The sequence below is a fragment of the Dendropsophus ebraccatus genome, chromosome 13 (assembly GCF_027789765.1).
Source record: "Dendropsophus ebraccatus isolate aDenEbr1 chromosome 13, aDenEbr1.pat, whole genome shotgun sequence".
Taxonomy (NCBI): Eukaryota; Metazoa; Chordata; class Amphibia; order Anura; family Hylidae; genus Dendropsophus; species Dendropsophus ebraccatus.
In genome coordinates, this window is record NC_091466.1 from 64,953,237 (window position 1) to 65,097,415 (window position 144,179).

A 144,179-nucleotide genomic window follows, 5' to 3' on the forward strand; every position below is an offset into this window, starting at 1 on the left:
TGGTGGTATTGGTCAGGTCTGGTATAGCGGTGTTAACCAGTCCCAGTATGGCAGTATTGGTCAGGTCTGATATGATGGTGTTATCCAGTCACAGTATGGCGGTATTGGTCAGGTCTGGTGTGGCGGTGTTACCCAGTCACAGTTTGCCAGTATTGGTCAGGTCTGGTGTTGCAGTGTTATCCAGTCACAGTATGGCGGTATTGGTCAGGTCTGGTATGACAGTGTTATCCAGCACAGTATGGCGGCATTGGTCAGGTCTGGTATGGCAGTGTTATCCAGTCACAGTATGGCGGTATTGGTCAGGTCTGGTATAACAGTGTTATCCAGCACAGTATAGCAGTATTGGTCAGGTCTGGTATAGCGGTGTTATCCAGTCACAGTATGGCGGTATTGGTCAGGTCTGATATGAGAGTGTTATCCAGTCACAGTATGGCGGTATTGGTCAGGTCTGGTATGACAGTGTTATCCAGTCACAGTATGGCGGTATTGGTCAGGTCTGGTGTGGCGGTGTTACCCAGTCACAGTATGGCGGTATTGGTCAGGTCTGGTATGGAGGTGTTATCCAGTCACAGTATGGCGGTATTGGTCAGGTCTGGCAGTGTTACCCAGTCACAGTTTGGTATACCTGTAGTGCCCTGTATATACATGTACTGTATAGATGGAGTAGTGGGTCCTGTATACATGTACTGTATAGTTGGAGTAGGGGGTCCTGTATACATGTACTGTATAGTTGGAGTAGGGGGTCCTGTATATACATGTACTGTATAGATGAAGTAGGGGGTCCTGTATATACATGTACTGTATAGATGGAGTAGGGGCTCCTATATACATGTACTGTATAGATGGAGTAGGGGGCCCTGTATATACATGTACTGTATAGATGGAGTAGGGGCTCCTGTATACATGTACTGTATAGATGGAGTAGGGGGTCCTGTATATACATATACTGTATAGATGGAGTAGGGGGTCCTGTATATACATGTACTGTATAGATGGAGTAGGGGGCCCTGTATATACATGTACTGTATAGATGGAGTAGGGGGTCCTGTATACATGTACTGTATAGATGGAGTAGGGGGTCCTGTATATACATATACTGTATAGATGGAGTAGGGGGTCCTGTATATACATGTACTGTATAGATGGAGTAGGGGGCCCTGTATATACATGTACTGTATAGATGGAGTAGGGGGTCCTGTATACATGTACTCAGGGCCGGCGTTAGGGGGGGGCAAAGTAGGCACTTGCCCAGGGCCCCCATCCCCCAGAGGCCCCCTAGCTCCTTCCTTCATTAGTGGAGCAGGAAGCAGAGCAGCACAAGCAGCTCCCCTGCTCCACTAATGAACGAAGGAGCTGAGCTGTGAGGACGGAGCGCCCCTCCTGCAGAGCTGCCTGTGCCCTACAGAAGAGGAGGAACGGCAAGCCCAGGTAAAGAAATAGAGGGGGGGGGGGGGGGGTTCGGGTTAGAGGGTCACAGAGACTGGGGGCGGGACTTTCGGCCAGGGGGCGGTGCTTACGGCCGCGGGTGGGCGGAGCCTCGGGTGTCTTTATAAAACAGTAACCCCCTCCCCATATACTAGCCTAGCGAACAGTATACAGGAAGGGGGCAGGGGATCTTGTATGATGCAGTCCCCCCTTCCACCATATACTGTTCAGGGCCCTCCTCCCTCTGTATCTATGGCCACCAGGCCCTGAGCAGTACATGATGGAGGTGGGTGCTGAATCACACAGTATCCTGTATGATAAAGTACCCCCATATCTCTCCTCTGCTCTACTACTACCCCCAATACTACTCCTAATACTACTCTACTATTACCCCCAATACTACTCCTAATACTGCCCTACTATTACCCCCAATAGTGCCCTACTACTACCCCAATACTACTCCTAATACTGCCCTACTACTACCCCCAATACTACTCCTAATATTGCTCTACTACTACCCCCAATAGTGCCCTACTACTACCACCATCAATACTACTCCTAATACTGCCCTACTATTACCCCCAATAGTGCCCTACTACTACCCCAATACTACTCCTAATACTGCCCTACTATTACCCCCAATACTACTCCTAATACTGCCCTACTACTACCCCCAATAGTGCCCTACTATTACCCCCAATACTACTCCTAATACTGCTCTACTACTCCGAATACTACTCCTAATACTGCTCTACTATTACCCCCAATAGTGCCCTACTACTACCCCCAATACTACTCCTAATACTGCCCTACTACTACCCCCAATAGTGCCCTACTACTACCACCATCAATACTACTCCTAATACTGCTCTACTACCCCCAATAGTGCCCTACTACTACCACCATCAATACTACTCCTAATACTGCTCTACTACCCCCAATAGTGCCCTACTACTACCACCATCAATACTACTCCTAATACTGCTCTACTACTACCCCCAATAGTGCCCTACTACTACCACCATCAATACTACTCCTAATACTGCTCTACTACCCCCAATAGTGCCCTACTACTACCACCATAAATACTACTCCTAATACTGCTCTACTACCCCCAATAGTGCCCTACTACTACCACCATCAATACTACTCCTAATACTGCTCTACTACCCCCAATAGTGCCCTACTACTACCACCATCAATACTACTCCTAATACTGCTCTACTACCCCCAATAGTGCCCTACTACTACCACCATCAATACTACTCCTAATACTGCTCTACTACTACCCCCAATAGTGCCTTACTACTACCCCAATACTACTCCTAATACTGCCCTACTACTACCCCCAGTAGTGCCCTACTACTACCCCCAATACTACTCCTAATATTGCTCTACTACTACCCCTAATACTACTCTACTACTACCCCCAGTAGTGCCCTACTATTACCCCCAATACTACTCCTAATACTGCCCTACTACTACCCCCAATAGTGCCCTACTATTACCCCCAATACTACTCCAAATACTGCTCTACTACCCCCAATACTGCCCTACTACTACCCCCAATACTACTCCCAATACTGCTCTACTACTACCACAAATACTGCCCTACTACTACCCCAATACTACTCCTAATACTGCTCTACTTCTACTCCCAATGCTGCCCTACTACTACTACTCCTAATACTGCTCTACTACTACCCCCAATACTGCTCTACTACTACCCCCATACTGCCCTAATACTACCCCCAATACTACTTCTAATACTGCTCTACTACTACCCCCAATACTGCTCTACTACTACCCCCAATACTGCTATACTACTACCCCCATACTGCCCTACTACTACCCCCAATACTACTCCTAATACTGCTCTACTACTACCCCAATACTGCTCTACTACTACCCCAATACTGCTCTACTACTACTACTCCCAATACTACTCTACTACTACCCCTAATACTGCTCTACTACTACCCCCAATACTGCTCTACTACTACCCCCAATACTGCTCTACTACTACCCCCAATACTGCTCTACTACTACCCCCAATACTGCTCTACTACCATTGCTATTATTACCTCCACTCCTGATACTACTACTACTCCCAAAACTGCTACTCCCCTTATCTACTACTACACCCCTCATCTTATATGCTTCTACTATTGCTACACCCCTTATCCACTATGCCTATACTACTACACCCATCAAAAAATAAATAAAAAAAATCGAGAAAAGAAAAAACGAGATTTTATTTTTTGCCCACATCACCCCAGCCCTAGGAGATGCTATGTGCTGAGGGCGGGGGGGCATTTAACTATCAGTGGAGATGCTATCTGCTGAGGGGGCAACTATCAGTGGAGATGCTATGTGCTGGGGGGGGGGGGGGGGGGGGGGGGGAACAGGGGAGATGCTATGTGCTGGGGGGGGGGTAACTATCAGGGGAGCTGCTATCTGCTGAGGGGGCAACTATCAGGGGGCTAGCTAACAGGTGTAAAACCTACAGTGAGATGTCTCCTATATTGGTGGATACTACATACTGGGTGGTGGAGGTAACTACCAGAATAATTACCTACAGAGGGATACCGACTATATGTACTATGGAGGCACAGAGGGACCTATCTACTATATAGGGCACAGAGGGGTCTTATTTAAGGTCACAGAAGATCACCCCACCTCGAGCAGCGCGCCAGTATCGGGACCTTAAATTGCTGCTACAATGTTTTAGCATTTGGGGCCCCACCTTCAACTTTGCCCAGGGCCACATTTTGTCTAAAACCGGCCCTGCATGTACTGTATAGATGGAGTAGGGGGTCCTGTATATACATGTACTGTATAGATGGAGTAGGGGGCCCTGTATATACATGTACTGTATAGATGGAGTAGGAGGTCCTGTATACATATACTGTACAGATGGAGTAGGGGGTCCTGTATATACATGTACTGTATAGATGGAGTAGGGGGTCCTGTATATATATGTACTGTATAGATGGAGTAGGGGGTCCTGTATATACATGTACTGTATAGATGGAGTAGGGGGCCCTGTATATACATGTACTGTATAGATGGAGTAGGGGGTCCTGTATATACATGTACTGTATAGATGGAGTAGGGGGCCCTGTATATACATGTACTGTATAGATGGAGTAGGGGGTCCTGTATATACATGTACTGTATAGATGGAGTAGGGGGTCTACCAGTTATTACTGTGGATGTTGTGAGGCAGCTTCCCTAGCAACCATTGCTCCCTGTGAAAATGAAAGCAGTAATCCTATTGGTTGCTAAGGCTCCAACTGCCGTGTCTGCTGCAGCTAATTATATCACCTGTGTTTGCAGTGAGGAGATTTTCCCATTCATCTCTATGGGGCGCCGCTCTTTCTCCTCCCCCTCCCCTCCTGTACATCTGGCGGGGACGGGACCTTCGCAATAACCTTCCCGGGCACCCAATGTATCTGTGTGCCAAATTTGGGGTCAAACGGTTCAGGCGTTTGTGAAGTCTATAGAGGACAGACAGACAGACAGACAGAAGGACAGACAGACAGACAGAAGGACAGACAGACAGACAGACTTTGATTTTTATGATATAGATAGCTTTTAAAGCGCCCTCTGTCATTAAAATTATAGACAAAGACGTCAAAAGTTTCAGTGGTGAAAATGCAATGGTGAGAGAAGTGCAGACAAAGGAGAACTCCAGGGGGAAAAAATCAAATGAACTGGTGTCAGAAAGCTATACAGATTTATGAATTACTTCCATTTAAAAATCTCCAGTCTTCCAGTACTTATCAGCTGCTGTATGTCCTGCAGGAAGTGGTGTATGCTTTCCAGTCTGACACAGTGCTCTCTGCTGCCATCTCTGTCCATGACAGGAACTGTGAATTTCCTCTGGACAGTGATCTCCTTGAGTGCTGTGATCAACCCTGCTGCTGTCTCCCCCTCCCTCCCCTGTATCAGTGATTGCCAGCTCTGAAGACGGGATGGGGATTAGATAAAGGTCCCTGGGGCCGTCTCTTGTAATTGCCTGTTTGGACATACCAGTTCTGGAATAGATTGTTCACTCTTATATTGCGGCGTTTGTTCTTCGTTCCTAATTTATCTCCGCTGCAAAATCTCAGCAGAAGTGAAGTAGTAAGAATTATCTGGCAGTTTTGATGCCAGGTAAAGTGGCGTCCGGGGTTGGCCGTTTTTTGTTTGGCTCTGTAATGGTCCGTGAAAGGTCTCCAGGGCTCTCGTCTGACAAGTTCAGCCAAGTTTTATTGAAGAACTTTGTCATTTTCAGTACCGAGAAAAACAGATAAAATCAAAGACGGAGCTTTACTGGGTATTTGCGGCAGGACACAGTCACAAATCCTGAAGCTTCATCATTCCAAGGATCCGATTTGTAGAGGAAAAGAGCCTCACAATGTGATGCATAAAACAGCCTAATAGCCCCAGAAGAAGGATCTGTACATTGATCTGATCCTATACAACTCCAGCAAAAAAATCCCTCCCATGTACCTGATTGGTATTAAAGAGGGACTTCGGTGAAGTGTTTTTTTTTTCTCTTTGAAATAAACTGGTTTCAGAAAGTTATATAGATTTGTAATTTACTTCTATTTAAAAATCTCCAGTCTTCCAGTACTTATCAGCTGCTGTATGTCCTGCAGGAAGGGGTGTATTCTTTTCAGTCTGACACAGTGCTCTCTGCTGCCACCTCTGTCCATGTCAGGAACTGTCCAGAGCAGGAGAGGTTTTCTAAGTGGATTTGCTACAGTTCCTGACATGGACAGAGGTGGCAGCAGAGAGCACTGTGCCAGGCTGGAAAGAATACACCACTTCCTGCAGGGCATAAAATAAGTACTGGAAGGCTGGAGATTTTTAAATAGAAGTAAATTACAAATCTGTAAAACTTTCTGATGCCAGTTGATTTGAAAGAAAAAACAAACAAAAACATTTAACTGTAGTACCCCTTTAAGTATCGGCCAAATAGTCCCCTGAATAACACAGTACATACAGTATGGACAATCACCAGACAAGCAGATGCAAGAACAGACACACTAGTTACTAGGTACTCACTTCTTATACCGTATAAACACTAACATACTCATTACACATATATTCCTATAGTCCACAGAAGTGTCCCCTATGTTAGGTGTCTCCATTGGCAGTAATTTCCCACACACTCATCCAAGCAGCTCTCAAGGGCCTCCTCTCCCTGCTCTGTGAGTGCACCAGCGACGTCACTTGGGTGCGGCGCACCGAGAGAGAGTGGGAGTAATTCTTGTAGACAGAGGCACAGTCACAATAATGATTTGCAGGGCAGGGAGCCAATGGCTCCTCGCTCTGTCATCACAATGCCTTATTTAACTCCAAGTGTTCGTCAGGAGTGCATGCAGTCAAGGGTGGGGAGGCCCGCTCGCCTGCAAATTATGATGGTGGGTTGATGGCTCAGGTGGCCCAGTGTATTGTGTCAGATGCCCTGATGTGGCATTTACGCCCCTGCTTGCTTATATAAACAGGGCGGTCCAAAATTAGGTGGACAGTATGTGTAATAGGGTTATGAACGGCGGGGGAAACTTAAAAAACATGGTGTAAAGTGAAACTGGCTCAGTTGCCCCTAGCAACCAATCAGATTCCACCTTTCATTCCTCACAGACTTTAGAAAATGAAAGGTGGAATCTGATTGGTTGCTAGGGGCAACAGAGCCAGTTTTACTTTACACCATGTTTGGTAAATCTCCCCCTATATACTTAGCTGTATACACAAACCTACAACCTATATTTACACTCACTATTTAAATCTACTACTTACATACAATAAATATCATCACTATGTACCTGCCTATATACACACCCTCACTAATTACCTACAAGTAGTACATGCACTAGTATTATACACAGACTTACTAGGTATGTACCGTATACAGTGTGCAATGACAAATCTCCACCAATAAACGTTTTCCCAGCATCACGTTTTTGCTCGTTTTTTCCTAGCTTGTTTTTATGGCATATAATGGGTTTTCTCTTCGAGGGACTTTCATCCACTTCATTTCCATTTTCCTGCCCACCCCGTTACCTCCACAATCTCCATTACAAAGTCATGTCGGCATATTAGATTACCGCCCTCGGATTCCTTCTATATTGCGGCACTTTTTCAGGCCTCTTAATAAAAAGCCATCAACATGAAAATGATCTCATAAATATTATGATCACAAAACGCCCGGCTTTAATCATTTAATACGTTTACTAGAAGAGGCTTTAATATTTTAGTGAGGGCGCCGGCGAGTCAGACGTATTTATCGGCCTGTGTCCTTTTCTTGTTCCGTCGCTGACACAGCGCTCTGCCTGCCCGGTCTTCACATGCCATAAACATCGTATGCGCCGTAAACGCTGCAAAATTGGAGGAAATTATCTATGTACGGAAATATCCTAAGATCCAGCACTTTATGGTCTGCAAATCCTAGTAATCTGCAATGCACGAGAAATTATCTGATACATTGGCAGTTGTGGGCTTTATGGTAAGGGTATCTGCCCCCAATGAGCACAAGAATGGCGCTAAAATGATCCTAAAGAGCCCCTTTAAGGCAAAGATTTCCTAAATGCTCTCAGTTTGAAGGACTATTGGCAGGTATGACTTTACATGACTGCTTAAAGGGTCTTTTTTTACTATGATAGACCCCTTTAAATAAAGCCACCAGTGTGATACCCTAATAATATTACACTACAGAATTTAAGTGCACCCTCCACAGCCCCCAAAAGTGTCAAAAAGAGAGCACTTCCTGCTACCGTGCACAGGACACATCACATGATCTCCTTCCATCCAATCCACAGCTCTAAGAAGGCTCATGTGACATACACTCCGGAAATTCTCAAAAACAGACTGCGTCACATGATCCTAGAACTGCTCACTGGCTAAGAGGGATCATGTGATACGTCATGTGACATAGAACCAGGAAGGATGTTCTTTTCAGCCTCAATTAGGAGCGCTTTCAGGGGCAATTTACTGGGTGTAATTGTGCCCCCAGGTGGCCAGTCAGTCCAGACTTGTAAGGTTATGGCATTAACCGTACATTAACTGGGTGTTTAAAAATATAAAAAAAGGGACTGTCTTGAATTAGATAGACGTGTCTACTTTCCTTAAAGAATTGCACCATATTGCAGCCTTATCCTATTCATTTCAATGGATAACTGGAAAAACTGTAAACAGGCGCAGAGCTAGTTATGAAAAAAAATAAATAACAAAAAAAAAAAAAAATAATAATAATCATCCATGTTTTCTAGTCCTAAATAACAGGTTGTGTACTGAACCTGTTCCATAGTGTTAAAGTGAATCTATACATGTCCCCAGTCCCGCCCAAACCACTGGTACGGTTTGTAAGCAATTATGAAGTCCTTTTCTGTTGCTGGGTTCAAATCGCTCCTGGTGCCGTTTTTTTTTTGCCTAAAAACATAATTTTATTCTGGAGGAGCGGTGTCAAAGAGGCGGGGCATAAAGCATGCCATGCCCTAGGCCAGTGATGCCTCTTAAGCTCTTCCTCCTCGCCCTCCTTCTCTTTAGTGCCGCCCCTGGGCAAGATTCTCCTCTTTAGCGCCAACAGAAATTTGGACATGCATTGTTGTGGCCTGAATTGGCGCAGGTGCACTGGCGGGCCAAGCTTATTGCTCTAGGCTGAAGAGAAGAACTGTCCAGGGGTGTCACTAAAGAGAAGGAGAGCAGGGAGGAAGAACTTAGAGGCGTTGAATGAGCACTCTAGGCCCCGCCTCTTTGACACATCTCCTCCAGAATAAAACAGTGTTCTAACTTCAGTCCTGGCTATTCAACCACCTAGATGGCATGGTCGATAGTGACTGTGGCATCTAGGTGGTTAGACAGATAGGAAGTTGTCCCCTCTTTACCTGATCCTCCATAGTGGGGAGCCAAGGGGTATATTGCTTGTAACTAAGGGCCATCTTAGTTCTCCTACACCCTGCTCTACAGTCTAGAGAGTGTCATTCATATGTTATTCTATAATGTTACCACATCAGTGTCTGATTCTCCTCCGTGAACGTCCAGGATTCCCATCTTATGTAAGGACAGCCGCGGCGAGCCTCATCCAGGTCACGTGGCGTCGTCTCTCTATAAAGCTGGAATACGAGCGTGCTCACGCTGAACGTTTCCAGTCCCTATCGCTTTATGTTGCAGAATAGTCTGTCTGGATGAATCATTACGGCAGTATTTCAAAACCGTAATATCAGATGACACCATTACCGCGCGCCTTTGATTCCCAGGCCTATCATCCCACTGTGAATTTAGTGTTCTTCAATAGCGTCTGCCGCGAATAAGACGAGAGACTTCAGCTGGATGGCTCCGTAATTCACTTCTCTTTTTATTGCATTTCTTCCCATCCAGAAATTGCACCTTTATTTATAGGATGATAAACTATTGCGGGTGGCGGGTGGCTCCCGAGGAGAGGAAGGGAAGGAGGAATATCACGTAATTAAGCTGTTTTCTACACAAACTCCGATATGATGTGTTAGACGGGTCTAAAATATAAACATATTCCTCCTGCTTGTTATAGGGGAGGCTGCGAGCAAGCGCTCTGTACATTGCTGAAATCTTTACTTTAAAATTTATGTTGGGTGACAAACAATATGGCTGCCGTGAGAGCGCGCACATGGGTGGGCATCCGAGATTCATGTTTTTCTGAATGGCAGTGATATGGGTTAGGGGCATTATCAGGAACCTGAGTGACAGGTACTATAGGCTGGCAACGGTGTAGTTTTAGGCATAAAAGTCCATATTACGTCTGTGTATTTTTTTACATTGATTTTTAAGCTGAAGAAAGAAAAAGAAATAAAATAGTGCTGCAAAATAAATAAAATGAGAAACAAATTATATACAAAATAAATATAAAATAAGAAATATTAAAAATAAATAGAAAAATATTATATATTTAAACCAAATAATTAAATAAATAATATAATATGATATATATATATATATATATATATATATATATATATATATATATATATATATATATACACACCGGCCACTTTATTAGGTACACCATGCTAGTAACGGGTTGGACCCCCTTTTGCCTTCAGAACTGCCTCAATTCTTGGTGGCATAGATACAACAAGGTGCTGGAAGCTTCCTCAGAGATTTTGGTCCATATTGACATGATGGCATCACACAGTTGCCGCAGATTTGTCGGCTGCACATCCATGATGGGAATCTCCCATTCCACCACATCCCAAAGATGCTCTATTGGATTGAGATCTGGTGACTGCGGAGGCCATTGGAGTACAGTGAACTCATTGTCATGTTCAAGAAACCAGTCTGAGATGATTCTAGCTTTATGACATGGCGCATTATCCTGCTGAAAGTAGCCATCAGATGTTGGGTCCATTGTGGTCATAAAGGGATGGACATGGTCAGCAACAATACTCAGGTAGGCTGTGGTGTTGCAACGATGCTCAATTGGGCAGGATGGTTCCATGCTTTCATGTTGTTGACGCCAAATTCTGACCCTACCATCCGAATATTGCAGCAGAAATCGAGACTCATCAGACCAGGCAACGTTTTTCCAATCTTCTACTGTCCAATTTCGATGAGCTTGTGCAAATTGTAGCCTCAGTTTCCTGTTCTTAGCTGAAAGGAGTGGCACCCGGTGTGGTCTTCTGCTGCTGTAGCCCATCTGCCTCAAAGTTGGAGGTACTGTGCGTTCAGAGATGCTCTTCTGCCTACCTTGGTTGTAACGGTTGGCTATTTGAGTCACTGTTGCCTTTCTATCAGCTCGAACCAGTCTGCCCATTCTCCTCTGACCTCTGGCATCAACAAGGCATTTCCGCCCACAGAACTGCCGCTCACTGGATGTTTTTTCTTTTTCGGACCATTCTCTGTAAACCCTAAAGATGGTTGTGCGTTAAAATCCCAGTAGATCAGCAGTTTCTGAAATACTCAGACCAGCCCTTCTGGCACCAACAACCATGCCACGTTCAAAGGCACTCAAATCACCTTTCTTCCCCATACTGATGCTCGGTTTGAACTGCAGGAGATTGTTTTGACCATGTCTACATGCCTAAATGCACTGAGTTGCCGCCATGTGATTGGCTGATTAGAAATTAAGTGGTAACGTGCAGTTGGACAGGTGTACCTAAGAAAAAGTGGCCAGTGAGTGTGTGTGTATATATATATATATATATATATATATATATATATATATATATATATATATATATATACACATATATATATATAGTAAAGTAATATTCCAAACAAATATAAAAATATTATAATATTATACAAAATAAACAAAGATTAAAGAAATAAATATAATATACAAAAATATAAAAATAACTAAATATACAAAATAAAAATAAATAAATATTAAAATAATTAACTAAAAATCAATATACAAAATAATAAATAAATACAAATTTCTGTTTCAATCTGAATGTTTTTGAGCCTTATAATAGGCCATGTCAACACAACTATCCACAGGGGACGTCTCAGATGTATGTATTAGACTTCAGGAAATGCAGGAAGCTGGTTAGCCCCGCTAATTGGGGTTGATCTATGTCCAAATTAGCCACAAAATACTTAAAAAGTGATAATATGAGGTATGAGGCTACATTTAGAATTCTTATTTTTTATGGCATGTTTTTTCCAGGAGGGGCAATAAACTATGTGTGTTTACCTTAAGGGGAGGAAAATCTGTTGCCAAAGGGTGCCTCCCAGTGGGGAGATCACCAAACCACCCTGATACGTAGCCCCTTAAGTCCCACTTGATTGTGAGAATTGGAACATAAATAGGGAAATACCAGGGTCGCCCCTTTTGCGTCAAAGTCTAACTCTGCTGTGAGTATTGCAACATGACAAGAGACAACCAAAGCCAGGCATACATCCACAGGCAGCTGTTTCGGGGTATTTGCCCCTCATCAATGTGGAGCAGAATTCTGGCTAACGGGTGCAATGAGAAGTAGACCAACAAAACACAGCAATCACTGAGCTTAGGGAGATCAGCGACAAAAAATCCAATGAAGTGCTCACTCCAGAGTCTCCACTGATACATTGTCCCCTGTGTTTTGTTGGTTTACCTTTTATTGCCTCAGTTAGCCAGAATCCTGCTCCACTCTGATGAGGGGCAAATACCCCTAAACAGCTGTCTGTGGATGGATGCCTGGCTTTGATTGTCCCTTGTTATGCCGCAATACTCGCCACAGAGTTAGACTTTGATGCAAAAGAGGCCACCCTAGTATTTCCCTATTTATCTACCAATACTCACAGCCGAGTGGGACTTAATGGGCTACATATCAGGGTGGTTTGGTGATCTCCAAACTGGCAGGTTTTCCTTCCCTGGGGGTTATCTGGCTATTCCTGTGTTTTGAAACTCGCAGTTTCAGGCTCCACAGACCCCTTTTTTGCATATTTAAATCTATAGGGGGCAGTGAGTGAGCAGTTCATTGGATTTTTTTCACTGATCTCCCTGAGCTCAGTGATTGCTGTGTTTTGTGTATACCTTTAAATGACAAATCTAGCTCTGCTTCATACTATGTACACTAGCTGTACTAAATAGTATTGCAGTATAATAAAAATTTCAGTAGCAATCCAGCTGAGCACAAGTCACTGGTTCTGTAACTCCCATAGAAGTGACTAGAGAACGCAGCACATATACGCTTCACATATCGATCACATTACACTTCCATAGTGGTGCCTAAAAAATACCACCATATACTGCTTAGTAATATACTGTACAGTGCTGCACAGTCTGCCATACTGTGCAGAAATATCTTCAATGACATACTCAGCTCTGCTACATCCATGTGCAAAGACCTATCAGCTGTATGTAGGTGGATTGGCCGGGCGCTCAGCACTTTGTAAGTAATACAGAGTAGATATTCTTAAACTCCATATTTGTAGTGCAGTGCCCGCTGAAATATTTATGGCGCGTTCTCCGCAGTCTTCACAGCTTCTCTTTCCGTGAGACTTTCCTGGTCCCGGTTGACCTTATTCTCTTTATTTCCTGTTAGACATGCATTATACATAGAGACGGGGCTCTTAATGGCTCCGCTGGAGATGGTCGGGGTCATCGGGGAAATATCCACAGATATTCAGCTCTTGAAGAGTCAAAATCTTCCATGTGTAGTGTAACCAAAGAGCCGTTGGCTAGCAGAGCTGTGTAAGTGCCCCGGTTCTGGTCTATGGGAATGCCAATGGGGGCTGATGTGGTCAGCTCAGGGGGCATCAAAATATATAGAAGATAGATAGACAGATTGGGGATATAAGGATAGATGATAGATAGATAGATAGATAGATAGATAGATAGATAGATAGATAGATAGATAGATAGATAGATAGATAGACCTTCCCATGAATTGTAATGATCTATGGGACATAGGGATCTCCGGAGAGGTGTAGACATGCCGGTTCTGTGCGTCCTGTATACTGTGTATGAACAGATGTCTGGCGGTTCCCGGGATGTATTATATTACAGCGGTGGATGATTGGTACAGGTGCGGTGCGGGCACAGAGCGGCCGGGGCTGATTGCATCGCTGGCAGTCAGAGCCGTACCGTGATATTGCTTTGGGAAATGCATTGGAACAGACGATGCATGTTCTGTATAAAGATGGCAGAGCCACAAGGATGTATATAGAGCAGGAAGGAGACTATAGAGGCAGCACGAGCTCTCACCTGTGTATACAGGAACGATTCTAGCCTTCCTGCTGCCTGAGGCAAATTATGAGTAAACGTATGTGTAAAGAAAATCTGCAGTGCAAAACAGCACTAGACTCTCTATATAAGAATCATACAGGCACAAAATAGTCCCACCATACGAGGGACACATATCACCAACAAAACCAGTATAAAGAATGGTCAAATAACGCTACCACACCATCAGCACATTTTACCATACTAGACTTAAAACCCAGTATACCAAGGCTAATAACAACACTATAGCAGGGACAAATAATACCGCCACCACAATCTGACCACAAAATATAAAATAAAAACAAAAAAACTAAAATTCTATATGGCACTTACAGTTTGCTGCAGCAAATTTTTGCTTTTGTCATGATGATCATGACTTATACTCCATTGGATGTGTTGGACAAACATTTTAGGTTCTGTACTTTTCCAACACCACAGTCACTTTTTCCTCAGCAATAGTGTCCTAAATAGTCGTAAAGCCACAGTACATAGATGTCCCCAGTAAGTACTTAAGCGCCCCTTAGTGAATAAAGAGTTGTACCAAGTATAGTACTGCCCCAAGTAGGCAGAGCTATTGATCATTAGGTATATTTGCCGCCTAGTAGCTAGAGCAGTCCACAGTAGGTATAGGTGCCCCCAATATAGTTGCTTTTAACAGATATAGTTTTCCCCCAGTAGGTATAGCCCCCCCCCTCAAGTAAAGCTACCCCCATAAGGTCTAGTTTCCCCCAGTATTGTTGTCCCCAGTTAGTATAGTTGCCCTCTTGTTGCAAGGACTGCCTCAAATAGGTTTATTTCCCCCAGTAACTAAAGCTGACCCCTTATTAAAAAAAAAAAAATACATATATTTAGCACCTCACAGTCCTGGGGTCTGGAGCATGGTCCTGCCCGCCAAAGAATACAGTATGCTTGAGGAGGAGACAAGAAATCATGAGTGGACAGCTACCGACTGAAACGGTGCGTGCCTACAGGAGAGTTGATGCCTCCCCACATACCCTCCTCTCTCCCTGTCATGTCTGTCTCTACCATGCTGTGTAGTCTCCCTATAGTAGATGGTCACCTGTATAGTCCACCCATAGTAAATATCCCCCTTTGTATTTCCCTTATAGTAAATGGCCCCTTGCATAGTCCACCTATAGTAGATGGTCCCGGTGTAGTCTATCTATAGTAGGTGTTCCACTGTGTAGCTCCCATATAGATGTCCCCCCTGTGTAGGCCCCCCTATAGTAGATGGCCCCCTGTGAAAAGTCCCCTTTAGTAGATGGCCCCCTGTGAAGGTCCCCTATAGTAGATGGCCCCCTGTGAAGGTCCCCTATAGTAGATGGCCCCCTGTGAAGGTCCTCTTTAGTAGATGGCCCCCTGGGTAAGTCCTCTTTAGTAGAAGTCCCCATATAGGGGCCTACATATGGGGACTTCTACTAAAGAGGACTTACCCCCTGTATAGCTCGTCCCTCTTCAGTAGATGGCGCCCTGTATAGTTCCTCTATAGTAGATGGCCCCCTGTGTAGAGCCCCCTATAGTAGATGGCCCATTGTGTAGTTCCCCTATAGCAGATTGCCCCGTGTAGAGAACCCTATAGTAGATGACCCCCTGTGTAGAGCCCCTTTAGTAGATGGCTCCCTGTGTAGGTTGTTCCCCTTTTCAGCAGCTTCTCTAAATTAGATGGTCCCCATGATATCAATAAATCAGCTCTTCACCTCACAGGCTCTTCCGTTGCTGCAGCTCTGTCCTCTTCTGTGTTACGGCAGCGTGCGTTACAGATGATGCCTGCACCAGAAGTCCCACCCACCTCTCAGCGCTCCGTCAAGTTTTTTTTTTTCTTTTTCCATTATTTGATGTTGGGGGTTTGGACGGCCGTTCATGGGCCCAGTAGAAATGAGACGGTCTACCTTCATGGTAGCTACGCCACTGCGGTTTGGTACGGTCGGTCAGTACAGCAGCGTAAATATTTAAACAGTTTCAGAACGCCCATCATTACCATTCATTATGATGGTGGGAGCTCCGAAACTGTTTAAATACTAATTCTAATTTTTGTATATATTGTGTACACATTACTTCAAGGGACAAAAAAAATACAAAAATAACAATGTAAAAAAGTAATATGTTACTGTAAGACACACTGGAGGTGATCCAGGCACCCACCGCTCTGCAGATCAGGGGGCACCTGGTTAAATGCTCGAGTCAACCCATTGATTTCTATGGGGTTCTTTACTCGAGCGGCATGGAAAAATGCTTGACACCAGTAACAACCAATCAAGCATTTCAGTGTTCGCTCAACACCAACAAGAACCATGTTTTTTTTTACCACCTGAAACCCAGAGAGGCAGCACACATATAAGATTCAACTTTTCAAATGGATCCATGTACTCCCATCGTCTTGCTAGATGATGCTACATAGGTGGATTTTCCCTCTAATCTTACACTAGTTCTCCGCATCTAGTTTCTTGATCGGCTCTATAATGTCTGATGTAGAATCCTGTCTCCCTTGGAGCCCGGGCCGGGAGTCCTCCGTGCTCCTCTCCATCCTCCCCAGGATTATTATTGATCAGTAGATACATCACATCTGCCTTTTCCTTGTGTGACGTTCCCTTGACTGATAAATGGAAATCATACTTAGGGGGCTGCGTATAATGTGTCCCATTTATCACCGAGACCAAAGGGAATATTCAATAATGTGTCATGCTTCATATGACAAGTCAAATGGGGAGCTCCTAATGAGCAATAATGTCTGCCGCACTTCATTGACTATGTTATATTTATACGTACTTTGCATTTAAAGCAGATATATCAGGACGGTGGAGTATGGGCTCCATAGGGAAGAACGGCGGGAACCAAATTAATTGGATACTCTTTAGGGATTATTACTTTTTAGAAAGTGCAGACTGTAAACTAAAAATGTTACGCCGGCATATGGTCGTCGCTGTATTTAATAGGAAATGCTCAGAGGTGCTAGATCAAAAAGTCTGATCCTTATGAACATTGGGGACACCAGGGACAATGTGGAACTGGATAAGAGAATCAGATGCATTGAGGACATAGGAAAAAGTTTCCGTGGATTAGATTCTATACAATCATGGATCCTGTGCTGTAATAAAGAGTCAAAGAGGAGTGGTGGATTAGCATTTGTGCAAGCCTTACTATTACTTCCACCTCCTTCTTAGCTATGAATATTTTCAGCTTCCTCTCCTTAATATTTCTGTGTGATGCGGACAAGGGCTGTGTGTTGTCTTTACAGCTTGCGCATGCGGCGGTGAAGTTGTGTTTAGGCTCTGTAGACTAGAGGAGCGGCACACGCACATCATGGGACTAAAGTCAATGCCCTTAATTGGAACACTTAACGTATGTGCGCCACTGCTCTGCATGAATGACGACTAAAGAAAGTGCAGGGCTAGACTAGACCGCACTACAGAAACTAACTAAGACTGTGGACTACTTCTGGACTAGGGACCAGGAAAAGCCAGGGCCCAGCTGGACCACAGCAGGGACCAAATTTTTTTTGCGTCTTCTATGCTCAACAACCAGACTAAGACTGACTAAGAGTGGGTGTATACTTCTTCTCCCCCTGTGACAACTTCCTACAGGAGGTCTAATATCCCCTGTGGTGGAGAAGAAAGCGCAGAAAGAAAAGAGCATAGAGATAGGCAGAGAAGAAGATTGATTACAACAAACAATAACCCTTTAGTTACCTGCAGCTATGCAAAATACAAGTACAGTTACATACTTGGGTACTACTTCATTACCACAGTTACTTGAAGTACAGGCTTTTGCAAGGGGTGTAACATACTAGTAACACCCGTGGTGGGAGACCACAGGCTGACATATTTACTGAAAGAGGTCAATTATCTCAGAAAAGTCAAACGTTGCTACAGCTTCATGTGTTACTTGACTACTTATAGAAAATCGTCTGTGTACAGACAATTCATAAGTATTACATGACTGTCTGGTGGGGAAGAGGTTAACCACTAAGAGTTGTGCACCTATATTTATCTTTTGGTAAAGACATTTGAAAAGAGTACCCCTTTAACAGGTTATATATGTGGTGCAGGACATGTCCTCCAGATACGCTCTATATAGCAGCTCTCCCCTCCAATGCAATGAGGACCCCCACTATAGCTCAGAATTCTCTAATAGGATGTAGAAAAATGCTTTATTCGAACTTTTAGAGAACATTTCATGTACAATCAGTCAAGTTCAAAATTTTGTTCTATATAGTAAAACTTTTTTTTACATCATAGGATATCCATCAATAAAAGCTTCCTGGGATCCCAGCGACGACCTTTTCCATGACAGCTCTAGCGCCGGGACGCATTGTGAATGGTAATAATAAATTCCTGGTTTGAGCTATAGATTTCTCTTTTTGATGTGCGCTAACAGGGGGCCTCCAAATGCATAAAATAATGTTATGTTTCACCTGCGACGAGAACACATTGATTTCATTTTGTATTCATTGTTCAGAATGTAATATTCTGCTAAGAGCTGGAGGCCATAAATGTCAATCACCTGCCACCGCCCGGCCACACAATTCAATCCATACAAATTAAGAATCGTCCTAGGAGAGCTATCCTTGAAGAGAAGCTTCTTCAGCAAGTATTTCATCCTCCTGGAGATCGTCCTTCATGGAAGATAACAGCAAGACACTTCCCGAAGTCTTTCAATGGAAAGTGCAAAAGGCTCGGAATGTATGTGGAAGAATAACATTAGTGACAAAGAAAGACTTTTTTTTTCTTTTTTTTTTTTTTTTTACAAACCAATGAATGGTTTAAGGAGGTGAAAAATGTTACTTCTCTTTATATCTCTACAGAAAGAACTAATGGGGAGGTCCTATGGGTATCTGAGCCTCACCAGACTAAGGACTGAGCTGTAATGGTAAGAATATGGTGGATATAGCCTCTGGTTTCTACTTTTCACTGTCCCTCACTAATTAAACATTAGTTACTAGAAATGAGCGAACTTCTAGTACATTCATGGTTCTTCTGAACCAGAACTCTCAGCATTTGGTTACCGGTGGTTGGCCCTATTATCGCCAGGGAATGTTGCTAGGAACGTTCCTTTGGCAGGTAACCGGCCAGTCTAAAAGGGAGAGCGATCAACTGAGAAGCGGGAAATCACTTGATCCTCAGCTGATTGTTTAGTACTGTAACAAAATATATCAATATCGGGGATGTGTGAACAGGGAATGTGCGGCCGATAGCATTACATTTAAATGGCCGCATGAATGATACAGTGATTGTTTGGGTGGTCCGGATACTATTTATGATGCCTTTTAAAGGCATTGCAAACAATCAGTGCTTATTTAAGGGCACAGATAGCTGAAGATTATGGTCTAAAAGGACCTTAAGGCTGCCTTGAAAACAACGATGCAACCATAGGCCATAAGCTGTATCTATGTTTTCCCGGACTCCCTAGGGCTTTATCCAACTTTTTCAGCTACTGGTAAATCAAATGCTGAGAGTTTAGGTTCAAAAGAACCAGAGCGTACTTGAAGTTCGTTCATCTCTATTAGCTACCTATCTGAAAATGGTCAAGAGTCTACATACTGTATGAAAAAAGCAACCCCTACTCTGACTTGTGGGTGCCAAATGCACAGAAAAATGCTTCCATTGGCTGACAGCATTTAGAGATCTTGAAAATTGTAGTCCTATATGTATGTGGTGGACTTTGGCTCTTCTGTCGGTCAAAGATTTTGTGTACCTGGGGGTCAAGTTACACCTATGTCTTTATTGAAACTACTTGTGTTACCAGTATCGGACTGGGGTATCTGGGGCCCAACAAAGGAAATGAAGAACCAGTGAGAAACGATATGTCAGTCAGTGTTAGTGCAGGTTCTAAAGCTGGGGGCCCACCGGAGGATTCTCCAGTCCTTTGGTGGGCCAGTCCGACACTGTGTTGTACCCACGAGGATAAAACGTTTTACTCCAGGCTAGTAGAGTGAGTGTTGTGTCACATGGCAGGGTGATGTGACTAATCTGGTGGTCCTTTGTGAGCCCAACAGGTTCTTAAAACCTCTTAGACTCCACATGATCCCTGTGTTACAAGTAGCAACTTGAAAACGATTTTTGCATTATACAAGTCTTAAGTTTCTTGCTTGTAGAGGGTTTAACTGGGAGGTGAAAACTAACTAGGTCGAAGTCTTGGTGTAGGGTACAGCAAACAGAAGGAGACAGAGGTAGATGTTCTCTCTCCCCAGGACAACCTTAAAAGCCCCCTAGGGAGAGAGGGTTGGACATATACATTTGCAGGGATTGCTTATTATAACCTGTAAAGTTGAACCTGGGAGTTTCCTCCTTCAGACCACACTTCAAAAGGAAGCTGTCTATGGGAAGGTCATGTGACCAAAATCCTTATGTGTGTGTGCAGTACGAGCGGTATTTAGCAGTGCAAAATAGTGATGCAAATAAGCTTATTGTATACAGACACTCTAGGGTACAGGTATCAGGACACTACATACTTACCAGGGGGATACTGACTGTTTTTTCTCCTCTCTATAAATATATATATACAGCGGTCAGTCAACTGCTTCTTGTCCCAGAAACTGAAGGCTAGACAAGCTAAGTAGAGAACGAGCGAGAACCTAAGAAGAGTGGAGGAGACTTTAGAGGACAGAGCTGCTTCTGCCCATTTTTGTATTCCGCAATCAAATCCCTGTTTTAATTAATTTTCACATCGCCAATCACTTAAATATTCATCATTTATCTCATTTCCATCTTTCCGAGCAAAGAGAAAATAAAAACAAGTGATTTATCGGAGCAGCAGCCCAGGCAGGAGCGTATGTACGACGCGGTCACACAGGAGAAAGGGGGAGACAGGATGATGCATTCCCTGCTGGGGAAGGAGGACGCGAACTGCCAGGGAACAACACGAATGATGCACAGGCATTTCTTTTGTTGGTAATGAAGTTTTAACTAATGATTTCTCATTATTCGGATGCATATTTGTACATAAGTGAAGAACATGTAATGGATTATATCTTATTGCACAGCCGGGAAAAAAAATAACAATAAAGCAAATTTATGGCTCATTGTCCTTGCTAACAATAGTATAGTAATTCACATCTCCGTTTCACCCTTTCGTGCCTGACTTTTACTAACAACGACAAATGCAACCTGGTGGCTGAGTGTTAGAACAGAGGGAGTACAGTTGGTTTCTGAAAAAATCAGCCACACACATAAGGTAAGTGTCCACCGAAGTTGCCCAGACTTCTGACTGTCCAACAATGGAGAGAAAGATTAGTCATGTTGGATTTCAACTGTCCCATTCTTTGGTTATAGGAAGGGGTTGTCTGGCAGTAGCTTTCCTAAGCTCCTCCCCATTAAGAGCATATGCATGCTTACTTAAGTTGGTGTCCATGTGTATGGGTGGGCCCCAGTAGGTAGATTAGTTCTCCCAGTAGGAAGGTGCACCCAAGTAGGTAGATAGGTATCCCCAGTAGGTACTGGAGCTGCATCCAAGTAGGTAGATAGGTATCCCCAGTTGGTAGCTAGGTTTTACCTAGTAGGTAGATAAGTTCCCTCAGTAAGTAACTACATGGAAGTAAGTAGATAGGTACCCTCAGTAGGAAGCTAGGTGTTACCCAGTGGATAACTGCACCCAAGTAGGTAGATATGTTCCCCTAGTAGGTAGCTGCACCCAAGTAGGTAGATAGGTATCCCCGGTAGGTACAGTAGCTAGGTGTTACGTAGTAGGTAGATAAGTGCCCCCAAGAAGGTAGATAAGTTCCATCAGTGGGTAACTACAGCCAAGTAGGTAGGTAAGTTCCCCCAGTAGGTAAGCTAGGTGTTAATCAGTAGGTAACTGCACCCAAAAAGGTAGATATGTTCTACCAGTAGGTACAGTAGCTGCACCCAAGTAGGTAGATAGGTATCCCCAGTAGGTAGCTAGTTGTTACCTAGTAGGTAGATAAGTGCCCCCAAGAAGGTAGATACAGTAAGTTCCATCAGTAGGTAACTACAGACAAGTAGGTAGGTTCCCCCAGTAGGTAGCCTACCCAAGTAGGTAGATAAGTATCCTCCAATGGATAGCTAGGTGTGGCCCAGTCGGTAGATAAGTTCTCACAGTATGTAGGGAGGTTCTTCCCGGATCAGATGTCCCCTAGAAGGAACATAGTTTCCTCAGTTTAGATAGGTGCTCTATCCTCCCCGGAGGTAGGTAAGTGCCCCCTCAGTAAACCTGTCTTCAACTACCTTTGCAGACTGGAGGCAAATGCATGACAATTATGTGACCTTCAAGCATTCACCAAGTCAGGGGCAGAACACAGAGGTCCTCTGCTCTCAACACCCTGTAAACCTCAAGCTCATGGCAGCCTACAGAGGAAGATTTCAGCTGCAAAGACCTTACAGTTGAAGGTGCCGTCCCAATAAATGGTTGTACTAAATGCAACTTAAGGACAGGGACAGGACAGGTTTTTTTTTGTAAGAAACCAATATAGTCCCGGCCCTGGTTATACAGCCCACTCCATTCAAGCAGGGAGAAAAGTATATTGCATGGTTGGCAAACTCCCCAGAAATTGAACACTGGGGAGAGAGGGTATGTGATAACTTCTCATCTGCTGGGATGACCCTTCAAAGAGATCATCCAGACTAAGAAAAAAAAAAACACTGCTACTTCCTTGCAAAAACAGCACCACCCCTCTCCTCAGGTTTAATGTAGTAGTACAACTGAAGGGATTAACCGGAGAGCAGCAAAGGTCTTACCTCTTCTGCTCTCCAGCACTTGACCCCGGTCTCTGCTGAGAATGTCTACAGACAAGAGGGGGTGGAAGCATGTTGTGGACACTGTGGGCATTGTCCCACATGCAATGTCCATACTCCCAGCCACCTTTAGTCTGCAGATAGCCCCTTTAAGCTCCATTCACTTCAATGGAACTGAGCTGCTAAACCTTCGTCCAAACTGAGGGCAGGAGTGGTGCTATTTCTAGAAGTGCCATGTTTTTGCGAGCGTGGATAACCCCTTTAAAGGGGCTATCTCAGGAAAGACATTGATGGAATATCACTATATTATTAGCGATGTGTCTTCTGCTCACTGCTAAAAGGAACTGGCAGCAGCAATAGGAAAGACTCATCCTGTCAAATCTGCTTGACTTTATCCATAGTGTCACACGGTTGGCTACTGACTGTAGTCGGCCAACCATGAAGCCTCCAAAGAGGTCATAAGTAGTTGACTGGTGACAAAGTGGCACAATACTTATTTAGTATTGGGTCACTTAATTCTAGCTATTAGCAGGGGTCACAGTGGCCGGACCCCACTGATCGGATATTGATCCTTGTCGTATGGCATCAGTGTCTATCCTGAGCCACCCCCCTAAGCTCTAGCCCTTGAATTGAAGTTTGCTCATCTTTATTTATCACTGCAGACTGTACGCCGGCGAGTCCGACGCGGCAGGAGCCGAGAGACAACCAGATGATCACAATTAACTTGCTGCAGGAGAAGGACGCAGACCTCATTCCTCTTATCTCCCTCTAAAACGCCGCTGAAGTGAAATGAATAAAGCCTTGAAATCCAGATACGCGAGTAATCCCTCTAATGAGTTATGACATGTTCCTCAATCAAAGAACAATTAAAGCCTCCTTCCATGAGTGACACTTTGTCTCCTTCCTTGTAAGACTGAAAAGATCAAGACATTAAGGAAGGATAAAGCGTCCATATAGATGGCGGCTCCTATAATGGCATTAAGCTCACTGCGGGGAAACTCATTATAATAGATATAAAAATGACGTTTTAATTAAGTTCATTAAATAATATTCGTATTAAAAGGACAATCTCCATTTACTATACAATGTCTCCCCCAAGACTCCGTCCCAGACAGCACATAACTAATAATCTTCATTCTATTACTGGTCTTAATTCTTACAATGGATCATCTGACATCAGTCTCGTGAATTGCCTTAGATGTATATATGTAGGCTACGTATATATATATATATATATATATATATATATAGATAGAGAGAGAGAGAGAGAGAGAGAGAGATAGATAGAGAGAGAGAGAGAGAGAGAGAGAGAGATAGATAGAGAGAGAGAGAGAGAGAGAGAGAGAGGCTTGTCGGCCATTAGTGTTGTCTGTAATATTCAAGGTGTCCTGGGACGGCCTCAGGGCACATCAACCAGCCCTGATGAAGGAAGGGATGACTAGATCACTTCATATACGGAGCTGGTGATTCTATTTCAGGGCCATAAGTGAAGTTCTAGAAGCCATTGTGGCAGCAAATCCATGGGGCTCAGTAGCTTCCCTGTTTATACCTTAATGAGTGGGCTGAGTACTAAAATTCTCTGCTTGATCACAGAGAGAACTGTGAAGCCATACAGTTACAGGTGCACAGCCCTCCCTATACCCATACTACACTCATCTCTGTGATCATAGAGAGTAATATGTTCTTATACACTTACAGCTGCACAGTCCCCTCCACCCCTTCCATGTACTCATCTCTACAACCATACAGGGAACTTTGTGGCCATACAGTTACAGCTGCACAGTCCTCTCTATCCCCTCCCTGCACTCGTTTCTATGATCACAGAGAGAAATTTGTTACTTTATAGTTACAGCTGCACAGTTCCCTCTATCCCCTCCCCGCACTCATCCCTATGACAACAGAAATATGTTACTATAGAGTTACAGCTGCACAGTCCTCTCTATCCCCTCCCTGCACTAATTTCTATGACCACAGAGAGAAATACTGTACTATAGAGTTACAGCTGCACAGTTCCCTCTATCCCCTTCCTGCACTCATCTCTATGACAACAGAAATATGTTACTGTAGAGTTACAGCTGCACAGTCCTCTCTATCCCCTCCCTGCACCTATCTCAATGACCCCAGAGAGATATATGTTACTATAGAGTTACAGCTGCACAGTCTACTGTATCTCTGTATCCCTCGGCGCGGCTGCACTTTATACCATTGTTACATAGGCATATTAAAATGTTATTTGGCTACTGTGGGGCATTGTTATTTGGGCCTCATACTGTAAGATGTGGTTATTAGTACACTGCATGGAATATACCCATACGGCTACCACTTAGTAGTGTATGTAGTGGAATAATCATATTCCATTTCTACCTAATGTATTCAGTCGGAGTTCATACAAGGACGGTGAAGGCCAGAACTCCCCTGTATAGCAGTGAGGCGTGCACTTTGCTTCCAGCACTCTTGCCATGTGAAAAGCTCTCTGCTATATTTAGTTAGCTCCGTGACTTCCAGCCATTGACGGTGTGTTCTTTGAAGACTTGCACATTACCAGCCTGGCATCGATTCTGGGCTGATGCTGCCCTTTGAACCACCTTACTCTGCCATCTCTGGGGCTTCACCCCACCGGCTAAAAACCTCATAAACCTCTAATGAAATGACTCGTCCAACTAAACATCTTATTGTCTCTTTTTTTTTGTAAGATGATAATTTGTTTTAGCTGATTTTCGTTTTTCTCTACCTGCTAAATGCCAGCAGGATTAGAGCAGAACGGGATTTACATTTCATTACGGGATTTTCTGGCAGCTTAGAGGACATCAATATCTTACCGATGGAGAATGAGTTCTTAAAGGGCAAGTCCATTTTTGGTTAATAGACTGAGGCAGAGGCTCCTGTACAGAAACACAAAAGTTTCCCCAGCCCTTACAATGAAAACATAGCATTTGTAGTGTTACATGCTCATTTAAAGGGGTACTCTGAAAAAAAAAGATTTTATATGAACTGGTGTCAGAAAGTTATATAAATTTATAAATTACTTCTATTTGAAAATCTCCAGTTTCAGTACTTATCAGCTGCTGTATATCCTGCAGGAAGTGTTGTTTTCTTTCCAGTCTGACACAGTGCTCTCTGCTGCCACCTCTGTCCATGTCAGGAACTGTCCAGAGCAGGAGAGTTTTTCTATGAGGATTTGCTGCTGCCTTGGACAGTTCCTGACATGGACAGAGGTGGCAGCAGAGAGCACTGTGTCAGACTGGAAAGAAAACAACACTTCCTGCAGGACATTTGACAGCTGATAAGTATGGGGACTCTCACTTTTTCCTCACTACAATTATTAAATGGAGAGACACATATGATAAGAATGGCAGGTCCAGTAACAGCAGTGTGTTGGTGCTTTCCCAGTAACAAGAAGAAAAGTTGAGGATCTGACTCTTCAGCCCTTATAGGTGTTTTTCACCATTAGGTATTCAACATTTTACTCATGGTCATAGATAAGAATAAAAGATCCAGCAACAGCAGTTTGTTGGTAATTTTTTAAACAGCAAAAACCCAAAATAAATAAAAAATAAGTGGACTCTACAAAACATGTAAGAGAAATAAGTTACAAAATGACTAGAACTGTCAATGGTCCTAAAGGCGGAGCTTCACTTAAAAGGGACTTGTTAAGTATTGTACAGCAGTCATTCCAGATGTCTATTTGCTATATCCAGGATGTAGACTTTATATATTTTTTTGTTGTGAATGTTGTAGATCTAACAACTTCACTAAATCTGCATAATGACCTCGTGTCTCAGGAAGTATAGAAGAAAAGCTATAAAAAAACAAAAATAAAAAAAAGTCTCTTTGTGAATAAAACAGAAGGTCAACGATAGAAGTGGGACCAAAAATCTATAGCGAGCAGGAGAAGGGCAAACTAATTGGGTGTTGTGGAATATAATCCACTGATGCCAAGCTCATTTGCTGAAATTATTAAGCAAAATGCCTAATAGGCCAAAATAAATTACAAAATTAAAGTAACAGACTGGAAGCCAAACCAGAACATACGTCTGAGTGCAGACAGAAGGTCGTCCATCAAAAACGTCCTTATTTGTAGATGTCCGTGAATAGATTATTATAAGGACTCGCTGCTTTTGGACACATTTGCTGTTTCGGTAACCAGATGTTATCAGCGAGGCGTGAGAGGGGGAGGATAACAAAAGTTTACAGAAACTCAAAAGTTTGGATAAAGTTTAAGGACGGAACAAAGCGTAGGTAACTCGACTTCTACTGAGTCCTAGAGAATTTTTTTTTCAAAGTAAATTTGTTTTTAGTTTGTAGATTTTGGTGCCTGTGCTATATGTAAATGGAGTCACTGGGGAATTACACAGCAGTTTTAAAGGGGTATTCCTCCCAAAACATTATTGCACTTTTTAACATTATTTACCAATACAATTGGCTATAATAAAGTGTTCAGTGTGCAGCGTTCCGATGCTTCGGTAGCTCACTCATCCCATCTAGATGCTAAAATTTTTATCCTGCGGCCCACTGCAGAGATGGAGGACAGCTGATCCATGTCTCAATATGCAATATGCAATATGCTAAGAGATGTAGTTTCCTGGTGGCATCTTCAATATGGTCCCAGTTGGAAAAAAAAAATTCTATTGAACAGAGGCATCGAGGACCGGGGCACTGTAATTAAAACCAGGGAGTTTAAAAAAAAAATAAATAATAATTTTATTCCATGGGTTGAATATCCCTTTGAGTCAGTAAATCAGGAAATCCTCATGCTGCAGTCATCTCCCTCCCTGCTGCAAGCACGCCTTCAATCTGAAAATTGAGGGCTGGCAATCACCAGGAAGGAGGCTTGTTTGCAGCAGAGGGAAATGATGACTGCAGAGAAATGACTGAAAGGGAGAAATGGAGAAGAGGATGCCGTATAACAGCAGCAGCACACTAGGTAAGTATACTCTGCTTGTTATCACTGCTTTTTTTTTTTTTTTTGCATGAAAAGACAGTGGTCGGCATTGGCACTGTCCTTTTTTGAACTGCTGCCCAGTTCCCACGCATGGCGCCATTCTATTCCTGGCTCAGCATGAAGCACTGGGGGTGGGGCCATCAGCCCTTAGGGTGACAATCTCTTCTCCCCTCTGTGATGCAGCTCTATTGATTCTAGCCCCTAGTGCATCATACCAGGCTCAAGAATAGACCAGCGCGGGAACTGGGCGGAGTTTCAAGAAAAGGACTGCGTCACCAGCATCCCTGCGCCGGTCTAGAAAACACAAAGTGATGTACCTAATAGTACATTCGCTTTAAGTCTGGTGGCGGAGTTTCTCTTAAATCTTTGGGGAGTTTACCCTGACAACCTGGACCATATTGAACCCTTCCCGAATAGTGTGTATTCCCGAAACACAACATACTTGGGTTTATTAAAAATTCTATCCTCAGTTTTTACATGCAGGACTGAAAAGTTTGCAGCATAAATCCTATCGCATAAAATGCAACGAGTCATGACAGGCTCACCCCCTGAACATTTGTGCTCAGCCTTTATCTTACGCCTCCAGTTCCACATCACTCCGTGACCTTAATTTCATGCTGTCTGCCTCTGTTCTGCTTTGTACACAGCCAAGATAAGACATCTCCAGCAAATGGATGGATCATGTTTACACAACAGTTGAATTATTTTAGAAGTATTCATTTATCAGAAAATGCAGCTACATCAAACTCTCCTCACACCGTGACTCTCGCGTAGACAAAAAAAATGGAAATAATTTTGGTTGTTGGTTATACACAGGAAAAACAGGGGAAGCTGCATCTTGGAGACTAAATGTATATTAGGGTATTCTTCATTATCTAAAGGGGGGCATTTCATGGGACTCTTGTTTTCCAAATTCAAGGGAATTCCTGCCATCCTATTATCATTGCGGAAACAAAGGAAGGCAAAACAATGAAGCGGGATCCAAATGGACCTTCTTCCAAAAGACCAATATGGCCAATTTATCCAATACTTGGATGAATGACCGCCGACATTAACCTTTCACTGCCATAGACCACTAGGAAAACAGGCACTAAAGTTTACCCACAGTTTAGACATATCTGACCACGTTGGGTTGGGCTGCTGTATCGTTACAATTACAAGAATGAAACCCGCTTGAGAATATATTGTCCATAAACAATAAATAGGGCAGTGGTCGACTCTTCATTCACATGGAAGTTTAGGGAGTCCTGTTGGCAAGGTTATAGGGATTGGACACTTATCCTCTATTCCCATAATAGGGGAAAAGGGTCTATAATGCCAAAACCCCTTTAAGCTTAATGGTCCTTTTACACGGAACGATATCGTTTGAATTTTCCCGATAACGATCGCATTTAAGCGTTAATCAGCTCGTGTAAACACAGCGAACGATCAAGCGATGAGTGAGAAATCGTTCATTTTGGTCTTTCAATATGTTCTCAAATCATCGTTGGTCGTTCGCTGAAAATTTGCAGTTCACTTTGTGTAAACAGTCTTTCACAGATTCACCCTGTGTGTGAGATGGGCTTAAACGATCTTAAAAACGATTGTAATAACCATTTTTCAAACGATTTATCTCTCCGTCTTAACACTGACCGTTATGGAAACAAAATTGTTGCCTCAAAATCATTAGACAATCAATTATCCCTCTGTGTAAAAGGACCATTAGTGTACTATTACATGGGCCGATGACGGCCCGATTGTAACGCCTGGAGTAGTGGATCCACTGGACCGACAGCAGCGATGGCACTAACCTCACCAGGGGGCGGAGTCTAAGGGGCCGCTGGTTTTCACCAGAGCCCGCCGCAAGGCGGGATGGACTTGCTGCGGCAGGCGACCCCCAGGTCGCTACCCCTGGCTTGGTTGCTGGTGTCGGCAGGCGAGGCGTGGCAGGAGATGGCACAGGCAATGGTCTGCAGGTGAGAGCGCACGTGACAGGCTGAACACGGGAACAGATGGAGTGACAGGGGAACAGGAACCAGGAACAGGGACTTGGGACCAGGTAACGGATAGGACTCAGGAACAGGGACTTGGGACCAGGTAACGGATAGGACTCAGGAACAGGGACTTGGGACCAGGTAGCGGAATAGGACACAGGAACAGGGACTTGGGACCAGGTAGCGGAATAGGACACAGGAACAACAGGGGGCTGGGCCAACGCTATGGGAAGCATGTAGAGGCTCCAACACTAAGGACAGGGCATGCTGGGATTTATAGGGGAGTGATTGGTGCCACTAACCAATTAGGAGCGCACTGCCCCTTTAAATCTGAGACAGCCGGCGCGCGCGCGCCCTAGGAGGCGGGGACGCGCGCGCCGGCCGGCACAGACCGCGACATGCACGGAGGAGAGGTGAGGCGCCCCAGGGGCCGAAGCAGCAGCAGCACCGGGTCCCTACACAAGGACCCCGGCGGCTGCACGGGACAGGAGGCGGTCGCGGCGGCCACCCGGGACGCGGGAAGCCGCCGCGGCCGTGACACCGATCAATATTGTACACGAGTGCCGATCTGCTAGATCAGCGCACGTTACTAATTTCTATTACACGTAGTGATGCGCGCCCGACAGCCAATGATTTTAGGTCAGGGCCTAAAGAAACAATCAGCCAATAATTGTTTCATCAGCTGATCATTGTCTCTATTATATGGAACAACAATCGGCCAAAGTGGTCTGTGTAATAGAGCCCAAGGTCTACCTTTACAAGGCCATAGTCATAACTAGAGATGAGCGAGTACTAAAATGCTTGGGTGCTTGATACTCAAGACAAATATTTCTTGATGCCAGGGTGCTCAATACTTCAGATGAATATTTCCCGATGCTCGGGTGCTCATTTCAAGTAACAAACCCCCAAAAAATGTAGTTGTAGCCCTTAAAAGGACTGTTGGGTTCTTTGTGTTGGATTCCTGCCAAACAGACACTATTTTCCCCACCCTAACACTCTCCCTTACAGACAGTAGCTCTCTCCCTCAGCTCATCCAGCCTGTGTCTGACGCGAGCATCGCGGGACCTGATTCTTATATGCCAGGTCATCTGATCTGGCCAGCCAATCACTGATATCGACATGTAGGGTTCCCACGTGATGCTACAAGCTCCCAAAGCCTCTCCTGCATGATGATTGGCTGAGAAAAAGCCGCCAAACATGTAGGAAGAAGAAGAAGCCATTGTCTCAAGTATCACAAGATGCTGGTCCGAGTACCATCGAGTACCCTAATACTCGAACGAGTACCAAGCTCGGACGAGCATGCTCGCTCATCTTTAGTCACTCATAACCCTTTAGGGCAATTGCGCTTACAGTAAAAGTAGTTTTCATGTTAACATAAATTCAACTGGCATTGGTTTCCAGCCAAAATCATTTTTACTACCTGTAGTAGCGAAGTTTGGTGACACAGAAAGTGCATAACTAACTTTTAGCCCAATGTGAATCTACAAAGCAGGATTTGCCCAATTCTAGCATTTTTGCTGCTCAGAAAATTTTAAGAAAGGTTTGCAGGCAGAAATCCTGCAGCATATACCAATACTAGCAATATGTACCTCTGTTATACCAAATAATTATCAAATTCCCAATTCTGACTGCTGTGTATTCCACATCTGTGTCTACTCATCATTAGAGGTCTTGGGTTCAGTGGAGCCAACAGTACAGAACAAGAGAAATAAAGGTTAACAGTATAAGTTACAGCCACTCCATGGATCCTGATGATCCTCAGGGACTCTACAATCTGCCATGTGAGGCAAGATGCTCATCCTGCCTTATAGCAAATATAGCCACCACTTTCTTGTCTCTGGAAGCCAGAGCTGGTCCGTCTTACCAGTCTTTAGCCACTGCTTTCTCAAGGATTTTAAATAGGCAAGGACCATAGTCCCAGCATTTCCTAGGTCCTATACTAGTTCTTGGCTACGGAAGACTTCCATAATTGGTTGAATTTACCTTCCGAATCCATAATATTAAACACAAGTAAATCCATGTAAATGAATGTCAGTAAACTGCCAATGTCTGTCCCATAAATCATGCAGTAATCTGTTCTTCTATCATACCTGAGTATTTTCTACTCTAGAGCAATAAGGTCCATCTGTTCCCCATACAACACAAACATCAATCATCGCATCTCAAAAGACTAAAGTAAACGAAGAGAATAAATCAAAGAAATTGGAATTGTTTTTGTAACATTACTGTAACATGTTCACTAAAGAAAATTGCAGGAATATGGATCTGGACTATATGTAAATGGACAGGATCTTTGGACCCACTGGATCTAGTTTTGACAGTGCACTGGCCAATGGGGAATTTTGGAATGGAAGACCAGTGTTTTTTTAGGAAAGTTTGCAATTGGTTCTTATTAAGGCCATATTCCACCAACAGATCTGACGACAGATTATCTGCCAAAGATTTGAAGCCAAACCCAGGAACAGACTATAATCAGAGAACAGGTCATAAAGGAAAGACTGGATTTCTCCTCTTTTCAAATCCACTCCTGGGTTTGGCTTCAAATCTTTGGCAGATAATCTGTCCTCAGATCTGTTGGTGGAATAGGGCCTTACCTTTTAGCTCTTGCTCCCTGCTAGCCTCTCTGATGTGTCTGACTCACTTCGAGTTGTTGTCTAGGTTCCCGACCACCTCTGTGTTATTAGCAGTAGCCAGGCTGATGACTCACTCCCTGATTGGATCTGGGAGCACCCCACAGTCTCTCTCCAGGCTCTCCTGACATCCGCCTTATCTCTGTAATAATCCATCACACTGACAGCTCTCAGCCCATTGAGCTGTGAGTTGGTGTAGCAGAGCTCAACACAGAACAGAACAACACAGGCCAACAGTGCTGATGCCAGCCCTTGTACTGCTGGTGAGGAGGACCGATCACAGTGAAGGAGTCTGCCCAGCAAGAAAACCAGGAAGTTCAACAATCTTTAAGCAATGTGCAAGATAAAAAGAGGAGGTAAAAATAACCCTTTAATCCCAACTTAAAGGGGTTGTTCACAAAAAAAAAAGTTATTTTTTTCTTCAAATGAACTGGTGCCAGAAAATGCCAGAGATTTGTAATTTACTTCTATAAAAAAAACATCAAGTCTTTCAGTACTTAACAGCTGCTTTATGTCCTGCAGAAAATGATATTCTTTGTAGTCTGGAGAGCAGGAGAGGTTTTCTATGGGGATTTGCTACTGCTCTGGACAGTTCCTGACATGGACAGAGGAGGCAGCAGAGAGCACTGTATCAGACTGGTTTGCAGGTGATGAGTGTGGATCTGCTTTGCTACCGAAATGTTTTTACTTTGGCTCATACTAAGTAAACGAGCGTAAGTGGCCCCTAGGTTGTCTCCATTCATCCCATTCCAGGATGCAGAGGTTGGACCTCTAGATCTATAGGGTACAAGGCCACTTCTCGAAGGTGATGTCACAAGCTTACCCAGCCAATTGGAAGCTGAGGCGCGACCCAACTGTAACCAATGATCGGCTGGATGGGCCCGGGATATCGCTGCCCCTGAACCGGCTTTGAAAATGAAACATGGTTAATCAATTTTTTCCCAATGAGTGGGTACCAGATAATGTCTTGTAGCCTCAGCACACAATGGTAGATCCCAAAAACATCTCCATGTACCATATGGAAATGAGGATATATGGCCATATTAACTCCTACAGTGGGATGTAGCCTCACTGGGTTTGCCCGTACTTTATGCCAATGGGTGTAATGAAAGAGAATAGATTTGGTCCATTCATTGATTTTTCTTGTTATAGGGAAGCCATAATTGGTAATTATTTGTAAAAAAAAATAAATTCTATTTTTAATACAATGTGACCCTTTGTTTCCTTAGCAATAAAATCACGATCGGTTTCATCAATTTCCCACAATTCCCTAGTGCCAAACGAACTGTACTTTATGGATTTTTATGGGATTACATTTTACACCATGTATTATCTATGATTAAACTCATACTTTGTTTTTTTTTGTAAATGACTCTATGCAAAGCTTTCTGCCTCTCGATGACTTTACAGTCTATTTTCTATGGAGCCAGCTGCTAAATAGGAAGAATCTAAATACGGTAAATAGTCCTTTACCGAGTCAATTAGCTTAGAAGAAGAAACACAAGGTTAAAGAATCCCTCCTGGATATATCTAATGTGAACACAATTTTATATTTTATCTTGCTTCATGTATTAAGTAGGATAATGTGCTCTGCATACACAAAGCTGTAGTTTAAGCACTTAAAGGGAACCGATCGCGTCCCTGATGGAGTGTGACCGGGCTCCGGTACCTCATAGCTTCTGCACACAGCTTTACGATGCTGTTTCTTTAGTCTTCGGCAGAGCGGAAATTTCAAAATATCACTCTTTGACCATCGCTTCGGTAATGGTAACTAGGCGTTGGGTGGAGCCACGCTGCCTTCACCTTCCAGCTACTCACACTTGATTCTATAACAGATAGCTAAAGTGGACCCACTATGCTACTCAACCAGTTTGGCTTTGGGCTGCACCAGGGAATGGAGTATTAGCATCCTCTCAATCCTCACCCTTTAAAGAGGATGTACCATCAGGTACAGTACACCAGCGTTTCCCAACCGGGGTGCCGCGGCACACTGGTGTGCCGTGAGAACCCGCCAACTGTGCCGCGGGATCCGCGGGTCGGAAATTAGAAACTGTCCCTTTAATATCCCTAGAAGCTGCGGCCGCGCAGCTTCTAGGGATATGCCGATGGATTGATGTTCCGCCCGCTCACACAGTGAGCGGGCGAAACATTCAATCGCGCACAATGTCAGAGCAGGACCTGTCAGCGTCCTGCTCTGGCATTGACTCCCATAGGCCGCGGCACTTCATGCCAGCAGCCTATGGGAGGCCGGGACGTGACCTCTCCGGCAGGCGTGATGATGTGACGTCATCACGCCTGCCGGAGGTTCAGTCGCCGCGGCTCACAGGACGGAGCCTGAAGAGGAGGGAGAACACACAGCGCCGATTAGGTGAGTATGATGGTTTGTTGTTTTGTTTTTTTTAAAACTATTGGTGCATATTCTCATACTGCAGGGGGCATTATATGGGGGCATACTGCAGGGGGCATTATATGGGGGCATACTGCAGGGGACATTAATATATGGGGGCATACTGCAGGGGGCATTAATATATGGGGGCATACTGCAGGGGGCATTATATGGGGGCATACTGCAGGGGGCATTATATGGGGGCATACTGCAGGGGGCATTAATATATGGGGGCATACTGCAGGGGGCATTATATGGGGGCATACTGCAGGGGGCATTATATGGGGGCATACTGCAGGGGACATTAATATATGGGGGCATACTGCAGGGGGCATTAATATATGGGGGCATACTGCAGGGGGCATTATATGGGGGCATACTGCAGGGGGCATTATATGGGGGCATACTGCAGGGGGACATTAATATATGGGGGCATACTGCAGAGGGCATTATTAATATATGGGGGCATACTGCAGGGGGCATTATATGGGGGGCATACTGCAGAGGGCATTATTAATATATGGGGGCATACTGCAGGGGGCATTATATGGGGGGCATACTGCAAGGGGCATTATATGGGGGCATACTGCAGGGGACATTAATATATGGGGGCATACTGCAGGGGGCATTAATATATGGGGGCATACTGCAGGGGGCATTATATGGGGGCATACTGCAGGGGGCATTATATGGGGGCATACTGCAGGGGGCATTAATATATGGGGGCATACTGCAGGGGGCATTATATGGGGGCATACTGCAGGGGACATTAATATATGGGGGCATACTGCAGGGGGCATTAATATATGGGGGCATACTGCAGGGGGCATTATATGGGGGCATACTGCAGGGGGCATTATATGGGGGCATACTGCAGGGGACATTAATATATGGGGGCATACTGCAGAGGGCATTATTAATATATGGGGGCATACTGCAGGGGGCATTATATGGGGGGCATACTGCAGAGGGCATTATTAATATATGGGGGCATACTGCAGGGGGCATTATATGGGGGGCATACTGCAAGGGGCATTATATGGGGGCATACTGCAGGGGACATTAATATATGGGGGCATACTGCAGGGGGCATTAATATATGGGGGCATACTGCAGGGGGCATTATATGGGGGCATACTGCAGGGGGCATTAATATATGGGGGCATACTGCAGGGGGCATTATATGGGGGCATACTGCAGGGGGCATTATATGGGGGCATACTGCAGGGGGAATTAATATATGGGGGCATACTGCAGGGGGCATTATATGGGGGCATACTGCAGGGGGCATTATATGGGGGCATACTGCAGGGGGCATTAATATATGGGGGCATACTGCAGGGGGCATTAATATATGGGGGCATACTGCAGGGGGCATTATATGGGGGCATACTGCAGGGGGCATTATATGGGGCATACTGCAGGGGGCATTAATATATGGGGGCATACTGCAGAGGGCATTATTATTATATGGGGGCATACTGCAGGGGGCATTATTATTATATGGGGGCATACTGCAGGGGGCATTATTATTATATGGGGCATACTGCAGGGGGCATTATTATTATTATATGGGGGCATACTGCAGGGGGCATTATTATTATATGGGGCATACTGCAGGGGGCATGATTACTGTATGAGGGCAAAGCAGGGGGCACTTGTACTCTGGCCTCATGGCCATAGTACGTCTCATTGTACCCCTTTATACTGCAGTTATATGAGCCACATAATTATCAGCACCATATACTGTGGCTATACAGTGCACATCACCACAGTATATGGTGCTGATAATTATGTGCTCATATACGTGGGACTGTATGTATGAGTTTTCATGGGACTGTTATATATATATATATATATATATATATATATATATATATATATATATATATATATATATATATATATGGGAATACATGGCACTGTATGTATGAGGTTACATGGGATTGTATATATGAGGGGGTTATCCTTTTTTATTTCACTTTTTTAAAATGAATAATTTATTGAAAGGATCTCTGCCCGGCATATGTCACTCTTGAGGGCTTAAAAAGCAGCTCTTGTGGTGATAAGAAGCTGATTTAAAACCCCCAAGAGTGAACTCCGTGAACTATATGTATAATATGTACTGTTTTAGTGTCATTTTGTGCCATTTTGGTTGGTGGTGTGCCCCGGGATTTTTTAAGTATAAAAAGTGTGCCGCGGCTCAAAAAAGGTTGAAAATCACTGCAGTACACTGTCTTTAAAATCACACATGAATCTAACGGTGCCTGCACGGGGAAGCCAGTGCTGCTGTCCTTTTTTTGAACCACGGCCCGATTCCCGCCTACAGCGCCGCTGTATTCATGGTTACCAGGACAGGGTGAAGCACTGGAGGCAGGCCGGCCCGCCCCTAGTGGGAGGAAACCCCCACCCCTCCATTACGCAGCTCTATTAGAATCAATGGAGCCGCGTCATGGAGGGGTGGGGTTTTTTCCCACTGGAGATGGGGTGGCCCGCCTCTAGCGCTTCATTCCAGTAACCATGAATAGAGCAGCGCCTTACGCAGGACCGCGGCAGTGGCTTCCCCGTGCCGGTGCTGTACAATTTATGTGTGATTTTAAAAAGAGTGTACCTGATGGTACATCCTCTTTAAGGCTCCACGATGCAGAAGCTGGACTTCTGCAGCAATAGGAAACCAGGTCGCTCCACAAGTGTGGTCCGAGTGTGAACAACAGCTCAAAGTTGGTGCAAGGCATCTGGGATCAAGCCAAGTAGATGTGGTCAGCAAGCTACACTCACCGGCCACTTTATTAGGTACACCATGCTAGTAACGTGTGGTCTTCTGCTGCTGTAGCCCATCTGCCTCAAAGTTGGAGGTACTGTGCATTCAGAGATGCTCTTCTGCCTACCTTGGTTGTAACGGTTGGCTATTTGAGTCACTGTTGCCTTTCTATCAGCTCGAACCAGTCTGCCCATTCTCCTCTGACCTCTGGCATCAACAAGGCATTTCCGCCCACAGAACTGCCGCTCACTGGATGTTTTTTCTTTTTCGGACCATTCTCTGTAAACCCTAGAGATGGTTGTGCATGAAAATCCCAGTAGATCAGCAGTTTCTGAAATACTCAGACCAGCCCTTCTGGCACCAACAACCATGCCACGTTCAAAGGCACTCAATCACCTTTCTTCCCCATACTGATGCTCGGTTTGAACTGCAGGAGATTGTCTTGACCATGTCTACATGCCTAAATGCACTGAGTTGCCACCATGTGATTGGCTGATTGGAAATTAAGTGGTAACGTGCAGTTGGACAGGTGTACCTACTAAAGTGGCCGGTGAGTGTAGGTTATCAACATAAAAGTCAGCACAGTAACAGAGTAGTGACAGGTAGCATAGTTGTACAGACATCAATAGAAGAGATACATGGTACAGACTGGGGTTAGGTAATAAGCGTAAATCAAAGAACAGGCACAGGTCTGCAGAACAGCTAGAAAAAACCTTTGCTTGGAATTAGGGATGGTCCGAACCCGCCGAGGTCCGGGTTCGGCTGAACCCGAACCCTTGGCATTGGATTCCTGCTCTCTGCCCGCTCCGTGCAGCAGGCGGATACAGCGGGAGGACCGCCTGGAAAACTGGAATACAGCCTATGGCTATGGCTGTATCCCAGTTTTCCAGGTGTTCCTCCCGCTGGATCCGCCCGCTGCACGGAGCGGGCAGACAGCGGTTATCATTGCGGAGGGTTTGGGTTCGTCTGAACCCTGTCCGAACCAGGTTCGGACCATCCCTACTTGGAATCTAAGAGTCCAATAATGCTCAGGCATAAGGCAGGAGGTGGAGGTGGTTTTAATAGGTGCAAGTGGTTCAGGATTGGCAGACGAGTAGCAGGTGGAGACAAGCTGCTTCTATAAATCCAGAGCAGTTGGCTGCCTACGCACTCCAGTGGCCAGAGGTGTTATTGCAGCAGAAATGGGTAGAAGAAGCCAAAAGACACAAGCAGCCCCAGGCCAAGCATGGAGCACAATAGAGGAGCAGACCAGATGACATTGCCGCAGGCAGCATTACAGATTGGCAGCCTAAGTGCTGGCCTTTGCACTAAAGCGACTCTGTACCCACAATCTGACTCCCACCCCCCCCCCCCCCAAACCACTTGTACCTTCGGATAGCTGCTTTTAATCCAAGATCTGTCCTGGGGTCCGTTCAGCAGGTGATGCAGTTATTGTCCAAAAAAAACTTTTAAACTTACAACCCTGTGCCAAACGGGAGTATCTGTGCCCTAACTTTGCACCACCCCACCATCCCTCCTCATCATTAGGAATGCCACTGAAACATTTTCTCCATGCTAAAAATTTTCACAGGTGTCTTAACGATCCAGCCCATCTGCCGTCATCTCACAGCTGACGAATAGTAGGCAATCTGCCTGGAGCATTCCTAATGATGAGGAGGGCGGGAGGAGGGACAGAGAGGTTGTGCCAGCCTAATGCACACACAATCCAGGCCACTCCCATAGGGCACGGGGCTGCAAGTTTAAAAATTGTTTGTTAGCACAATAACTGCATCACCTGCCGAATGGACCGCAGGAGAGATCTTGGATTAAAATCAGCTATCTGAAGGTACAAGCGGTTTGGGGGGTGGGGGTGGGGGGGGGGGGTTCAGATTGTGGGTACACACTTGCTGATCAAGTGTGAGTGTCCGGGAAGAAAAAAGAATTTACTTCTATCATTCCTATCATTTAGTTTGGTTAAATTATATTTTATACAAATACAAGTCAAGTTATACAAAACAGTCTAGCAGGGTGCCAAATTACAGTGAATGTGCCCTTAAGTAATGTCCCCTATTTGGGCCAATCAGCAGGTTAGGATGCTTTGGTTTCCTTTTCAAAATTTTATATATTTTATCTTATACAGTATCTTTGACTTAATAAAATATTTTGATTGTATAAAATTATATAAAAATATTAAAGTATTAAAATAATCATTTATGTTAATATTTCATTTCATTATTTAGATTTTTATTTAATTTCAAATTAATTTCTATTATTTTCTTTCATTTTCATTTTAATTTCATTTATTGTTTTACTTTCATTTTAATTATATACTTATTTCCTTTTAATATACAAATATATATATATATATATATATATATATATATATACACACACACACACACACACACACACACACACAATTATACATATCTATCTGTGCTTGACCTTCATAGGAGCTGTTTACATTGAATTAGTGCCATATAATACATACTTCTGCGAAAGTGGAAATCCTTCTGTTTTCGTGTGCCGAGATATGGAACTAATGGACCTTCAAATATATTCAATGCTAGAGCGGCATTAAAAATCCATTCTTTTTTAACAGCGGAGAAATATTCCCTCTCACTGATCTTGTGGAGTTCTTTGACTGACTTCCTAATGACTTAATTCCTCAATTTGCCATCTGCAAAGATTTTGTGCTAATTACACTTAATGGGCTGTGAGCTATTGAAATATTAACTCATTTACACGTTTTAAAACCAAAACCAATTTACTAATATATGATGGGATGGAGAAGGGGATAATCAATTCTGATACATTTAAAATCCACTTAGAACATAATAGGGACTATAATACATCGGTCCTTACTCCGTACGTAATGGTACTGGAAGATTATTATAGAGAAAGACATATAGATGTGCTCAGTCAATATCAAAAAGAGATATTGTATAGCTGTTAAAATTCTAGAATTTTTTTTTACTTTTTGATAAAAATGGCTAACATTCAATATGGCTTTCTTAAAGGGATTTGGGGTTTACATGCTTAAAGGGAATCTGTCACCACAAAAATGCTATCCAATCTCTGCTAGAGCAGAAGGATATTTATATTTTTGAGAGAAAAGATTCAGTATAACTTTAACTCATTCACTGAAATCCCTGCTCATTGGGGGTTAAGGAGTCCAGGGGGCAGTGACAATCAGTGATAGGACCACCCTCTGGAATCCTAGGCATGCAGATTTCAATCAATAAATGACAAGTTGTATTAAACAACGGAACATAAATCAATCTGCTCCACTCCTGCTGTTCTGTAACAAGAAAGGAAAATACTAAAAGGGCAGACTAGATGGACCCAGTGGTCGTCTTCTGCCGACAATCCTCTATGTTTCTATGTAACATGATGGACTCCATGAGCCTCCGTACAGGATCTTTGAACAAGGACTGTATGAAAATAGGATTGTAGCAATGGTTTAACGTGACACTTCCAGTCCTCATCTGCCATCTAAAATTAGTGTTGAGCGGAGTTGTTAAAAGCGTTCAGGTGGGGCAAAGTTCTCGAACCTTTGGCATTTGACTTCTGGCATCTGGAGAAGTTAAATGCCACCTTAGGGAGTCCTGGAAAACATGGATACAGCCATAGATTGTATCCATGTTTTCCTGGCAGCCCTAAGGCGGCATGCTGCTTCTCCAGCCAACGGGGAGTCAAATGCCGAAAGTTTACGTTTGGAGAACGTTGCGGAATCTTAACACTTCGGCAACTCTACTTAACACCATTTATAATATTTGTGTACTCTGAAGGACTAAATGCATTTGCTACCTCGAAGGTCTTAAAGCTACATCCTGGAATATGTACAAATTAAAGTCCAAAACCAAAAGTCAATGAGTGAAACTTCAGGATTCCTACAATTAATTGGACTTCGTTGTCTAATCCATTATAATGACAACACCCTGGGAAATGTAACACGTAAATCTTACAAAAGTCCGTTCGTGTTTCAATTAGTTCTAATTTGACCCCAATTTAATTCGGCTTTGTTAATCACTTCTTCGTGAAGCCTTTGTGTTCACCGTCATTTCCACTCGTCCGCTTTGTTCATTCATTAAGGCAAACCCATTTGGATAATACGGTTTACAAAATTACTTAAGTTCACACGAGCTAATAGAAAATGAGAATAAACTGTGTGGAAGTAATTATTATGAAGAAGCTTCTCACAGGGAGCTTTTACATTAAGAGGTCTCATCGGCCACTCTGGTAAACACGAGGTAAAATGCTTTGCCCTTTTTTGACATGTATGGTCAGGGCAGTTTTAAATGGCCTCTGAACTCAGTGGGGTTGCGTCACATGAGGCTGAAAGACCCCCAATACCACATCAGGTGACAGCAGAATCATGACTGGTAGGTTAAGGTCCTATTTTACGGGCCTATTGATGGCCAGATAATTGGGTAGTAAGAGCTGCATGGACATCGATAGCGATGTTCATGCAGCCCTTGCCCAAACACCTGATAACTTACCTCTCCCTGATCCTGGTCTTCTCTCCTGAGCTCCGCAGCTTCCCGGACCTGGCAGCAGCAGCAGCGTCTGAGCAGTCTAACAGCCTGACAGACTGCAGCAGCCCGGGCCTGTGATTGGCTAAGCGGCCTGTTAGCTACTAGGCTGCTGCAGCCACTGGGATCAGAAAGCTGCGCAGTACAGGAGAGAAGACTGGGAGCTGGAAGAGGTAAGGTGTCAGGTGTTTGGGCAATTGCCAGCAGTCTGCAGTGGTCGGTGCCCCAAAATTTAAGGTCCAAACCAACGATCAGCCGATGATCGTTGTAATCTGCAGATCATTGTCTCTATTACATGGAGTGATAATCAACCAAATCGGCCCGAATATGCCGATCATCGCTCTGTGTAATAGGGCCCTTACAGTTTTAAAACTACAATTCAAATTTGAATTGGCCTGAGTTCCAAGCTCAGTTCCCGCTCATGTAGTTGACCTTAAAGAGACATTTAACTTGTTCTTTCACCATTTGCTGAGCATTTGACTGCAATCTATAGTATAGTTTTTATCCCTTTCAGGGGTTATCTTGCGGAAATCTTTTTATTTCAAATCAACTTTTCAGAAAGTTCAATAGATGTGTAATTTACTTCTATTTAAAAATCACAAGTCTTCCCTGAAGGACCGTCGTCAATTCCCCACAACTGACCCTGTTGTTGCAGATTCCAGGTTCCCTTGCCACCATCAAGAAGGGGATGTTCAGACACTTTCTAACTGCGGCACATATGGTTATCCCCCGACACTGGAAAACGCCCGTAGTACTTACAATGACAGAGTGGCTTAGTGAACTCAGGGACCTGGGTAGAATGGAAAAACTGGTTGCTGAGGCTCACGATCACTCTACTAAATATGAAAAAGTGTGCAGTTCTTCAAAGGTTGGAAGACCCTGCTGAACTTTTCAAAGTTTGCTCATCTCTAATGGAAAAAGCCAAGTGAACATATGGAGTGGTTGCATGGTGGTATTCTAATTGGAGACTAGGGTTTTGAATCCCTGTGATCAGCTAGTTTTCTCCTATCCTGTACAATAGGTCCTAAAGATGTTAATACCCTTTTAAAGGTACTGTGGTAACCCAGGGTAGCCAGGTGGTCTATCTCTTCAGCTCTTGTCACAGGACCTGAGCGGTATATGCCCTTCCCGAGTACCAGACACATGCCGTTTTAACTCTCACCTAGCTGCTGTCTTGACTCCTGTCTCGGTTTCAGGAGGCTGAAGAGAAGATAGTCCCCTGGTGTAGATTAGGCTTGCTCCCCCCGTCTATGGTAGCCTCACTGCAGGTTTCACTAGCTTGACATGGCTAGGTTGGAGGATACTTGAGAATAGAAACAGTCTTGGAACATAAAGTCCCCACTGGTGGGTCCTGGCCTCCAGGCCAGGTCCTGGAAAGTACTTCCACATGAACAACACACTCTTGGCTCTTTCTCTGACTCAATAGTGGACTAATTTGCCCTAGACCTGTTCTACCTCACACACCTCAGGGAGCCGTCTGATTGGGCAAGAACACATTAGGAGACATACTACGCAAGCTTGCAATAGACTATAAAGGGAGAGGCAGAACCTCTGTGAGGTACCCAGCTCAGGGATTGGCTCATAGACAGTTTCACATAGCAGTGGCATACACAGAAAATACATGAGATCAGTCACATTTGCAGTTGACCCTTGTGTAAACCTTCCTTCAGCCTGTGCAATGTACTACATAGAATACAGTGTGACATCTAGTGGTGGGAGTGTGGAATACTACCTTCATCCCAGAGCATACTTACAGAAATATACCAAACTGCAAATACTAGACACCCACTCCCACTCTGGGACACTTCAGTACTATCCCTTTAAAAAAACAAAACAATAGTAGAAGGAGATTCCCAGTTAAGTTATCTGCTGGACACAGCACTATACACTACGCCTTGTGGTGGTGAAGCCTACTGCAGCTTATATAAATGAGGGACACCGATGTCCCGTTCACATCCTACACTTATCTCCTCATCTGTCTGGTTATTTACATTCTATCATCAGCTTGAAAGAAGGAAATCATCCAATAATTTACATAATTCCAGAATAACAAGCACAGTATTAATTGCTGTCTGTAGACTGTTAGGTAGCAACTCAATTGTGACTAATTAAAGATCTGGCTACTTCTTTAGGGAGTAATCCTCGCACATAGCCTTCCACTGGGTAATTTTAGATTCAGTAACCTCATTAAATATTAGTGCCTACTTCAACAATAATTTGCTTGTAATTCCGGGGAAAGTGCATCTCCCACAATATAAGGCGCGTGTTTGGATCTAGAGGACTGAAGTGTTCACCGCAAAAGTCGTAGAAGCTTGTTTGTAGAAGATACAAATTAATTAAAAGGTTACAAAAGGTAGGAGAGAGGGGAGAAACATTTAAAGGGACAGCCATATTAAAAATGGCTGCAACTGAATCTACTTAAAGTGTAACTGTCATTTAAATGTCACTTTGCAAAAAGCTGTTTTGCAGCCTCCCCCCTCACTTCAGAAAAAGCAGCTTTCCTGTTTCCAGCAGCTACAGCCCTCACAGCTCTCGGAGTCGGGTCACTATGTTATCCAGGAAATGACATCACCATGTTATCCAGGAAGCAAAGCCTTGAAGTGCAGGGAAAAAGTACTTTAAAAGCATTTCCCGTAATAAGTGTATATTGGTGATTTGTATAACTTTTGGGGGGCAATACAATACTTTAATAAAAAAATTTGCCGGACTTCTCCTTTAACCCTTTGAGGACCAGGCCCAAAATGACCCAGTGGACCACGCAAATTTTAATCTTAGTGTTTCCGTTTTTCCCTCCTCCCCTTCTAAGAGCTCTAGCACTTTCAGTTTTTTATCTACAAGGCCATGTAATGGCTTATTTGTTACAGGAATAGTTGTACTTTGTAATGGCGTCATTCATTTTACCATAACATGTATGATGGAATCCCAAATATATTATTTATGAAGATATAAATTGGTGAAATCGCAAAAAAGAATGCAATATGGTAACGTTTGGGGGGTTCCTGTGTCTACGTAATGCACTATATGGTAAAAGCGACATGATACAATTACTCTATAGGTCAGCCCGAACACAACCATATGCAGGTTACACAGATTCTCTAATGTTATATATATTTTTTAAATGAAATCCTTTTTTTTGGCAATTAATTATAAATAAAATGGGACTATTGTGACGTTTATAACGGTTTTATTTTTTCACCTATGGGGCTGTATGTGGTGTCATTTTTTCCGCCATGATCTCTAGTTTTTATTAATACCATATTTGTGAAGATCGGACGTTTTGATCACTTTTTATTTTTTATTTTTATATATAATGTAACATAAAATCGGTAATCCGCGCACTTTTTTCCCTCTTTTAGTGTACGCCGTTTACCGTTCGCAATGACGCTTGTTATATTTTAATAGATCGGACAATTACGCACGCTACGGTATATTATATGTTTATCTATTTATTTATTTTTATATGTTTTATTTATATAATGGGAAAGGGGGGTGATTTCAACTTTTATTGGGGGAGGGGTTTTGGGGTTGTGTGTTAGTGTTTTTAACTTTTTTTTTTTTTACACATTTGAAGTCCCTTTGGGGGACTTTTACATCCAGTACTTGGATTTTTACACTGATCATTGCTATGCCATAGGCATAGCATTGATCAGTGTTATCGGCGATCTGCTCATTGAGCCTGCCTGTGCAGGCTTAGTGCAGCAGATCGCCGATTGGACCGCACGGAGGCAGGTGAGAGACATCCGGCGGTCCGTTTTACCAATCGGGACCCCCGCAGTCACACTGTGGGGGTCCCGATCGGTAAGTGACAGGGGACTCCCCCTGTCACTTACACTTAAACGCCGCGGTCGTTTAAGGAGTTAATGACACGCAGCAGCGCGATCGCTGCAGCGTGTCATTACCGGGGAGGACCCGGCTGCTCACTGCACGCTTCATAGCGGGAGGAACACCCAGGGCGTACAGTTACGCCCTAGGTCGTCTGGGGACAGACTTCCATGGCGTAACTATACACCCTGGGTCGTCTAGGGGTTAAAGTGTCACTGTCGTTACAAAAAGCTTTTGACATGTCATAGAGACATGTCAAAAGTTTTGATTGGCCTGGGTCTGAGTGTTCAGACCTGTACTGAAGGTGAGAACGAGCGGGGAGAGGACTGCCAGTTAGAAAAAAAAGAGTCGGGTTCCATAGAGCTCCATTTTATGGTCGGGTGGATTCTGCCGTCCGTCCAAAGTATGAAAAGGTTGTTAGTAAATAGAGCAGTTGTCTCATATAACAGGAGACTGTGCAAACAGGGTCTCCTTTAAACCCTATGAAAGTTATTAAAGGCCTGCACTATAAAACTTAAAGGGACTCTGTCAACTTCAAAACACCTCTTAAACTTAAAGGGGTTGTTCAACAATTTTTTTTTCTTTCAGACCAACTGGTACCACAAAGTGCCAGAGATTTGTAAATTACATCTATTAAAAAACCTGTCTTCTAATCAGCTTCTGGATGTCCTGCAGGAAGGGGTATTATTTCCAGTCTGGAGAGCAGGAGAGGTTTTCTGTTTCAATATATTTTATTGAATTTTCTCAATAGAGTATTGCATACATAGCAAGTTTTGCAATAAAAAGGAACAATATATTCAACACATTGTATAGATAAAGTATAAAGAAAGGCAAAGAAAAGTAAACAATAATCACAATATAACATATATTCAAGCAATATGTCTTTAGAGTTATTCATAAAAATGTGATAAGTCTGCATGTATTACGTTCATACACGCAATTATTCTATGTTCATAAACAAATAATAAACAAATGGTAAAAACAATTAGGAAAGAATTAAGGTAAAAAGAGTGGACTTGACGTCCATGGTGACCACATCTCTCTGAATTTGACAATAGTATTGTTGCCATAGGCTATAGCCTCCTCATATTTGTACGATCTATTTATCTCCTGAACCAGCTCAATTTTAGATGGTATATCAGGTGTTTTCCAACGTCTAGTAATTAGTAATTTTGCTATTGTTATAAGCAGGCAGAATAGTGACCTGTGTTGAGGTACAATACGTTGTATTCCCAAAAATAACATCGCTAGTTGTGGTGTAATAGGCATTGGATATCTGAAAATTTTGTGGATTATATCTGAAACTTCTGACCAGTACTTAGTCACGAGAGGGCAACTCCATAAAACATGTATTAAAGAACCTTCATTTCCACAATTCCTCCAACACATTTGTGAGGTAGAGGGGAACATTTTATGGTGTTTCAAAGGGGTGTAATACCATTGTAGCCTGGTTTTAATGCTATTCTCAACATGTGAGACGCAGTGGAGGGCTTTATGTGACCAGCGAAAGGCTTGTTTCCAATCATTTTCGGAAGGTGATATATTTAGTTCTGACACCCATTTTTCAAAAGGGCCTATGGGCTCAAACATCATTAGGTTACCTAGTAAATTGTATATATGTTTAATGCCTTTCGGTTGCAAGTTAAATAGTCGTGTAAACTCCGAACTATATTTCATGGAAGTGTGTTTCTTTGTCATTAAGTAGTGTCTTATTTTTAAAAATTTATAAAGGTCTTCTTTCGGTAAATCATAAGTATTTTGTAGTTCTAAATAGGAGTGGAGAATGCCCTCTCGGAACAACTGGTTTACTTCAGATAGGCCTCGTGTGATCCAGTTAGCTAAGTCTATCGTAGGAATAGCAATATGAAGTACATCCACTGGCAAACTGGTAAAATAATATTTTGTCTTTTGACTACCGCAGTATGCGACACAATCCAGGTTTTTAACCCTGCCATTGTGGTGCATGAACAAATTTTTGGGGTGGGTAGGTGCCATAGGTACGCATACATTAGAGATTTTAGTGTATATGGTTTGACCAAGTACTGCGCAATGGTCACCCAGGGAGGAACTGTGCTGTTCTTAAACCATGCATAAGTTTGAGACAAGATAATAGCTCTATGATACAATTTAATATCTGGTAATCCAATTCCGCCTGCTGAACTGTGTTTATAAAGTAATTTGTATGAAATTCTGGGTCTCTTGGAACCCCATAAGTATGTTAATAATATGGTTCTGGTAGAGGAGAAGAATTTCTTTGGCACACCTATGGGAACATTACGAAATATGTACATCAATTTAGGGAGCAAAAACATTTTAAATGCATTGAGTCTACCAAGCCATGAAAGTTCTACCTTGTTAAATTGAGCTATATCGGATCGCAATGTATGTAAAAGCGGCACATAGTTTTCATTGTAAAGGTTTTTGATTGGAGATGTTAGGGAGATACCTAGGTAAGTAATTTTTGAGTCTTGCCAATCAAGGGGATATAAAGATTTTAGTTGGTTAGATTTTTCTATAGGAACATTAATTGGGAGTGCTTGTGTTTTATTGGTGTTTAATTTATAATAAGAGATCCATCCAAATTTTTCTAGGGTGAGCAGGATATTAGGGAGAGAGACCAGAGGGTCAGATACCGTTAATATTATATCGTCTGCATAGAGAGAAAGAGTATGTTTCTCTTCTCCAATAGCTATCCCCCCAATATTTTCAGACGATCTAAGGGCAGTAGCCAGCGGCTCCAACGTTAAAACAAAAAGAAGCGGGGACAACGGACATCCCTGTCGGGTTCCATTAAGTATTTAGAATGGAGATGACAGGGATCCATTAGCAAAAACCTGAGCCGATGGTGCCGAAGAAATAGCGCCAATGGCCCTATCAATAGGTCTGACAAATCCTAACCTCCGGAGCACCGAGAAGACGCAGGACCAGTTGACCCGGTCGAATGCCTTCTTGGCGTCCAACGAGAGAAGCAGTTCCTCCTCCCCAGTTTTTTCCAAATAGTGTATAATATTTATTAGGCGCCTGGTATTTTCTGTACCCTGACGGCCATTAACGAAACCGGTTTGATCATCGCATATTAATTTGGTCATTATTGGAGCCAAACGTAAAGCAAAGAGTTTTGCATATATGTTCGTATCGCTATTTAACAGCGATATCGGGCGGTAGTTTTGGGGGATATCCTGGGTCTTTCCTGGCTTGGGAAGGGTGATTTTTAATGCTTTTTGGTTTTCTGTGGGAAATGTTCCGCCGTCCACTACACTCAAATAGAATTTGAGTAAGCTAGGGGATAAGATATTACTGAATGTTTTATAATATAAGTTTGTAAGTCCGTCAGGGCCAGGAGATTTCCCTAAAGGTAGTTGCTTTATAAGATTCTGTATTTCTGTTATGGTGATTGGTGTGTTCAGATTATCTATTTGTTCCTTAGACAGTTGTGGGAGATTAATTTTCTCCAGGAAGGAGTTAATTTCCTCCTGAGATGGGTGATGTAAGGATGGATCTGATTCAAGATTATACAGTTTAGTGTAATAATCTCTGAACAGGTTAGAGATTTCCTGTGGGTCTATCACCTTGCCCTTGCCCGAACTGTCTATCATATAAGGGATTTTGGTTTTGAGGTGTTTAGCTTTCAGTTGATTAGCCATTAATTTATTTGCCTTGTTACCTTGGGAATAATATTAGATTTTTAGTTTTCTCATGTGTTTTTCAAAGTCGGACAGGAGACATTCAGCTAATTGCCTTCTTAGTGTGTTGACTTTTTCAAGGTGATGTTTTTCCTGTCGTTTTTTGTTTAAGGATTCAAGTTGCTTTATTTCTTTAAGTATTGAGTTAATTTTTTGCGATTTTTCTTTTTTGATTTGGTGTCCTAATTTAATAAATGTTCCTCTGATAAAAGCTTTATGAGCGTTCCAAATATGGGCAGGGTTGATATCGTCAGTAGAGTTCGTTGCAAAATACTCGATTAAGTCTGATTCAACTATTTGTCTATAGTGAGGATGTGATAAAATAAAAGAATTACACCTCCAGAGGTAGGTTGGCACAGTTTTGGTAAGCTTGTGAATAGATAACGTAATTGGAGAGTGGTCAGACCACGAAATGTCCCCTATGGTGGTATCTTTAATTTGGTATAGAGTATTTCTATCAGTTAGAAACAGATCTATATGTGTATAGCTGTTGTGCGAACATTAGAAAAAAGTATAATCTCTTTCACTACTATGTTTCGCTCTCCAGGAGTCAAATAGGTCTTCTTTCCATAGAAATTTGCTAAATTCATGTGAGGAATGGTGGGTATTGGAAGTAGCATCAAGATGGGGGTCAGGTACCAGATTAAAGTCCCCGCAATATACTACTCTCCCTTGTTGGACTTTAGAGACATGTCTATGTATTTTTTGGATAAACTTTAGTTGATGGTTGTTAGGTGCATAGAGATTGATTAAGGTGTGCAGGAGAGGTTTTCTATGGGGATTTTCTACTACTCTGGACAGTTCCTGACATGGACAGAGGTGGCAGCAGAGAGCACTGTTTGACACCGGAGAGAATATACCACTTCCTGCAGGACATATAGCAGCTGATAAGTACTGGAAAAGTGGAGATTTTTTTTTATAGAAGTAAAGTATAAATCTATGTCAATTTTTTAGCATTAGTTGATTTGAAAGAAAAAAAAAGTGTTTACGTTATCAGTTGAAAACTTTAGGGGTTGAGGGAGATGGGTTGAAGGTGAAGGAGTCCGTATAATGCAACTGCACACGATAATCAGCTTTTACTGCCAGCTATTACAGACAGCTACCCAAATCTCAGCTTCCTGGGCCTCTGTGATATTGAGGACTACCTGCAGTCAATGATTATAACAGATCTTTTTTATTCAACTTGTTAAGCACCAATTAGAGTTCTGGAGTGTGCAAATTCACAATCTAATGTGCATGACACTGTATATGATCTGGGGTCAGATGTATATGCATGGTGGGATATAGCTGTATACCTGCAAGAAACTCATCTAAACATAAAACTTACCAACTCAAAGTTACTCTGGTTGAATTAACCGCTATGGCCTCTGTCATACAGCAGGGTAATAGCAACCGCTAAGCCTTGTCTGCATTTATATTGCTGGTAATAGACTTGGTCCTAGGGTTACTGCAACACCAGCTAGTGGTAGAAGTCAGGTGGACAAAAAGTTTTATCTTTAAGGGGTTGTCTACTTAAAGTGACTGTACGACCAAACCCAGGCTTAAGCACTGGAGCAGCCGACCCACCCTTATGGGGAGGAAACTCCAGCCCCTCCATGACGTGACTCCATTAGAATCAATGGAACCCTATCATAAATGGACTAGGGTTTCCTCCCACTAAGGGTCGGTCGGTTGCCTATAGTGCTTCTGCCTGGGCCTGGTGGTACAATCAATCACTCAATTACTATTTTTATAAATAGAAAAGTTAATAAAAAAGAGGGACATATTTTTAGGATCCTCAACTCTTGGCTATTGGAAAGTGGCTACAAAGAAAAAAAAAATACTTCTGGAGAACCCGTCCTGTCCCCAGGACGTACGGTAGAGCAGAATAGATGGGGAAAAAAAGCAATCAGATAAAAAAAATAAATAAAAATAAAAATACCACAACTAGATTGTAATGAGATAGTATTAGAAACTCAAAATTAGATAACTGGAATTGGATGATGCAACCAGATAAGCTAGGAAGAAAAAAGAAGATCAAATACAACAACTGGCCCTTAATTATTCTCCCTAACCTTTCCCATGATTTTCCCTAAACTTTATTGATAAACTAAATCTTACTGTCCCTGCAATATCCCTAAGATTTCACTGGATTGTAAACTATATCTAGCAAAAAAGATGTCATTAGGCCAAACAAACCAAAAGCTGAGCAAAAGCCGAGACTTGCAAGGAAACTGAGCTAAACTCTAGCAACTAGAAACAAGGAGAAGAGCATAGAACCTGAGATATAACAAAAAAACAAAAAACATTGGAGAGACTAAACATAGTGTATGCTATAATCTGCACAGAATACACAGGATCTTTAAAAAGTATGATACTCCACCTAAATTTATCCAGGCAAGATATTACCTGATCCAATACTCTGGAATCAGGCTATGATCAAATTGCATAGAAGCTACCTCAAACTGACTTATAAAAGGGGGAAGACTCCTGCTAATTGTAAAATTGATATAAATAGGCACCATGTCATGGTTGGTTTCTCGGGTGGTGGCACTACAGGAAAATGGTCTCTGCAGGGAGATACTTTGTAGATTAGCGGAGACCCGGCATGACAAAGTTTGGCCTGGGGACTGGAGGCTTTGGTAAGGGGAGGGTTAAAAAAAATAAATGGGTAATCAGAAGGAAGGCAGGGGTCAAGGGTAGGATAGTATGGTCATGTAGGAAAGGCAGAGAATAGGGGTGGGGAGAGGAGGTTACTCACCAGGGGGTGAAGACAAAGGTGGAGCTTCAGTTGAGTGCCAGACCTGCTTCAGCCTGCCCATGTTCGCGTGGTTGCCGAAGTTGTGGTGAGGGTTTAAGTTAAACATTTTTTGTCACAACAGCCTGCAGTTGGGAGGTTTTGCAGGGCACTTAAAAATGGAGTGTGGTAAGAATGGGACCGGCAAAGGGATAGCAACTCCCCCTCTTGTTTACTGGTGTATATGGAGGATAAATGCAGTTGTGTTCCCAATAGAATTGGTCTAGGGAGCCAGGGATTAATTGTTGAGTTGCTTTGTTTCAGCTGAGAGGAGTTCATTATCGGTGCTGCTAGAGTTGAACCCTTCTACACCTCCCTATACGTCATTGGTATTACTACTACTTGATATGTTTATATAATGTTATACTGTTAGGGTACGTTCACCCTGAGTAAAAGTGGCGGAATCCCGCACAGAGCCCCCGCCACGGACTCTGCTCAGAATCCCACCTTCCTCAGTGTGTTAGTGCGATGCCGCGCACACTTCTGTTCTCCGCTCAAAGAATCGCCATGTCAGTTCTTTGAGCAGTGAGCGGACACGTGGAACGCATTCCACTGACACACTGAGGCAGGTGGGATTTCGCCGCTTTTCCTCAGTGTGAACATACTCTTAAAGGGCAACTTAACATAAGAAAAATGTGTTTTCTATTAAAAGTACATTAAAAGTTATATAGATGTGTCTATATAATGTATTACCATATCTGTGCGGTTCTGCCACACTGGTAGCTGAAAAAATCCAGGAAGTGAAGAAAAATGGCCCTTGTGCCAATCCACATTGTCTCCTGCTCCCACTGTAGGAGACAAATATTCCATGCCTCTGTGTCACATTGTGTGTGTTTGCTGAGCACAGGCTGATGATGCAGACCGGGGGCAGGGCGTAATGTCACAGGAGGCATGGCTGGATCCCCTAATCCCGAGTGATTCACCATCTCTGACCGGCCAGATGCAGCTGCTGCAAGAACTGTGGACTGTGATGAACAGCTGAGGGAAAGCATTGCATTCTAGAACCAGTACTGCATTCTGGGAACTGCTCCACCAGGAAGTACAGAAACACAATACAGAACAAAACTGGGATAGATAGGAACCAGTACTGCATTCTGGGAACTGCTCCACCAGGAAGTACAGAAACACAATACAGAACAAAACCCCCCAAAACAAATGGATTTTTGGTAGTTTCAAAACTGGGAAAGATAGGTAAGTAATGCTTTATGCTTCTGCAGAAGTTTCATTTCTTTAAATCTCTACCTGAAGTTCCCCTTTAAGCACTTGAATAAAGAGGATGTTATGGCAATTTATTTCACTGTGAAACTGTGGGATGGAGGAGGGAAAAGGGCTTAAGGAGAACTGGGATGATAAGAGGAGTTGGTCTGGTAGCCGTAAAGACATCGGCAACACCCGGATTCAAAGACTATTTCAAAGAAGTTGAGAAGGTTCAAAGAGGAAAGGCTGTAATGTCATTTCCATGTCATCAAAGTGTTTATTTTTAGAAGTCAGTAGTGTTGAGCGAATTATTGACTATGGCGGTATTCATGTTTTCCTGGCAGCCCTAGGACCGCATCCAACTTCTTCACATGCCAGAAGTCAAAGGTCAAAGAGGTATTCGTGAAAAAATCTACTTTTCCCTATCCACAGGATAGGGGAAAAGTAGGAGATTGTGGGGGATCCCAACCTATGAACCCCCCAGTGATCTCCGTATCGGGCCCCACCAGCTCTTCTGGTGTACTCGGCTCTTTCCATCACTCCATAGGAATGAATAGAGCCACGAGTCGCGTGCCAACCAGAGAATCTCTTCATAACAGAGCCGTTGGGACCTGGGGGATTTAGGGGTCGGCCCCCCGTGATCTCCTACTTTTTCCCTATGCTCTGGATAGGGGAAAAGTTGACTTTTCCCAAAATACCCCTTTAATATGTGTATGCCACGAATAACGAAGAATCAGGTCAATGAGTGGAACCTATTCATTTCTATGTAGGTGAAGGCAAACAATTTTTTATATGTACGAGGCCCGATGGACGTCAATTATTAACCCTTTTCCCACCGGACTGACTTCATCTCACATTTTCGTGCAGCTCCCTTAAGGATAAAGCTTTATCTTGCCATATTTCTTGGTAAACACTCTTCTCAGACAGACGATACATGACATTTCTGCTCACGCGTTGTCAGACACGATTTATCCGGAGGTGATTTTATTTTTTACTCCATGCTTTTGTTCTACTTAGAGCAATGGCTAAATGATTGTATAGGGCTGACGGCTTCAGCCTGGACCGTAGATCTAGACTCAACTGACAGGTGATGAGCAAAATCAACCCGGATTTCCCATTTTAGAACCCAAAGGTGAATACTGATCATTGTAGACTCTTATTTGGAAGAATACGGTTTTATCATAGGAATAAAGAGGAAATCGGTTGGCAAATTGGTGCAGGTGCCTTGGCAAAAAAAATCCCTGATCTAAGCAGTCACCGCCTATAGGTAATGTTTATGAACAGAGGCGGAATTTTAAGTTTCGTGGCCCCGGATCATTCTAAAAATAAATAAATAAATAAATAAATAAATAAATATATATATATATTCTAATATGTGATGAAGTGGATATTGTAGTTTCTAAGGCACTGGGACCCAGGTGAATGCTACCTGCATCCCCTTTACATGTTCTATACCTGCTACTTATTGAATGTTTCTAAATGAATATTGGTAAATAAAAGTATTTTATTGCTTTTCTCTGGTCTTTTTGGCACTTTCTTTCTGTCACCAACATCTTATCTAGTGTACATTCTGCTGTACACTATAGCTGGAAATTTAGCCAACTGTGGATGTATTAGACAGGCTTATGGTGCGTTTACACAGACAGATTTATCTGACAGATCTTTGAAGCCAAAGCCAGGAACAGACTATGAACAAGGAACGGGTCATAAAGGAAACACTAGGATTTCTGCTCTTTTCAAATCCATTCCTGGCTTTGGCTTCCAAAATCTGTCAGATAAATCTCTCTGTGTAAACGCACCATTACAGTCAAGAAGAGATCAAATTGGCTGAATTCTGAGCTAGAGTGTACAGCAGGAATAGTTAGTCCCTTACACAATGTACACTAGAAAGGAAGTGTGGCAATGAAGAGGACAGTTTGCATTAAAAGCATATAAGACTACAGAAATGCAGCAAAACTAAGACTTCATCTTAGCTGTGTTGTTTATTAAAGTCAGTGGGGTGTTAGCTTCTGTTCTATATTGCCACCATGTTTTTCACTACAAAGCAATGACTTTGCTCATTGATTACTAATTGACTTTAGTATAAGGTCTAGGGGAAACTTAAAGGGGTACTCCGACAACATTTTCTCTCTTTCAAATCAACTAGTGTCAGGAGGTTATATAGATTTGTAATTTACTTCTATTTAAAAATCTCAAGTCTTCCAGTATTTATCAGCTGTTGTATGTCCTGCAGAAAGTTGTGTATTCTTTCCAGTCTGCCCTATGCTGACACCTCTGTCCATATCAGGAACTGTCCAGGGCAGACAAGGTTTTCTGTAGGGAGTTGCTACTGCTGTGAACGAAGCACCCCTTTAAAGGGTTAACAAAAACAATCCCCCTATGTCTTATATACATGTATAACCTTGTATATTTTTGCACCTTACAGTTTTTTTCCCATTCTAATCTTCTCTGGATGTCCAAAATCCTCTACTCTGGTCCACTCTGACCACGCTCAGCTCCCTCTTCCCCCCTCCCTTTGTAGTCACAAGACATGTGATCTCCTCTCTGGGGGCCGGGTTAGCTGACGTTGACTTCTTACATGTATGGTGTGACCAAGGACCTACATTTATTTTTAGTAACATATAGAGGGGGTCGACCTAAACAATTAAGCAATCTTGAATGTAATAGATCCTCATGGTCAACTTATAAGAGAAATAGCCCTATAGGGAATATAGAATTTTTCCCACTTATCCCCATATGGTAAACCAGTTTCCCTTAGCAACAAATCAAAGTCAATTATTTCTTAGTCCTCTCGAAAAAAAAAATGGTAGTGGTGTGAAGATTAGCCGTCCGGGTGACTATGGCGGCTTTGTTACCTGTGCGCTGTTTTCCCTATAATTGTCCACCACTGTATAATGCAAAAGTACAAATGGATTTTTGTTCTGGCGCCATAGTGAAAAGCAGATAGAGAAAAACAAGCTTTTTCTAGGCTTTAAATAGCAACGAAAAGCCCCGTGGTGAGATTATTAAGTAGATTTTAAGATAGAAATCGAGCAGCGTGAGGGAAAATGCGGGAACGGTTAATAGGAAACGCTGGCTTCTCACTTTGATGTAACATCCAGGGATATCAACCTGAATATTTTTATCCGCGGCTTCATTATTCAGCGTTGCTGACTTCAACTAATTTTTCAAAGACAAAACTACAGAAAGCCTGAAACCTGATGGGGGCCGAGCTTTGAAATCTCCCCCAGAAGAGGGATATACATATATATCTCCTGTTTACACATATAACTGATTATATACATGGGGGTCGTAGCTATAGAGGGTGCAGCTATACCTATGCCAGGTGCCTGAGGGGGCCGTGTGCCTCCACCACAGAACAGGACATGGGGTGGTGTATAGTGGACATTATCTTTGTACTGTGACATCCCTTTATATCAGGAATAGGGAATCTGCTGCCCTCCAGCTGTTGCAAAACTACAATTCTCGTAATGCTTGGGTATGATGGGATTCCAGGGCTATGACATAACTGGGTAAGTCATGCCTGTATTCTGACCTCACTGTGCGCACTATCCCTTTCCTGTGACGTCCCTGTGCGCACTATCCTTTTCCTGTGACGTCCCTGTGCGCACTATCCTTTTCCTGTGACGTCCCTGTGCGCACTATCCCTTTCCTGTGACGTCCCTGTGCGCACTATCCCTTTCCTGTGACGTCACTGTGCGCACTATCCCTTTCCTGTGACCTCACTGTGCGTACTATCCCTTTCAAGTGACGTCACTGTGCGCACTATCCTTTTCCTGTGACGTCCCTGTGCGCACTATCCTTTTCCTGTGATGTCCCTGTGCGCACTATCCCTTTCCTGTGACGTCACTGTGCACACTATCCCTTTGCTGTGACATCACTGTGTGTGTTAGCCCATTCTTCCATATTGTTCGAGGGAATTGAATCAGACCACCCTGCTGCTCAAGGCTAAGGGTATGTTCACACTGAGGAATAGGTGAGTATTCAGCGAGGAATTGGGGTGGGTTCACACTACGGACTCCGTGCAGATTGACATCTTTCCACGGACAGAAGAAATGGCCCGGCTATTGAATGGTGTTTATGGTACGGGCGGAGATGCGCACTGCGGTAAGTGGGTACGAGTGACGGAATCCAACGGAACGTGTGAACCCACCCTTAGGCCCCGTTCACACTGAGCAAGAACTTCGGAATCCCGTCGTGCTCAGTGTGCTCTTTTTGAGTGAAGGAGAGGGCGCGCGCTCCTCCGCTGTCGCCGCTCTCCGCTAAAAGGAATGACATGTCATTCCTAGGAGCGGAGAGCCGCAGCAGCGGACGCCCTCTCCTCCACTCACAGTGAGCCACTGAGCACGGCGGGATTCCCCCCGCGGAATTTCGACATTCTTGCTCAGTGTGAACAGGGCCTTAAAGAGGAAAGTTTTCTGCTTGAAATTTCTCGACTATTCATCTCTGGCAGAATAGGAGCAGAATTTGAGCGAAATCCAAGTGGAATTCAATCAGAGTTTCAAGCCCCATTGACTTCTATAGGATTGTGCTAGCGAAATCCGCCCAAAGAATTGACACGTCAGTTCTTCAGGAGAAAAGCAAATCTGTGGCAAAATTTTTGGCTGCAAATTTTATATTGATTCAGTATGAACATACCCTAACTATAGAAAGGTGTGTGTGTATGTGTTAAAACAGGTTAATTAACAAAAGGTGCAATACATCAAATAATCACAATCCATCTCAGTTTACTAACATATGGTGCGTTTACACGGAACGATTATCATTCGAATTTTTCGCGATTATGATTGCATTTGAGCGATAATCAGCTCTTGTAAACACAGCGAATGATCAAGCCACGAGTGAGAAATTATTCATTGTGATCTTTCAACATGTTGTCAAATCATCGTTGGTCGTTTGCTAAAAATTGGCGGATGGATTAGTGTAAACGGTCTTACACCGACTCACCCTATGCGTGTGATGGGCTTAAGCGATCTTAAAACAATCACAATAACGTTTTTTTCCAAACTATATATCGTTCCGTCTAGACTTTGTCATAAAAAACACATTGTTACTTCGAAAACGTTAATTGTTCAATTGGGCGAATTACCACTCCGTGTAAATGCATGTACTTATATATATATAAAATCACTCATCAATAGTCAGTTTATCCGTTAGTAGAGAGTTCACATCATAATTATTCTAAACATAAAGGGGGAGATTTATCAAACATGGTGTAAAGTGAAACTGGCTCAGTTGCCCTCGGCAACCAATCAGATTCCACCTTTCATTTTCCAAAGAGTCTGTGAGGAATGAAAGGTGGAATCTGATTGGTTGCTAGGGGCAACTGAGCCTGTCTCACTTTACACCATGTTTGATAGATCTCCCCCATAGAGCCAAAACCCTGTGCATACATATTCTTATTACACATATATCATAATGCAATATTTTTATTACTCCTTCATAAGGCTATGTTCACACACCATACTTTTTATTAAAAAAAAAAGAACGGTTGTTATCACAATCATCCTTTTTTACAAAATGTATTGAACAACGACCGCTGTATGGCTACGGCCAATTGAAAAAAACGTTCATGTAATTCATTTCTGGCCGATCTAAATCAACTTTAATGCAATTTTTAATTTAAAATAACGGCCGTGAACGGCTGTTGTTTAATTCTAACCACAGCTAAAAATAATGAACATGTCCATTAATTTCGGTAGCGATATACAACATTATTCACGTGGAATGGACGTTGTTGCTACACTGTGAGAGCATAGCCTAAGAGTGTATGACACTGGTCATCAGGTGTATACGGTAAAAAAAGTTATATACCTCTGCTCCATGCTGTCCTGTTAGTTTGGGTCCACACACACTGAGCATGCACCAATCCCTTCAGCACAATTGGCTCCAGAGATCACATGTTCAATGGGTCACAGATTGTCATGGCAACCATGGGGATGGCTGACTAAAACACTTTGGCCCAGATTTAACAATGCTGCATCAGGCGAATACATAAATAATCGCAAATTTTGACGCAAAGCACTTTCTACGTGCAAAAAACTGTGATTATTTTCAAGTATTTGACCCTAGCGCCACCCTGTTTGCCTAAAGGGTGGTCAGAGGGCGTGGTAAGGTGGGAGGAGGCGTGGCCTCTACCTGCGCCTGATTTATCATGATGTAAGCCAGTTCACTAAAAAAGAAAAATAAATAACAAATTATATATATATATATGGGGTTGGTCCAAACCGAGTTCGGTTCGGGTCCGTACGAACCCGAACTCTCGGAAATGATTCCCGCTTTCTGCCCACTCTGCCATAGGCTGTATCCCAGTTTTCCAGGCGGTCCTCCCGCTGTATCCACCCGCTGCACGGAGCGGGCAGACAGCAGGAATCTGATGCCGAGCGTTCGGCAGTTTCGGACCATCCCTAATATAAATATATATTTTTTTGTTTGTTTGTCATATAGGCAGAGGCAATATGTATTAGAAACCTGTTGAAATCCTGTCTGTCCCGTTTTTCCTTTTCTATCTAGTCCAAGCCACAACTCTGATCTGCAGAATCTGCCAGTGATTTAGTAGGTAGAATCCCCCTGGTAGCTCCCCACAGTAAAGCATACCTGCTATATAAATAATACCCTATAGAATAGATAGATATCCAGTACATAGTCCCTATGGTAGTTGCCCCACCCTGTAAATGATATTCCTCAAGCAGGTAATCCTCCCCATGTTGGTAATTCCCCTAATATTTACCCCCCCTTCCCCCCAGTAGATAGTACCCCCAATTTCAGCACACTCCCATGGGCAATCCACCAGGTATTTAGCCTTTCGGCCCCACCTAAGTAGATAGCATACTCATGTTAGCATCTCATTTCCACCCTCCCCTCTGCATAATATACAGTATAAGGCTATGTTTACATAACCAGTAGCAGATTATAATAGGTCCATTTCGGGCAGTAGCCCGGGGCCCATGGCCACCCAAAAAGGCTTTTACTTTCAGTACAGTACTGTCTCCAGGATGCAGTTCTGCCATGATTTGCAAAAAATTGCTGCTTTTTTACCGCAATTTTGCACAAGTCAAAGCATCATGACATTGTTTATCCCGTACTATGAACACCACGCTAGTGTTGCGATAGTTACAGTGGGGTGGGGGGCCCAGGCTTGGTGAACAGCCTGGGGCCTATGGTAAAGTTAATCCGCCCCTGGACACAACGTATGTTTTCGTAAAAGTACGGCCGTACTTTGTATGATAACATACGTTGCTTTGCCTTCTATAGGATCCCAGCTGGAGTGTATACACATCGTATACACTCCGTCCGGGATCCCTCACGGCGTAGCAAAGAACTGACTTGTCAGTCTTCTGCGGCTGCTATTCTGTGAATAGTGGCTGTAGAAAACCATGTCAGCACACACTATGAAGCGAGCGGCTGCGGCCGCAAGGGAGTTCTGATGCGGGCGTGCACGGGTGTGGTGCAAGGTTCAGCAAGAGATGGCTTACAGTTGTGCAACTCTTCGGATATGTGCACATTACGGAACCCGGGCGGGTCACCGGCCATGGATACCGCAGCATGCCCCCGCTTGTGGCCGCACCTATCTCAGGCCATGCCATATACTTCATTCATTCTTGGGTGGAGGGCGGAATCTGCCTGACCATAGAGTGGTGTCTATAGGACCGGCAGATATGCGCATGGCCGTGAGCAGGGGGGCAAGCTGTGGAATCCATGGTGGGTGAGCCGCCCGGAATCCTCAGTGTGCACATTCTCTTCCATTCTATTCATTTGTTCTAAAATGTTTACACTCATACATCACAGAGAATATAGTCCCGCTAAGCTTGTTGTGCCTCTTGGTTTCATAACGCATATTAATTCTATTTGTTTGCACCACAAAGTGTCTTAGACGTTTCTGTGGGGGGTGCCACCCCCGTACAGGAGCATAACACGTAATGTGACACAGAAGCGGTGCAAACTAAATAAAGCATGTGTTTATATAGCTGTAAGAGGTTGCGTTGAAGCGGAGATAGACTTAGTAAAGGTTTGTTATTCCGATCCGCTATGCAACATCTCCCATCATCTCTGTCCGCCGCCTCTCCTTTCGGTGTTGCTTAGCATCGATGTCCTCATCCTATTAAGTCTGCAGTGAAAGATCTCAACTTTCGCTTCTTATCTAACAAATTGTGACGTGGTGTGTAATTGATTACTCATACTCATCAATAGATAGCTGCACATACAATTTTACAGCTTGTAAAGTCAAGTATTCGAGGGTAGGATATTCAATTACCTTCAAGATGATGACTTTAAGCAGACTGAGCCGAGACAAGATTGAATCATTTGCCTTCACCTGCAAAGTTTTATGCCCTGACTAAAGAAACTCGGAGTCCGCGAAGAGCTTCAATGTCTTGGAGTTAACATTTTCTTATCAGAGGTGTTAAGTATTCCAATTATTCACATCTCCCTAATTCACAGCCCACGCTGTGACCGCCATCACCAGAGCCGAGCTCACGCCGTGACCGCCATCACCATAGCCAGGCCTATGCCATGACCGCCATCACCTGAGCCGAGCCCACGCCGTGACCGCCATCACCAGAGCTGAGCCCGCGGTGTGACCGGCATTACCAGAGCCGAGCCCGCGGTGTGACCGCCATCACTAGAGCCGAGCCCATGTCGTTCCCGCCATCACCAGAGCCGAACCCACGCCGTGACCGCCATCACCAGAGCCGAGCCCACGCTGTGACCGCCATCACCAGAGCCGAGCCCACGCTGTGACCGCCATCACCAGAGTCGAGCCCACGCCGTGACCGCCATCACCCGAGCTAGGCCTATGCCATGACCGCCATCACCAGAGCTGAGCCCACGCCGTGACCGCCATCACCAGAGCCGGGCCCGCGGCGTGACCGCCATTACCAGAGCCGTAACCGCCATCACTAGAGCCGAGCCCATGCCGTTCCCGCCATCACCAGAACCGAGCCCACGCCATGACCGCTATCACCAGAGCCGAGCCCACGCCGTGACCGCCATCACCAGAGCAGAGCCCACGCCGTGACCACCATCACCAGAGCTGAGCCCACGGTGTGACCGCCATCACCAGAGCCGAGCCCATGGCATGACCGCCATCACCTAAGCCGAGCCCACAGCGTGACTGCCATCACTAGAGCCGATCGCACGCTGTGACCACCATCCCCAGAGCCGAGCCCACAGCTTTACCACCATCACTAGAGCCGAGCCCACGCCGTTCCCGCCATCACCAGAGCCGAGCCCACCATCCAAGCCCTGAACCACTTGGCAATCTCCGTATTGGATCCCACCGGCTCTAAATACATCTCCGTTATAAATACAGCCTGGGTCTGCACGTGACCCATGGCTCTATTAATTCCTATGGAGCAACGAACACAGCCGAGTATACCGGAAGAGTGATGTACTCGGCCCTACATGGGAATGAGTAGAGTTGCGGGTCACCTACCGACCCGGGACTCCATTCATAACAGAGCCGGCGGGGTCTGGTACGGAGATCGCCGGGGGGTTCAGGGGTCGGACCCCCCTATGATCTCCTACTTTTCCCCTATGCCGTGGATAGGGGAAAAGTTCATTTTTCACAGAATACCCTTTCAACAAGCTTTTTGTAACCAGAACACCTGAGCAGCACAAGGTACTTGATTGAGCATTAAAGGGGTTATCCAGTGCTGCAAAAACATGGCCACTTTTCCTTTCTTGTCTCCAGTTCAGGTGTGGTTTGCAATTAAGCTCCATTTTCTTCAATGGAACTGAATTTGAAACCCCACGCAATCTGGAGACAAAAGCAGGGGGAAAGTGCCCATATTTTTGTAGCGCTGGATAGTCCCTTTAAGCTTGGGTGAGCGCCACCATTCATTTAGCCCATTGTCTTTCAAAGAGCACATGAAACCTGTTGTTTAACCCAGTGCTTCTCAATTCCAGTCCTCAGGCCTCACCAACAGGTCATGTTTTGAGGCTATCCCATACAAGGATCACTTGTGATAATAACTGATGCACTGAGTATAATTAAATCACCTGTAAAATACTAAGGAAATCCTCAAATCCTGACCTGTTGGTGAGGCCTAAGGACTGGAATTGAGAAGCACTGGTATAAAGCATTGGTTGATATTAAAAGACGTGGGGACGAACCCCTACAAAGTTCCTACAGACTCAATTCCAAACATTTAAAGGGGGCGTCTTCATTGGGAAACCAGTTATTGACTAACAAAAACAATGCCCCACCAGTCAACTGGTTATGTCTGGTATTACAGCTCAGCCTCATGCTGCGTTTACACGGAACGATAAATCGCCCGATCATACGATTAACGATTTCGAAGTAACATTTTTTTTTTATTATAACGATCAGCGTTGAGACGGAACAATATATCGTACGGAAGATTTGTTTTGCGATCGCTTAAGCTCGTACATAGGTAAAATCGGTGAACGACTGTTTACACAGAACGATCTGCGAATTTTTTGCGAACGGCGATTTAAGAACATGTTCAAAGATCAAAATGAACGATTTCTCGCTCGTCGCTTGATCGCTCGCTGCGTTTACACGTACGATTATCGTTAGAATACGATCGTTATCGTGCAAATTCGATCGATAATCGTTATGTGTAAACGCAGCATCATTCACTTTGATGGAGTTAAATTGACAAATTAGAAGTGTCATTGTTTCTGGAAGAGAACAGTCATATTTTTATAATTCTGGTCAACCCCTTTAAGCATTTTCATTGTGTTTTTTTAAGATGGGAAAAAAGATGTTTTTCCAAACATATAGCGCCACTCCTGCCTACAGGTTCTGTGTGGTATGGCAGCCAAGCCTTAATTCACTGCAATACCAGACTCATCCTGCGGACAGATGTGGCGCTGTTTTTGGACTAAAAAAATGCAATCTTGTACAATCCCTTTTAAATTTGCTATTTTCTGTAACGGAGGGATGATAGTTAATTCCGATCGGCGTCCAAGTCTCGGCGGTAATGTTTGCGGAGTTGAATGCACTCTGTTATTTGCAGTGCAAGGTTTTGGGATTTCGCTCGGCGGAATGACATTTAGCATAATTTACATTGAATAGACTGGTCGGGGGATTGTTTGAGACTATTTTTCGGAGCCAATTGGAAGCAATGAAAATGCCTCTCCGGGTCCAAATCGACTCTGCCAGTCATCATTTTCTGCTTTAATCATGATTGCTTAGCAACCCTGATTGAAATAGCCCAGTGAATGATGAGGGGAAGATCCGCCGCAAAATGCCAACATATCTCACCATATCTCCAAAGTGTTTGTCAGTAAATGAATGCCTAAATCCCGAATCTGCTCAGCGGCGCAATTTACAGAGGGGTGATGGCCGCCAGATCATCAGAAGATTGAAAACAGGAGAACGCCATGTTCTGACCCGCACGAGATGAAGCCGCAACATGTAACCAGCACCATGTAACCTGGCAACAGTCATCTATATACAGTAGACAACAAATATAGTCATATAATACAGCTAGCTATGCTGCAGTACTAGAAAAGGGGCTGTACAAATCCTGTGTGCATCCTAGAATCCGGAAAAGCTGGGTGACAGCAACCTCTGTACCTTCCATATTGCTTGCCACCTAGACAAATGAGATTATCAGATATCATTAAAAAAAAACTATCCAGGATTAGAAAAAAGCAAAAACAGCGCCTCCCCTGACTTCAGGTTGTGTGTGGTATTGCTAATCAGCTCCATTCACTTTAATGGGAACTGAGCTGCAAAACCAACAAAACCATGGTGCTGTTTCTAAAAGAGAGCAGTCATGTTTTTGGCCTGTACGCAAGCGAAAAGAACTAAAAAAAAAATAAATCAGCAGATGTTATTTTAATAGTGTGCTGCAATTAAGTCGATAGAAAATTGGCTGTTAGTTCACACAGGCTGTAAAAAAGCAGCTATTAGTTCAATGACTGTAAAATTAAAGGGGTATTCCGCTCAAACGTAAGTTTTCATATGACTAACAATTCCTTCCATACTTGTTATTATCTATTCAGTCTCCTTCCCATAATCCTTAGCTGCTGCTTTCTGCTGAAGACAAAAAAAACTGTGTGTGAGCTTTTCTCTCTGTCTCCCCCTCCCTTCCGAGACAACTGATATAAACAAGTCCCTATCTGCAGCTTTGTAGCAACTTTGTAATGCCGGGAAGGATAATCACATTGAACTTGACCTCAGATTAACCCTCCCAGCATTACAAAGTTGCAGATAGGGACTTGTTTACATCATTTGTCTCGGAAGGGAGGGGGAGGAGGAGGGAGAGACAGAGAGAAAAGCTTACACACAGAAGGGGGGGGGGGGAGATGGAGAGAAAAGCTCACACACAATTTTTTTGTGTCCAGCAGAAAAAGCAGCAGCTCAGAACTGGGGAAAGGAAATTGAATAGATATGAAGTGAATTGTTAGTCTCACCATGGGCAGCAACATTTGAAAAGTTATGAGTTTGAGTGGTTAATTATGGTGGTGTTTATTTTCAGTCAATTTTAGGCCAAAAATAAAAAGCACCTATAATGGCCAATTTTGTAATGGTTGTACAAAAAAAAAAAGCAGTGGTGAACATGGCCTAAGACATCTTGTAGATGGATGTTTTGTTTTTTCTGAATACCAGTGTTCTCTAACCTGTGGCTTTCTAGCTGCCATAGTTTCCAGTCCAACCACTGAAGAACTACAGGTTGGGAAATGCTGGTAAAAAGAAAAAAACACATAGGGGGAGATTAACCAAAGGGTGTAAAATTTAGACTGGTGCAAACTGGCCACAGCAACCAATCACAGCTCAGCTACCTTCTGGTGAAAGAAAAGAGGAGCTGTGATTGGTTGTTGTCGCCAGTTTGCACTATAGTGCAATAAACACAATGCAACAAGCTAAAGCTTACTGGTATTAAAAAATAATAATAATAAAAAACATGATGCAACCTATCTGAAGGCTGTCCAGGTATGATGGGAGTTGTATTTCTCCTACAGATGGTGGGTTACGGGTTGGAAAAACTGGTATAGGGCATAAATCATGATCAGGCTCAGTCAAATGCTATAAGACAGGGGTCCTCAACTGGCGGACCGCGGAGGCCAGCTGTCTGGACCCCTGCTGCAGCTCAGTATAGCTGTATACTGAGCTGTGCTCTGCACAGTAACTATGAGCGCTTGTAACAGCAGCACTGACAGGGAGGGAGCCATTGGCTCCCTCCCTGTCAGTCACTCTTGTGGCTACAGAGGTCACAAGGGGCCGCTCTCTGCCTCTGGTTTTCGCGCTTGAGTGGCGTCACTGGAGCGCCAATGCCAGAACAAGGGGAGAGCGGCCTCTTTTGACCGCTGCAGTACGGCCAAGTATAAGTGTGTATAAGTGTTTGTTTTTTATGTTATACTATATGGGAGGGGGATCGCAGAGAAGGGCTATATACTACTGCAGGGGAGCTCACAGGGGGGCTATATACTACTGGGGGGGCCGCACAGGGCGTTGTATATACTACTGGGGAAGGGGCTATATAATACTGGGGGGGGAGCATACAGGGGGGCTATATACTACTGGGGGAGTGCACGGAGGGCTATATAAGGGCTAATGAGAGAGAAAAAAATTGCAGTTTTCCCATTAATAAGCATCAATTCTGTTTGTTTTTTGTGGAAAGTGACTTGGCACTGGGGTATGGATTTTATGGTAAACGATAATGTGTACAATATTAAGGTTTGATAAGGATGCTCTATTTTGTATATGTGTATGGTGAAACCGTTATACGGGTTAGGATCTACCCTTGTGCGAAATGTAATTATATATATATTGGCAGGGATTCGGGTTGTGCCGGTCCCTGCTTTGTATGTAAAATCTGTTTTTTTTTCTTATTATTGAAAAAAAACTTTAATAAAGACTGATTAAAATAAAAAAAAAAAATAGTTCAACAACGTTAGTGAAAAGTAACAAAACATGTTTCCTACTGATGTTCAGCTCGGACCTTCACCTGACAATATACCCAGGTAAGTGGACCCTCACTAAAAGTTGTTGAGTACCCCTGCTATAAGAGCATGATGAGAACTGCAATTCCGCAGAAGCTGGAGAGTTCCAGCTAGAGGAACATTAACATAGAGTATAATAAATAAAGGACGGCAGAGCATGATTGAAGTTGTAGTTTTGCACCAATTGAAGAGCCACAACAGAGCCAACAATAGTTGGGCAGTAGAGAATAAAACCCAATGAAAAGCATTAGAGATGAGTGAACCAGAGCGTGAAGTATTTGATAACTGGTGGCTGAAGAAGTTAGGTGCAGCCCTAAGGCCGCATTCACATGCTCCGTGTTCTGCTTGGAACACTGACCTGAAATGCCTGTAACATACTTCTCCCCCGCCCTGGCAGCATTTGTGATAAGATGCTGGGAGCAGGGGAACTGTATTCATACGCTGCCCGGGCGGGGAGAAAGTCTGTTACATGCATTTTACGTCCGTGTTCTGTGCAGAACACAGAACGTGTGAATGCGGCCTAAGGCTGCCTGGAAAACATGGATACAGCCATAGGCCATAGGTTGTATCATTGTTTTCCAGGACTTCCTAGGGCTTCATCCAACTTCTCCAGCCACTAATCAAATGACGTAACCAAATGACGCACAATCAGGTCCGGACATGTAACCATGTTCTGGATTTACAAGGCTATTCAACCCTGTATACACATTGATAGTGCCTTGTGCCTTAGCCAATGTTATCCCAAAAGTTATCAGACATTATCACCGTATTTATTAGTTATTATCATCGTTAATATAATTAAAGTCGGAGAGGTTAGGATAAGAGTGAAGGGGTCACCGTGATGAAGAGTGCGCAGCCCATGTGACTTGTCCACCCCGTGCCGTTCCCTGGCAGCCAGCACCAACACCTGGAGTCATACGTGATACAAGTGGCCCCGGCCCCGGTGATGATAATGAGATAAGGGTTGTAAAGAGGGAAGACTCTGAATATTCATAGAGAACACGTATCTGACAGCAATGCAATTTAATCATTAAACTTATACATTATTCATCCTGGTAAATTGAATAATCTCTACAGAAAAAAAAATTCTCATTCAATTAACATGCACTTTGCAATTAGCAGAATTTTTCTCGCAGTCGTCGCTGATCTCGGCTTTTGCCAGTAAACAATGATTTATTTCACTTTTACTATCTAGAGAAAAGGAGTGTATGGTAGGATGGGCGACAGGATCCATACTAGTTAAACGAGGGGATGGACTTCAACAAGTTCTATTAGGATTACTTAAAGGGGTAGTCCACCAAAAAATGTTTTCTTTCAAATCAACTGGTGCCATAAAGTGCCAGAGATTTGTAATTCACTTGTATTAAAAAATCTTAAGTCTTCCAGTACTTATTAGCTGCTGTGTGTCCAGCAGGAAGTGGTGTTTTCTTTCCTGTCTGACCCCGTGCTCTCTGTTGCCTCCTCTGTCCATGTCAGGAACTGTCCAAAGCAGGAGCGAATCCCCATAGAAAACCTCTCCTGCTCTCCAGACTGGAAATAATACAACTTCCTGTTGGGCATACAGCAGCTGATAAGTACTGGAAGGCTTGAGATTTTTTAATAGAAGTAAATTACAAATCTCTGGCACTTCATGGTAGCAGTTGATATGAAAGAAAAAAATTTTTGGTGGACTACCCCTTTAAGGCTCGAGGATGGGTATGGTTAGGTCTTGAAGTTGATGTTGGGAAAGTAAAACGATCGCAAAACGAATTTTCCGTATGATATATCGTACCGTCTAAACGCTGATCGTTATGAAAAAAAAAAACGTTACTCCAACATCGTTAATCGTACGATCGGGCCAATTATCAATTCGTATAAATGCAGCATAATAACTCTATCTGATCCCAGTAAAAGAAGGAATGATTGATGAGGATAATGGAATTACACTGAATGATTAGTGAACGAATACGGAATTATAGGGAATGATTAGCGAACAATTAAAAATAATTTTAGGGTCAGATTTAAAGCGACTCCGTACCCACAATCTGACTCCCCAAACCACTTGTACCTTCGGATAGCTGCTTTTAATCAAAGATCTGTCCTGCGTTCCGTTCGGCAGGGGATGCAGTTATTGTCCTAAAAAACAACTTTTAATCCTGCAGCGCTGTGTCTAACGGCCGGGGCTTACATTTGTATATGCATTAGGCTGGTACACCCTCTCTGTCCTTCCTCCCCACCCTCCTCATCATTAAGAATGCTCCAGGCAGATTGCTTCCTATTCCCCACCTGTGTATATAATGAACATGGGCTGGATTGTTAATACACCTGTGCAAAGCTCAAACAGCAGTAAATGTTCCTGGATCATTCTTAATGATGAGGAGGGTGGGGAGGAAGGATGGAGAGGTGGTGCCAGCCTAATGCATATACAAATGTAAGCCCCGTCCGGTAGACACAGCGCTGCAGGATTAAAAGTAGTTTTTTATGACAATAACTGCATCACCTGCCAAACGGACCCCAGGACAGATCTTGGATTAAAAGCAGCTATCTGAAGGTTTGGGGGGGGGGGGGGGGGGGGGACAGATCGTGGGTACAGAGTCGCTTTAAATCAATCATCAACGACACACCATCGAAAAAATCATTTGTGTGTTGTTGATCATAGATTTAGATCTGACCCTAAAATTATCAATAATCGTTTGATAATCATTCCCTATAATTCCGCATTCGTTCACTAATCATTCAGTGTAAGGGTCCATTTACAAAGAAAGATTATCTGACAGATTATCTGCCAAAGATTTGAAGCCAAGGCCAGGAATGGATTTGAGAAGAGGAGAAATCTCGGGCTTTTCTTTATGACATGATCTCTGTTTATAGTCTGTTTCTGGCTTTGGCTTTAAATCTTTGGCAGATAATCTGTCAGATAATCTTTCTGTGTAAATGGACCCTCATTCCACATCGTTGATTCTTTTGCTGGGATCAGATGGAGTAACCGATCGTAACTATCGACTATGATTGTAACGACTATGGTTCTGTGTAATATGGTAAAAATTCAGGTCAACTATAAACAATCTTGACTGCGATCGTTTATTGGTAGTAGTTAATCGTTAAAAATCTCTTTGCTTAATAGAACTCTTAAAGCCCTATTACACGTAGCGATTATCATTTAAAAATCTGCTATAACGACCGAAAATTAACCATTATCAGCCTGTGTAATAACACCCAGCTTTCAAATGACAAAGGAAAAACCGTTAATCGTTGTCTTTCAACATGTTGAAAAATAATTGTTGGTAGTGCGCCGATCGTTCGCAATTCTGTTAGGGTCTTATTAGATGAAGCAATTTTTAATGATTAATGACTAGCGATAAACAATTGTAAACGAGATTGTTTATTGTTAATGTGGTGTCCCACCACAGTGGTTCTTTTTCTTTTCTTTTTGTGTTTCAAGGACAAGGACAGAAGAACAAGAGCAAAGTTGCTAGAAGCCTATGAACTCTAATCTCGCAGTGTGGGTGTAAGCAGGGAACCCTTAGCATTCCGCTCATCCCAGTTAACAAGGTCTGGGGCTTGTGTCACCCACTAGGACGGGTCCCCCAACACTGGTAGGGCAAAAGGTGGTGCGAAAACCAAAGAGTCAAAACATAGGAACAAGTATTCTCTCTGTCTCTCAGGTATTCTTCTATTTCTACCTCCAACCTCCCGGCAGAGCACAGTACTACTTGGGTTGGGACTCTCACAGCATCCTCCTCTCTGCTCTTCTGATTCTTCTTTGTACCTCTCAGCACGCAACCCTCTATACTTTCACTACAGATCTGGATCCTAAACTTTCAAGTGTTTTCTCAAATGAAACGTATTATATCAATGCAAAGCTGTATGAGTAAACCAGATTTTATTTATGATAAAGAGACTCTGTGATGTCCCGTTAAGCACCAACACAGCACTCCCACATACCTTGGGTCATCTCCCCTTTCTGTGGGTGGAAGTGCCAATAGTCCAGGGGGGTCCCTATTTCACTCCGGACCACCGTAACAACAGCCCAAGGGACCCCGCAACAGCCCAGCAGGTCACTGTCCACAGGGGAACAAGGTGCAACCAGCCCTTTAAACTAAAAGCAGGTGTGCCACCATACCTGTGTGCCCAACTGGCACTGGCGTCACGACACAACCTCACTGGGCCCGACCATATCTCGGCCAACTAGCATAGAACTGGCGTCACGCTTTACCATCTGACAAGTGACTGGCCGTGTCGCCTCCTCACCGGTGGTGTACCACAACCAGCACCAGCGCACCGCCACATTAACCTGAAATCGTTCACCATATTACACAAAGCGATAGTCGTTACTTATGATCTTTACTACAATCGTTATTATGATCATTTACTCCATTCTGATCCCAGCAAAAGAATGAACAATGTGCAATTACACTGAACGATTAGTGAACAAATGCTGGACTACAGGGAACGAATGTGGAATTACAGCGAACGATTAACAGTGATTTGGGGTCAAGATCTAAATCAACGACTAACGACACCCAAACAATTTTTCGATCGTTGCCTGCAATTACACAGGACTTTTATTGTATAAATTTGAACGATAAAACGATTTTTCGCACGATAATCGTGCCGTGTAATAGGGCCCATAGTCTAAAAAGTTGCTCGCAGATAAAACATGCTGTGTGGGTTCGGTTAACGACCATAAAAATGATCGTTTATATCAATTAGTTTGCTACTAAATCGCTAGTGATCAATCGCCATAGCGGATCTTCTACACGAATATCGCTTTGTGTAATAGAGCCTTTAGATGTGTCTCATCCCGATCCCCCATCTTATGCCCATTGCCGATCCCTATTAGTGGCCGTTTTTACCAGGTTGGCTCGGCTCAGGTGAATTGTCCGTCACGATATTCGAGAGTATGAGAAGTGTTTGCGCTGTGTGCATTGACTTCTGAATCACAGCCTGGAGAGCGGGTCATGAGCTCATAAATAAAAGTGAACTCTCTTTTCTTATCACAAGAAGGTCCGCAGGGAGCGAGGAGCAGCAGATAAAAGCATTTACTCTCCGCTTTCATTGTGTTTTTATCGCTACAAAGGAAAACCTGACAATCATACAAAATGGAATATAGATCACATCGGCGCATCATTAAAATGTCGCTCTGGATGCGCGGCCGCGGCTAAATCTTGTCTTTGTTTCAGGTTGTATTTCTACTGGGGGATGAACAAGAAACAAATAGGCTGAAATTCCTAGAGAAAAGCGAGGCCAGGCTGCGCATGCAGAGAGACGTCTATGAGGAATAGCTGCAGATAATATTCCCTCTGACACTACAACTCTGCTCTCACATCCCTTCATAGGCTTGGCCGCCATCGCTTACATCATGATGAACTCCAAGGACTCCAGTCACATTTAGGATTCTACTGCTTATGTTTACTGTTTATTCGCTGTCTGTACACAGCGTGTTCTGTAATGGTGCAAACCTACATTTCTAACAGTAATGTCACTGCTTATCACTAGTGATGGATAGGTTGTATTCTCAGTGATGTCACTGCTTATCACTAGTGATGGATAGGCTGTATTCTCAGTGATGTCACCTCTGATCTCTAGTGATGGATAGGCTGTATTCTCAGTGATGTCACTGCTCATCTCTAGTGATGAATATGCTGTATTGTCAGTGATGTCACTGCTGATCTCTAGTGATGGATAGGCTGTATTCTCAGTGATGTCACCTCTGATCTCTAGTGATGGATAGGCTGTATTCTCAGTGATGTCACTGCTGATCTCTAGTGATGGATAGGCTGTATTCTCAGTGATGTCACTGCTGATCTCTAGTGATGGATAGGCTGTATTCTCAGTGATGTCACTGCTGATCACTAGTGATGGATAGGCTGTATGCTCAGTGATGTCACTGCTAGTGATGGATAGGCTGTATTCTCAGTGATGTCACTGCTGATCTCTAGTGATGAATATGCTGTATTGTCAGTGATGTCACTGCTGATCTCTAGTGATGGATAGGCTGTATTCTCAGTGATGTCACTGCTGATCTCTAGTGATGAATATGCTGTATTGTCAGTGATGTCACTGCTGATCTCTAGTGATGGATAGGCTGTATTCTCAGTGATGTCACTGCTTATCACTAGTGATGGATAGGCTGTATTCTCAGTGATGTCACTGCTTATCTCTAGTGATGGATAGGCTGTATTCTCAGTGATGTCACTGCTGATCTCTAGTGATGAATATGCTGTATTGTCAGTGATGTCACTGCTGATCTCTAGTGATGGATAGGCTGTATTCTCAGTGATGTTACTGATCTCTAGTGATGGATAGGCTTGATCCTCAGTGATGTCATTGCTGATCTCTAGTGATGGATAGGCTGTATTCTCAGTGATGTCACTGCTTATCACTAGTGATGGATAGGCTGTATTCTCAGTGATGTCACCTCTGATCTCTAGTGATGGATAGGCTGTATTCTCAGTGATGTCACTGCTGATCTCTAGTGATGGATAGGCTGTATTCTCAGTGATGTCACTGCTGATCTCTAGTGATGGATAGGCTGTATTCTCAGTGATGTCACCTCTGATCTCTAGTGATGGATATGCTGTATTCTCAGTGATGTCACTGCTTATTACTAGTGATGGATAGGCTGTATTCTCAGTGATGTCACTGCTGATCTCTAGTGATGGATAGGCTGTATTCTCAGTGATGTCACTGCTTATCACTAGTGATGGATAGGCTGTATTCTCAGTGATGTCACTGCTGATCTCTAGTGATGGATAGGCTGTATTCTCAGTGATGTCACTGATCTCTAGTGATGGATAGGCTGTATTCTCAGTGATGTCACCGCTGATCTCTAGTGATGGATAGGCTGTATACTCAGTGATGTCACCGCTAGTGATGGATAGGCTGTATTCTTAGAGATGTCACTGCTGATCTCTAGTGATGGATAGGCTGTATTCTCAGTGATGTCACCTCTGATCTCTAGTGATGGATAGGCTGTATTCTCAGTGATGTCACTGATCTCTAGTGATGGATAGGCTGTATTCTCAGTGATGTCACTGCTTATCACTAGTGATGGATAGGCTGTATTCTCAGTGATGTCACTGCTGATCTCTAGTGATGGATAGGCTGTATTCTCAGTGATGTCACTGCTGATCTCTAGTGATGAATATGCTGTATTGTCAGTGATGTCACTGCTGATCTCTAGTGATGGATAGGCTGTATTCTCAGTGATGTCACTGCTGATCTCTAGTGATGGATAGGCTGTATTCTCAGTGATGTCACTGCTTATCACTAGTGATGGATAGGCTGTATTCTCAGTGATGTCATCGCTGATCTCTAGTGATGGATAGGCTTTAATCTCAGTGATGTCACCGCTGATCTCTAGTGATGGATAGGCTGTATACTCAGTGATGTCACCGCTAGTGATGGATAGGCTGTATTCTTAGAGATGTCACTGCTGATCTCTAGTGATGGATAGGCTGTATTCTCAGTGATGTCACTGATCTCTAGTGATGGATAGGTTGTATACTCAGTGATATCACCGCTGATCACTAGTGATGGATAGGCTGTATTCTCAGTGATGTCACTGATCTCTAGTGATGGATAGGCTGTATTCTCAGTGATGTCACCGCTGATGTCTAGTGATGGATAGGCTGTATTCTCAGTGATGTCCCTACTGATCTCTAGTGATGGATAGGCTGTATTCTCAGTGATGTCACTGATCTCTAGTGATGCATAGGCTGCATACTCAGTGATGTCACCGCTGATCACTAGTGATGGATAGGCTGTATTCTCAGTGATGTCACTGCTGATCTCTAGTGATGGATAGGCTGTATTCTCAGTGATGTCACCGCTGATCATTAGTGATGAATAGGCTGTAAAGGTAAAGGTATGGCTGCTGCCGCTTTGTGGTGTAGATGTCATACCCTCTTTAACAACCCCGATCAATCACTTTGCACAATTGTTTTCACGCTCATAGACATTGGGTTGTTCCGGTTTGCAGTAACCCTGTGTTAGCATTACTGATGCCACAAATAAAAGTCATCTTTTTCAATTTTTCAGACCCATCAAAATATTGTTTCCAGGAATCATACAATGCACTATGTGTCATTAAACCCGTAATGGAAATGTTGCCTATTTTATTGCCTTATTTTAAAGATTTTCCGTAAAACAACTTTTTTAGGCGGCTATAGAACTGGAAATCTGTGTAATAAATCAGTAGCCAGTAATGTAAATGGCAAGTCATCCGTGAACAATTTTCCTGAAGGAAATACATTAAGCGGCAGTATCATGGTGCACTTATGAGCCGCGCACGGTCACGGAACAGATAAATCAATAGGATTTGGATATTACACATTTTCTCCGGCAGAAACTTGAAGCTCTCGACTTAAGAAGAACTTTTAATGAGTTGTGTCCTATTTACTCCTGTATAGATTTCTTTAATATGGCAACATATAGACGCCATGCTGGTGGACGAGCGAAAGTAGGGGACCGTCTTGGGGACCTTGTTCAGGTAAATGTTTACTCTGCCGGGATCAGAGAGAGTGTGACTGAGTGAACTGTAGTGAAGAATCCTTAGGTGAAACAGTAGTTAGAAGACTGCCTTTTTCCAAACCAGTTCACAGACTACCAGGTTTGGTAGTGCAAGTCCCAAGCTTGAATGACTGGACAAAGCTAACTTCTTGAGACTTCCTAAGATAGTTGAGCGTGATCAGTAGGATACGTCAGCTTAGGCTCTTTGTCCTTCTGGGGATCAATCCCTTGACCTTTGTGGACTATCCTGACTTTGAAGAAGGATAGGATCAGGTGTAGACAAGGTTGACTCAGGTGACAATTACCCCACCTTTAGTATTAACAGTGTGTGGTGTGGGCTCGACTGGTCACTTGCTAGATGGTACTGTGTGACGCCCCTTCTATGGTGGTTGGTCGGAGTATAGCTCAGCCAGGGGATATACTGTCATGACACCAGTGCCAGAATGGCACACAGGTATGGCGTGCGCTTCCTCTTCCCATGTGACAACTTCCTACAGGAGATGTAATGTCCCTTGTGAGTGATGGAGAAGAAAGTGTAAAGAGAAAGAAGGATAGAGATAGAGATACAACAAACAATAACCCCTTGTTCACTACAGCTGTGCAATACATAAGTGCATATACAGATAACAGCAACATTTTGTGGTAAAACTTAGGTACTACTTCATTACCACGTTTACTTGAAGTACAGACTTTTGCGAGGGGTATAAAAACTAAAAACACCCGTGGTGGGACACCACAAGTGCATCTTGAGCTCAAAGTCTCTCATAAAAGAAATCTGTGACAATTGTTCCTGACAAAGGCTCTGGCCCTGGGCCAGGCCCAGGAACATACTGCAGCAGGAACTCTTTGTGATGCTTTCTCCACCACACCAGACCAAAGACAAGAGACCTCCCATAAGGAATTAACTAGCCTTAAATAGGGGTGACTGGGTCTAACCTCCTATTGATTGGAACAGTGGAAGAGAAAAGAGAGGAAACAAGTGTAGTTGGTCGGCATGTGTGTGAAGAACCTGCACCAGTGGTTGGCTGAACAGTGAACAGTAGAAAACAAAAACAGCACCCATCATCCCAGAGTGTGACACCTGACAGAGTTACCTTTTACCAGGTGGCATAAGACTTAGTGCACACCTGTTCTGTGATACTACATCTATCTATCTATCTATCTATCTATCTATCTATCTATCTATCTATCTATCTATCTATCTATCTATCCATCCGTCCAGTGTCAGACTGGGGTACCTTGGGCCCACCAGGGAATTTGATTCTATGTCGCCCTTGAGCTGATAAACAGGGAGGACCACTTGCTGCTCAGGGGCCCACCAAGGGGTAGGGCCCACCGGGGAATTTCCCAGCTCACCTGTGGGCCAGTCCCAGCCTATATCCATCTTAAATCTATCTATCTATCTATCTATCTATCTATCTATCTATCTATCTATCTATCTATCTATCTATCCATCCGTGTATCTATATCATATCCACTTTATGTCAACATCATTTAGCAGAAGTTCACATAATAATTAGGAAGCCATGGGCCTGTTTTGGTTTTTCTTGGCGGTGGCGGCAGGCAGTACGTGCGTTCTTGTTGCCTAGTAACTACATCTCATTTTTTCCCTAGCTCAGTAGCAGCCCTGTATCTGTGTTCTCACAAGAACCTGAGCTCTAAGTCACAGAACGATACCCGGGGCCTGGACAGATTTATTGTATTAGTGCAGTAATGAATATCCCACATTAATATGGCAGGGAGTTACCTGATGCAGTGTGCTGTCTAACTGTAACCTGTACTACCCTTGAACCACAACTCCCAACATCCTCTGCGTCACTCACAGAATGAACCTGAAAGTTTAGAGTGCAGTTACTACCCATGACCCTGCACCACAGACTAGACTCCCCCGGAGCCCTAAGAAATGGGAGACAGGACTTTTGGAAGGGGACGACCTATAGCTATAGCTAAGCTATAACATTTTTACTCTTTACTCTCCATATGATTATCTTTTTGCAAATGTAAAAACGATTATTGTAAATCTTATCTGTTTATTTATGGTGCCAGATAAGCAATGACAATATCAGTTTTATTTTAATTTAATTTGTTTCAATTAGGCATTAACCCTATAAACCCAAGGGAAGAGTAATCCTTCAGCCATGGTCCCCCTAGAGGTTTCCTCCACTGTACTTTTTTTTCCTCTTCTGAGGGCTGGAGATGTCGAAGATTTGCTTTGTTTATCAGAATTGCCAGATTTGTGTGCCTAGACTTAAAGATTTACATTATATCTTTACGTCATTGAATTAAAAATGTGTAAATAGATGAAAAATAATGTCTTCCAGGGGCAGACACGGAGGGTAAGCACAGGAGTGAGGATTTTCGGTACGGTCATTGGTGCCCTTAAAGTGACACTGTCGTGAATTTTTTAAAGAAACGTTGGAATTGGGTTTATTAGCCGAAAAATGCATTTTTATCATGAAAAAGCAGTTTTCATTGTTCTCCTATGGAGAGAGGTAAATAAAAGACCAAAACAGGACAACAAAGAGTTAATCTACAAATACCTCACCCTTTATCTCCTCTGACAGTCACCACTGACCTCTCTTACCTCTGATTACAGTTGTCACCCAGCTCCAGGCCTGTAATCCTGTTATCTGCTTTCTGCTGTCGGCTAACTCCCTCCTTCCCCCTCCCCTCTCCCTAGAACAGACTATGTACGTCTGATGCAACATGTCACAATTTCCTGATTTTTTGCAATGAATGGAAAAGAGGAGGGGGGGGGGACCTGGGAAAAAGCTTTTTAAATGCAGATAATGGCATATTTGGCTAATAAACCCAATTACAAAGTTTCTTAACATCGCCTGGACTATTGATTTCTGGAAAAAAAAAATAATACGACAGTGACTCTCTAAAGTAGACTGGCTCTGCTAGAATGGCAGCCAGAGCGTGCCGCTCCCTTTATGGCTGTCTGGCCGGATGCTGTATGTCAGACAGCTGGGGATCTTATAGTATTCGTGAATCCCACTGGCCCTGCACTTAACCCGACTACTGTGACTGTTTTAGTCCAACGATTCAGAAAAAAAAAAAATTATGGCCATCTTATCACCAAAATGTATGTTTTGTGCATTTATTTAACAGTCTGTGTTTATTGTGGTTGGAGTTATTTCGAGGGGAAGTAAGGATCCATCCCATATCCAAATTCCCATATCTAGATTTCTGAGATTATGACTTGAAATTAGACAATATATTGGATATAGTATTAGTCAATGCATCATACCAAGTTTATTTTGCCTGTGATTAGTCTATTACATGATCACCCCCAGATAGGAACTGACCTCCCGATATACAATCCCAGCATCCCTTATTATATAATCATTAATCCCTGTACATTGAGCTCTGATTTATAGAGGAATATCCCCGTTGTCAGTAATCGGTCAGTGACTCATGTATCGCCTTTGAATTCACATTAGGACTCAGCGGGTCATTTTTCGCCACATCTGCTGCTTGCCATGCTTTTATTATACAGTTATTACATTTCACTCTGACAAGCATTAGGAAGCCGAGCCGACCATCTACCTGCTCCAGGTCACCGGTAATGAGCAACTAAGATACCGTGTACAGCAACTGCGGAGGAACAAAGACATCGATATCCAGTCATTTCTATTCGACTTTACCTCATACAGCACCGACCTTCTCCAGAAGGGAGACCACTACTATGAGTATCTATTATAGTAGTTACATTCCTGTACATACAGTTGTGCTCAAAAGTTTACATACCGCAGCAAAATTGTCCTTTTTTCAGAAACTATAACACAAATTTTTTTTTTTTCCTACTCCTGGTTAGTGGTCGGGTAAAACCATTTATTGTCAAACAACTGTTTGTTCTCTTTTTAAATCATAATGACAACCAAAAACATCCAAATGATTCTGATCAAAGTTTACATACCCTAGTTCTTAATAACGTGTACTGCCCCCTCTAACATTTTTGTCTTTTGTGGTATTTTCTCAGATGGTAAAGCTGCCCATTCTTCTTGGCAAAAAGCCTCCAGTTCCTGTAAATTTCTGGGCTGTCTTGCATGACCTGCGCGCTTGGGATCTCCCCAGAGCGGCTCTATGACGCTGAGATCAGTAGACTGAGATGGCCACTCCAGAACCTTCACTTTGTTCTGCTGTAGCCAATGACAGGTTGACTTGGCCTTGTGTTTTGGATCATAGTCATGCTGGAACGTCCAAGTACATCCCATGCACAGCCAAGTTTCCTGCCCCTTTGTAGCTCACACATTGCCATAACATCAGCAACATCTGTACCTTACAGTAGGAATGGTGTTCCTTTCCAAATGTAACGTTTGTAATTGTGGCCAAAAAGTTCGGTTTTGGTCTCATCACTCCAAATGACCTTGTTTCAAACGTTTTGAGGCTTGTCTGCCTTGTGCTGTTTGGCATATTGTAGGCAAGAACCTTTGTGTTACTTGCACAGTAATGGCTTTCTTCTGGAGACTCGACCATGCAGCTCTTTTACTTCAAGTGCCTCCTTATGTGCATCTTGAAATAGCCAAACCGCTAGTTTTCAGAGAGTCCTGTATTTCAGCTGATGTTATTATAGTAGTTATATTCTTGTGTATAGGGAGCAGTAGCAGGTCTCACTCCTCCTGGCGAGACCCACATGACCGCAATTGGCAGGAGACACCTGAGTGCACATGGTTTTAATCCCTCCTGTCTTTTCCCATTCTGTCTGCAGCAGCTATGGTGAGCGCAATACCTCATCCAGACTTGTGCTGTTTGGGGGCGACCTTCTCTGCCGGCGGTGCTGGCTGGGTTCTGGTGTGGTGTTTTTGGGTGTGGTCCTGTGGCATGGGGGTCGCAGGGCCGTCCCATGGCCGCCAATCCCTGGCTATGCGCGCCTGCGGGGTCGGTAGCCACTGACTGGCACGGTGTGGACTTAGTGTAGGGACCCATGTGTATCAGATACCTGCACGATGGTACATGGGGCAGTATGGCTTGATCAATTCATACACAAAATTCTGATGTGTTTTTTATTTAGCCTAGGGGCACCAGTATCAGTCATAGGTGTAAGGTGCAGCACTCTGTTTCTTCCCTGAACCGCATTATAGTAGTTATATTCTTGTATATAGGGGGCAGTATTATAGTAGTTATATTCTTGTACATAGGGGGCAGTATTATAGTAGTTATATTCTTGTACATAGGGGGCAGTATTATAGTAGTTATATTCTTGTATATGGGGCAGCATTATAGTAGTTATATTCTTGTATATAGGAGCAGTATTATAGTAGTTATATTACTGTATATAGGGGGCAGAATTATAGTAGTTATATTCTTGTATATAAGAGCAGTATTATAGTAAATATATCCTTGTATATAGATGCAGTATTATAGTAGTTATATTCTTGTATATAGGAGCAGTATTATAGTAGTTATGGTTCAGGGAAGAAAAAAAGGGCTGCACCTCACACCTATGGCTGACACTAGTGCCTCTCGGCTGCATAAAAAGCATCAGAATTTTGTGTATGAATTGATCAAGCCACACTGCCCCATGTACCTCGTGCAGGTATCTGATACACATGGGTCCCTACACTAAGTCCACACTGTGCCGGTCAGTGACCACCACCCCCGCAGGCGTGCATGGGCATTATAGTAGTTATATTCTTGTATATAATGGGCAGTATCATAGTAGTTATAGTCTTGTATATATGAGCAGTATTATAGTAGTTATATTCCTGTATATAGGAGCAGTATTATAGTAGTTATATTCCTGTATATAGGAGCAGTATTATAGTAGTTATATTCCTGTATATAGGAGCAGTATTATAGTAGTTATATTCTTGTATATAGGAGCAGTATTATAGTAGTTATATTCTTGTATATAGGGGCAGTATTATAGTAGTTATATCCTTGTATATAGGAGCAGTATTACAGTAGTTATTTTCCTGTATATAGGGGCAGTATTATAGTAGTTATATTCTTGTACATAGTAGGCAGTATTATAGTAGTTATATTCTTGTATATAGGAGCAGTATTATAGTAGTTATATTCTTGTATATAGGAGCAGTATTATAGAAGTTATATTCCTGTATATAGGGGCAGTATTATAGTAGTTACTTTCTTGTATATAGGAGCAGTATTATAGTAGTTATATTTTTGCACATTTGAAGTAGTAGAAGTATAGAAGTTGTTTTTTTCATACCCAGGGCAGTATTATATTAATTATTTATCGACCTCTGGAAACTCAATTCAAATGAATTAGACTGATGCTGAAAACTTTGTGCCAAATGTGTGAATATTTCCTAAATGTTACACTTGAGGCTCATTGCTGCAATGTCTTTATCTTGCAGTACATCCGTTCCTTTTTGTAAGGATGGTGCCTGTATGTAACAAGCTGCACTGATGCTCGGTACCTCTGTGTGGCGCTCAAGCTCTGCATTTGTATCAATCAATAAAATTCAATTCTCGGCTCCAGTTGAACTTAATACTCCTGCTTCTAGATCTGTACTGTGTATCTTTAATAAGGTCTAGAGATCTTCTGTAGCGGGGGAAGAGACACATACCTTTCCATAATTAGCTGCAAGTGATAATTAATATATCTGCTATTATTGCCCTGTAGTAAGAACTGTGTATTACTAGTGATTGGTTTTCTCTCTCACAAGTCAGCTACAGCTAATGAAGAGGCAACCATAGTAATATTAAAGCTGCTGAAGACAGGAATAGCAATCTATATAAGACAAGGAGCTCCGGGGTCTCCAATGTTTTAATCTGACATCTTGTCTCCCCTAATTTTTATATTGGTGTAAGGATGAGAGGCAACAATGATGTTATTGAGGAGACAATGTTATGTACCGTACTCCTTGTCTAAAAAGTAATATATATGGATAGATAGATAGATAGATAGATAGATGATAGGAGATAGACAGATACATAGAAAGATAGATAGGAGATAGATTATAGATAGATAGATAGATCGATCATAGGAGATAGAAAGATAGATAAATAGACACTACAAAGGGAGAAGACTCTGAGAACATCCTAGCCCACGCCTAAAAGGTGTAGAGCAGTATCCTGATACACAAGAGGAACCAGCCTGGATAGGACAAAGCTAACAGAAGGTCTACGTATCCTATCTCGCAGTGCAGGTAACCGGGAAGGCTCGGAAGCTTAACTTCACCCAGGTAACCAAGGCTGGGGCTTGTATCACCCTATTGGGACGAGTCCCTCCTCTTTGGCTGAGCTGTCACAACCACCTGTCATAACATCATCACGGTGGTACCCACCACAGATAATAGATAGATAGAAGATAGATAGATAGTTTATAAATAAAATATTAGATAGATAAGTAGATAGATAGATAGATAGATAGATAGTAGATAACAGGAGATAGACATATAGATAGGAGATAGAGTGATAGATAGGTAGATAGATAGAGAGATGATATGAAATATTAGATAGATGATAGATAAGTAGATAGATACATACATACATGATAGATATGAGATAGATAGATAGATAGATAGATAGATAGATAGATAGATAGATAGATTATAAGGGTTCAGGGCCACATGTTCTCATCTATTAATCTCATCCAACTGGTAAACTGGAAATGGTTTCAGCATACAGTATTTTTTTTATTAACCATCCAAGTAGTGTAAGTGAACACTCACCCCCCATCACCCCCGCACGCTACCCATACGGCACCACAAGCAGATGGCTCAGCCACCTAGTACATTACAAGCGTTTCATTGCAGCGATTAGAAAGCTGCCAAAATTGTTCAAAACCCAAGGTCCCGGCCAACGATGGATATTGTTTATACATTCCCTGCCTGGTTCTCAGTCTACAATACAAATACTGAAGTTTCCTGCGCTGGTCCCAACCATCTGTGCCGTATCTGTATAAAATATCAACCATTATCGGAAGTCCAATATTAGTTATGGAAGGCTTTACCTTCTATAACATTTTTTCCACCTAGTGGTGTGTTGTCGCAGTGCCCCCTCCCTCCCCTACCAACACATTGGTCTATAGTTGCATATTTTAAGCTGGTCAGTCGACAGAGTATATGGGAAGAATGACCGGCCAGTTCCTGTATTAGTTACACTTATGTTATTAGCCTGGTTAAAGGAGAAGTCTGGCAAAAATTTTTATTAAAATATTGTATTGCCCCCAAAAGTTATACAAATTACCAATATACACTTATTACGGGAGATGTTTATAAAGAGCTTTTTTCCCTGCACTTACTATTGCATCATGGCTTCACTTCCTGGATACAGTAGTAAGTGCAGGGAAAAAAAGCACTTTATAAGCATTTCCCGTAATAAGTGTATATTGGTGATTTGTATAACCTTTGGGGGGCAATACAATACTTTAATAAAAATTTTCGCCAGACTTCTCCTTTAAGGCTAGGCAAACCTGCACATGGGAAGCATTCAGATTGATGGGCCTGGAACACCCATTCTTGTTCTCTTAATAAAGCTTAAATATGCTAGGGGGAAAAAAGTTTAGTTGCCCTGGCCTTCCCATTGACCGGCTGTGTGACAAGCGTAGTCAGGGAGCAAACCATTTCCCTGTCGTTGGAACTTAAAGGGGTGCTCCTGTGATTTTGTTCCCCTTTTCAGATCAACTGATGTCATAAAGTTATATAGATTTGTAAATTACTTTTATTTAAAAATCTACAGTTTGCCAGTACTTATTAGCTGCTGTATGTCCTGCAAGAAGTGATGTATTCTTTCCAGTCTGACACAGTGCTCTCTCCTGCCACCTCTGTCAATAACTGTCCAGAGCAGTAGAGGTTTTCTATGGGGATTTGTTCCTGCTCTGGACAGTTCCTCACATGAACAGTTAGTTGAAATAGACTTTAGTGATACAGCATGGGTGACTTGGGATTCTGCAGGCTACAGACTGGAACCTATTCAGACACTGTGGGTCAGCTGGGGCTGTGAGAGAAAGTTCCTAAATCCCCTGGAAAAATACATCCGCCTACACTACCATGTGGGCGCAGAGTGACACAAGATCAGAGATTAAAGGCCCACCTGGTGGTTAGAGCTAGTAACCAGTAGACCCTCTAGGGAAGAATGAATGGAGACACAGATCATGACAGTGCAGTTTTTTTACACTCTTTAAAGTATGATGTGGCGGGTTTATATACTGGCAGCTAACATAAGACCTTATGGCTGAAAGTTGCAGTGGGGTGTTCTCCTGCCTCGTCTAGCCGCTGTGTTTATCCGGATGTGACTACAAATGATTTCTCTTAATAACCTTTTCATCATGTTTTGCCCTTTACAAGCAATAGCAATTTTCTACCTTAAAGTGAGTGACAAGCTGAGATAAGTAGAGATTCAGCCACATACTCAGGATGACACGTCTGACCGCGGTGTCTATGGATGGGGAGGGAGGTGTCAATACTTCTGCGTCTGGAAGAGAAAATACATAGTCCCTGTTATTTCTGGACCTGCAATAGTGGAGATGATGGGCATCATCCTTGTCACCTTATGATATGGATAATAGATATGATGGGGAGAATGATACATAAATGCACATAACACTTTATCATATAGGATCCTCCAGTATATCAGGATGGGAATACTCATCATTAACTGTAAAGAAGTGTTTATATCTCTTCTACAGTGCAGGAGGCTTACATACCATTTTCTTATAATATTATTAATTTTAAGCACATTTAAGAAATGATTCTTTTTTGGACCTATTGGAAAAGAGCCTAAAAAAACTATTAAAAATGAAATCAACTTTAAATGGGCAATGCCATGAAAAAAAAAAAAAAAAACCTTTGACATGTCACAGAGACACGTCAAACGTTTTCATTGGTCAGGATCTGAGTGTTCAGACCACGACTAATCGGGAGACTGCGCAAGCGGAGAGAAGTCCACACACACACAGCTCTGTGTCCTTTTCCGGCCTGGTCGCCCCCTAAGACTTACACTATGCAGCTGTCCAGTTCATATAACACAGAGAGGTGAGAGAACGCATTGCGAGTGAACTTCTCCTGGCTCATTCTCCTGATCATTTGCTGTCTGAATACTCCAATGTATATAACTACTATAATACTGCTCCTATATACAAGAATATAACTACTATAATACCGCTCCTATATACAAGAATATAACTACTATAATGGCATAAGCAAGTAGAAAATAATCCAATGCACTCACCAATCGGATGCACTCTTCAGTGGTTTATTGTGTACGTATCATACCAGGGAGGGGGAAGGGTGGAATAGGTGCGGGAGCGTCTCTGCAGTAACAACGGTTTCACGCCGCAGCGCTTTGTCAAGTTCAGAGTACTCTGAACTTGACAAAGCGCTGCGGCGTGAAACCGTTGTTACTGCAGAGACGCTCCCGCACCTATTCCACCCTTCCCCCTCCCTGGTATGATACGTACACAATAAACCACTGAAGAGTGCATCCGATTGGTGAGTGCATTGGATTATTTTCTACTTGCTTATGCCATTCATATCCTCCTCTCCTCTATTGCACCCCGACTGCCACCTCAGTTGATTCGTCTATGATTTTTCTCTGCCCGAGTGTCCTAGCGTGAGCCGTATCCACCTGTAGTGCGGGCGCTATCCCCTATCCTGCTGTCGATAACTACTATAATACTGCTCCTGCTGATTGCGGTCATGTGGGTCTCACCAGGAGGAGTGCAAAAACACTGAGAAAGAAAGAAAGCAAAATGCAATACAGGAGAGAAAAGAGCACTGCACCTCACACCTATGGCTGACATGGTACATGGGGCAGTGTAACTTGATCAATTTATACACAAAATTCTGATGTTTTTTATGCAGCCGAGAGGTACTAGTATCAGCCATAAGTGTGAGGTGCAGCACTCTTTTTCTTCCCTGAACCGTATTTTGTGTCTCTCTTTTCTCAGTGTTTTTGCACTCCTCCTGGAAGACCCACATGACTGCAATTAGCAGGAGACACCTGAGTGCATGTGCTTTTATCCCTCCTGTTTGTCCCATTCTATCTGCAGTAGCAATGGTGAGCGCAATACCTTATCCAGACTTGTGCTGTTTGGGGGCAGCTTCCTCCGCCGGCGGTGCTGGCTGGGAGTTTTTTGGGGGGGCATTTTGGGTCTGGTCCTGTGGCATGGGGGTTGCAGGGCCATTCCATGGCCCCCCCTCCCTGCTCATGCACGCCTGCGGGGGTGGTGGTCACTGACCGGCACAGTGTGGACTTAGTGTAGGGACCCATGTGTATCAGATACCTGTACGCGGTACATGGGGCAGTGTGGCTTAATCAATTCATACACAAAATTCTGATGTTTTTTATGCACTTGAGAGGCACTAGTGTCAGCCATAGGTGTGAGGTGCAGCCCTTTTTTTCTTCCCTGAACCATAACTACTATAATACTGCTCCTATATACAAGAATATAACTACTGCAATACTGCTCCTATATACAAGAATATAACTACTATAATACTTCTCCCATATACAAGAATATAACTACTATAATACTGCTCCTATGTACAAGAATATAAGGGTCACATTTAGTAGTGCTCACACATACTCCCCGGCGATGACAGTTTCAGGCACTGAGCCCTTCTTCTGGACAGGGATTCCTGGACGCTGGACCACCTTTCCATTAGCAGTTACAATACATCGTATGAGTCTGGCACCTGTCTCTACATTATGGCATAACTAGTATAATACTGCCCTGAATGTTGAAGTAGTTAATGACATTTTGTCGCCTTGCTTCTTCATCCGTCTCTTTGTCACGTTTTTCCACCTGACTCACTGCAGGTTTTTTTTTTTTTTTTTTTTCGGGCACAGATAACAACTCCTTGAAGACTAATACAGCCAGACATACATGTGAATATGATTGAGCCGAAATGTCTCTCCCTAGGAAAATGTTTGTGAATGAATATTCATGGTGCGGCAGATGCCAGGTTAGCGTGCCAGTCTTCAGCAGACAATAGCGTAAAATACATTTTCTGAGTTCTTCGTCTTTGCCCCGGTTTCCTGAGAGGTTAGCGCTCAGCCTCAGCCCATACACAGAGTGGCAGCCGGGTCACTGGGCAGTCACTGGCATCTGTCAGGTACGGTTTGTAGTGATTGATTATTGAGATGAATATTCAGTGCCAGCGCTGCGGAGGCCTTGGCTGTTATACCGGCTCATGGCTTTGGAGGTTGGCAACATTCATACTGATCATTTTTTTTACCCGCCAGCATGTGATCAGTGTCAGGCTATGGTCACACATACTAAAATATAGGCTACAACAGTAAAATAGGAAATTTTTTTGTCCACTCAAAATTATGGCCGTATTTTGGTATTACTTTATGTGTGTGAACATAGCCTCAAGGAACCTGGAAAATAAATATACAGTAAGTCACTAATATAGCGTTTCCCCTGTGTAAAGTATTCCTCTATAGTCGCTGTTATGGCTCCCAAAATCAAGGAAGCGTTGTACATTAAAGTGACTGTACCACCAGGCCCAGGCCGACCCACCCTTAGTGGGAAGAAACCCCAGCCCCTCCATGACGTGACTCCATTAGAATCAATGGAACCTTATCATAGAGAGGCAGGGGTTTCCTCCCACTAAGGGTGGGTCGGCCCGCCTCCAGTGCTTCAGCCTGGGCCTGGTGGTACAGTCACTTTAAGAACTTTCATATCACCATATAATGGAGATCTGTCAATCAGGAATCTGAAAAAGTTAGAAGACATTGGGAAAACAACATTTTCAGACAGATATTGCTGAGACTTGTAGTCCATTTAGAAAGACTTTGACCAGTCTCAAATGATGAATATTGAATAAATCTCATAAACAGCATCTTGGCAGCATCAATTAAATGAACTGCATGTAGTCACTTCTTAGTATCATCACTTAAAGGGGTTGGCCATTTTATAGTAAAATTGCTCAGTGTACAGTATTAGTAAGTGTACTCACTGTATATACTGACAGCAGCTCCCTGTGTACTCACTGTATATACTGACAGCAGCTCCCTGTGTACTCACTGTATATACTGACAGCAGCTCCCTGTGTACTCACTGTATATACTGACAGCAGCTCCCTGTGTACCTCATAGACCTAATATCAGACTCTCCTCCTCCAGGCTGGGCTGCCCTGCTCTGTAGTGTTTTGGTCCATAAGATTGCTGACATGGAGTGACCAGGCCCCGCCCCCCAGTGTCCACCACTGAGCCTGTGTAGGTCTATGGAGAACACAGTGGACAGGGCCTGGTCACATGCTCCTCCATGTCGGCCATTTTGTGGACTGAAACAAAACAGAGCAGGGCAGCTTAGCCTGGTGAAGGGGAGTCTGATTTTAGCTCTATGAGGTACACAGGGAGCTGCTGTCAGTATATACAGTGAGTACACTTACTAATACTTTGTACTGACCTATTTTACTATAAAGTGGCCAACCCCTTTAAAGTGACTCTGTACCCACAATCGGCCCACCCCAAACCACTTGTACCTTTGGATAGCTGCTTTAAATTTAAGATCTGTCCTGGGGTCCGTTCGGCAGGTGATGCAGGTATTGTCTTAAAAAAACTACTTTTAAACTTGCAGCCCTGTGCCAAACGGCCGTGGCCTAGATTGTGTATGCATTAGGCTGGCACAACCTCTCTGTCTCGCGTCCCCGCCCACCTCATTATTGGGAATGCTCCAGGCAGATTGTCTCCTATTCATCAGCTGTGTGAGTACTAAACATGGGCTGGATCATTAAGGCACCTGTGCAATGTTCACTGCAGAGGAATAGGAAAAATCCTGCCAGGGGCATTCCTAATGATGAAGAGGGTGGAGAGGAGGGACGGAGGGAACGCAAGGTTAGGGCACAGATACTCTAGGCCACGGCCGTAGGGCACAGGGCTGCAAGTTTAAAAGTTGTTTCTTAGGAGAATAACTGCATCACCTGCCGAATGGACCACAGGAGAGATTTGGATTAAAAGCAGCTATCCGAAGGTACAAGTGGTTTGGGGGGGACAGACTGTGGGTACAGAGTCGCTTTAAAGGAATTGCATGTAGTCACTTCGTAGTACCATCACTTAAAGGAACTGCGTGTAGTTACATCTCAGTATCATCACTGAAAGGAATTACATATAGTCACTTCCTAGTATCACCACTTAAAGGAACTGCATATAGTCACTTCCTAGTATCACCACTTAAAGGAACTGCATGTAGTCACTTCCTAGTATCATCACTTAAAGGAACTGCATGTAGTCACATCTAAGTATCATCACTGAAAGGAATTACATATAGCCACTTCCTATTATCATCACGTAAAAGAACTGCACATAGTCACTTACTAGTTTGATCACATGTAGAAACTGCATGTAGTCACTTCATAGTATCATTACTTAAAGGAACTGCATGTAGCCAGTATAATGTGGTCAGTATGTAGTAAGTATCATCACTACACTACATCAAAAAAATTACAAATAGTCACTTCCTATTATCATCACTTAAAGGAATTACATATAGTCACTTCCTAGTATTATCACTTAAAGGAACTGCATGTAGTCACTTCCTAGAAATTTGTCACTTCCTGGTAACTTTCCTTACAGAGACTCGATGTTGTCACCTCCATTATTCCATCCATTCCGCGATAACTCTGGGAGAGTTTTCCTTTAATCCACCCCCACTCCTGGCAGCGGCTCGGCTCCTGTAAGGTGTCTTGGGTCTCTGTAGTGTTACTTGCAGTGGAGAACATGTGGCAGTCCAGCTGCTGGGGAAGTCCAATGCTCTGGTGTCTGTCTCCACCTCGCTCTCTGTTCAGTTTCTATCACCCTGACATTTCTTGGCATCAGGAAACTCCCTTGAAATTTGTCCTGATTACAGAGATGTCTTTATATTGCTGGATTCTTCCACATCATTTCTTCTTCTTTATAGAAACACATTCTCCAGCTACTGTGGTACATACACTCCACTCACTGACCCTACACTCCACTCACTGACCCTACACTCCACTCACTGACCCTACACTCCACTCACTGACCCTACACTCCACTCACTGACCCTACACTCCACTCACTGACCCTACACTCCACCCACTGACCCTACACTCCACTTACTGGATATACACACACTGCATACACTCCACTCACTGACTGTACACTCCACTCACTGGATATACACACACAGCATACACTCCACTCACTGGCCATGCACTCCACTCATTGGATATACACACACTGCATACACTCCACTCACTGGCCATGCACTCCACTCATTGGATATACACACATTGCATACACTCCACTCACTGACCATACACTCCACTCACTGGCCATACACACACTGCCTACACTCCACTCACTGACCGTACACTCCACTCACTGGCCATACACACACTGCATACACTCCACTCACTGACCGTACACTCCACTCACTGGCCATACACACACTGCATACACTCCACTCACTGACCGTACACTCCACTCACTGGCCATACACACACTGCCTACACCCAACTCACTGACCGTACACTCCACTCACTGGCCATACACACACTGCCTACACTCCACTCACTGACCGTACACTCCACTCACTGGCCATACACACACTGCCTACACTCCATGTACTGGCCATACACATGCCGCACAAGTCTCACCTAATAAAGCTCCACACCTTTCCAAAGCTGCGTCATCTCCAGGGCTGGCGTCAGCACAGGGCTTACTTGAGCAAGTGCTGGGGCCCCCAGTGCCTCTAGGGGCCCCGAGAGGGGAAGGGGCCCGGTGTTCTGATATTTAGCCAGTTCACCGTAGTGCAGTGTGAGCGGCCTGAACATCAGAAGACAGAGATGGAGCAGGACCTGTCAGCGTTCTGCTAAGAGAGAGAGGGATGAAGGACCTGATCACATGACCCACAGGTCCTCAATACTACAGTGTGGATATCAGCTGTGCAGAGAGAAAGAAGAAGACTGAGCTGTAAGTATTGTGTGTGTGTCAGACAATAAATGTGTGTGTGTCAGTCAGCAACGTGTGTGTGTGTGTGTCAGTAATGTGAGTGTGTTGGTGTCAGTCAGTAATGTGAGTGTGTCGGTGTCAGTAATTTGTGTGTCAGTCAAGTGATTGTGCATAATGGATGGATGAGGGGCCCACTGAGGCTCTGTTGCCCAAGGGCCCACAAAAACCTGGAGCCGGCCCTGGTCATCTCACTCTACTGTGTATACTCCTATATATAGCTACTTATTATAAGGGCAGTAAGAGCGTCCACCTCCCTTTAGATGGTCACTTTTCTGATAAGAACGATACATTGTGTATTTTTGTTGCTTTTTTATTATTGTGAAAAATGTTGAAGATTCAAACAAAAGTACAATCTCTTCCCCTGTCCATCAGGAGGAATCTAATTAACACATTAGTGTCACATAATGAGGAGCTCGTGATTCCATTCTCATTGGAAAGATCCAGAAGAGCCGCACCATTCCCCAATTACTGTTACTAAAATCTGGTTTAATTAGAGGAAAGAGACGAGAAATGACAGGAAAGTCGTTAATCATATTAACACATTGGGAAAGAACAGCTGCAGAATAAGAAACCAGACCCAGATCACTGATCCACAACTTCACTACTCCTGCTCTTTTTATTAGCGGAATCATTTTTTAATAATTAATATTTTAACTCTTTCAAGTGACAAATTTTACCGATTACATAGAACTGTATTGTATTAGCTGTATCTATGATTATACAGGGCAGTATTATAGTAGTTATATTCTTGTATATAGGGGCAGTATAATAGTAGTTATATTCTTGTATATAGGAGAAGTATTATAGTAGTTATATTCTTGTATATAGGAGCAGTATTATAGTAGTTATATTCCTGTATATAGGAGCAGTATTATAGTAGTTATATTCTTGTATATAGGGGCAGTATAATAGTAGTTATATTCCTGTGTATAGGAGCAGTATTATAGCAGTTATGTATGGGAGAGAAGTCTGAATTAGCACCAAAGTCCCGGGTTAAGTCATGCGTACCCACGAGCTAGGATAAGTAATGTGAGGATGCTGGGCTAACGGTGTGCAGCATAGGGGTGCAAAGCCATCAAAGAACAATAAATCCAATAAGGAGACAAAAGAAGCTTGCACTCACCAGCAAATCGCTGCGATAACGATCCGTTTTATTCGTCTAGATAGACATAAGTGGGGAGGGGAAGTGAAGGCAGGGGCGTCCGATGGCTACAGCCGTTTCACGTGACTTATCACGCCTCTTCTGGCCTGTGGACGTCACTGCTATGGGGGATAGTGCTTACATAGGTGAGTAAACCAATCAAAAAAACATGTGCATATAAAAGGTTAAAAACAACACAAAAACACCTAAAGAAAGGAACCATAATCGTTCCTTTCATTAAGACCTGCTGGCCCTACGGCATTAAGCCGACTAATCCAAACAGTCTCTCTTTGTAAAAGTCTTTGGTGCCGGTCTCCTCCTTCTTTTAGTGGGTGTATCCTTTCTAGACCCACGTAACGGAGGACTTTCGTGTCACCTCCGTGTATTTCTTTTACGTGGGCAATAAGTCTTGGGACCCCCTTTCCCGATCTTACGGAATAGCAATGTTCCTTATATCTGTGTCAGGACCAGTCACACCAAACACACAAAGACAGTGAGCCCTGAGCTCAGCCCCGCCCACTGACTCTACCTACTTGCCCCCCTAGGCTAAACCCTAGGGCAGCAACTGGGCGGCGGTCCCTGCACTGGCTTGGTGGGACAAAAAGACAAGACAGACAGACAAAACACAATAAAGAATGGTCAGCAATCCGGGTCACAACAGTCTGGCAGCAAAGGTACAAAATCAGGATCCAAAAGAGTAGTCAAATAACAGGCAATATGGTCGGGGGCAGGCGGCAAGCAAGCGAGGTCAAAAGATACTAAGCAGAATTCAGGAGAAGCACAGAAACAGAACCACAAGCAGGCAGAGACTAAGTCAATAACCGGCAAGGCACAGGCAGAAGCTGAAATCTTAACCCCTTAGTGACCGCCGATACGGCTTTCTACGGCGGTCACTAATGGGCCTTATTCTGCTGCCATCAGCTTTTTACGGCGATGGCAGAGAATAAGGCTGCGGGGCCGGGACGGCTCCCACCCCATCCCCCCGGCTACCGGAGGTAGCTGAGGGGTTGGGGCAGTGTGTGAGGTCCGTCCCGGCCCCCCCCCTTACCGACGATCGCCGCTATTAACGTTATAGCGGCGGCCGTCGGTAAAGAGGATTACCGGTGCCGCCGCCACCTTTCATCTCCCCCCGCCGTGAATCTACGGCGGGGGGAGATGAAATAAGTGTATATCAGACCCCAGATCAGACCCCCCTAGTGCCCCGATAACTAACCCCCCTCCCCCGGCGGCCATCATTTCCAAGATGGCCGCCGCAATCGCTGTGAACCGACTAACGTCGGTTCACAGCGATTAAAAAGTTAAAATGAATGAAAGCCCCATGCTCTCCGCCACCGGAGGTAGCGGAGAGCATGGGGCAGTCATCGGGGACCCCCCTGTGGGGTCCCGGTACAAGCGATCAGCGGTATATACTATATACCGTTGATCGCTTGTACCATGTGCTCCTGGCACTTTTTATCCCCTGTCACCATAAATGATTGGTGACAGGGGATAAAAAGTGATGTCCCCCCACCCCCCAAGTCGCCCCCCACCCCCCCTGTCACCCCCGTCCCCGAGTCACCCTCCCTTCCCCATATACTCACCGGATCCACGGAGCTCCTTCCTCCTCGACGTCCTGGCTGGTTATGAAGTGCGCATGCGCTTCACAACCAGCCAAGCTCTGAAAATTTAAAGTGACAGAGACCAATTTGGTCTCTGTCACTGAACTATGATTACTGTGATAGAAAATATCACAGTAATCATAGTAATACAGTGAAAATGAATGTATAAAGTACAAAAAGTGACAAACATACAAAAAAATAAAACACACACTTTTTATTATAGTAATAATTGCAGTTTACTCCCAAATTACCCCTAACCCCTCCCCAGATTACCCGTAACCACCGCACGTTACCCGTAACCACCGCACGTTGCCCGTAACCACCGCACGTTGCCCATAACCACCGCACGTTGCCCGTAACCACCGCACGTTGCCCGTAACCACCGCACGTTGCCCGTAACCACCGCACGTTGCCCGTAACCACCGCACGTTGCCCGTAACCACCGCAAGTTGCCAGTGACCCCCTCCAGATTGCCCGTACCCACCCCAGATTACATGTACCCACCCCAGATTACCTATAAGCACTTCAGTTTATCAGTAACAATCCCAGATTGTCTGTAACCCTTCCAGGTTGCACATAACCCCCCCAGGTTCCCCGTAATCATGCCAGATTACATGTAACCCCCCCCAGATTGCACGTAACCACCGCGCGTTGCCTCTGACCACGCCACGATGCCTCTGACCACGCCACGATGCCTCTGACCACGCCACGATGCCTCTGACCACGCCACGATGCCTCTGACCACGCCACGATGCCTCTGACCACCGCACGTCGCCTCTGACCACCGCACGTCGCCTCTGACCACCACACGTCGCCTCTGACCACCCCAAATTGCCAATGACCCCCTCCAGATTGCGGTGCCCATGTCAGATTACAGGTACCCACCCCAGATTGCCTATAAGAACTTCAGTTTATCCATAACCACCCCACATTGCCCGTAACCACCCCACGTTGCCCGTATCCACCCCAGATTGTCTGTAAGCACAGCAGGTTGCCCGTAACCACCCCACGTTGCCCGTATCCACCCCAGATTGTCTGTAAGCACTGCAGGTTGCCCGTAACCACCCCACGTTTCCCGTAACCATCCCAGATTGTCTGTAAGCACAGCAGGTTGCCCGTAACCAGCCCACGTTGCCCGTTACCAGCCCACGTTGCCTGTAACCAGCCCACGTTGCCTGTAACCAGCCCACGTTGTCTGTAACCAGCCCACGTTGCCTGTAACCACCCCAAGTTGCCGTAACCACAGCAGGTTGCCCGTGACCACCACACGTTGCCCGTGACCACCACACGTTGCCCATAACCACCACACGTTGCCCGTAACCACCCCGCGTTGCCTGTAACCACCCCACGTTGCCTGTAACCACAGCAGGTTGCCCGTGACCACCCCATGTTGTCCGTAACCACCCCAGATTACCTGTAATTTCATTTTTTTTATTTTATTTTAGTAACTGCGCTATTCTAATAACCATTAATAGCTGCGGTTTTGCTCCTGTAAATTGGCGCTCCTTCCCTTCTGAGCCCTGCTGTGTGCCCATACAGTGGTTTATGCCCACATATGAGGTACCGTTTTACTCAGGAGAACCTGCGTTACAGATTTTGGGGTGAATTTTCTCTCCTGTTCCTCGTCAAATTGAGAAATTTCAAACTAAACCAACATATTATTGGAAAAATTCGAGTTTTTCATTTTTACTGGCCAATTTTGAATACTTTCCTCTAATACCTGTGGGGTAAAAATGGTCACCACACACCAAGATGAATTCTTTGAGGGGTGCTCTTTCCAAAATGTGGTGACTTTTGGGGGGAATCTATTCTGCTGACACTACAGGGGCTCAGCAAACGCACCTGGCGCTCAGAAACATCTTCAGAAAAATCTGCACTGAAAATGCTAATTGGCGCTCCTTCCCTTCTGAGCCCGGCTGTGTGCCCATGCAGTGGTTTATGCCCACATATGGGGTACTGTTCTACTCAGGAGAACCTGCTTTACATATATTGGGGTGACATTTCTCTCCTGTTCCTCGTGAAATTGAGAAATTTCAAACTAAAGGAACATATTATTGGAAAAATTCGAGTTTTTCATTTTTACTGTCTACTTTTGAATATTTTCCTCAAACACCTGTGGGGTCAAAATGCTCACCACACCCCAAAATAAATTCTTTGAGGGGTGCACTTTCCAAAATGGAGTGACTTATTGGGAGATTTTACTCTGTGGACACTACAGGGGCTCTGCAAACGCACCTGGCGCTCGGAAACTTCTTCAGCAAAATCTGCATTGAAAAAGCTAATTGGCGCTCCTTCCCTTTTGAGCCCTCCTGTGTGCCCATACAGTGGTTTACGCCCACATATGGGGTACCATTGTACTCAGGAGAACCTGCGTTACAAATTTTGTGGTACTTTTTTCCTCTTGTTCCTCGTGAAATTGAGAAATTTCAAACTAAAAGAACATAATATTGGAAAAATTTGAGTTTTTCATTTTTACTGTCTACTTTTGAATACTTTCCTCTAATACCTGTGGGGTCAAAATGGTCACCACACACCAAGATGAATACTTTGAGGGGTGCACTTTCCAAAATGGAGTGACTTATGGCGAGATTTTACTCCGCTGGCACTACAGGGGCACTGCAAACGCACCTGGCGCTCGAAAACTTCTGCAGCAAAATCTGCATTGAAAAAGCTAATTGGCGCTCCTTCCCTTCTGAGCCCTCCTGTGTGCCCATGCAGTGGTTTATGCCCACATATGGGGTACCATTGTACTCAGGAGAACCTGCGTTACAAATTTTGGGGTACTTTTTTCCTCTTGTTCCTCGTGAAATTGAGAAATTTCAAACTAAACGAACATATTATTGGAAGAATTCGAGTTTTTCATTTTTACTGTCTTCTTTTGAATACTTTCCTGTAATACCTGTGGGGTCAAAATGGTCACCACACACCAAGATGAATTCTTTGAGGGGTGTACTTTCCAAAATGGGGTGACTTATGGGGGGTTTTCTCTCTGCTGACACTACAGGGGCTCTGCAAACGCACCTGGCGCTCAGAAACTTCTTCAGCAAAATCTGCATTGGAAAAGCTAATTGGCGCTCCCTTCCTTCTGAGCCCTGCTGTGTGCCCATACAGTGGTTTACGCCCACATATGGGGTACCGTTGTACTCAAGAGAACCTGCATTACAAATTTTGGGGTGCTTTTTGTCTCATATTCCTTTTGAAAATGAGAAACTTTAATCTAAACGTATATATTATTGGAAAATTAAAATTTTCAATTTTTTTCCTGCCTAATTGTGAATACTTTCCTCCAGCCCCTGTAGGGTTAAAATGCTCATTATACCCCTAGATTAATTCTTTAAGGTGTGTAGTTTCCAAAATGGGGTCACTTATGGGGGTTTTCAGGATACCAGACTTCTAAATCCATTTAAAAAAAGAACTGGTCCCTAAAAAAATCAGTTTCACGAAAATGTGATAATTTGCTGATAAATTTCTAAGCCCCATAACACCCTAAAAAAGTAAAATATGTTTACCAAATTATGCCAGAATAAAGAAGACATATTGGTAATGTGACTTAGTAACTAATTTATGTGCTACGACTTTCTTTTTTTAGAAGCAGAGAATTTCAAAGTTCATAAAATGCAAATTTTTTTAATTTTTCATGATATTTTGATGTTTTTCACAAAAAACACACAAAGTAGTGACCAAATTTTGCCACTAACATAAAGTGCCATATGTCACGAAAAAACAATCTCAGAATCGCTAGCATACGTTAAAGCATCACTGAGCTATAAGAGCATAAAGTGAGACAGGTCAGATTTTGAAAAATTAGCCTGGTCATTAAGGCCCAAACTAGCTGCAGCACAAAGGGGTTAAATAGGAGACCAGGAACCAAGTCCAGAAGATGATAGGAGGGACCAGCTGTCAATAACTGAGGCAAAGGCAGGTTAACTGAGGACTGCGCCAAAGTTCCATTCATGACAGTACCCCCCCTTTTATGAGGGGCCACCGGACCCTCATTAGACGTACCAGGAGTGGGTGGAAAATTACCTCTTACAACACAGGTTTGAATGTCACTGGAGATGTCGCTGTCCGTCTCCCACTCATCAGCGGAGGCATCCAGGTGACTGACTAAAGGTTCACTGACAGGCTCGATATCACCAATTATGCTACTGGCATCAGACACAGACTCAGCTTCTATGTTGCAATTATTCAAAATTAGTGTGTCATTTTTGGCTGGACACATAGATTTCACACTAGGTTTAGCAGAGCAACAATGTATACCCACACCACTTTGAGGTACCTGTGCGCCCAGGTGACTCTTCTGGTTGTCACCTGGACGCTGATGTTCTGGCCGCAGGGGACGCTTGGGACAGTGGCAAATGAAGTGTCCGTCATCACCGCAGTAGAAACAGAGTCCATATAATCTCCAGTGTTCACGTCTGGTCCTGATGCCTATAACTCCCAACTGCATGGGTTCATCCTCGATGTAATCAGAGGGAAGGACAGGTCTTTTCAAAGACAGAGATGGAGAGACAGAAGGTTTAGAAACGTCAGGACCTGCTTTCTCCTTTTGCCTATCCCTGAGCCTGCGGTCTATGCGTACCGCCAAAACCATGGCCTGCTTCAGGGTAAGGGGATCTGGATGACCTGTCCAGGCATCTTTAATGCCATCCGACAACCCCTGCTTAAACAATGCTCTAAGCGCAGCCTCACACCACCCGGTGGTCACACTATGACGTCTGAATTCGGCACAGTAATCCTCGACTGGTCTCTTGCCCTGGCGAATAGTCAATAACTGTGTTTCAGCTAGACCCACATGATCTGGTTGGGCATAGATGGCTCCCAGAGAAAGAAAAAAGTGCTCTAAATCGCTCCACTCCTCAGCCTCAGGAGGGAGTTTAAGAGCCCAGGCCTGGGGATCTCCCTGCAACAATGAGACAACAATAGCCACTTTTTCCTGCTCTGTAGGGAAGTGATTGACACGGAAATACAGCAAACAAGAATTCTTAAAGGTCTCAAACTTGTCTCTATTCCCCAAAAACCGGTCTGGAAGCAACATTGTGGCTTTAGCAGATTGCTCTACCACTGGGGGCGCCACAGCCCCAGCCTGGTTAGCTGTAAGGACACGAACTTTATCAGCCAGCTCAGCTACCAGTACTGCCAAACCCTTCACTTGGGTGACTAGGTCCATGTCTATAAGCATATTGACCTGGTTAGCCAGCTTGACTACCAGGCCTGACACCCCCTCCACCTGCATAGCAAGATCCTCTACTGTAGTCATGGCACCAGAGGGGGCAGCAGATTTTTTTTTTTTTTGGCCGGTTATTATGTCAGGACCAGTCACACCAAACACACAAAGACAGTGAGCCCTGAGCTCAGCCCCGCCCACTGACTCTACCTACTTGCCCCCCTAGGCTAAACCCTAGGGCAGCAACTGGGCGGCGGTCCCTGCACTGGCTTGGTGGGACAAAAAGACAAGACAGACAGACAAAACACAATAAAGAATGGTCAGCAATCTGGGTCACAACAGTCTGGCAGCAAAGGTACAAAATCAGGATCCAAAAGAGTAGTCAAATAACAGGCAATATGGTCGGGGGCAGGCGGCAAGCAAGCGAGGTCAAAAGATACTAAGCAGAATTCAGGAGAAGCACAGAAACAGAACCACAAGCAGGCAGAGACTAAGTCAATAACCGGCAAGGCACAGGCAGAAGCTGAAATCTTAAATAGGACACCAGGAACCAAGTCCAGAAGATGATAGGAGGGACCAGCTGTCAATAACTGAGGCAAAGGCAGGTTAACTGTTACATGACCAGAGCAAACTTAGAAGCACAGACACGGGTGGGGCAGGGAAAACAATTAGCAGACCAGAAGGAATAAGACACCGTTCAGACAGGGCAAAAACAAAGGCAAACAAAACACAGAATAAATGGAATATTATGGCCAAAATCGCAGTCTCGGTCGTACCTTACGCACTGAGGACTGCGCCAAAGTTCCATTCATGACAGTCTGATGCACATTGCCCTTTTTGTCTTGCCGACATAAAATCTTCCACATTGACATACAATAGCATAGATGACGAAGGTGCTTTTGCACGTAATAAGTTCTCTAACATAGCACTCGACTCCATTTATTCTTATGTATGCCACTTGTAACATCTGGGGGCAATATGCACATTGCCCACACTTCTTGTTGCCCATAATACATTGATTACTAAGCCAGTTCCTGTTTGGTGTACTGGGGGGGATCTTTTTTCTTTTAATGTCCCCTAAAGTGCCATTTCTCCGATATATAATAAGTGGTTTAGAGGCTGCGACATTTTTAAGGTCGGGGTCAGCTTCTAAATAATGCCAGTGTCGTTTAATACTATCTCTGATGCAATTGTTCATGGCCGTGTTCTGGAATGAAAAAGCAAATCTTTTTTGTGTGTCCCTGGTTTTTTGTTTGTTGTTATATTGTAAAAGTTGGGTTCTATTCTTTTGGTCAACTTTCTTTCTAGCTTGGTGGATAATTTCTGTAGGATATTTTCTCTTCTCTAATCTAAGGGTTAATTCATGTGCTTGTTGGTTGAATAGTTCTTCGGTGTTATTTATTCTTTTTAATCTTAACATTTGGCTGTATGGAATACTGTTTTTAGTTTGTTTAGGGTGTGAACTATCATAATGTAGAATAGAGTTGGTTGCCTGAGGTTTGCGGTATACGGAGGTAGTAATTTTGCCTTCTGTTATTTGGACTAGAACATCTAGGAACTCAAGTTCCTTGTTTCCGAATTTACTAGTAAAAAACATGTTAACTCCGTTTTTTTCATTAAGATAATCTACAAAATCATGAAATTGTTTTTCTGTCCCTTCCCAAATAATAAAAATATCATCTACATAACGAAAAAAAGTTTTAATATAACTAATAAAGGGATTAGATGTAGAAAAAACAATCTGAGTCTCCAAATATGCCAAAAATAAATTTGCATAGGTGCATGATACGGGCGTGCCCATCGCAGTACCGACTGCCTGCCCGTACCATGCAACCTCAAACGTAAAAAAATTATTAGTTATATTAAAACTTTTTTTCGTTATGTAGATGATATTTTTATTATTTGGGAAGGGACAGAAAAACAATTTCATGATTTTGTAGATTATCTTAATGAAAAAAAACGGAGTTAACATGTTTTTACTAGTAAATTCGGAAACAAGGAACTTGAGTTCCTAGATGTTCTAGTCCAAATAACAGAAGGCAAAATTACTACCTCCGTATACCGCAAACCTCAGGCAACCAACTCCATTTTACACTATGACAGTTCACACCCCAAACAAACTAAAAACAGTATTCCATACAGCCAAATGTTAAGATTAAAAAGAATAAATAACACAGAAGAACTATTCAACCAACAAGCACATGAATTAACCCTTAGATTAGAGAAGAGAAAATATCCTACAGAAATTATCCACCAAGCTAGAAAGAAAGTTGACCAAAAGAATAGAACCCAACTTTTACAATACAACAACAAACAAAAAACCAGGGACACACAAAAAAGATTTGCTTTTTCATTCCAGAACACGGCCATGAACAATTGCATCAGAGATAGTATTAAACGGCACTGGCATTATTTAGAAGCTGACCCCGACCTTAAAAATGTCGCAGCCTCTAAACCACTTATTACATATCGGAGAAATGGCACTTTAGGGGACATACTTAAAAGAAAAAAGATCCCCCCCAGTACACCAAACAGGAACTGGCTTAGTAATCAATGTATTATGGGCAACAAGAAGTGTGGGCAATGTGCATATTGCCCCCAGATGTTACAAGTGGCATACATAAGAATAAATGGAGTCGAGTGCTATGTTAGAGAACTTATTTCGTGCAAAAGCACCTTCGTCATCTATGCTATTGTATGTCAATGTGGAAGATTTTATGTCGGCAAGACAAAAAGGGCAATGTGCATCAGATATAAGGAACATTGCTATTCCGTAAGATCGGGAAAGGGGGTCCCAAGACTTATTGCCCACGTAAAAGAAATACACGGAGGTGACACGAAAGTCCTCCGTTACGTGGGTCTAGAGAGGATACACCCACTAAAAGAAGGAGGAGACCGGCACCAAAGACTTTTACAAAGAGAGACTGTTTGGATTAGTCGGCTTAATGCCGTAGGGCCAGCAGGTCTTAATGAAAGGAACGATTATGGTTCCTTTCTTTAGGTGTTTTTGTGTTGTTTTTAACCTTTTATATGCACATGTTTTTTTGATTGGTTTACTCACCTATGTAAGCACCATCCCCCATAGCAGTGACGTCCACAGGCCAGAAGAGGCGTGATAAGTCACGTGAAACGGCTGTAGCCATCGGACGCCCCTGCCTTCACTTCCCCTCCCCACTTATGTCTATCTAGACGAATAAAACGGATCGTTATCGCAGCGATTTGCTGGTGAGTGCAAGCTTCTTTTGTCTCCTTATTGGATTATAGCAGTTATATTCTTGTATATAGGAGCAGTATTATAGTAGTTATAATGTATATGGGAGAGAAGTCTGAATTAGCACCAAAGTCCCAGGTTTAGTCATGCGTACCCACGAGCTAGGATAAGCAGTGTGAGGATGCTTGGCTAATGGTGTGCAGCATAGGGGTGCAAAGCCGTAGAAGAGCAACAAATCCAATAAGGAGATAAAAGAAGCTTGCACTCACCAGCAAATCGCTGCGGTAACAGTCCGTTTTATTCGTCTACATAGACATGAGTGGGGAGGGGAAGTGAAGGCAGGAGCGTCCGATGGCTACAGCCGTTTCACGTGACTAATCACGCCTCTTCTGGCCTGTGGACGTCACTGCTATGGGGGGTAGTGCTTACATAGGTGAATATACCAATCAAAAAACATGTGCGTTTAAAATGTTAAAAACAATACAAAAACACCTAAAGAAAGGAACCATAATCGTTCCTTTCATTAAGACCTGCTGGCCCTACGGCATTAAGCCGACTAATCCAAACAGTCTCTCTTTGTAAAAGTCTTTGATGCCGGTCTCCTCCTTCTTTTGGTGGGTGTATCCTCTCTAAACCCACGTACCGGAGGACTTTCGTATCACCTCCGTGCATTTCTTTTACGTGGGCGATAAGTCTTGGGACCCCCTTTCCCGATCTAACAGTATAGCAATGTTCCTTATATCTAATGCACATTGCCCTTTTTGTCTTGCCGACATAAAATCTTCCACATTGACATACAATAACGTAGATGAACGAAGTGCTTTTGCACGTAATTAGTTCCCTAATATAGCACTCGACTCCATTTATTTTTATGTATGCCACTTGTAGCATCTGGGGGCAGTATGCACATTGCCCACACTTTTTGTTGCCCATAATGCATTGGTTACTAAGCCAATTCCTATTAATATTCGGTGTACTGGGGGGGGTCTTCTTTCTTTTAAGTATGTCCCCTAGAGTACCATTTCTCCGATATGTAATAAGTGGTTTAGAGGCTGCGACATTTTTAAGGTCGGGGTCAGCTTCTAAATAATGCCAGTGTCGTTTAATACTATCTCTGATGCAATTGTTCATGGCCGTGTTCTGAAATGAAAAAGCGAATCTTTTTTGTGTGTCCCTATTCTTTTGTTTATTGTTGTATTGTAAAAGTTGGGTTCTATTTTTTTGGTCAACTTTCTTTCTAGCTTGGTGAATAATTTCTGTAGGATATTTTCTCTTTTCTAATCTAAGGGCTAATTCCTGTGCTTGTTGGTTAAATAGTTCTTCAGTGTTATTTATTCTTTTGAGTCTTAACATTTGACTGTATGGAATACTATTTTTTGTTTGTTTAGGGTGTGAACTATCATAATGTAGAATAGAGTTGGTTGCCTGAGGTTTACGATATACGGAGGTAGTGATTTTGTCCTCTATTATCTGGACTAGAACATCTAGGAACTCAAGTTCCTTATTTCCAAATTTACTAGTAAAAAACATATTAACTCCGTTTTTTTCATTAAGATAATCTACAAAATCATGAAATTGCTTTTCTGTCCCTTCCCAAACAATAAAAATATCGTCTACATAACGAAAAAAAGTTTTAATGTAACAAATAAAGGGATTAGATGTAGAAAAAACAATCTGAGTCTCCAAATACGCCAAAAATAAATTTGCATAGGTGCATGATACGGGCGTGCCCATCGCGGTGCCGACTGCCTGCCCGTACCATGCAACCTCAAACGTAAAAAAATTATTGTTAAGAATAAACAAAAGCCCTTCTTTAACAAAACGTCTAACATTAGGGGGATGATTTGTCCTCTCGACTTTTACAAAGAGAGACTGTTTGGATTAGTCGGCTTAATGCCGTAGGGCCAGCAGGTCTTAATGAAAGGAACGATTATGGTTCCTTTCTTTAGGTGTTTTTGTATTGTTTTTAACATTTTAAACGCACATGTTTTTTGATTGGTATATTCACCTATGTAAGCACTACCCCCCATAGCAGTGACGTCCACAGGCCAGAAGAGGCGTGATTAGTCACGTGAAACGGCTGTAGCCATCGGACGCTCCTGCCTTCACTTCCCCTCCCCACTCATGTCTATGTAGACGAATAAAACGGACTGTTACCGCAGCGATTTGCTGGTGAGTGCAAGCTTCTTTTATCTCCTTATTGGATTATAGTAGTTATATTTGTGTGTATAGGAGCAGTATTATAGTAGTTATAGCTTGTTCACACTTGTGTTACTTGGCGTCCACTTTTTCCGCCTGTGGGGTCTGGGGGGGGCCCTTTAGGGTCTGGTCCTGTGACAATGGGGTTGCAGGGCCATTCCGTGGCCCCCCTTCTCTGCTTGTGCACATTTTGTGGGGATTGTGGTCGCTGACCGGCACAGTGATGTTTTTTGGTTAGGGACTCATGTGTATCAGAAGACCTGCACGTGGTACATGAGGCAATATGGTTTGGCCAAATTATATACTAACTTCTGATGTTGGTTTTAAATGTAGCTGAATAAGCTTTCGTATCAGCCATGGGTGCGATGTGCAGCCATTTTTGTCTTTTTGGCTTGTGCATATTTTATGAATTCTGTCCCTTTTTTCATTGTGGCTAGCACTCGTGCTTTGTAAGACCCATGTGATCCAAATTAGCAGGAAGCACCTGTGTACATAAGGGGAGGATCTCCTAGTATTCTCCCATTCTACCTGCAGAGGAATGGAGAGAAAGGTAAGAGCTTGTTCACACTTGTGTTGCTTGGCGTCCACTTTTTCCGCCGGTGGTGCCTGTGGGGTCTGGGGGGGCCCTTTAGGGTCTGGTCCTGTGACAATGGGGTTGCAGGGCCATTCCGTGGCCCCCCTTCTCTGCTTGTGCACGTTTTGTGGGGATTGTGGTCGCTGACCGGCACAGTGATGTTTTTTGGTTAGGGACTCATGTGTATCAGAAGACCTGCACGTGGTACATGAGGCAATATGGTTTGGGCAAATTATATACTAACTTCTTTTTGGCTTGTGCATATTATAGTAGTTATATTCTTGTATATAGGAGCAGTATTATAGTAGTTATATTCCTGTATATAGGAGCAGTATTATAGTAGTTATATTCTTGTATATAGGAGCAGTATTATAGTAGTTATATTCTTGTATATAGGAGCAGTATTATAGTAGTTATATTCTTGTATATAGGAGCAGTATTATAGCAGTTATATTCCTGTGTATAGGAGCAGTATTATAGTAGTTATATTCTTGTACATAGGAGCAGTATTATAGTAGTTATATTCTTGTATATAGGAGGCAGTATTATAGTAGTTATATTCCTGTATATAGGAGCAGTATTATAGTAGTTATATTCCTGTATATAGGAGCAGTATTATAGTAGTTATATTCTTCTATATAGGAGCTATATTATAGTAGTTATATTCTTGTATATAGGAGGGGTATTAGTGATATTATTGTACATAGGGCCAGTATCATGTAGTATGTGTTTTTTTTAGTCTGGATAACCCCCTCAAAATCAGAACTATGTGGAATTGCCCTTATCCAACTAATGATTTCTGTCACGTCTGTATTTTGAATTAATTCTTCCGTCACTCCTTACATTCTGTAACAGGAGCGGATTTCATGTATCTGACTTGGATTTTATAAGATGCTTGTTACTGTGTTAGGGGGAGGGGATGGAATTTCACAGACAGGAGTATGAAACATGGGAACAGTAGAAACTAAGTGGACAATCTGCTTGTTACACAGTAAAACATGTTTTAATTTGTAGGAAATATCCCTTAGCAGCAGCCGGAACATGAACGCAGTGCGTCTGGATGTACAAAGACGCCATCAATCCTGTTCTGATGGAAAACAAGTCCCGTCAGCTGACGGTAAACTGCAAATCATATAAATTTTCCAATTAAACTGTTTGCTTTTATCTAGAATGTAATAGAATTCATTAGCGTTTGCATTTAATTATCTTCACCCTTTAAGCAAAAAATATGTTAAAAAATAATTTTATTTCCATTCAACAATTTATTTTTCCAAATAACGGCGCAGAAAATACAGTAATTAAAGCCGCTAATAATTAGCATGAAGTAAGCGGCGAGTGGAATCTAGAATAATTGGAGGAGAGAGATCTTGAGATAATGAGCTGAAAATAACACAGAATAAATCCTACAGATTTTCTACAATGATGGTAATATCCAGGATGTAGTACAATGAAGAAATGGATGTATTGTGGCCTCTAGCTATCTATCTATTTATTATCTGTGGTGGGTACCACCATGATGATGTTATGACAGGTGGTTGGGACAGCTCAGTCAAAGATGAGGGACTCGTCCCAATAGGGTTATACAAGCCCCAGCCTTGGTTACCTGGGTGAAGCTAAGCTACCGAGCCTTCCCGGTTACCTACACTTCAAGATAGGATACGTAGACCTTCTGGTAGCTTTGTCCTATCTAGGCTAGTTCCTCTTGTGTATGAGGATATTGCTCAGCACCTTTTAGGCGTGGGCTAGGATGTTCCCAGACTCTTCTCCCTTTGTAGTCTAGCACTGCATAGTAGATATAGGATATGTACTGGAAGACCTAAGTGTGTCTAGTTGCATCTGACCACATGGGTCTTAAACTCGACTCACTAAACACACTGCTTGAACTGACTTCCTCCCGCAAGGGGCTTACTAGGTACTTCCCCAGGGGCTGTGTGTGTTTGCGTAGAGAACAGGGATAAGTTGAAGAAGAAAGAGCATCTCCTATAGGCAGCACTGAACACATGGTACAACAACAACAGTAACCCTTTGCTAAATTCAGCTGTGCAACCAAGAACAGAGGTGTATAAAGAACACTGACATATAGTGGTGAAACTACAGAATACTACCTTCATCACCACTTAACCTGGAGTGAGGACTTTACGACAGGTGCACTTAACAGTGGGACACCACAAATCAATCACTCTATCTATTTAGCTATCTATCTATCTAGATGCAAGGTAAATTCCACAGCACTTCAATGGATCAGGTGCAAAAAAAATTGTATTTATTTCATCCAACAAGGTGCAGCACAATAGAGCAGTATAGCAGCGACATTTCTGTGGCCTCACACCTCAGGCCAAAGAAATGTCGCTGCTATACTGCTCTATTGTGCTGCACCTTGTTGGATGAAATAAATACATTTTTTTTTTTGCACCTGATCCATTGGAGTGTCGTGAAATTTACTTTGCATCTAGATGGAACTACTGGTCACAGTGATCTACTGGCACCCGCTCTTCATCTGGTTTGTGCTCTTTTCATATACTAAATCAATCTATCTATCTATCTATCTATCTATCTATCTATCTATCTATCTATCTCCTATCTATCTATCTATCTATCTATCTCCTATCTATCTATCTATCTATCTATCTATCTATCTATCTCCTATCCATCATCTATCTCCTATCTATCTATCTATCTATCTATCTATCTATCTATCTATCAGTATCTATCTATCTACAGTGTTCCAGTAGCCATTTCCAAGCTACAGTATGTATTGGGTTGTTGTATGTACTTTGTATGTGTTGCTGTTTATGTGTTATGTTGCTGAACAATGCTTGACAGCTTACCCTGAGGGATGTTGTCAGTGAAAGTATGAACATTTCTGCCTGGTCTTCACCACATGTAAGGAGGTAAGATGCTTTGGTCACACAATGCCTGTCAACTAATGAGAGCAGGCCTTAGGGCCCTATTCCACCGGACTATCTATCTATCTCCTATCTATCTATCTATCTATCTATCTATCTATCTATCTATCTATCTATTATCTCTCTATCTATCTATCTATCTATCTATCTATCTATTATCTCTCTATCTATCTATCTATCTATCTATCTATCTATCTCCTATCTATCTATCTATCTATCTATCTATCTATCTATCTATCTCCTATCTATCTATCTATCTATCTATCTATCTATCTATCTATCTCCTATCTATCTATCTATCTATCTATCTCCTATCTATCTATCTATCTATCTATCTATCTATCTACTTATCTATCTATCTATCTATCTATCTATCTATCTATCTATCTATCTATCTATCTATCTATCTATCTATAAGCTTCCCTCCTTCCTCCTAGCACATTATTTCTTCTCATACTGACCTTTAGGCTTATGACAAACCCAGAATGGTATAGTCTGGTCAGAAAGGTTAGACACCTCATTTCCTTCATAGATGAGCTCTTGCCCGTCTGCCCATATTTTACATTCAGCAGTAAGCAGTGTGTTCAGATGGCGTGCTCAGTGTTTAACATTTCATCCAGTGTAGGACAAAATCACAATTTTCCTTTCAAACACTCAGAAGCTGTCAGGATATGTCAGCGGTGGTGGCAGGGCACGTTTTTCCTAACTCTGCTGTTATCTTCAGGGACATGAACTCTCAGACAGAATATTTTTAGCCCCATTGAATGATTATACTTGTCAAGACATCCGTCCTTCAATGTTTTCTTATCTTCATGTTTTTTGACTCACCTAGAGCTATTTGTAAAAAAAAAAAGCCCAAAATCATGTCAGGCAAAGTATTAAAGCAGCCAGGGTCAAGTCATCTCCAATATAACTACTATAATACTGCCCCCTATATACAAGAATATAACTACTATAATACTGCTCCTATATACAAGAATATAACTACTATAATACTGCCCCCTATATACAAGAATATAACTACTATAATACTTCTCCTATATACAAGAATAGATCTACTATAATACTGCTCCTATATGCAAGAATATAACTACTATAATACCGCTCCTATATACAAGAATATAACTACTATAATACTGCTCCTATATACAAGAATATAACTGCTATAATACTGCCCCTATATACAAGAATATAACTACTATAATACTGCTCCTATATACAAGAATATAACTACTATAATACTGCTTCTATATACAAGAATATAACTACTATAATACTGCTCCTATATACAAGAATATAACTACTATAATGCTGCCCCTATATACAAGAATATAACTACTATAATACTGCTCCTATATACAAGAATATAACTACTATAATACTGCTCCTATATACAGGAATATACTATAATACTGCTCCTATATACAAGAATATAACTACTATAATACTGCTCCTATATACAAGAATATAACTACTATAATACTGCTCCTATATAAAAGAATATAACTACTATAATACTGCTCCTATATACAAGAATATAACTACTATAATGGCATGGGGGTCGCAGGGCCGTCCCATGGCCCCCGTTCCCTGGCTGTGCACGCCTGCGGGGTTGGTGGCCACTGACTGGCACGGTGTGGACTTAGTGTAGGGACCCATGTGTATCAGATACCGGCACGAGGTACATGGGGCAGTATGGCTTGATCAATTCATACACAAAATTCTGATGTGTTTTTTATTTAGCCTAGCGGCACTAGTATCAGCCATAGGTGTGAGGTGCAGCACTCTGTTTCTTCCCTGAACCATAACTACTATAATACTGCTCCTATGTACAAGAATATAACTACTATAATACTGCTTCTATATACAAGAATATAACTACTATAATACTGCTCCTATGTACAAGAATATAACTACTATAATACTCCTCCTATATACAAGAATATAACTACTATAATACTGCTCCTTATATACAAGAATATAACTACTATAATACTCCTCCTATATACAAGAATATAACTGCTATAATACTCCTCCTATATACAAGTATATAAGTACTATAATACTGCTCCTATATACAAGAATATAACTGCTACAATACTGCTCCTATATACAAGAATATGACTACTATAATACTGCCCCCTATATACAAGAATATAACTACTATAATACTGCTCCTATGTACAAGAATATAACTACTATAATACTGCTCCTATATACAAGAATATAACTACTATAATACTGCTCCTATATACAGGAATATACTATAATACTGCTCCTATATACAAGAATATAACTACTATAATACTGCTCCTATATACAAGAATATAACTGCTATAATACTGCCCCTATATACAAGAATATAACTACTATAATACTGCTCCTATATACAAGAATATAACTACTATAATACTGCTTCTATATACAAGAATATAACTACTATAATACTGCTCCTATATACAAGAATATAACTACTATAATGCTGCCCCTATATACAAGAATATAACTACTATAATACTGCTCCTATATACAAGAATATAACTACTATAATACTGCTCCTATATACAGGAATATACTATAATACTGCTCCTATATACAAGAATATAACTACTATAATACTGCTCCTATATACAAGAATATAACTACTATAATACTGCTCCTATATAAAAGAATATAACTACTATAATACTGCTTCTATATACAAGAATATAACTACTATAATCTGGTCCTGTGGCATGGGGGTCGCAGGGCCGTCCCATGGCCCCCGTTCCCTGGCTGTGCACGCCTGCGGGGTTGGTGGCCACTGACTGGCACGGTGTGGACTTAGTGTAGGGACCCATGTGTATCAGATACCGGCACGAGGTACATGGGGCAGTATGGCTTGATCAATTCATACACAAAATTCTGATGTGTTTTTTATTTAGCCTAGCGGCACTAGTATCAGCCATAGGTGTGAGGTGCAGCACTCTGTTTCTTCCCTGAACCATAACTACTATAATACTGCTCCTATGTACAAGAATATAACTACTATAATACTGCTTCTATATACAAGAATATAACTACTATAATACTGCTCCTATGTACAAGAATATAACTACTATAATACTCCTCCTATATACAAGAATATAACTACTATAATACTGCTCCTTATATACAAGAATATAACTACTATAATACTCCTCCTATATACAAGAATATAACTGCTATAATACTCCTCCTATATACAAGTATATAAGTACTATAATACTGCTCCTATATACAAGAATATAACTGCTATAATACTGCTCCTATATACAAGAATATGACTACTATAATACTGCCCCCTATATACAAGAATATAACTACTATAATACTGCTCCTATGTACAAGAATATAACTACTATAATACTGCTCCTATATACAAGAATATAACTACTATAATACTGCTCCTATATACAAGAATATAACTACTATAATACTGCTCCTATATACAAGAATATAACTACTATAATACTGCTTCTATATACAAGAATATAACTACTATAATACTCCTCCTATATACAAGAATATAACTACTATAATACTGCCCCTATATACAAGAATATAACTACTATAATGCTGCTCCCTATATACAAGAATATAACTACTATAATGCGGTTCAGGGAAGAAACAGAGTGCTGCACCTCACACCTATGGCTGATACTAGTGCCCCTAGGCTAAATAAAAAACACATCAGAATTTTGTGTATGAATTGATCAAGCCACACTGCCCCATGTACCTCGTGCAGGTATCTGATACACATGGGTCCCTACACTAAGTCCACACCGTGCCAGTCAGTGGCCACCAACCCCGCAGGCGCGCACAGTCAGGGAACGGGGGCCATGGGACGGCCCTGCGACCCCCATGTCACAGGTCCAGACCCAAAAACACCACACCAGAACCCGGCCAGCACCGCCGGCGGAGAAGGTCGCCCCCAAGCAGCACAAGTCTGGATGAGGTGTTGCACTCACCATAGCTGCAGCAAACAGAATGGGAAAAAAACAGGAGGGATTAAAACCATGTGCACTCAGGTGTCTCCTGCTAATTGCGGTCATGTGGGTCTCACCAGGAGGAGTGCAAAACACGGAGAAAAGAGAGAAACAAAATGCGGTTCAGGGAAGAAACAGAGTGCTGCACCTCACACCTATGGCTGATACTGGTGCCCCTAGGCTATATAAAAAACACATCAGAATTTTGTGTATGAATTGATCAAGCCATACTGCCCCATGTACCTCGTGCCGGTATCTTACACGGTGTGGAGTTAGCATAGGGACCCGTGTGGACCAGAGGACCTGCGCGGTGGTACACGGGGCAATATGGCTTGATCAATTCATATACAGACACTCTGGTGTTGATTTTTAAGATAGGCCTAGCGGCATTAGTATCAGCCATAGATGGGATGTGCAGCGGTTCCATTCTCTCCAGTTCATAACTACTATAATACTGCTCCTATATACAAGAATATAACTACTATAATATTGCCCCTATATACAAGAATATGACTACTATAATACTGCTCCTATACACAAGAATATAACTACTATAATACTGCTCCTATATACAAGAATATATCTACTATAATACTGCTCCTATATACAAGAATATATCTACTATAGTACTGCTCCTATATACAGGAATATCACTACTATAATATTGCTCCTATATACAAGAATATAACTACTATAATACTGCTCCTATATACAGGAATATAACTACTATAATACTGCTCCTATATACAAGAATATAACTACTATAATACTGCCCCCTATATACAAGAATATAACTACTATAATACTGCCTCCTATATACAAGAATATAACTACCATAATATTGCCCCTATATACAAGAATATGACTACTATAATACTGCTCCTATACACAAGAATATAACTACTATAATACTGCTCCTATATACAAGAATATATCTACTATAATACTGCTCCTATATACAAGAATATATCTACTATAGTACTGCTCCTATATACAGGAATATCACTACTATAATATTGCTCCTATATACAAGAATATAACTACTACAATACTGCTCCTATATACAAGAATATAACTACTATAATACTGCTCCTATATACAAGAATATAACTACTATAATGCTGCTCCTATATACAAGAATATAACTACTATAATACTGCCCCCTATGTACAAGAATATAACTACTATAATACTGCTCCCTATATACAAGAATATAACTACTATAATACTGCTCCTATATACAAGAATATAACTACTATAATACTGCTCCTATGTACGAGAAGAAAATAATACATACTATATTATAGTATAGTATAGTATAGTTCTTCCCTTTATACAGTATATGTATGTCTCATGGATATAGTTTCTTTTCAGTGTAAGCAGCCTATTATTCTCCTTGTGTTGTGTATTGTTGTTGTTTTCTATATCTCGGTTTTGGATTTTCTCCTCTATTATACTTTCAGGACCTTTGCCGCCTCTCCATCTTTTCCTGCTGCGACGTGTAGTGAGAGTTTCTCTCTCTCTATAATGACAATGTTTGGATGTGACTCCTGACATTTACTCACTCCCATCAATCTTCATACAATATTCATGATGATAACCAGGAGATTATTTCAATATCAGATGTTTAATATTAATCACATTTTTTGCATTTTATAATTATCTGTGTTTGAGTTTTTATAGCGATTCATCAGGACAATGTCTCGGCGTTAATAATATTCTCACCGGGTGTGATATTTCTCATTAAATATTATTTTCCATCTCGGATGGGGGACGATGGGATGACCTCATTGCTTATTTCTCTCCGAGGAGGCGTCCGGAGAAATCCTCCTCGCTTTGGATTTTAATGACATTGTAGAAAGTTCAAAAAGTTTCTTACAGACTTTGAAGGATTCTCTCACCGTTGCCTTGCTTGCCCTGTATCCCAGATATTTCTTACATTGGTATCTTGATGATTTCCCTTTACATACTTACTGATGGTTTCCTTTTCATCAACAGTAAAAGATGTTTAAAGAATATCTGATGGTTTCCATTCCAATTGTGGAATTCTCTGTAACAACCATTAGAAGAACCAAGGCTCACATTCCCTATAATGAATGGTCAGGTGCTTCCTGACTGTTTCCCTTTAACAGTAGATTTACATTTAAAAAGTCACTGTCGTATTTTTTTTTTCTTCTTTTGCAGAAATCAATAGTACAGGCGATTTTAAGAAACTTTGTAATTGGGTTTATTAGGCAAATATGCCATTATCTGCATTCAAAAAGACTTTCCCCAGGCCACCCCCCCCTCTCTCATTTACTGTTCATTATCAGGAAATCTTGACTCTTTTACATCAGTCGAGCCCTGTGTAACCTATGGAGAGGGGAGGGGGGAGGAGGGAGATTAGTCGCCAGCAGAGAGCAAAGAACAAAGGAGTACACAGTGGGAGCTGTATGAAAGCCGGTATTTAGAGGTCAGAGAGGTCAGTGCTGAGTTTAGTCGATAGCCCGGTGATGTAGCTGTAAATTAACTCTTTGTTGTCCCGTTTTGGTGCCTTATCTCCCTCAACCTCTCCCCTCTCCATAAGAGAACCATGAAGACAGGGGGGAGAGCTTTAAACTACTTTTTCATGACAAAAATGCATTTTTCGGCTAATAAACCCAATTACAAAGTTTCTTAAAATTGCCTGTACTATTGATTTCTAAAAAAAAAAAAAAAAATTAAACAACAGTGACACTTTAATATATATATATATATATATATATATATATATATAGATAGATAGATAGATAGATAGATATATTAGGGATGGTCCGAATCGAGTTCGGTTCGGGTTAGTACGAACCCAAACTCTCGGTAATGATTCCCGCTGTCTGCCCGCTCTGTGGAGTGGGCGGATACAGCGGGAGGACTGCCTGGAAAACTGGGATACAGCCTATGGCTATGGCTGTATCCCAGTTTTCCAGGCGGTCCTTCTGCTGTATTCGCCCGCTCCACGGAGCGGGCAGACAGCCGGAGTCTGATGCCGAGCGTTCGGGTTCTTACGAACCAGAACCTCGGAGGGTTCGGACCATCCCTATTATATATATATATATATATATATATATATATAGTAGCAGGTGACCGTCAGATAAGTGTGTTGCCTGAGTGTAAAACATGGCTGCGTTTTCCAGAAACTGGGAACCACTGTGTGTATTGTGTCTGGTATTGCAGCTCAGCTTTGTGGAAATGAATGGGAACCCTTCTGATGGTTTCCCTTTAATAAATGTAAGAATCATCAAATCCTCTTTCATGATAGATGGAGACTTGGGTTTTCAGATAACATGTAGCCTGCATGGACATTATGGATGGGGTCCTCAAGTAATGTAATAGCTTATCTATAATAAACAGGAAGATACCTCTTGAAGGTTTCCGAATTATATTTAGGAGAGTATCTCCTGATGGTTTCCATATAATTTATAGTAGAGTACCTCCTGATGGTTTCATTATGATATATAGTAGATTATCTCCTGATTGTTTCCATGAAATATATAGTAGATTACCTCCTGATGGTTTCCATATAATATATAGTAGAGTACCTCCTGATGGTTTCATTATGATATATAGTAGATTATCTCCTGATGGTTTCCATATAATATATAGTAGAGTATCTCCTGATGGTTTCCATATAATATATAGTAGAGTAACTCCCTATGGTCTTCTATGTAATAAATAGTAGGATACCTCATGACGGTTCTTATAAAGTAAACAGTAGGATATGGTTTCCACATAGAGATGAGTGGACCGTCAGACTTTTGGTCCGACGGCATCAGCTCTCTCTCGTCATGCCTTTGATCCCGGCCGCATAGTTGCTATCCTGCGATTATGCGGCCAGGATATTCCAGGGATTTCAACATCGATTCCCTGGAATATCCTGGCCGCATATTCCCGGGAGCGCAACTATGCAGCCGGGATCACAGGCATGACAAGAGAGCGAACTGCTTTTGCACCAAAAGTCCAAACAGTTCACTCATCTCTATTTCCATATATTAAACAGTAGGATACCTCCTGATGGTTTCCATATAATAACCAGTAGGATACCTCCTGATGGTTTCCATATAATAACCAGTAGAATACCTCCTAATGGTTTCCATATAATAACCAGTAGGATACCTCCTGATGGTTTCCATATAATAAACAGTAGTATACCTTCTGATGGTTTCCATATAATAACCAGTAGGATACCTCCTGATGGTTTCCATATAATAAACAGTAGTATACCTTCTGATGGTTTCCATATAATAAGCAGTAGGATACCTCCTAATGGTTTTCATATAATAACCAGTAGGATACCTCCTGATGGTTTCCATATAATAAACAGTAGTATACCTTCTGATGGTTTCCATATAATAAACAGTAGGATACCTCCTAATGGTTTTCATATAATAAACAGTAGGATACCTCCTTATGGTTTTCATATAATAAACCGTAGAATACCTCCTGATGGTTTCCATATAATAACCAGTAGAATACCTCCTGATAGTTTCCATATAATAAGCAGTAGGATACCTCCTAATGGTTTTCATATACTGACAATTAAGATTCCTGTAATAAACGTGCCATTATTACATTTGAAATGCTGAAGGTGGTTTCTCTATGACAAACATTAGGGTAACTGATGGTTCCCCAGTAAAAACTAGGAGAGCTATTGATGGTTTCCCTGTAAGGGAGAGAAGGATACCGCCTGATGGTCTCCTTTAGAATAAACACTAGGGGACCTCCTGATGGTTTCCTATATAATAAACACTAGGGTACCTCCTAATGGTTTTCTTTATAATAAACACTAGGGTACCTCCTGATGGTCTCCTTTAGAATAAACACTAGGGAACTTCCTGATGGTTTCCTATATATTAAACACTAGGGAACCTCCTGATGGTTTTCTAATAATGAATACTTTTAGCAGTTTCCCTTTACAAGTAACATACTTTCTGATTTTTTGCCCATTTTATAAAAAGTAGTACACCCCCTCATAGTTTCCCCATAATAATTACTAGCATACACCATCTTGACCTCTCAGGGTTAGTAAAGCACAGCTACTTTCTTGCAAAGACTGCGCCACCCTTGTCCTCAGGTTGGGTCTGGTATTATATGGTATTAACTGAGGGCAGTAGAGGTGCTGTTTCTTGAAGAAAGTGGCCATGTTTTTTCTTTTTAATTTCCTGTAAAATCCCATTTATTAAAAGTAGGAGACGTCCTGATGGTCAAACAGTAGGAGACGTTCTGATGGTCAAACAGTAGGAGACATTCTGATGGTCAAACAGTAGGAGACGTTCTGATGGGTTCTTTTTTTCCCATCATAAAAGTAGTATACCTCCTGATGGCTTCACAACAATAATAAAAAGTGACATAATATAAGAAATTGGGATATTTAATTTTATAAAAACTAGAAGACTTCATGATAATCAATAGGTACAATACCTGATGGTTTCCCTTTACTTAAAAGTAGTCCCAAAGTTGTCCCAAAATAAAGAGTTGCATACATTTTTATTGTTTCCCTTTAATAAAAAGTAAGCTACCTCCTGATGGTTCCCTTTTAACAAAAAGTATGAGACTGTGTAGAGACATTTTGAAAGTTTTTTTTTCTGAGAAATTATCTGGTGTCTGATTTGTAAATTACCTCTATTGAAAAATCTCCAGTCTCCCAGTACTTATCAGCTGCTGTATGTCCTGCAGGAAGTGGTGTATTCTTTCCAGCTTGACACAGTGCTATATGCTGCCACCTTTGTTCATGTCAGGAACTGCCCAGTGCAGTAGCAAATCCCCATAGAAAATCTCTCCTGCTCTGGACAGTTCCTGACATGCACAGAGGTGGCAGCAGAGAGCACTGGGTCAGACTGAAAAGAATCCACCACTTCCTGCAAGACATACAACAGCTGATAAGTACTGGAAGACAGGAGATTTTTAAATAGAAGTAAATTACAAATTTATATAACTTAATTTAAACATAATTTCGTTTTTCGGGACTACCCCTTTAAAATTTCTCAACCTTTTGGTGGGAACGTGTTGTCGGCTTCTTCCATTCTCTACACCTTGCCTATTTTTACGCCTTTTACTGTTCTTCAATTTAGTCTTAAATACCTAAGGACTCTCGGAGTGACAGGTAAAGCATTGGCTGACCTTTCCAACTTACCTCCAGCTGTTTAAAGATCGTGCGTCAGCAATTTGTCACGCCAAGGGCAAACAGCATTAACTAACGTGTTAAAGCAAAAACATTGTTCTTCTCACCAGGTCTCTTTTTTTATTTATTTTTTATATATATTATTGTTTTTTTTTACCAACTTTTTTTTTTCTCCTCTTCTCTGTTCAAAACGAATCGAGTCAACACATTATAAAGCCGCCTGCTTTCCGCCTCTAATAAGAAGTGAAAGTTTGTCACTTGTAATATTACCCAGGCACTCCGATGATTTTGAAATTATCTTCAAAGAATCTTGAGGATAATGCGACGTGTCACAAATGTCCTGTCTTTTAAGTGTTAAACAAGTTAAGGGTTTTCCTGCCAAGGCAAAAAAAAAAAAAAAAAAAATACAATGTCTTTTTTATTAATTTCGCCACAGTTAGGATTTTTTTTTCTTTTTTTTTTCCGCATTCGCTTGTCACATTTTCTATGCAAAAAAGTCTGGAGATCACAATGCTGTTAATTACGAGATTAATCTGAGTGCGTGCGCCGGATTTCACTTCCTTTCAGTCTTCATAATGGAGCTAATTTCTCCTACATTACTGGGAATCAGGCTGCCGGCTCGTCTACTTCAAAGGTTACTGGCGTTACGAACAGGACTCGCTAATAGATGCGAGGGGATGGGATTTTGTTTAGGTGTTTGATATACAGAGTGAAGTCACTCTATATTCTAGAAATTACATGTGAGTTAAATGGGTTGAGAAGGATTAGAAAAACACTGCCTTTTTTTTTTTTTTTTACAGGAACAGTGCCCCCTTTCTACTGGTTGTGTGTGGTATTGCAGCTTAACCTTGTTCACTCACTTTAATGGATCTTAGCTGCAATACAAAACACAACCTAATGACTGTTTGTAAATAAAGACGACAATGTTTTTTTGATTCTGGATAAACCCCTAAAAGCAAATATACTAAAAATTATATGTCAGGTTTTTTATGATTTCAAGCCAAAGCATATAATAAGTGGCCTAATATAGGTAAATTAGTTGATGCACATTGAATGGTCTCCCCCAGCGCTCATGAAAAGTTGTGAACTGCAACGTTCTCCGAACCTGAACGCTCAGTCTTTGACTCCATTGGGTGTATCCATGTATTCCAAGGGCTCCCTAGGGCTTCATCCAACTTCTCCAACTTTGGAGCCAAATGCTTAGCGTTTGGATTCGGAGAGCGTTGCCAAACCCAAACCCTCATGAGTGGGATTAAGGGTTTGACCTCTGGAACCTCACACCATCTTGAGAATGAAGTATCAACTCTTTTTTTAATGCAACGGTGGCTTGTGAATGTGCACTATTCATTATCTGTGGAGTTGTTAGAGATACATAGATGACAGCAGTAGTGAGCAGGGTAAGCTAAATCCAGTGCTGGGGTGAGGTCAAATACTTACAGTAAACTTGTACACTTTCTCTGCAGTCTCTTTGTTTGCTTCTCATTTCCTTAGACTTGAATGGGCAGGATGTAACATGATCCCTCAGTGAATTGCTAGTCTGACTTGGCTGAAACCGATTTAAACTACATCAATCCATCATCTAATGTATATGGGAACCCCAAAACTTTCCTCTTAAACATCAGAAGGACCCGGCATATTTGATTTCATTCTGCAGAGAAATTCAAAGGGAACAGATAAATTTGGTAGCAGATTACCGACCTGTCAGAACTGAGAACACATGCACGCGTTTCGAGACCGCTCCGTGTCATTGAGAAAGAGACCGGATCGGTCTCGAAATGCATTGTGTCTTGTACCATATGTTGTAATAAATTATTTTAATGTTCTCTATCTATTCCTGGCTACCTAGACCTGCGCCTGGCATCCTGTTGTTGGAGTGGAGGAGTTTGTCTATAGTTCCTAACATGGACAGAGGTGGCAGCAGAGAGCACTGTCAGACTGGAAACAATACTTCCTGCAGGACATACAGCAGCTGATCAGTACTGGAAGACTATTTTAAAATAGAACAGATTTCAATTTCTGACCCCAGTTGATTTTAAAGAAAAAATATTTTGTCAGAGTTTCCCTTTAATTGCAAACCACACCCGAACTGGAGACAAGAGCGGTGCTGTCTCTGGAAGAAAGTGGCCATGTTGGATGACCCCTTTAACAAAGTCCAAAACTTTCTGTCAGGGTTCATCGATATAAAGTGTTTGGCTCTCCGTCTCTGGGTATAGACACTTGTACGTGGGGTTGCCATGGTTTTGTCCTATTCCGCAGCATTTATAGCAGAAAATTAATATTTCATCTTTATTATATCGGAGGTAATGAAAGGTCATTCTCCTTTGTCTCCAGCATAGTAGTAGATAATCTGACTCCTTCAAGTTACCATATCACAGGGAGCCCAGTGTGTAACAGAGAATGTAAATCAGGAATTAACATATCTGGCAATCTGAAGCGACTAAGCTCCCAACCTTTGTGCATTAATTTGTGTTCTTATACTCGCAGCTGGAAATTTCTGCAGGAAAAAACAAACAAAGAGCCCGGCCGATGAACGGCGAGAACCAGGAGCGGCAGGAAAGGTCAGCGGTGTGTGTCTGAATCATCGCGCCATTGTTTTACAGACGGGCGTCCTGAGGTCTCATTAGATCTCTCATCGGGTTCCTGCGCTTTTACAGTGTTAAGACTTTGAAATTTAAATGGGTTATTATATCTATTTCCAGTATAATATTTGAGATTTTAGTGTAAAGTGTCGCTGTTCATTCATTCTATCTATCTCCTACCTATCTATCTATCTATCTATCTCTCTATCTATCTCTCTATCTATCTATCTATCTCTCTATCTATCTCCTATCTATCTATCTATCTATCTATCTATCTATCTATCTATCTATCTATCTCCTATCTATCTATCTATCTCCTATCTATCTATCTCCTATCTATCTATCTATCTATCTATCTATCTATCTATCTATCTATCTATCTCCTATCTATCTATCTATCTATCTATCTATCTATCTCCTACCTATCTATCTATCTATCTATCTATCTATCTATCTATCTATCTATCTATCTATCTCATATCTATCTATCTATCTATTGTGGCACAGATATGTGGATGGGGGGGGGGGTCATCAATCAAGCATACTCTTTAGGTTAAGTGGTGATGAAGTATTTTAAAGTTTCGCCACTAGATTCAGTATCTCTTATATGTATATGTATTCCTATGCATTGCACAGCTGAGGGAGGTAATGGGTTAATGTTTTATGTGTACCATGTGTTGCTAGTGACGAGTAGGAGGTGTTCTCTACTTTTCTCCTTTCTTATGCACACATTCATTCCCACCAGGGAAGTTCTTTTTAGGCCCCTGTAGGAGGAGTTACTTGGTGGAGGAAGTGGACAGTCAGTTCTTACCAGATTCTCAGAGATGGAATAAGCTGCTGCCAGGACCCCTGACAGGGATAAAGAGCAGTCTACTCCAGACACGAGTGTGTACAGATGCAGTTAGAGACCAAAAGTTCTTACAGTATTCCTACTATATCTACTATGCAGTGCTTACCACTTAAAAAGGGAGAGAAGTCCAGGAACACCCTAACCCATGCCAAGAACATGTCTAAAAAGAGCAGGGCAGTATCCTGAAACACAAGAGGAACTAGCCTGGATAGGACAAAGCTACTGAAAGAGGTCTACGTATCCCATCTCACAACGCAGGTAACTGGAAAGGCCAGGAAGCTTAGCTACACCCAGATAACCACAACTGGGGCTTGTATCACCCTATTAGAATGGGTAGCTTGACACTTTAGGGCAGAAGGTGGTAAGACATAGTCGAAACACAGGCACATGTATTTCATTCTAAAGTATTTCTTCAAAGTTCCAGCAGAGTACATTGCTACACTGGGTTGGGGCTCCTTCAACAAACTCTTCTGCTCTACTCAACTCTCCAAGCACCCCTACCACTACCTCTCTTCTATTCTACTTCTCTAAGTACCTCCTCAAGCACAAACGAGTTTAAGCACTAAAGTCTGTATGAAAGATTTATCTATTTTACAAGAATGTATTGTAGTACTGAAGAATTCTGCAGTAAATCTGGGATTCTGCAGTAAATCTGTTCTATTTTTCAACACTGGAACTCTGTCATACTTCGTACGCACCAGCACCCATACACACTAACCACATACCTTTAGTTATTTTCCCCTTTCTGTGGGTGGTTGTACCGAGGGACCCACTACAACCCTGCAGGTCACCGGCCATCTACAAAACAGGTACCAACATTACTCCTGTTTGCTGGACTACCACTGGCGTCACAACAGTCACCATCACTAGCCGTACTCCATAGAATTGGTGTCATGGTTAGCTCAACTACTGGCCGCGTAGTACACATACAGTTAAAGCTGCACAGTCCTCTCTATCCCCTCCCTGTACTCATCTCTATGATTATAGAGAGGTCTGTGTGGTCATATAGTTACAACTGCACAGTCCTCTCTATCCCCTCCCTGTACTCATCTCTATGATTATAGAAGGTACTTTCTGGTAATACAGTTACAGCTGTACAATCCTCTCTATCCCCTCCCTGCACTCATCTCTATGATTATTGAGAGGACTGTGTTGTCATATAGTTACAGCTGCACAGTGCTCTCTATCCACTCTCTGCATTCATCTCTATGATTATAGAGAGAACCTTCTGGTAATACAGTTACAGCTGCACAGTCCTCTCTATCTCCTCCCTGCTCTCCTCTCCAGTCTGAACACAACACAACACATATATGTTACATGTCCTTTAAATCAGAAAAAAAAATATAAATGTATAAATATTGTGTTATTATTATTATTATTGTTATTATTATTATATTTCTTTTTCACGTTTATTCCAGTACTCATTCTATAGCAGAAGGTGCTTCCTCCCTGCAGCTTTACTTTAACCCCATCATTTCCAGGTCACCAAAGACCGATCCGTAAAGCGACATTTCTCTTTTATCTATTTATTCATCTGCATTAATTCAGAAAACATGGCCGACTTTCAGAAGGCCGAGAAAACACTATAATTGAGATTTCACTGGAAATAATAAGAAACCTTGCCTTAAGGTGCTGTTTATTTCCTGACTGTGCCGCTTCAGCAGAATCCGTCCCGTATCTGGGCATCAGAAGGAATTGTTCTGTACATGTGTAAATGGGGAGGGAGGTAATTCCTGGCTCCGTTTGTGGTTTTTTGCTGCATTCACATTTCATTATGATAACTCCGACCCCTCCGCTCCATTTGGTTACATATCTCCAGTCCCCATATGACTCAAACCAGAAATTAATATGGTATTTTTTATTATACAGGAAATTTTATAATGTGAAAAGTGCAAAGTAAAAATGAGCAAAACCGTGAGCTTATAATTGTAAGGATTAACTATAAATTAGCATATTGGCCAGCATCAGGTTACAGAAGGGCTGGTGGCACATGGCACTAACCAGCAGTACCATAGAGAGCTGAAACAGGTATCATGTACCATGATATTCCAACCCCTTCACTTCCCCAAACCTCCAGGGATCTTACATTAACCTCTTCAAGTACCAAGACTGGCAGGGATAAAGACATTAACCCTTCACTGCCCCAGACCACCAGGGATCCTTATGCCAGGGCAGTTTGTGGGGGGTAGTGGCTGCTGCGTGGGTGTAGGGTCTTGGGGGCCCTGTCCAATGTATTAGTGTACTCTGCCAGATTAACATAGTTGAAGATAAAAGTAACAGAAGTAGAAGATAATCATACTGACATATAGGTACTTTTGATTTGACCGCCCCTTGCCCTATAGTGTCAGGTTACAAGTCCCAGGTCTCTTCGCTGGGTGGAGCAGACTTTCCAAGACTTCCCAGAATAGCTAAGCGTTACAGTATGATACGTAGGCTTTAACTGCAGCTTTGTCCTACTGGGGCATGGACAAGGTTCTCCTCAGAGGATGTCACTCCCTCCTAAGGGGCTAGCACTGCATGCTAGTGTGGTGTGCCGTGCTATGCTGGCAGCGCCAGGTCAGCTAGTATGGCAGTGTGGTAGCGGAGTTGGTCTAGGGTCACTTGGGCACTTGTCACAGTAGCCTGGAGTGGTGATGGACTCACCCCGGACAGTTGGCACAGCAGCACCACAGTACAGAGGAGGTAACCCAAGTGTACAGGTGTGTGTACGAGCAGGTTCGCAAGAAGGAAGCCAGAGTCTAGTGCGTTGACAAAAATTGAACAGTTTACTAGAGGTTACTATAGTGCAATACAAGTAAATGAATACAGTCCAGTTCAATACACTGACAACTAGGTCAAGACCAGTGGCGAAACTACCGCCGTAGCAGCCGTAGCCGCTGCTACGGGGCCCGCCTTATCAGGGGGCCCGGTGCCCGATCCTGTAATGGACCGAGTCTCCTGAGAAGACACTCGCAGCACCCAGCCGCCGAGCAGGCCTCCCAGGTGCTGCAAACGCCAAGTCGCAGTGTGCCATGAGGCCCGCCCCCGTCCTCAGCGTCCCCTGCGGCACCCGCCCCCTCCTTCCCCTGTCCCCTGCGGCTCCCACCCCCGTCCTCAGCGTCCCCTACGGCTCCCACCCTGTCCTGTGTCCCCCTGCGGCCTCCGTCTCCGTCCCGTGTCCCCCTGCGGCCTCCATCTCCGTCCCGTATCCCCCTGCGGCTCCCGCCCCCTTCCTGTGTGCCCCTGCAGTCCCCCGTACCTATCAGCCCCCCGTCCCCCCAGCTTCCTGGGGACAATACCCCCACCCCCTCAGTGTGCCAGTGCCACCCTCCCCAATATCCCAGAGTCCCCTGTGCAGCCCCCCCCCCCCCCCCCCCGCAACCTCACGACCTGCGGGGTCCCTGTCCCCTACCATCGCCATCAGTGCCCCCACAGACCAGAGAGAAGAGGAAGGCGGGCACAGAAGCCACACAGGACCGAGGACAGAGCAGGAACCAGGACAGGTGAGATTACCCCCAGAGAACTACAACCCGCACTATGTCCTGCTAACAGTTAATGATGGGAGATGTAGTTTTACAGCCTGTGGACATTCAAGTTGCAGAACTACAACCCTCATCATTTCCTATTGACGGTTCATAGTGGGGATTGAAGTTCTGCAGGGGATTAGAGGTTGACATAGTATAGGAGGGGGGAGGCAGTGGCACAGTAGAACTACTTCTTCCAGCATGCTGTGTGGTAATATGCAGGACTACATCCCCCAGCTTGGTGTATAGGGTGGGCTGTAGACCTACATCTCCCAACATTGTGTGTGGTAACATACAGGACTACATCTCCCAGCATAGTGTAAGGTAATATACAGGACTACATCTCCCAGCATAGTGTGGGGTAATATACAGGACTACATCTCCCAGCACAGTGTGTGGGGTAATATACAGGACTACATCTCCCAGCATGGTGTGGGGTAATATACAGGACTACATCTCCCAGCATAGTGTAAGGTAATATACAGGACTACATCTCCCAGCATAGTGTGGGGTAATATACAGGACTACATCTCCCAGCACAGTGTGTGGGTAATATACAGGACTACATCTCCCAGCATGGTGTGTGGTAATATACAGGACTACATCTCCCAGCATGGTGTGTGTGGTAATATGCAGGACTATTTCACATAATAATAGGAGTTGTAGTTTTGCAACAGTTAAGACACCACATTAGCGGTAGTTAACAGCAGGAAACAAATAGCTCGCTCAAGTGTCTGAGTCTCTCTCCACCTCTACTGGCTAAAGGAGACTAAGAAAAAAGATCCTCCCACCAGGAGCTAGCTTCTTTTTATAGGGTTACCTTAGCTAGTGTGTGATTGGTGGGGCTATGTCTGCGGAATAGAGAAGAGAAGGGTGAAAGAAGAGGGAAAGAGGCCTGCACCTGCAATAGGTCGAAAAAGCAACATGTGACAACAACAATTAATGCAAGAGACCTTCAGCTGTGCATAGTACAGTATTTCCAATAAGTACTACAGTGACATCTAGTGGGGAAAACACACAATACACTTTCCTTCATCCCCTTTTGGTGAGAACCTGAGTGAGTTAATTTGCCCCGGTGCATAAGACAAGTGGCACGCCTGTGCTGGGACACTACACTTACATTAACCTATTCCCATCTATATACCAACAGGGATACAGATATTACCCCTTCACTACCCTAGACCACCAGGTATCCTTCCATTAACCTCATCATGTACCAAGAACAGCAGAGATTCAGACACTACCCTTTTAATTGCCCCATGCCGCAAGGGATCCTACATTAACCTATTCACTTCTAAAGACCAGCAGGGATACAGACATTAACCCTTTAGTGCTCTTGACCACAAAGGATCCTACATTAACATATTCCCTTTGATAGACAATGAGACATGCAGACATTTCCTCTTCACTGCCCCAGACCACATTTACACCACAGACTCTGACATTATTAACCTTTTACTACTTTAGGCTTGCAGGGATTCTTATATTAACTCTTTCACCATCTTATAACACAAGCTATACTGACATAATCTGTTACAATGATTTAGCCCACCAGGGTTCTGATATAAATCTATTTCCTGCTCTGGACCACCAGGGATCTGGACATTAACCTCCTTACTACCCTAGAGCTCAGGGATTCTGTCACTAATCCTACAGTGCCATAAACTACCAGGGAATATGTCATTAACTGCCCTAAGCCACCAGGGATATGGACATTTCACTTCCTAAGAATCCTATTAATTCTGACACTAACCACTTTACTGCCCTGAACCACCAGCTATGGTGACATTAACCCCTTCCTTGCACCAGTCCACCTAGAATATTGATCACCAGGGATACTAACACCTTAACTGTAGCAAATTGCCAATATACACCACTAGCCCAGCAGTAGCATGGATATCTGAGAAATATCATCCATGGTGTACCAAACTACACATAGGTATTTGGCAACTGGGAATATAAAATACTGTAAATTAGCCATTGGGATCAGTCCAGTATATAGGAGCCTTCTAGTACTCTAAAATACCCCAGACCATTAGTAAGCATAAAATCCACTAGCTTAGAAATACCCCAAGCAAAATATGCAAACGACAAATGTATTTTCTATAGTTATTGCTTATTTATGCCATTAAGAAAGTGTTAAAGAGGCACTGTCCCAATTTTTTTTTTTTAAGAAATCAACATGGATTAAGATCGCAAGTAGTTTGCAATATATTCTTTTTATTTTTTAAGTTTTCTATGTTTAAATCAACATTATACATATGGCCACTAGGTGTCTCCCTTCACTGTGCATGTGTACAGCTGCTGCGCATCCACATTCATTGGCAAAGAATTCTGGGGGTACTCGCATTGTATGGTCAGCTCTCCCGTCACACAGTACCAAAACCTCTGTAACCACACAGTGACATTATACTGACAATTCCCCCCCCCCCCCCCCTGTAATTGAAACACACTACAAAGTTATATAATTTTGTAATATGCTTCAATCACCTCTCCCCCCCCCTTCTTTATCTTTTCCCCCCTCAACCCCCCACCAGGAAGTGAAGTAAACTCAGTCTTACCTAATGACTGTTGACCACAGGCTGCTCTGTGGCAGCCATCAAGAGGGAGGCGGGTCTAAGCCCTGTTAGGCCAGCCTCTCTTTGTCAGATGACTCAGGTTGCTTAGCTCTGATTGGCTGAACAAGATGTAAGCCATCTAACAGTTTTACAGTGTCAGTTAGACATCACATGAGACAAAGTGCATCATGGGAAAACCCAAACCAGGAAGTAAAGAAAAAAATGAAGCCACCAACTGGAGCTTCAGAGACCTGCAAACAGCGGGAAATTCAAATGGAGACAGACTCCGGAGGGATGGTAAGTGGGAAAACTGTTTATGATTGATTTTTTTTTTAATCAGCGCCAGAGTATCCCTTTAAATCTAATCAGAATTGCTGAACTGATTCGGATTCGGAGGAGAAGGGGGGCACATACTTTTGGGCAGCTCGCGTATTGTTTGTTTTCTTTTAATAAGAGAAGATGCAATGAGTCAGGTTTGTAAGTGTAATCGCGATCTACAGCTGTGTTTTCCTTACAATGACAGTTCATTTGTCGGCAGCAATTATCACTGTATCTCGTTAGACAGTTACTCGGCGAAAGACAATAACGTTTCATTTTAACGAGCGCAGACGGTAATAGGAGGTGAACAATGAACCCCGAGAAAAGCGCACAGTCACCAATCGCTTTCATGACTTTATTTACTTATTGTATATTGGTCTCTTTCATCACCTCCAGGATCACTCATTTAGCTCAACTCAACTTGGGAGAAAGAAGTTCGGCAAATGATGTTGTCTCGGTAAATTAAAACGTTACACTGCAGGCATCATAGAGGATAATGAGAAGCGTACAGCTGAGCGTTTAAAGGGGTAGTCCGCCGTAAGTGACTGAATAAGATCCTTTGTTGGATGATTCAATATACAGTACTTAAAGGGAACCTGTCACCCCCCGTACCGGGGTGACAGGCTCCCGACCCCCCGCTACAGCCCCCTATACTTACCTCATCCCGCCGGGTCCCGCTTCTGGATTCGGTCGGGTCCCGGAGATCTCAGCCGCTGCAGCCCGGCGCGTGCGCTGAGAGATGAGTCCAACACCCATAGAGAATGACAGGAGAGTCCAGCGCTCCGTCATTCTCTATGAGGGTTGGACTCATCTGTCAGCCCGCGCGCCGGGCTGACGCGGCTGAGATCTCCGGGACCCGACCGAATCCAGAAGCGGGACCCGGCGGGATTAGGTAAGTATAGGGGGCTCTAACGGGGGGTCGGGAGCCTGTCACCCCGGCACGGGGGGTGACAGGTTCCCTTTAATTACTTGTGATTTTTAGTGTCTTTCAGTAGGAAATGTCAGTATTTACTTACATCGTATATTAGAGATGAGCGAAGCAAATCTTATAAACTTAGATTCGTTCAGAACTTTGCAAAAAGTTTGGTTAAAGCGAATGTACCAGCAGTACATTCGCTTTAAGTCTTGCACATGGATAGAACAGCGCCAGCACGGGGAAGCCAGTGCCGCAATCCATATTTTGAACAGCATTGCGATTCCCGCATACAGCGCCATTCTATTCCCGGGCATCAGCCAGGGGTGAAGCACTGGAGGCGGGCTGACCCACCCCAGTGGGAGGAAACCCCCTATCCCTTGATTCTAATGGAGATGCATCATAGAGGGGCGGGAGGGAGAGCCTGCCTCCAGTGCTTCACTCCAGACCGATGCCTAGAAATAGTACAGCGCTACACACGGGAACCGGGCCACAGCGTCAGAAACCATTTAATCCATGGGCAAAACTACTGATGGTACATTTACTTTAAGATGGTGGATGCACAATTAAAAAAAACGCGCACCTACTGTCACGTCCGTAGGGGAACAGTGAGCTCTAACTGAACCCAGACCACTGTCTCTACCTACTTGGACGTACTGCCCTAGGTGGCAGACCCCAACTGGACGGCAGTCCCTACGCTACTAAGTGCAGGGCCAGACAAGGAGAAAAGTCAGCAGTCCGAGTCAAACCAGCCAGGTACGTATAAACCACAAATCAGAACCAAAATCACAGTCAGAAAACAAGCCAGAGGTCAAATCCAAGATAGCAAAACAGTACAAAATCACAATACAAAGGGAATACCGTATAAACAGGCCAAGGTCAGAAACACTGTCAGGAGCGAGGTACAAAATCAGATAACAAGCCAAAGTCAGGTAACAAATGCAGAGGTCAGGAATACAGGGAGTCAGAACACAGAGTAATGCTGGTGTAGTAAAGCAAGGCAAAACTATCACTGGCAGCTATTGAACCTCAGCTGCTTGTTTAAATACACCGCCCCTGATTTGCATGAAGCGCCTGGCAGCTCGCGATTGGCTCTGTGCTCCTGCACAGCTTCGCTCCTGCCCCCTACCTCTGATAGGCTGCTTATCTGCAGCATCAGCCGGCTGGGCGTGTATGGGAATGTCAGCCTGCCTCTGCCTCTGCAGCACTGCAGAGCAACCAGGTAAATACATGACACCTACGTTGTCCTTCTCAACGTCTCGAATGTCTCCAGCCACCTTCAGCCTGCTCAGCCAATCACTGACTGAGATGGTAGGGTGCTGTAGCTGGGGATTGGCTGAGCAGGCTGTCACTCTTGAGACAATAGTGGCTGCGGGGCACACCGGAGAAGGAGGACACCGGGGGGAGGACGGACAGGTAAGTATAGATGAGGGAACTTTGTGAACCACACTAAAATAGCATAATGCCTGCAATGATTTGGCTGTTTAAAGAGGATGTACCACCAGGTACGTCCTCTTTAACCTGACACAGGGATAAAACGGCGCCATGACGGGAAAGCCTGTGCTTTTGTCCGTTTTTCGAACTGCGGCCTCATTCCCCCATACAGCGCCATTCTTTCCACGGTTACCGGCCGGTGCTCAAGCACTGGAGGTAGGCCGGCATGCCCCCAGTGGGAGGGAATTCCCTCCCCTCTATGACGCGGCTCCATTAGAATCAAAGGAGCCGCATCATAGAGGGGAGGGAATTCCCTCCCACTGGGGGGCAGGCCGGCTTACCTCCAGTGCTTGAGCACTGGCCGGTAACCGTAGAAAGAACAGCGCCATACGGGGGAACCAGGCCGCGGTTTGAAAAAGGGACAGCGGCACCGGCTTCCCCGTCACGGTGCCGTTCTATCCCTGTGTCAGGTTAAAGAGGACGTACCTGGTGGTACGTCCTCTTTAAGTAAGGTTTGTTTAAGGTTTAGTACAGACAAGCCTGAACTTTATGTCAAAGTTCAGTGAGTTTGCCTAACTTTGCCTAACTAAAGTTTGCCCATCTCTATCGGATACAAATCAGCCTTGGTCTTGGGATACATACACATCAATATAAAGGGGTTGTCCTAAAATGGACAATTATGGCCTATCTGCAGTGCCTGATCACTGGGGGTCCCAGCTGAGGGACCCCTCCTGATCACAAGAAGAGGGTCCCATGTCCTATTATTGAATAGTAGTTGTGATAGTTGGGATCTCCAATTTACCACTAGGATCCACACTGATCAAAATATCCTGTGTTTGAATAGAGTAGTGGTCAGCATCTCTTGTCCACCACTGGAACCTCTACTGATCACATCTCTAGGACTACCACTTATTACATGCATGGGGACCCATGTCCCATGTTTGAATGTAGGGGAAGGTCAAGCATGCATGAATTGAGGATAGATACTTATCGCCTATCCACCCCATAAAAAATGATTGGAGCCGCAATGTACATGCTCACTCATGGCTCTATTCTAACTGGGAACAGAGGACCCCCATTTTCATCATCCTATTGCTGAATAGGGGATAATCTGATGCCAGTGACCAGCGTGGGCATTGACAGGACAAGGACCTTCACAAGATGGGTACTACGGTGTCACTGTTGAGAGCGAATATACACTGTAACGTATTTCTATCCTCTAGAACATAGTTCCCCCAGTATTCATGACAAGTGGGGGTCCCTGAAGTGGATGGGTGGCAAGAGTACATACATTGCTACTACGATAGGGCTTAGTTTAGCTTAGTCTTATGGTAATCATGAGAGATGAGAGGTCAAAAAAAAAATTACATTATTAAAAGGGCAGCACAGAGTATTTCAGCTGATCTTTTGGGGTAGTGACCTCTCTTCTATATAACAATGTTAAGTGTGCATGCAACACTGTAGGGAGGGGGCACTGATTGGGAGTTACATCATTGGAGGAGCACAGAGTATTTCAGGAGAGTATTGCACTGACCTTGTGCTGGACTGCTGGAAGGTTCAGAAAGTGCAGTTCACCAGCAGCACAGAGTATTTCAGAAAGCTTGGTATATGGCTTGCAGTATAGTTACAATGGCATTTCACAGCATTCTGTCCCAGTTATAACAAATGACAGACAATCTCCTAGAACTATAGAAAACAAGAAGTTTAGAAAAAGGCCGCTAATTGTTTTTTTTGTGATGAACGACAGGAAACAGACTTTCTGGAAAATGCTACATTGTCTGAACATTAATTTTAATTAGAGGAACTGTTTGATTGTAAAACAATGGCGCCGCGGAGCAACTTCATTAGTACATATTCATTTCCTCGCCTGCTCCCCAATTACATTTCCATTGCAAATGGCCACCTTTGATAATGAGTAATCAATGCGATATTTAGGCTCTGAAAAGAGGAAGAAATGCATCTTAAGTAGAAGCTGCGGCTGGAGCGGGAGGTAATCCCAGGGTTTTTGGATACATTAACTAGATTAGAATATTTACATGAGGGATAATTACTGTAATTTCATCAATAGTGTCAGATCATATACAGGATAGGCTATCGCCCTGTCAGGATATTCCAGCTGAAGGATAAGAACCTGGGTTATGGATTCTATAGGGTTCCAGATGTTGTTAAAAATATTATTAGTGAAATGAAATGGATACTCAAGAAATCATGAAGGGACGTATACAGCAGTGATGCAAACTCCTTTTAGTTAGTGGTCCATATTGTTAGACTTACCACTTTAAAGGACTCTACCAACCACAGGGTGCGCAAAATGGTCAAATCTGCAGTGATACTAAAATGGCAATCAGTACAGACTTAAAGAGCCCCTCTCTCCTTTCCTTTCCCTCCCTACCTTCTGGTCAAATCTGCATTGACATCAAAGTGAATAGCAATATGTTCCCCTTGAGTTCCATGAAGAGTCTTTCCTACCTTCCATCCTTGCTTTCCATCTTCCTTTCTCCATACCTCTCTTCCTCATAAGAGCCTCCATAAAGGGCCTTTCCTTCCTCTTTTTCTCCCTTCCTCCCATCACTTTCTCCCCTTCTCTCCCACTCTCGTCCTTGATTCCTTCTGATCAAATCTGCACCTTCCTTTCTCCCTCCCCTTTTTCTCTCCATTCCTCTTTTCCATTTTCCTTCCTCCCTGCTTCTCTGCTCTTTTTTCCCCTGTTTTCCCTTTTCATTCCTCACTCCCCTTTTCCTTACTCTCTTTCTCGCTTCCCTTTTCCTTCCTCTCTTCCATTTTGTTGCCATGCTTCCCTTTTCTTTTATCTTATCTCTTTTCCTAGCTTCTTCTCTTCCATTTCCTTCCTTATTTCGCCTTTTCTTTTCTCTCTAACCTTTTTCTTGCTCACTTCCCCTTTCCTTTCTCTCTTCCCTTTTCCTCCCTGTTTTTCCCTTTCCTTCCTCTATTCCCTTTTCCCTCCTCATTTTCCCTTTCCTTCCTCTATTCCCTTTTCCTAGCTTTCTCTCTTACATTTTCCTCCCTCTATTCCCTCTTCCTAGCTTCCTCTCTTACATTTTCCTTCCCCACTTCCCCTTTGCTTCCTTTCTTCTCTTTTCCATCCTCTCTCCACTTTCCTTTATTTCCCCTTTCTTTACTCTCTTCCCCTTTCCTACCTCTATTCCTCTATTTCCTTCCCCACTTCCCTTTTTTCTTCCTTCCTTCTTTTTTCCTTCCTCCCTTCCCTTTTCCTTTCCCTCTTCCCTTTTCCTTCCTCATTTCCCCTTTTCTTCCTCTCTTCCTTTTTCCTTCCTCACTTCTCTTTTTTCCTCCTTTCTTTCTTTTTCCTTCCCCTCTTCCCTTTTCATTCCTCTCTTCCTTTTTCTAACTGCCTCTCGTCCTTTTTCCTTTCCCACTTCCATTTTCATTCCTCTCTTCCTTTTTCTAGCTGCCTCTCGTCCTTTTTCCTTTCCCACTTCCCTTTTTCTTCCCCTCTTCCCTTTTCCTTCCCCTCTTCCTTTTTCATTCCTTTCTTCCCTTTTTCTAGCTGCCTCTCTTCCTTTTTCCTTCCCAACTTCCCTTTTTCTTCCCCTCTCCCCTTTTCCTTCATCTCTTCTCTTTTCTTTCTTCCCTCCCACTATTTTTTGGATATCTATAACAATGTTTATTATGTTCATTGTGTTATTGTGCACCGTGTTCATAGAAGAGGAGATGTTCTTGCCATGTCGGAGTATTTTAGTGCTGTGCTGATAGCTGAGCCACAAGGAGTAGGTATAAAGTTACATATAAGGGCAGAAAGTGGATGCTCTGGTGTAGAGTAAAGCTAACCTCTTACATGTCTGTAGGTTTAGGTAAACCTGGGGTCTGCCCACTGTACATAAGTGTGGGAAGGCTCTCACGGAGATGATTTGTCTGAGGTAATTCTTTAACCTGGAGAGGCACCAGTTATGGGGAATGTAAAAAGGGAATGAGAGATATAATCTATCTATCTATCTATCTATCTATCTATCTATCTATCTATCTATCTATCCCAGACATTCACCATATATACACACCCTTATAGCGGTTATTCATTATGTAGACTGTCTATGAATATTCCGGAATAGTCAGGCAACAGCACCACCTAGAGTGAACTGCAACCACCAAGCTTTGGTGCCCTCTTTAAGTATTATAGCTATCAAGCATATTGTGTTTATATACAGTGAAGAAGTAGAAAAGTAAATCTCTTCATCTTCTATTACTTTTCTTGATTACTTACAATAAACAATCTACCTAAACCTTCCGTACGGAGAAAGCTTCCATGCATTACCATCCGCCTGCATAAGTCACTGCTGGAAACGCAGACTAAAATCAGCGCCATTCAATCAGTACTTAGGGATGTAAATTTTGCACTTCAATACTGATATGTTTTATAACATCTGAAATATTCACGGATCTTAAATTGCTTTTTTTTGTGCCTCATTCATTCCTTTGCTTTCCCTGAAGGTTATAGCAAGCAATCACCTTCTCCCAGCGCACCGGACTCAATGGTGAGAAGTTCAGCAGCCCCGGAATTATAATTGCATATCGCTTCCCTCCACTTCTCCAGTGCGGGGAGCGTGTGACATTTGTTACAGCGCAGGCGTTAGGCTTCTCCTTGGGTCTAAATATAGATTTTTTTTTTATCATCTTTATGTGTTTTTTTTATGGCACATCATTTCCAAATTATATATTTTTATGACTCTTCTCCCCGGGGCTCGATTGAAAATCAAACTAGCCATAAATATGGCAATAAGGAAGATCCTGCCTATCGATGCCTTAGCTATCAAGCTAGTACCGGAGTCAACAATTGCCTCAATAACTATGGAATTTGCATGTCTCGGGATATTTATCATCCGTATAATAAGATCTTGTTGCTATTTTGTGAAATTAGTTTTGTTTTAGTAAAAAAAAAAAAAAAGGTCCAGCTTGCTTTGCTGGAGAAATAAAGGTTTGTAATGGATGTCGGAACGCAGTGTGAAGACGTAATAATCATCGTTTTGTTCAGGACAATAAAAAAGGTCTAAGGTTAAAGCAACAAATGTTACTTCTATAACATACCAGCAATAAGAAGAATAGTAAAAGGTGTGTACATGTATGCGTCCAATATTTGTGGATAGGGCAACAGGTGTGTTACCAAACTGGTAAGACTTTGGGCCACACCAGGAGCAGAGTTTAAGTGTCCTCTAGAGCTTTAGAATGTGCCACTCCAGAATGTGGAAGATGGACTTCTGTTGCCATCGGGTGCCAGTTGACTACGTAGAAGCAGAACCTCTGCAGCTAGAGGGTTCCAGGTGACTATGTGGAACCTAATTTTTTGTTGCTAGAAAGCGCCAGATAACTATGTGGAAGCTGACAACAACAAGTTCAGTAAAAAGCTGAGGGCACTCACCCGGATATTGCGATGCTTCTTTATTTCAACATGTAGTAAAACCTTCGGTGACACATGTCACTTGTTCAGCAGGTGCCAAACCACTTCACATATACAACATAGACATGACGGCCATTTCGCGTGTATGTGCTTCAGCATCTGATGAAGCGCGCATGTGCGCGAAACGGCCGTCTTGTCTGTGTTGTATATGTGAAGTGATTTGGCGTCTGCTGAACGAGTGACATGGGTCACCGAAGGTTTTACCACATGTTGAAATTAAGAAGCTTCGCAATATCCCAGTGAGTGCCCTCAGCTCTTTACTTAACCTGTTGTTTACACAATACGACTATTTGTGAGGTGCACCTCTGTTGCGGTTATTTGGAGTGTGTAAAAGGCCCAATAAGCGCATAGCATAACTAGCTTGTGGATAATAAGAGTAGTGCCGGTGACAATCTAAGACTTTATGTGGAAGCTGAACTTTTGCTGCTAGAGGGTGCAAGGTGACTATGTGGAATCTGGACTTCTCCTGCTAGAGGGTGCCAGGTGACTCCACAAATATGGCCCTAATATGGGGTAGCGGATATCCAAGGGGTTCAGAGGGTACCAATGTGAGGAGAAATGTAGGAGAATTACAGTTGTCCACTACAGACAGATGGTCATCGCGAGCAGCACAGGTTCAGGTCAACAATCTGCGATGGCAACAGAAAGGAAAATCAGTGCAGAGTGGAAGTGTTCAGGCCGAATCATAAACCAGGATATAGACACAAGTCAGAATACACAAGATGACAGGAACATGAAAGTGCACCTCTACTTGGAACACCAGAAACCAACAATGCTCAGGCACTGTATGCTGGGTGAATCTCCTTTTAATAGGTAATGTCCAGTGTAGATAGGTGGGGAAAAAGGACACCAGTGTGCCCGCTGGCCCTATAAATGTGAGTAGGAGTGTGACAGTCCTATTGGCATAACCAAGAAGGACAGGAGAATAGTGTCATACAAGCGGGGGACAGTACCCAGTGGTTGCAAAGGGCACAAAACTGAAGAGGCGAGACACAGAGCACCAATGGAAGGCAAACCCACCAGTGTTACTGTATTTCTTCAATGCATCTAAAATGCCAAAATGCAGCAACTTTGCCTTGATTTTAACAGTTTGACTTTATTTTCTCAGCTACTTTTATGAGGATCTTTGTGTCTCCATGGTTACAGACTACAAACAAACTCAGTGTGTAGTCTGATCCTTTTGTTTTACATTATTCTCTTTCAACTGTTTGCTATTTTACTTTCTGCTTTCAAGAAGAGGAGGTGGATGGTAACACATGACTGCAGGATCAGACAACACAGGGTTTGTTTGTAGTTTGTCACTCTAGGGTGCACTAAAAAAGACACATTTACCACAGAGGCAGCCTGTGCAGGTGCTAAAGGACCTATGGAGAGCACACTCTGTGCAGACCCTGAACAAGCATGGAATTCAGGAAGATACGAACTTAGATCTCTAAAAATTCCAGTTATTTCCAATACTATTGTTACATAAATTACAACTGTTACATAGATTAATTTAGAGTGTACTGTCCCTTTAAGAAAAAGACTTTAAAGCACAAAGAGCTATGTGTGTGTTTTTCTTCTCCTCCTCGCTCACATCTCCTTGTCACACAGCCTGTCTGTTCTCCATTGCTCTTTCTTTAATCTCGCTGTCAACTTTCATTTTTCTGTGTTTTGTTATTTTTCCAGTTGCCATCAAAGCGGATTGATTGGAGCAATGGAGTAAACATGAAATATGAAACTGGAAGCAAGAAAATAGCATTAAATAAACCAAAACTTGTGTTGTTCTTCAATCTGCATTCGGCGGGGCCGGCTGCAGTCATAAGATATCTCCAGAGTGAGGGAAAATAAATATGTGTAGACAGGGGAATAACTCCTATATACAGCCATTACACATCGTACAATGTATCAGTCGTCTTGTTTGTACACAGTGTTACTGAAATGGTTAGCTAGAGATCCCAGCAATGTTTTTTTTTGCAATTTTTGAAAAAAAAAAATGTTTAATTGTTTTACATTTTATTTTAAATCTATTTGTAACCCATTGTAGCCTATATATCATGGCAGTGTTAAGGAGGTATATATATGTATGGGCTTAGAGTCAAGCCATCTCCATTCTTTATGGCATACAGTCACCAGTCACTGTATTTCTGTCTGTGCTATCATTAAACTGATGTCACCTGTCACTGAACTCCTGTCTGTGTTATCTGTATACTGGTGTCACCTGTCACTGAACTTCTGTCTATGTTATCTATATACTGGTGTCACCTGTCACTGAACTCCTGTCTGTATTATCTATATACTGGTATCACCTGTCACTGTACACCTGTCTGTGCTATCTATACACTTGTGTCAGTGTCACCTGTCACTGTGCTCATGTCTGTGTTATCTGTATACTGTTGTCATCTGTCACTGTGCTCCTTTCTGTGTTATCTATATACTGGTATCATCTGTTACTGTACTCTTGTCTGTTTTATCTCTATACTGGTGTCACCTGTTACTGTACTCCTGTCTGTGTTATGTATATACTTGTGTCACCTGCCACTGTTCTCCTGTCTGTGTTATCTGTATACTGGTGTCACCTGTCTTTATGCTCCTATCTGTGCTATCTGTATACTGGTGTCACCTATCACTGTGCTCCTATCTGTGTTATCTATATACTGGTGTCACCTGTCACTGTTTTCCTGTCTGTGTTATCTATATACTGGTGTCACGTGTCTTTATGCTTCTATCTGTGTTATCTATATACTGGTGTCACCTGTCACTGTTTTCCTGTCTTGTTATCCATATACTGGTTTAACTGTATTTCTGTCTGTGTTATTTCTATATTGGTATCACCTGTTGCTGTACTCCTGTTTGTGCTATCTATATACTCACGCCCCCTGTCACTGTACTCCTGTCTGTGTTATCTATATACTGGTGTCACCTGTTCTTGTACTCCTATCTGTGTTATCTATATTCCGGTGTAACTGTATTTCTGTCTGTGTTATCTCAATACTGGTGTCACCTCTTGCTGTACTGCTGTCTGTGTTATCTATACACTGGTGTCGCCTGTTGCTGTACTGCTGTCTGTGTTATCTATATACTGGTGTCACCTGTCGTTGTACACCTGTCTGTGATAATAAACAGGACAGTGCTGGGAAATGATCCATCCAGAATAGGAAGTAACAACTTAGCTTTATGCCTAGTGGCCTGAATGGAAACTGCAAGGTATCAGGAATATTTTATAAGATACGCAGTAAAATGGATATTATAATAATAAAAAAATAAAAAAAAATCACAAAAAAATATGTGTTAAACAAAAACTTGGACTTATAGTTCATTTCCTGATGACACATACCCTTTAAGGTTGTAAGGTTGTAGAACCCGGCTGCTATTCCCACTTCAAGGCTTCCTTTAAGTGTGAATATAATGAGGTTTATTGCTAGGAAGACGCTCATCTTTTCCTTTAAGATTGACCGTTTCCACAGGAGAAGAAAGAACACATTCTTGTGAGGCTTAAAAGTTTACAGCGCCTAAATAGCCCAATATATCATGTGTACATTGCATTCTGGGGGCAGTAATTGTTTTATCCTTTGACCCCGCTCATAATGGGAATCTCTAAATAACGTCTTCACGCTCAGCCCGGGAATCGCGCTCTTTACTATACTGTGAGAAGGGAATGGATTGTGGTTATTAAAGGGACAGTTCCCTGATAATTTCTCTACAGAAAAATCAATACACTACTGTATGTGGATATAATGCGTTTTGGGGGCTATAAATATAATTTTTAGATTACTACTTTAATATATAATGTATTATACAAAAAGTAGCCATGTCATCATTTAAGGTATTAATTGGTACTCCAACCACATGCAGAGCTGTATTCATAATTCTGCTGACCCCTAACAGTTTAGGTGATATCCTCTAACACCTATTGGCAACTTTTTGTACCAAAATTGCTTATTTAATAAATGGGGAATGGGGGGAATTGATCACATGAATTGTCTATTGTGTCATTTGAGTAGCTGAACACCCTTCCACAGCCCTCTGGGTCGGAGAAGTATGAAGTTGTATTCCAGGATAAGAAAAACATAGCTGTTTCTTCCGAAAACAGCACCAATCCTGTTTTCAGGTATTACAACTCAGTTCCATTCACTTCAATGTAACAGGTGCTGTTTCTAAAAGAAAGCAGATGTTTTTCTAGTCCTGGATAACCCTCTTTAATTTTGCTGACCCTGTACAAACTACACTGCTCAGAATGGAAAACCGCAAAAGATGTTCTAAACAGACTAAGGGTCCTGTTCCACAGGCCGATGAGGGCCCAATCAATAATGTAAACGAGCTCCGAGCTCCTAGATTGGCGCTTGTTTACTGGGCCTATTACACGGCCCGATAATTGTTTAGTAAGTAATGCAGGGACATTGTTACCGATGTCCTTGCAGCCCTTGTTTAAACACCATACATTACCTATACATGTTGCAGGGCTTCTCCTGTGCTGCTTCTTCCTCCCAGTCCCACGCGCAGCAGCAGCTTCGGTGCGGCCTGTCTGAGCTGACAGACCGCTCAGCCAATCACTGGGGGACGGAGGGGTGGTGCAAGGTCAGGGCACGGATACTCTAGGCCACGGCCGTTTGGCACAGGGCTGCAAGTTTAAAAGTTGTTTTTTAGGACAATAACTGCATCACCTGCTGAACGGACCCCAGGACAGATCTTGGAGTAAAAGCAGCTATCCGAAGGTACAAGTGGTTTTGGGGGGAGGACAGATTGTGCTGAGGACAGATCGCTTTAAGCCGCTCAAAAATAACACAAACGGCATGGTAAATGCTGCAAAAAAAAATATATATACAGTATATATATATATATATATATATATATATATATATATATATATATACACATACACTGTGTGAAAAAACTCTATAAAATAATGGCGCAAAACTAATGATACATAGCCCCCTTAGATCTACAAAGAAGCAGACAGAATCCAAAAGACAGTTCTGGAGGTCACTAGAGTGTAAGAGTCCTCTAAAGATCAGTGCAATTCACTGGATTTCTGCATTGGTCACCAATAAACTTTGGTGTGATTTTTATATTGGTTGAATTTATATATATATTTATATTTACTATTACTTATTTATTCTTTACTACAAAGTGATGTGTTTGAACTGAACTCATTTTGCATAAACAGTTGCACTATTATTATTATTATTATTATTATTTATGATCTCCCACAGTGCAGGGACATATGTATTATTATTATTATTATTATTATTATTATTATTATTATTATTATTATTTGTAAATAGTCTCGCTAAGTAAACAATCACAGTGCAGGAGAAAAAGTAATCAATGCAGAAATCCGGGTAATTTCAAAAGTTCATTTACTTTATGTTGCAAATGCTTTCTGTCAATTATTCACACAGCAGCCTATTATAGCTTGTGTACGTTGTAATTTATTGTTTAGGTGCAAACCAGATTGAACATGATTTTGCCTCTAAATCAGATAGCTGAGAGAATAATACATTTACTTTTGGCCAGATGATTAGAATCAGTTTACATAAGAGGAAACTCTGTAAAGATACCGAATCAGCAGGAGGGCCGGAGGCAAATGTGAGGTTAGGGTTATGGAGAAACAAATGCAGCTCTGGATGTGACTGAAGTGTATATATATATATATATATATATATATATATATATATATATATGTATTTATTATAGGAATATATATTCATATTATATATATATATATATATATATATATATATATATATATATATATATTTATATATCTCGCAACATTTTACTACATATCGACATAAAGAAGATGCACAGATCCACTTAAGATGCTTTATTTCCTTCCTTCCCCATTGCTCTAATTTACCAGGGCTTCTACTTCATCCATGAGATGTATTCTCCTCTGCAGCTTTCCCATTCCCATGTTACCCAATTATCTGAGCAGCCTTCCTACCCTCCCTGTGCACAACATGTATCACCAGAGAAATGTCTCCATGAAGCCTTCTCAGGGTCTGAGCTTCAATAAATATCTGACTGCTCTTACATCTCACGCTGCGTCTTGTTAATAAAAGTGCCAGAATAGTTCTAAAACATTTACATGGGGAAGAAATGAAAAATAAATGTAGTGGAGGCTCTTTAAGAAGCTTCACAAATGGAAACACTTTGTAGGGTTATTTAGGGTAGGGTTACCCAACTTTTAATCAAATGCAAATGGGGTAAAAAAAAAATAAAAAAATAAAAAAAAAAAAACAGATTCCCTATTGTGATGATGCCATATTTCCCTGCTGTTATGGTGCTCTGTTTCCCTCTGCTTTGATGGTGCCCCGTTCCCCTGCTGTGATGGTGCCCCGCTCTCCTGCTGTGATGGTGCCCTGTTCCCCTGCTGTAATGTGTCCTCTTCCCCTGCTGTGATGGTGCCCTGTTCCCCTGCTGTGATAATGCCATGTTCCCCATCTGTGATGGTGCCCTGTTCCCCTGCTGTGATGGTGCCCTCTGCCCCATCTGTGATGGTGCCCTGTTCCCCTGCTGTGATGGTGCCCTGTTCCCCTGCTGTGATGGTGCCCTGCTCCGTTGCTGTAATTATGCCCCGTTCCCCTGCTGTAATGGTGCCCCATTCCCCTGCTGTGATGGTGCCCCGTTCCCCTGCTGTAATGGTGCCCCGTTCCCCTGCTGTGATGGTGCCCCGTTCCCCTGCTGTGATGGTGCCCCGTTCCCCTGCTGTAAAAGTGCCCCGTTCCCCTGCTGTAATGGTGCCCTGTTCCCCTGCTGTGATGGTGCCCTGTTCCCCTGCTGTGATGGTGCACTGTTTCTTTGCTGTGATGGTGCCCTGCTCTCCTGCTGTGATGGTGCTCTGATCCCCTGATGTGATAATGCCCTGCTCTCCTCCTGTTATAGTGCTCTGTTACCCTGCTGTGATGGTGCCCTGTTCCCCTGCTGTGATGGTGCCCTGTTCCCCTGCTGTGATGGTGCCCTGTTCCCCTGCTGTGATGGTGCTCCGATCCCCTGATGTGATAATGCCCTGCTCTCCTCCTGTTATAGTGCCCTGTTCCCCTGCTGTGATGGTGCCCTGTTCCCCTGCTGTGATGGTGCCCTGTTCCCCTGCTGTAATGGTGCCCTGTTCCCCTGCTGTGATGGTGCCCTGTTCCACCGCACTTCCTGATATCAGTCTTAACACAAGGAAATTGTCACTCAGCCAATCAGCAGCTTTGGTGGGGGACTGTTGTGTCCACAGCTAAGCAGGTATTTCAATGCTTCAAAACTGACACCAGAAAGTGGCATATGCTAGTACTGGGCACTGTTGAATGATGAATTTCCTCACTTAATAGATTCCACATTTCCCTCTTTTTTTTCTCCTCTTCTTCCCCTCCTCCTTCTCCTGCTCGCTTTCTCTTTCTTGTCTCCTTTTCTCCTCCTCCCCCCCCTTTTCCTCTTTCTTTCTCTTATTCTTTCTTTGTTTTCTTTCTCCCTCTCTCTCCCTCTCTCCCATTCATTTTTCCTACCCCATTCTCTTTCTCTTTGCTTTCCCTTCTCACCTTTTCCCCTTCCTCCGTATATTTCCTCTTTCTCCCATCCCAGTATTCCTAGGAAAAAGCCATATTTGACTTTAGGGACTATTATACATTGAATTTTGTTGATCTATTTGTAAATTTTGTATTCATACAGTATGTTATTAGAAGTGTAATGTTCCTTTTTTTTTTTAAGTACAAGCAAATACACTCCAAGCCATACATGGTGAAATCTGTGTGCAACATGATGTGAGGAAAGGGGGTAATCTAAGAGGTCACACTATCTGCCTTACAGACTATCTGCCTTACCTGATTTCATTCCTGCTCTCTTACTCTCCACCCTTTCTTTGTCCCCTCTCTAACTTACCATCTTTCCGATCCTTTTTGCCCCCTCTTT